We start from the raw sequence: 144,179 nt of genomic DNA, 5'->3' as shown, positions 1-144,179 counted from the left end.
AGGCAACTCAACGTTGAGCAGAGGAAAATATATGACGAAGTTACCATGCAAATTGATCATGGATTAAGTCATGATAAGAAAGAGTGCTCATGTACGTCGTTGAAGCCTGTCCGACTGTACGTGAGTGGAGAAGCGGGAACTGGAAAAAGTTTCCTCATTAAAGCAATTTCATGCTATTTGCAGGAAAGGACAGAGTCATCGCTGTCTTGTGTTGTCACTGCTCCAACTGGACTGGCAGCACATAATATTAAAGGGATTACTTTACATCGTTTACTGATGCTGCCAGTGGAGCATGACAACAAATTAGAATATCACAAGCTATCTGGAGATGCTTGTTTTGAAGTTTCAAGAATCTTGAGGAAAATGAAACTTCTTATCATTGACGAAGTAAGCATGGTTTCCAATGTCATGCTTGCCTTTGTGCATTTGAGGATGCAAGAAGTTCTCAAAACAGAGTATGATGTGTTATTTGGTGGCAAACACATCATTGTTTTCGGAGATCTTCTGCAGCTGACACCAGTGAAAGGGCAACCTGTGTTCAAAATGCTCACGCATGAAGATACCAGGAAGTGCCTAGGCAGCATTGGCAACGTCAATATATGGTTAAACTTCAATTATGCTGAACTGCATGAAAATATGCGTCAGGCAAAGGATGAAGTTTACAAGACTATTCTACAAGATGTTAGAATTGGAAAAGTGACCGAGCATGGGAAAGAAGCTTTACATGCACGATTACTGTCAAATTTATATCCAGAACAAGATGTTGTGCCTGAGAATATTTTTCAGAAAATTACTGATAAGAAATCTGGAATATGTTTGATGCCAACTCTTGCAGAATGTGCCAAATTTAACAACAAAATGTTGCATTTAGAAAAGCAAGAGATTGTGAAAGTGGAAGCTATTGATAGAGTAGAGCATATGGGATCAACAATTATTTTGTCTGAGAATCTGAAAACAAAATTGGATTCATTAGAGAAGAGTATATCTAAAACTGCAGGTTTTGAAAAGACTCTGAATGTGTGCTTGAACTGCCGTATAATTTTAAGAAGGAATTTACATGTTGAAAGAGGTCTGGTAAATGGATCAATGGGTAATGTTGTTGATTTTGTGAAATACAGAAATAGAGATGGAATTGAATTTTTAAAAATTAAATTTGATGGCATTGAGGAAGTACAGCTAATTGCTCGTTGTTCTGCTAGATTTTTGCTTGTAAAAGACTTATATGTTCGCCGTAAGCAGTTCCCTGTTTGCTTGGCATATGCGGTGACAATTCATAAATCGCAAGGTTTAAGTGTAGACACTGCATTGGTGAATATTGGCAGTTCTGTGTTCAAGGAGGGTATGGCATATGTGGCATTGTCACGAGTTAGAACTTTATCGGGATTGTACTTGATTGAGTGTGATGTCAGAAACATTTGTGCAGATCTAGATTGTGTTAAGGAATACAATAGGTTAAGAAGAGAGTATGCGCCACATTTGCCTCAGTTTCCTTTGTTTGAGAAACGTCTGGTAGGCCGGAAACGAAGAAATGAGAACAATACTGGGGAGGTTGTAGCAAAAAGACAAAAAGTGAATGAACCTAAAATTACAAGCAGAAACAAAGAGGATTCTGTTGAAGATGTTGTTGGTTTTCAGTTTGAAAACAGTTCTGGTGTCAACTGCTATGCTAATGTAGTAATTAATGTTTTGTTTTCTCTAAAAAATGTAAAAGAAGAGATTGTGGTCAATTCTGATCAAAGATTTTGCAGTTTGTTAAATTCTGTGTTAGAGAAATGTACCACTGATAGAAGAAACATAGAAAGTGTGTCTGAAATTAGAAATCTGTTAGATAGATGTTCAGGCCAAACACAATTCTCTCAAAATATTCAGCAAGATTGTCAGGAGTTTTTAATGTATATGCTTGATGTATTACATGCTGAAGGTGTAGATGTAGATCAGCTGTTTGGGCTTTCTTATCAATGGCAGCATGACTGCGAGAACTGTATGGTATCAAGTACTACTAGTGTAGACTCAGAAAGATTTATATATTTAACTTTGCCAGACAGTAAATCAGTCTCCTTTAATAAGCTAGTAAAAGCTGCTAATCACAACATGGAGTGTAGCCAATGTAAATCTGAAATGATGTCCACATTATTTATACGAACATATGGCCAGTACGTCATTTTAATGTTCCAACGATGTAGGCCTGATGGAACAAAATTGACAACTTTAATAAAAAAATTTGTAGCTTCGCAGTTGTCAATATCAGGAAGGACTTTTGTAACTACAGCAATTATATATCATGACGGCCCTTCAATATCATCAGGACATTACACAGCTTATTTAAAGTCTAGAAATGGCTGGTAATTCTGCAATGATTCTGTTTTCATTTTCAAAAAAAAATTGCCGTATGACCTTAAAAACTCTTACCTGGTGTTTTTAAAACCAAAATTTTAGGAAAATAATCTCGGGATATGATCTGTGGAATTTCAAGAAGGTCTAATGGCTCCTACACAATTTGGCCTTGAGGATAAGTGTAGTTCAGAGACATAACTTCTAATCATAGGATTGGACATCATGGAGATGTATGTGCACTTTGAATGAGTTCAGAAAAACTGTTTCTTTTCATAAGCTAATTGAAGCAGCCAATCAAAACATGGAGTAGAGGGAATGTAAGTCTGCAATGCTGTCTACTGTTTTACATTGCTTTGTGATTAAAAGTGATGTAGAGAATTAAATAATTGTAGTACTCATAGAGGTAGTGTAAGTCTGCTTCATATTAAGCAGTATCAGTGTCATAGGAAATGTAGAACATGACTGAGCAAGAAGAAGAAGATATTACTATTCCAGGATTGTGAAAATGATCTTCAACATTTTAATTCTGAAAGTTGCGGAAATGCCAAATGATGGGATTGGCTTACAAGAAATCCAAGAGTTATAAATATCTCTGACTAGATTTGGCCTTGTGGAAAATAGTGGTAGAGAGCAAGAAGTCATTTATTGCATGTAACGTGTTTTTAAAAACGATGGAGGTTTTCTTTCAGAAAGTGGCGGGCTGAAAGTAATAACAGCACAAAAGAGTGTAAGCTGTTCATAGGACATCCTTGGACGTCATGGAAAGTAAGTTAACTTTAAGGAGTTCTGAATTTTAATTTCTGATGTTGTATGGGTTTTTTAAACACAATCATTTTGATTGTGTTTTTTTTTCCCCGCTGTTACATGATGAATACCTTCAAGTCACTGTTTTTAGTGAATTTTGATACATTCTGAGAACAGCAAAAATAAACCATTTAACATGTATAATTAATTCTGTACTGTTTGCATTTATGATGTATATGTAGAACTGTGTAGGAGGCATGGAGAAGGTGAGTTTTCTGTAAGTGTTAAATTTATTGTATGCAGTGCTGCACTTCTACGTATTCTTTCATATGCTGGACTACATCTGCACAATGAGATACCTAAGCAAAGGAAACACAAGTGATGTGATTGTGAAATGAGCAAAATAAATTGCACATATTTCAATTACATCACCTGTGTTTCCTATCATTACGAATCACATTGTGCAGATCAAGTTTAGGTCTGTCCAGGGAAACATAGGAGGTTTCTACTTTGTTGAAGAGTGCAGTGGACATGACTCACTTCATTAGTAGACTTTCACAGATATTATCTCCTCTGTACACTTCAACAAGTGTAAATCTCATCTTGAACTCTGAGTAGGCCTCACCTCAAACAAATCTCTGGATAGGAGACATGTTATTGGCATACTGAAGCGACACTTTTCTGAAACAAGAGCAATGCAAAAGATGCACCATGTTTTAAGATAGGCCTCACTTCATCTGCATCAAGATACTGTTAGTTTAAAATGTATATCTTTAGGATTGTGTAGAGGACCTGGAGAAGCAGAAGCTTCTGTCAGTGTCAAAGTTGTTGAAAAACTATTTGTCCTTCAATATTTTCCCTTGTCTTTTGTAATTTTTAAATACATATTTTAATTTTTTTCAAATGTTGGTTCTCTCTTTCACAGATTGAAAGTATAGAAATAAAATGTGATTAATTTAACGGCAATTACAAGGTAAATAGTTGTACTCTTTTCGTTACATTTCTATCACATTCACCTACTATTAGATCCACTGCTTCACTTCTTTAATCCTCAGTTTCCTGCCTTTGCTACTTTCCTCATTCCTTTCTCTATTACCTATTTACTCAACTCCTTCCACTCTTTTTCTCAGTCCCTCTGTTCTCATAGTTCCTCAGTCTTGTTCACTCACTCCATCTCTATTACTCTTAGTGTCTGTGAATTACTTTCCCAACTTTTTTTTTTTTGGACCGCTTCCCGGGAAGTTGCCCGGTTCGCAAACCAGCAGCGTTATGGCAGTCCACCATTTTGTGTTTCGGTCGAATCAAGATACAAGATGGAGGGCAAATAATGTTCAGAATGGGTAGAAGGGGGCACGGTAGATGTATCTTGACCCCCTTGGTTTTCTGAGGGTGGCTGAGGAGGACCATAGTTCTTCACTCTTGTTCACTCTCTCTGTTTCTATTAATGTCACTGTTTATGACTGATCAAAAAAATGTTTTTTAAAAAAGAACAGTAACTATAAGGGAAGGAAAGAGACAGTTATGTTAAAAGAAAGACAGCTATAGGGAGTAAACTAAGGATACTGTTACCTACAATCCACTGCTGTTGATGTTACTGACCATGTCATGAATGATGTAATATGTGACATCATCAGCAGTGGATTGTAGGTAACAGTATCCTTAGTTTACTCCCTAGAGCTGTCTTTCTTTTAACATAACTGTCTGTTTGCTTACCTTATACTTACTGTTCTTTTTTTTTAAAAATATTTTTTTTGGTTAGCTTCCGGTACGCGTACCGGGTAGCGCTCCGGGAGCGAACTAAGAGAAATAGAGGTTGGCAGAGTTCCAAATATTCTACCAATTTTTTTTATAATGGGGAGTTAGTTCTGAAAAGAACTTTTTTTTTTATGTTTTTGTTGTTTTATATTTTTTTTAGTATTTTTTGAACATTTTTTTACTTTTTTTGTATTTTCTGAACGTTTTTAAATTTTTTTTGGTTTTTTTGGGGGGGGGGAAACAAAAACGATCCATTATAAAGGGCTCAACAGGAGCAAAAAAAAAAAAAAAATTATTTTTTGGTGCGTTTCGTACAAACATTAATATGATTTTGAATTGCTCGCAAAATCAAAGTGATGCTACTTTCTCTGTAGCAGATGAAAGTGCCACATTCCACGCACACTTGCTTTACGTGCCCAAACAACATTTGGATGTTTGCGATCATCTCCCTCGCCTCTGGTCCCGACACCTCTGGAACCACCGATCTTCTTGCCATTGGGAGGGGATTTTGTTGTTCGTCACGTAGCTGGGCAGCACTATAATTATTTGGGTGCCACCTACTCATATGCCGATGCATAGTATGATTGCCATAACTGTATTTTTTATCAGTGCCCCTTGACAATCTATCACCGCATATACGGCAAAACACGTAGCGTGCATTCACTTTCTTTTGCCCCTCAGGAATTCTGTAGAATTGCCAGATGTAATTCTCCTTTCGATTGTACCTCCTGGGCTCCTCTGGCAAAAACTCATGCTCTTCCTCCTCTTCCTCCTCTTCCTGTTCTTCCTCTTCTTGCAAAATTACTTCTGCAGGTGGTCCTCTCTTTCTTGGATTTGGTGGAGGTGGTGGGCTAGCACCAGCTGAAGCTACTAATGAAGCCATCTCAAAGTCTCAATAAAGGGTCTTTCTCTCACCAAGATGAAAGTCAGAGTGATGAAAGAAGGAGGGGTTTTCATCATTTGGGAAAAACAAAAGTTCTAAACCAATGAAAAGTGTTCATTTTAGATCACATGACCTAGTATTACATCATTAGGAAACCAAAAGTGAAATGAACCAATGAAAAGTGTTATTACCGAGTCACATGACCTGCTATGTTTACGTTACGCGGTCGGCGCCGCGCCGCGGATCGCTTCCGGTTCGCGTACCGCTGCGCTTCCGGGTACGCGAACGTAGCACGTAATATGACGTATTACGCGAGAACGCGAAACGTCATGCTGACGCGAAGCGTCACGATGTTGTTTTGTAACGCGAGAGGTGCGCAAAAGGAACGTTTACCGGTTCGCGTACCGGGTCGCGCCTCCGGATTGAGCTAACGGGAAGCTAACCGGTACGCGTACTGGGAGCGAAACAAAAAAAAATAAAAAAAAATTGTATAAAAAACATGTAAAAAATATTTTTCTTTTTAAAGAATAATACATTGTAAAGGTTTTGATATTAGCTATTAAAAAACCAATGAAATTCACTGAAAAAACCATAGGTTATAGACCATATATAGTTAGGAATTAGCATTTACAAAACCTTAAAAATTCACTGACAAAAACCATAGGTTATACACCATATATAGTTAGGAATTAGCATTTAAAACACCTTATTTTACTCACACAAAACCAATGAAATTCCATATATAGTTAGTTGTACTAACTATATATCACGCACCCGCAATCCACTGCTGATGATGTCACATATTACATCATTCATGACATGGTCAGTGACATCACTGATGACATCACTGATGACATCTCAAATGACATCACTGATGACATCACTGATGACAACATCCAGTGACTGTATTTTTCTGTAAAGTTAAAATATGTCTTACATATTTATGAATGAGTCGATGTATAAGTGTCTGGACGAAGGATTTAGTAGGTGCATGACTGAATGTATGAGTGAGTGATTAAATGTGTCTCACTGAGTGCATGGGTTAGTGACTAAACTGTCTTAATTTGTGCATCATTATGTCTGTTGTTCTGTAAACTGCTGCATGTGTTGATCAGTAGCTATATGAGTAACTATATAGGTTATTGATTGGTTGCCCAAGCATTTGTATGGGAGACTGAGTGTGTGTGTGGGTGGCTGGGAAGTGTATGACTCTGTGCATAGATGTATGGATTCAAAAGTGCATGTTGGAAACAGCTGTATGGGCGGTTGACTGTGTGCATGACTGTATTGGTGAGTGAATAGATATCTCAGTGCTACATGTCAAATTAAGTACATATGTAAAATACAGTACATGTGAGAGTTGACATATATAAATAACTGTGCATAAGAGCCAGTGAATGTGTGAGTGGCTGTATGGATCATTGTGAACTTGTATCCAGGATTGTATAAGTGAGTAAATATGTTTTAGTATATGTTTGAATAAGTAAGGTGTGTTTAACTGTATAGTTAAGGAAACGGAGGTGTGATTGATTGTTTGCATGACTGTCTAGGTGTGTGTGTAACTTCATGGATGAGTGACAATCTGTGAGTCTGTGTTTACACTGAGTGTATCTAAGGTTATATTAGAGTCTGAAGAGGTTCATCGTATTATCACATGAATGATTTTATCAGTGATGTCATCAGTAATGTCATTTGAGATGTCATCAGTGATGTCATTTGAGATGTCATCAGTGATGTCATCAGTGATGTCATTTGAGATGTCATCAGTGATGTCATCAGTGATGTCACTGACCATGTCATGAATGATGTAATATGTGACATCATCAGCAGTGGATTGCGGGTGCGTGATATATAGTTAGTACAACTAACTATATATGGAATTTCATTGGTTTTGTGTGAGTAAAATAAGGTTTTTTAAATGCTAATTCCTAACTATATATGGTGTATAACCTATGGTTTTTGTCAGTGAATTTTTAAGGTTTTGTAAATGCTAATTCCTAACTATATATGGTCTATAACCTATGGTTTTTTCAGTGAATATATATATATATATATACATATTCACTGAAAAAAACAGTTACAAGGTTTCAGGGACGTTAAAGTTAGGCTGAGATTATACATGCAGAAAGCCATACAAATTCTGCCGGTATGTTACCTGAGATAACTATAACCTATGCCCAAGCAATGTACTACCTATAACATCACATAATACATCACTCTTGACATGGTCAGTGACATCACTGATGCCATCTCAAATGACCTTACTAATGCTATTATTGATGTCATCATCCAATGAGTGCAAGTATTTCATAAACGTTTACGTTTACATTAACTTAAGGGATCTCTTTTATCCTAATTATAAGGAAAAACAGTTTGAGATCTGCAGGATGTTGCAATCTGACTTAAATCAAACACACTAACACCACCACGAGTAAGACTGTACATTCCTCTCTGTAATGCTTCCTTTACAACTGCAGATTGGATGTGAAACACAGCCCCACTCAGCCCCAACTTTGCAGATATGGCAGACACATTTCTACAACAGCCTTTAACAGGACAAAAGAGTCTGTTTGTACAGAGTGTCATTTAGAGGGATAAGCATACCATCCACCATCTCCTATTATAAAAAGACTAGGCCGCACATAGATTGCTATTTGGTTTCTTTTTGTATCAGCCATTTTGTGGTTATTTCCTGTTTTTCAACGTTTATGCATGAATATATCTAATTTTTGTAAACCAACAGATTATTTTGCTGAAGATTACGGCACAATTAAATATCAGCGTTTGTTTCACATTTCTTCATGTTCATAGCTGGTAGGATACAATGCTAAGTAAAGTACCCCATTGTATACTATTACATGGATGATATCCCTAATGTTTTGTAGGATGATATTCTAGATGGTATTGACTCCACATTTGGTACAATTAATTAGCATTATAATAGGCTGAGAAACCTCCCTCATTTCACATCTGGTTGCTGACACAAGCATAAGAATGCTACTTCCCCAAATTTGTACCAACTTCAAAGGAACAATGCATTGTTTCTTTAGCAAAGAATGGATGTCAGCTCTTACTATAACGGCAACTCAGGATCATCAAGATTCCTAACAATCTCAGAGTAATCCCCCAAAATCTCTCAGCTTAGAGGTTGGAGGAAGCAACTCAGCATATATCTCGGCGCGTTCAGTGCACATAAACATGTCCTTCAACCTACACCTAAAACTCAGGGAACCTTTGCCCCCCCAGGTCAATGCAACCCATTTCCAAACTACGTGGGATGCCAGCATCAGCAGATTCCCACAGTGTTTGGGATCATCCGTCACACCACCCAGTAAGGGCAGCAAATGAGTAATAGGGGTTACACTATCCACCGTGATGCCCAGGGTCTGCGTCACTTGAGCCCAAAAGGCATGATTTTAGGACACAACCATATATATCTCGAAACCGGAGTGGTGTGTTTTGGATATATATATATATATATAGGGATGAACACGATGCACTGAGAGCATCGATGAAAAAGAGATTGGAGATTTATGAGGGCAAAATCAAACAGCGTAAGCAACAGAAATTCGAAAGGGACGAGCGAGACTACGAGCAAGGTAGAATTTTAACATTTGCTCGTAAATACGACGCTCCCAGCAGAGACCTGAGAAAAAACCGTTTAAGGCAACAACAACTGCCAGCAGCTCCAGTAACCTCGGAATCGGAGGTCTCAGGGGCTGAACTTTCGGATAGTGAAACAAGAGGAGCGGCAGGATTAAGTGCACCAGCGGCTCCCCATTTTCACGAGGAATTTGATTTAGTCAGGCAAGCGTGGCTGAGAGGAGGGAAGGGGAGACCACCCGAACTAGCCACAGGCGCACAAGGAGAGGTGGGGGGCACGCGTCCAAAAAGAGGCGTAAGCAACTTCAACAAGCAAAAGAAGAAAACCACCCAACAACAATGATGCCAACGATATCGGAGAATGACACTGAAAATTTGACCATCATCAACCTGATTCCTAAAGTCCTGACACCCTCGGAAATATCGGTTCTACAGCTGAGACTGACATTTTGCTCTACCAGTAATTTTGAGTTTGTGCAGATACGAATTGATGTCTTCAAACTGGTTCGGAAAATCAAACTACATAAATTCTTCAAGTTAAAAAACCTTAACACATCTGAGATCCCAATAACATCAAATCGGAACATCATTAATGAGAATGAGTTGGAGCTCATGGCGGTCATGGAAGAACTTAATGTGGAAGGCTCAACAGCCAGCCAAGAGGAACGTGACAATCTTGAACCTTGTCTCAGTACCACTCAAAAACGTCAACCAAGTCCATTCAAACCAGTCTCGAAATTTGTCCCGCCGACCACCATGGACATGATCGATGTGTTTCACGAAAGGGTCATGCTTGATCTCAGGAAATTGAGGGAGAAACCAACGGGGAATATCAGACCAACATGGAACTTGACATTTAATCAAAGGAATGCACTAAAAGGTCTGGAAGCTGACAAGAATATAGTAATTAAACCCTCTGACAAGGGTGGGAATGTGGTGCTGCAAACCCGTAAGAACTATTGTAACGAGGCTCTTTTACAACTCAGCAATCGTGACAACTATTTACCTATCACCACAAGAGAATACTTGGAAAGTATAATACAATACGAAGCACTGACGCATAAATGGCATCTGAAAGGCATGCTGTCAGCGGAGGAATTTCAATTCTTGCAAGTTCCTGAACCAAGGATACCCACCTTTTATCACCTGCCTAAGGTGCACAAGGACCACACCAAACCCCCAGGGCGTCCAATAATCTCGTCAATTGAGGGGTTGTTGGAGAACATGTCTAAGTTCATAGACTTTTATCTCTTTCCATTTGTGGAGGAACTTACTAGCTATACAAGAGATACCAAAGACTTCCTACGGTACATCGAGGGGAGTCCATGGGAGCCTGATTTTCTAATGGTGACCCTAGATATAGCCAGCCTATATACAAGTATTTCTCATGAACAGGGTCTAGGCGCCATTACTCAGATTTTGCAACAAAGACCATCTAAATATAGAGAACACAGTGAGATGCTAATTTACTTTCTTCGCTTCTGCCTGTTTAATAACATCTTTATTTTCCAGGAACAGATCTATCGCCAGAGACGGGGGACGGCCATGGGAGCCTGCTTCTCCCCCAGCTATGCGAACTTGTTTGTTGGCTGGTGGGAGAAGCGGGCGGCCTGGTCGGACTCCTGCGACCATTGGGTCGATAAGACCATAATTTGGAGTCGTTACATCGATGACCTCTTTTTGGTCTGGAGGGGCAATAGAGAGTCATTAGAGGAATACATCAGGCATCTGAATAGTAATGATTTGAATTTGAGGTTCTCTGGGGAAAATAGCAACACTGAAGTCACCTATCTTGATGTAAGAATTTTTGTCACTGAGAACAAGCTACAAACAGCACTTTTTAGGAAGCCTACTGCGGGAAACTCAGTGCTCCATGCGCGTAGTAGTCACCCTACAAGTCTCAAGAATAGCCTCCCATATGGGGAACTTCTGCGTATCAAATGCAATATCTATAGACCAGGAGACTTTAATCAAGCAGGTGCAGCAAGCCTCAACAGATTCAGGCAACGCGGCTATAAAGAGAGAGTTTTAAGTGAAGCACGGAAGAAGGCGCAGGGCAGAAGCAGAACAGATTTAATCAAAGAAACATCTAAAGATAAAACTGCAGGCAACACCAATCTCCGACTCATTACGAATTTTTCTAATGCTGCAAAGAGCTTGAAGAAAATAATGTTTTTCAATTGGAATATATTAAGATCTGACCATATCATTGGTCGTGACATTCCTGCGCAACCATCTTTTACCTTCCGCAAGACCAGATCACTTAAAGACCTATTGGTACAGAGCCACTTAACACCGGGCAGTAGAGGCATACAGGGTTTAGGAGGATTCTATCCCTGTAACAAGTGCAAGGCATGCGCAGATAGCAGGAGAATCACTAGCTATCATGTGCCCGGCAGGAGTGATCCGGTGACGATCAAAAAATTCATGAATTGCTTGACACCTTTTGTAGTGTATTGTCTGAGTTGCCCATGTGGCCTCAGATACATAGGGAGTACAAAACACCCAGCCAAGATCCGTATCTTGGAACATCAAAGAGCAATACAAAACAATGATAGTAGTTATCCGGTAGCTCGTCATTTCCACACACACCATAACAGCAATCGCAAACTTCTTAGTTATTTTTGTCTAGACCATGTAGCTGTAGACTCCAGAGGAGGAGATCGAGATAAACGCCTCAGGAGATTGGAGTCTCGCTACATTATTGATTTAGCAACTAAAACTCCTTTGGGTCTGAATATGGGAGAAGAATTGAAGGTACACCTGTAAACACTAAATGAACTGTATTTATTAACTGATTTTTTCTTCTTTTTTACCTCACACTGGGACCTAAGGCCTCTAGAGATGAATTGAGAATTTTTTTGACTGATTATGTAATTTGTGAGCATCTGTTAGAAATGTATTTGTATATATCATTACTTTTATTGGGGTTGGGTAGCACTAGCTTGATAATCTTAGATTGAATTGCGTATAATAGTCTTTTGTATTGGATTATTTGTTTGATTTGCCCATCTGAGGGCTTCATCAGCTTTATGGTTCAGATCGGGAGTAATGTGACCATGAGCATTTGCCTGGTGTATTCATGTATTATAGTCTCTAATGAACTGTTTGGTCTCCCTAAACGCAAACCGGGTTTATCCATGCAATGTACACATCTATTCAAGAGTTAAATCATTTGCGTAATTATGTTTACTCAACTCCAACATCCTCAACATGCTTGTTTACTTTTTGCCGATATCGAAAGTGCCTGATGTTAAAATAGTGTCTCAGTGAGACAGTTCCCGTGAGATTATGTGAGGTAACAATGTGTATTTTTTGAAGCGTCATGGCGGTCGCTTGTAACTTACAAAGGTGTACCGCCGAAACGCGTCTGAACTTTTGATCCTGTGTGTATAATAAATCCGTCCTGGATTTGACCCCCGTGAGTGCAGTCTTTCTTTTTCGTGCCACAAATATATATATATATATAAATATATATATATATATATATATATATATATATATATATATATATATATATATATATATATATATATATATATATATATATATATATATATATATATATATATCCACAAGTTTGCCTGCAAAGGAGGGAGAGGCCTCACAACAGGTGGTTCCATAGCCAACATTCTTTATTGGAGCGCTCAGCGAGGAATCACAACTCCACATCACAAAATAACAGTCCCGCCTGACGCGTTTCGTAGTAGACCACTTTTTCAAAGGCACCTGGACTTGGCGAGTTGATGCGTCAATTTACAGCACTATTTCAACCTTCTTAACCACACCCCGTGGGCGCGGCCTCTACTGGAGCATGATGGTACATGTAGTGCCTTGTATTTCTTCAGTGAGTTTGTCATTGCATCAACCCAATTCTTGCCTGATAAAACCAACAGTGGGTGGTGGTGTAAAGCGCAAGTCCCCGCTGATAACAATGATGCTCTCAACAACAGGTTCCTGTTGCCAATTGCAGAGGCGTCGGTTGGCGTCGCTGCTGGAACGCTGTCACCGCGTCTGGGTCCCTCCCGCGGCTCAGGCCAGCCGCTCATAAGTCCACAAGTTTGCCTGCAAAGGAGGGAGAGGCCTCACAACAGGTGGTTTCATAGCCAACATTCTTTATTGGAGCGCTCAGCGAGGAATCACAACTCCACATCACAAAATAACAGTCCCGCCTGACGCGTTTCGTAGTAGACCACTTTTTCAAAGGCACCTGGACTTGGCGAGTTGATGCGGCAATTTACAGCACTATTTCAACCTTCTTAACCACACCCCGTGGGCGCGGCCACTACTGGAGCATGATGGTACATGTAGTGCCTTGTATTTCTTCAGTGCGTTCCAGCAGCGACGCCAACCGACGCCGCTGCAATTGGCAACAGGAACCTGTTGTTGAGAGCATCATTGTTATCAGCGGGGACTTGCGCTTTACAGCACCACCCACTGTTGGTTTTATCAGGCAAGAATTGGGTTGATGCAATGACAAACTCACTGAAGAAATACAAGGCACTACATGTACCATCATGCTCCAGTAGTGGCCGTGCCCACGGGGTGTGGTTAAGAAGGTTGAAATAGTGCTGTAAATTGCCACATCAACTCGCCAAGTCCAGGTGCCTTTGAAAAAGTGGTCTACTACGAAACGCGTCAGGCGGAACTGTTATTTTGTGATGTGGAGTTGTGATTCCTCGCTGAGCGCTCCAATAAAGAATGTTGGCTATGGAACCACCTGTTGTGAGGCCTCTCCCTCCTTTGCAGGCAAACTTGTGGATATATATATATATATATATATATATATATATATATGTATATATATATATATATATAAATATATTACCTTCTGGCGGTCGCCAGTAGGTAGTTATACTTAATATAAGATAAGATAAAGAGGGGCATATTTACAAGACTCTTGCACAATGTTTGACATGGGTGCAAGCAGAAAATGCATGCAGAATAATAAAATTGGCACCCAGACAAGAATATGAAATGCCGTGAGAGATGTTTAAAGGTTTCTTTTAATGGCATAAATTGAGATAGAATATACAAAAAAAGAGAGTCATATTTACAAGCTGCGTGCGCAATCTTTGACATAGCTGTGCGTTTATAAGGTAGACTTCTTTATAAATTGTTTTTCATGCTTGGATTCAATGCTGGTTTAGAAATTGTGTAATGGTTTCATTGGACTTGTAAATATGCTCCTTTTTTTGAAGCGCCTTGTGCAACCTTTAGTATGGGTGGAAGCAGTGAATGTATGGAGAGGGATAGGAATAGCAGATAGAAAACCATATGAAATGGTGTGGGAGATGCATAAAGTATTTCAGTAATGGTATCAATTGAGATGGAATATAAGATAAAGAGGGGCATATTTACAAGACTCTGGCGCAATATATGACAAGGCTGCAAGCAGAAAAGGCATGCAGAATAATAACATTGGCACCCAGACAAGAATATGAAATGCCGTGAGAGATGTTTGAAGGTTTCTTTTAATGGCATAAATTGAGATAGAATATACAAAAAAAGAGAGGCATATTTACAAGCTGCGTGCGCAATCTTTGACATAGCTGTGTGTTTATAAGGTAGACTTCTTTATAAATTGTTTTTTATGCTTGGATTCAATGTTGGTTTAGAAATTGTGTAATGGTTTCATTGGACTTGTAAATATGCTCCTTTTTTTGAAACGCCTTGTGCAACCTTTAGTATGGGTGGAAGCAGTGAATGTATGGAGAGGGATAGGAATAGCAGATAGAAAACCATATGAAATGGTGTGGGAGATGCATAAAGTATTTCAGTAATGTTATCAATTGAGATGGAATATAAGATAAAGAGGGGCATATTTACAAGACTCTTGTGCAATGTTTGACATGGGTGCAAGCAGAAAATGCATGCAGAATATCAAAATTGCCACCCAGACAAGAATATGAAATGCCGTGAGAGATGTTTAAAGGTTTCTTTTAATGGCATAAATTGAGATAGAATATACAAAAAAAGAGAGGCATATTTACACGCTGCGTGCGCAATCTTTGACATAGCTGTGTGTTTATAAGGTAGACTTCTTTATAAATTGTTTTTTATGTTTGGATTCAATGTTGTGTCATATAGCTACTGTATATCTTTATAATGTGTTAAGTTAGCATAGGCTCATTAAATGTTTAAACGCCATTTTTCCTTTTGGTGCTTCTGCACACGACACTTAATTGTTGATTTAGCTTTCAACCTAGTAGTTCGTTGTGGTTTACATGAGAATAATATGTTATTACTCTGATATCAGCTTTGCTTAAATAAACTATGTCTGTACAGAGAGTGCTGAAGCTTCAGGAACAACACAATACAGAATTGTTATGAGGTCTGATCTTCGCGCCTTCATAGACATAACATAAGTGCAGCTTCTGCCAACTTTGTGTTTGAGGCGGGTTTTTATATTGCTTGCTTGAGACACACATAACACACTTGATGCTGTTCGCATGCAGAGAGAGCTGGTGTATGCTGATGTGATCCCTTCATTCTAGGACACTGAGGTATGGGCCCGCCCTAATTCAACCCAAAGAGACCTTCTTAGCTATTAATATAATATGCGAGTTAGGGAGGGTGAGAAATAAGTGTTGTTAACCCTTATTAATTAACAGCATGGTAACATGCTGTCACCGTTCGCTTTCTATGGACTAGTAACTATGCTTGTAGCTTTGTTGTTGATAATATGTTTACTTGTATTATCTAAGATACTGCGCCTGAGAAGACGGCATTAGTAAATAAACATTTCAAATGCTCACGTGTTCTTCTTTACTCCATGTTCTGGTTTGAAATGATTGTATAACGAAAGAGTGCTCATGTGTTCCACGTTACCTGAGGTCTGTAAGTTCATGTTCTGGTTTGTCTAAACATTGGGAGTTTTGTTATGACCAATGAGACACTGTAGCTAGCTCGGTAAGGGGTTTGTTGGGTACTAAGGTGAGTTTTGGGTCACCCTAATTCGCTGAGGTTCCAATCTTCTGTGCACAGTTCTGTGGGAGAACAGAAACCCTGCTACAGTTGGTTTAGAAATTGTGTAATGGTTTCATTGGACTTGTAAATATGCTCCTTTTTTTGAAGCGCCTTGTGCAACCTTTAGTATGGGTGGAAGCAGTGAATGTATGGAGAGGGATAGGAATAGCAGATAGAAAACCATATGAAATGGTGTGGGAGATGCATAAAGTATTTCAGTAATGGTATCAATTGAGATGGAATATAAGATAAAGAGGGGCATATTTACAAGACTCTTGCGCAATTTATAATGAAGTCTACCTTTTAAACACACAGCTATGTCAAAGATTGCGCACGCAGCTTGTAATGCTGGTCCAGAGATATGTTTAAAGGTTTCTTTTAATGGCAAATTTATAAATTAAAAAATTAAAAAAGATAAAAAATGCAATAGATCTCGCCCTCGGTGTCACACATACTGTTGGCAGAGACAGACATGGTACATTATATCTAAAATCCTATTAATCTGCCTAAGATCACACTGTAAGTGAAGCTTGATTCACCCATCATTGTAATCTTAGACAAAGTCACACATACTGTTGGCAGAGACACACAGGGTACATTATATCTAATATTCTGATCATGTGCCTAAGATCACACTGTGACTGAAGCTTGATTCACCCATCACTGTGATCTTAGGCAGAGTCACACATACTGACGGCTGGGACAGACATGGTACATTATATCTAAAATCTTATTCATCTGCCTAGGATCACACTGTGAGTGCAGCTTGATATAATGAGCAACTAGAGTGCTAACATTCAGAATTTATGGCAAATGTGTGACACATCTGAATGCCTTCTTGATGCAACTAAAGTAAACAAGCATTGAAAATGCAATAGATCTCGCCCTCGGTGTCACACATACTGTTGGCAGAGACAGACATGGTACATTATATCTAAAATCCTATTAATCTGCCTAAGATCACACTGTAAGTGAATCTTGATTCACCCATCATTGTAATCTTAGGCAGAGTCACACATACTGTTGGCAGAGACACACATGGTACATTATATCTAATATTCTGATCATGTGCTTAAGATCACACTGTGAGTGAAGCTTGATTCACCCATCACTGTGATCTTAGGCAGAGTCACACATACTGTTGGCAGAGACAGACATGGTACATTATATCTAATATTGCGCACACGGCTTGTAAATATGCCAATAAAACCATTACATTATCTCTGGACCAGCATTAATGTCAAACATTGTGCACGCGGCTTGTAAACATGCCAATGAAAGCATTACACTATCTCTGGACCAAGATTATTGTTAAACATTGTGCACGTGGCTTGTAAATATGCCAATGAAACCATTACACTATCTCTGGACCAGCATTAATGTAAAAGATTGCGCACGCAGCTTGTAAATATGCCTCTCTTTTTTTTTATATTCTATCTCAATTTATGCCATTAAAAAAAACCTTTAAACATTTCTCACGGCATTTCATATTGTTGTCTGGGTGCCAATTTTATTATTCTGCATGCATTTTCTGCTTGCACCCATGTGAAACATTGCATCAAGAAGGCATTCAGATGTGTCACACATATTTCTAAAATCCTATTAATCTGCCTAAGATCACACTGTGAGTGAAGCTTGATATAATGAGCAACTAGAATGCTAACATTCAGAATTTATGGCAAATGTGTGACATATCTGAATGCCTTCTTGATGGAACCAAAGTAAACAAGCATTGAAAATGCAATAGATCTCGCCCTCGGTGTCATACATACTGTTGGCAGAGACAGACATGGTACATTATATCTAAAATCCTACTAATCTGCCTAAGATCACACTGTGACTGAAGCGTTATATAATGAGCAACTAGAGTGCTAACATTTAGAATTTATGGCAAATGTGTGACATATCTGAATGCCTTCTTGATGGAGCCAAAGTAAACAAGCATTGAACATGCAATAGATTTGGTGTGATGTTAGGCACATGTCCACCATATTACATGTAATCTACCATCTCTTTCTGTGCAAGCAGTATGTGTGTCTCTGCTCATATTATTTCAAAGTATGTACAGGCCAAAAACCTATATATAAACAAGACCTAAAAATTAATTAGTTAATCGTTTTTGACAGAAAGCAAAGCACATGTAATGTAAATGAGCCTTTTGTTGTATACTAGTGTTTATATTGTTTACTTATTGTAATTGATGTGTAATATGTTTGTAGTGGTCTATAATATGTTATTTTTTCTTTACTACAGATAATAATCATCTATACAAACAAACTAAAAGATGCCTTCTAAAGAAAGAAAAAAATCATAAAAGAAAATTAAGAACTAAGGAAAAAGAAAATCAACAACCAACCAAAATAAAATCTTCAGAGAAAAAGAAAAATGCTCCTGGTAAGCAAACTAAAAAAAATTCTCAGGAAGTTATTGAAATGCCAAGAAAAAAAAAGTTTTTTTAGAAAGAACAATGAAACACCTGTAATTTCAAAGAAAACAGGATGTCCTTCTAAAAATGTTAGATCTGTACAAGGAGATGATATTTTGCATACCAAACGAAGAAGCAAGCAATTTTCTGAAATACGTAGACAAATGTTTTACAACAGAATAGTATCAAATTTATTAAAAAATGTAAAAAGGTATAAAAAAAACTGCTTTTTACAAGAAAAAAAAACATAGTTAAGATTGTGGATGAAGCATTTAAAGTGAAAAATAAATTGTTTAGTTTAGAAATGAATAGAATTCGTACACTTGATAAAGTAATCAATGTGTTCAAATCAAAATGTAAGTGGAGGAGAGTTATTAATCGAACTAATTTCTGTGATGTTTTTTCTGGAGAATGGACGCATAGTTCAAGTTCTGAGCCATTTTTTAATGAAGAAAGTTACTTTCAGGATAATGATTTGGTGCATGCAGTTGACACCAGTGGTCGAGCATATGAGGTGAAGGACGGTTGTCCGGTTGAAAAAGAAGAGATTGTGCCTAGAAATACAGAAGAGGTGTTAGCTGATGAAGTTTTAGGGAGATGTCCTAAGGCTCCAGTGTATACATGGAATTGTAGTAGTATTTGTAGTGTCCGACAGGAATCAATTGATTTGTTTTGCACTTTCTTACGGACATATACTAAGAAAAGTGTGAAACAAAAAATGAAAATTTTACAAGAGTTAGATCCTTTTAGAGTGAGAGAAAAAACAGGTTTGCAAGGGCATTCACTGGCTTGTCTTTCAAGAAAAGTATGTCAGAGTGTTTTTCACCATTTTAGGATGTTAGCAGTGCATCATAATAAAGTGAGGAAATTAGTGAGAAGGTTGTACTATGTAAAAAGTCCAGCACTTAAACTAAAACAGTTAATCAATGCTCTTTTGCATGGAACTGAATTAGATGTCAAAAACATTTGTGATGAAATTGAGTTTTGTTACTTTGGTGAAAAAGAGGTTAGTGCAGAAATTGATACAGTAATAGAAGGTAATGTAGAAGAGAATGTAGAGATTTTAAGTACAGAACATTTTGAAAATGAAATTATAAAGTTTACAGTGATTTCAAGTGAAAGGCCTAATTTTTCTTGTGTTTGTTTTCGACTGACTCATTATAAGCATCAGACTAGATTAGTTGATTTATATGTAAAAAGCGAAAAGATAAATAATAATGAGTGGAAGGATTTTGCAACTTATTTGTTGGTTGAAAATTGTTTTGATTTGGGCTCTGATCAAAGTATTTGTACATATTGCTATAATAAATTAAATGAAAACAAAAATGCCTGCTAGAGCTGTTCATAATAATCTGGAGTTGGTAGACATTCCTTCTGAATTGATGGATTTAAATACCTATGAGTCTATTCTGATTCAATGTGTGCATCCTTTTCAGGCTATTGTTCGCATGGAGCCTAAGACAGGGAAATTGCCTCCTTCAGATTTACAGAGAGGATTAAAGGGAAGAGTTGTTTATTTGCCTCTAGATTTAAAAAAAAAAATATTGATACAATTGGTGTTGAAAAAGTAGAAGAGGAACCTCTGGTTATTCTAGTTAATGGTGTTCCGACAAAAAGTAAGAAAATCTGGCAAGAATTAGTGGATGTTTGGAAAGTCAAAAAGGCAAAGTTGTATCTGGTAAAAAATAATCAGTACTATAAAAATGTGTATGTGGGAGAAGAGGAAACAACTGTACAAGATGACACTGATGTCTCTGCTGGACAAATAGAAAAAGTTGATGTCTCTAGAAGTGAAGAAATTTACGAACATTATAGTGTTCATCCATTGCATTCCAAAGAAGTAATGGGGAATGCTATTGACTTGTTTCAGATGAAAAAAGCCGAAGGAAGTCCCATTAGTGTATGGGAAGAAAGTTTAGAAGCTCGTTGTTTTCCACAGTTATTTCCAACAGGTGAAGGTGGACGATATGACGACCGACCTGTTCAAATTCCTGCATCTGAATACCGGACTTCAAGATTATATGCAGAAGATCCAAGGTTTCGTCAATGCATTCCATATTTGTTCCAACTAACTGTTTGAGAGTGACTTGTCTGGACTTTCCTATGCAGTAAACCATATACTGAAAAGTGGAGCACATCTACAAAATGGTTCGGCAAGGGATTTTATGGATAAAGTGAAACTGCAAGACAGTGTTTTGGAATCTCAGCTAATTAATCTCATGGCATGTCAGCGTGGTACTAACGAGTATTGGTACCGTCGTCATGGGGAATTGAAATGTATGCTAAAAAACTTAGGAACTCCTACATGGTTCCTCACTCTTAGCTGTGCTGAGTATGCTTGGGAAGACTTACTTGAATTTCTACGAGAGGCAAATAAAAACATTGAAAATATTGAATACAAGACACCTGGAGAACTGTGCTCTTTGGATCCAGTTAATGTATGCAGATATTTCAATCATAGGTTTGAAGCTATGATGTCTTTTATTACAAACAAAAAAAATCCTCCGCTTGGATTGGTGTTGGATTTCTTTTGGAGAAAGGAGTATCAAGCAAAAGGTGCTCCTCACATACATATGCTGCTATGGATTAAAGATGCACCAAAATTTGGAACAGATTCAGATGAGAAAGTGATGAATTTCATTGACCAGTATTCTACATGTGCTGTTCCAAAAAGTACAGAAGAAAACAATTTAAGACATCAAGTTTTACGCTTTCAAACCCATCGTTGTCGAAAATACTGTCGTCGAAAATACAAATCCAAGGACAAGTTCTACACAAAATGTCGTTTTGTATTTCCACTTCCAGTAACATCGAAAGGAAGAGTGAACAATTTTATGTCTTCTCTGCGACATACTGTGACAAGAAAATCACCGAAAAATACATACAACCTAAGAAGAAATGAGGAATCCAAATTTATAAATGACTACAACCCAGTCACTTTGTCCATGTGGAATGCTAACATGGATATTCAATATGTGGCTGACAACTCTATTGCTGTGGCTTGATATGTGACGTCTTACATCACAAAGTCAGAAAAAACGGAACTGAAGGAAATGTGGGAGGAAATTTCACATGAAGAGAGTCTAAGCAAGAAATTATACAGTTACAGTCTAAAGATGTTGTCGCATCGAGAAATTGGAGAGTATGAATGTTCTGATCGGTTGTCAACAGCAAGTCTATATGCCAAATCTAGAACCATCATTTGGGTGAGTCTAGGTCTTGCTGCAACACGAAACCGAGTTTTGAAATCTGTACAAGAAATAGAGTATTTGGCGGAGAAAGAACCAGACAGTACAGATATTTTAAAGACAAACATGTTGGATACATACTATCCAAATAGAAGTACTCACCTTGAGAACGCTTGTCTCTATGAAGTTCTGCAAACCTACATTTTTAAAAAGAATGTCACAGAAGACATCAATAAAGGTGTATATGCTGTAATTGGATGTGAAGGCTGTCTAGTAAAACAAAGAAAAGGCCATTTGATTAATCATCGAAAATTGAGTTGTGATTCTCCAGACAAAAGGGAATTTTATTACTTAGCTCTTTTGCAACTCTTTAAGCCTTGGCGTAGAGAAGAGGAACTACTTGGAGATTTTCAATGCAACCAAGGATACGATAGAATGTCCTGTCTTTTCAAATTATCTGCAAATGTTGAACGAGGAAATACAGCAAGAACCTACAATTGCAGCAGAGATAGCTAGAGACAGTTCTCAAGATAGTCAGAGTTCTGCTTCATTGAGTCAGGATCCACTAGGAGGACCAATTATACAAAATGAAGCTGCCACTGCCATGGATGAAGTTGAAAGAGCCATGGAACAAGCTCAGGAGGATGGAGTTGACTTAGGAGATTTGGAAAAAGAACTAAACGTTGAGCAGAGTCAAATATATGATCAAGTCACACAACAAATTGAGCATGGTTTATCTCATGAGAAAAAAGAGTGCTCATGTACATCATTTGTACCTATTCGACTGTATGTGAGTGGAGAAGCAGGAACTGAGAAAAGTTTCCTGATTAAAGCGATTGCAACATATTTGCAGAAAACAACGGAGTCATCGCTCTCTTGTGTTGTTACTGCTCCAACTGGGTTGGCAGCACACAACATTAAAGGGATTACTTTACATCGCTTATTGATGCTGCCAGTGCAGCATGATAACAAATTACAATACCACAAGCTATCTGGAGAAGCTTGTTGTGAAGTTTCAAGAGTCCTAAAGAAAATGAAACTTCTTATCATTGATGAAGTAAGCATGGTATCAAATGTAATGCTTGCTTTTGTGCATTTAAGAATGCAAGAAACTCTTAAAACAGACTATGATGTGTTATTTGGAGGCAAACACATCATTGTTTTTGGAGATCTACTGCAACTAACTCCAGTGAAAGGACAGCCAGTGTTTAAAATGCTTACACATGAAGATACCAGGAAGAGCTTAGGAAGCATTGGAAATGTTAACATATGGCTAAATTTCAAAATGCAGAACTACTTCAAAATATGCGACAGGCAAAGGATGAAGATTATAAAAATATTCTACAAGATGTAAGAATTGGGAAACTAACTGAGCATGGCAAAGAAGCTTTACATGGACGATTAATTTCAAATTTGTTTCCAAAGGAAAATATTCTCCCAGAGAATATTTTTAAGAAAATTCCTGAAAACAAATCTGTCATATGCTTGATGCCAACTCTGCAAGAATGTTCAATCTTCAACACCAAAATGTTAAAGTTGGAAAATCAAGAAATTGTGAAACTGGAAGCTATTGATAAAATAGAACATGAAGGAGCAACTATTATTTTGTCAGAAAAGTTGAAATCAAAATAAGATTCTTTAGAGAAGACAATATCTAAAACTGCTGGTATGGAAAAGACTCTGTATGCATCTTTAAATTGTCGTATAATTTTACGACGTAATTTACATGTGGAAAGAGGTTTAGTAAATGGAGCAATGGGTCATGTTGTGGATTTTGTGAATTACCGAAATAGAGATGGAATTGAAATTATAAAAATTAAATTTGATGGTATTGAAGAAGTACAACAAATCAGTCGTTGTTCTGCTCGTTTTTGCTAGTGAAAGATTTATATGTGCGCTGCAAACAGATTCGTGTTTCTTTGGCATATGCAGTAACTATTCATAAATCTCAAGTTTTAAGTGTTGATAGAGCTTTGGTGAATATTGGAAATTCTGTGTTCAAGGAGGGTATGGCATATGTTGCTTTATTACGAGTCAGAACTTTATCTGGATTGTACTTGATTGATTTAGATGAGGCAAAGATTAATGTAGATCTAAATTGTGTAAAAGAATATAATAGGTTAAGAAGAGAGTACGCTCCAAATTTAACCTCAATATCCTCTGTTTGAAAAGCGTGTGGTAGGCCCAAAAAGAAGAAATGAGAAAAATTGTTGTGAAGTTGTAGCAAAAAGAAAAAAAGTAGATGAAACAGTAATTGTAAGCAGAAAGGAAATGGATTCAGTTAAAGATGTTGTTGGATTTCAATTTGAAAATAGTTCTGGTGTCAACTGCTATGCTAATGTAGCGGTTAATGTTGGTTTTTTTCTCCAAACTGTAAAAGAACAGATTGCTGAAAATCATGATCAAACACTTTGTTGTTTATTAAATTCTGTATTAGAGAAATGTAGCACTGATAGAACAAAAATACAAAGTGTTTCTGAAATTCGAAAGGTTTTAGACATATGTTCTGGTCTAAATCAATTTTCACAGAATATTCAGCAAGATTGTCAGGAATTTCTAATGTATATGCTTGTTGTTTTGCAAGATGAAGGTGTAGATGTAGAAAATCTTTTTGGCCTTTCTCATAAATGGCAACATGACTGTGACAATTGCTCCTTTTCAAGTAGTACTACAGTAGACACTGAAAGATTTATATATTTGACTTTACCAGACTGCAAATCAGTGTCTTTTAATAATGTAGTTAGAGCAGCAAATCAAAACATGGTCTGTAGTCAATGTAAATCTGCAATGCTATCAACTTTATTTTTAAGAAGATATGGACAGTATGTTATTTTAATGTTCCAACGATGTAGACCTGATGGAACTAAATTGTCAACATTAATTAAAAATGTTGTGGCTTCTCAATTATCAATTTCAGGAAGAACCTTCACAACTGCAGCAATTATTTACCATGATGGTCCTTCAACAACATCAGGACATTAGACATGTTATTTAAAATGTCAAAAAGGTTGGAAGCTCTGTAATGATACTCAATTGACTTTCAAACAACATTTGCCTTCTGACTTACTAAATTCTTACCTAGTGTTCTTACAACCGAAATTTTAGGGAAGGTAATTGGCCTATGAAGATTGCAGCAGTTAATATAACTTAGTTTGCTCTTCAAAATTACTTTCTGAATGAGAGTGATGAAGATAATAAAAAACATGTAGTTCTCATAGAGATAGTATATGTTTATCATATAGTGTGTGCTGTGAGTATTATAGAAATTATTTATAAAAAGTAAGCTAGAGGTGGAAGTAAAACTCCTGTTTCATAATGTAAAAGATGTTGAAGCTTTTCTTTCAGAAAGTCGGGTAAGTAAGACATTAAGAATACTCTGGACTAATTTCCATAGAAAAGGACTTTCCATATACTATTTGGCCTCGTGGAAAAGTGGATGGATCAAAAGTGAGTTTAGATATGGTTTTTAAAAATTAACATTATTTAAGAAATTATTCAATGGGTTTTTTAAACACAATCATTTTGATTGTGTTTTTTGTGCCCGCTGTTATATGATGAGTACTATTGAAGTCACTGTTTTAAGTGAAATTCAATATATTCTGAGAACAGCAAAAATAAACCATTTAACATGATATTGAAATTATTATTAAATATATATTACTTTCCCATTCTCTTATGCACACTCACCTATTTCCACCCTCTATCACTCCTCTTAACTCACCCTCACTGGCCTTTTTTCACTCTCCCTCACCTCCCTTCCCATATTCCACTTTCCTCACTTATTCTTATTAACCACTCCTTCACTGCCCTTTCCCTCTCTCCCATTCACTTCTTTCCAGCTGTCAGTCACTCTACTTCACTCCCCTTCTCGTTGTTTTCTTTCTTTGTTTCCTCAATAATTCCCCTTCTCTCACTCACCTTATTACACTTCACTCACTCCTTCTCTCACTTCCTCTGTCCTCTCACATCCTCACTCCCTTTCCCTCACTCCCTGTCTCTTAGCTTCAGTCTTTCGATCCTGTTACTCTCTAACTCCTCTTCCATCACCCACACTCCCTTACTTATCTTACTTTGTCTCTTGTATTCTAAAATATATATTATAAATAATCTATTTTTTTTTGTCTTTCACAGTTATACATTTTAATGGAAATATGATATTAAATGTACGTTACTTACAGGGTAAGTTTCATGTACAATATTTATTTTCACTATACTGTTTTCCATAACCTCACTACTCTTCTTTGATACTCCCACACCTCTGTTCCCTTATTGCGCTTGCCTCACTTATTCTGAATCCCCACGTTTACTCTCTTTTTTCACATTTTTCTCTTACACTCACCTTCTTTCAGGCCTTCTCCTTTATTTTCTTTCCTCTCTCTTCTCTTACTTCATTGTTTTTTTTGCCTTCCTTTACTCTCCTTACTCCACTTCACTTATTCCTTCTCTTTCTTTCTCTGTCCTCTTACTTCTACACTCCCCTTCTCTCAATCTCTTTCTGTTAGCCTCATTCTCTCCATCCCCTTAGTCTCTCACTTCTCTTCTGTCATGCTCACTGCCTATAACTCAGCTATACTCCCACATTCACCTTCTGTCAGACCTTCTCCTTTAGTTTGCTTCCTCTCTATTTCCTTCCTTTGCTCCTTCACTCTTTTCTCTTCCCTTACTTTCTTATTCCACTGTACTAACTCCTTCTCTTACTCCTTCTGTCCTCTTATTTGTACACTCCCCTTCCCTCATTCTCTCTCTGTTAGCCTCATTCTCTCTGTCCTCTTAGTCTCTCACTCCTTTTCTATCATGCTCACTCCCTATAACTCAGCCATACTCCTACACTCACCTTCTTTCAGACCTTCTGCTTTCATTTCCTTCCTCCCTTTTCCCATCCTTCACTCCTTCACTCTTTTCCCTTTCCTTACTCCTCTTTCTGCAGTTCAGTAACTGCTTCTGTCAATCCCTCTGTCCTCTAACTTACTCACTCCCCTTTTCTCACTCTCTCTGTGTTACCCCCATTCTCTCCGTCCTCTTAGTCTCTCACTCCTCTTCTATCATGCTCACTCCCTATTACTGAGCCATACTCTCACACTCATCTTCTTCAGACCTTCTCCTTTACTTTCCTTCCTCTCTCTTCCCATCCTTCGCTCTTTCACTGTTTTCCCTTCCCTTACTCTCCTTAATCCACTTCACTAATTCCTTGTCTTACTCCCTCTATCCTCTTACTTCTACACTCCCCTTACCTCATTATCTCTCTGTTAGCCTCATTCTCTCCGTCTCTTTAGTCTCTCACTCCTCTTCTGTCACGCTCACTCCCTATAACTTAGTTATACTCACACACTCACCTTCTTTCAATCCCCCTACTTCACTACCCTTCCCCTCTCGTCCCTTATTTTGCTACCTCACTCATTTTCCTTTCCTCTCTCACTAAAATTAGGGCTGGGGACGGCAGCGGTGGTTCTCTAATGCTCGAACAATGATCATAATAGTCCTTTGTTCCCCATAACAAAGTAGGGCATCACAATGTTTGCATTTAATGGAGGCCTAATTAAAAACAGGCTGAATATTTGGGATCAGCTGCTCTGGTCGCCCCCTCACCGATGCAGTTGCTCCTCCAGTTGAAGTAGAGGCACCATCTCTTGGAGCCTCTCGTGCCAGAGCCCTGACACTCTCCCGGGCATAGTTCTGGGGGTGCCTCCTCTGGACGTGACGAATCATAGTAGAATTACCAAAACTGTAATTCCTTCTTGGGTCTCCTCTGGAAAGTACAGTATGGCAGATCTTGCATTCAACCTTTGGAGCATTACATTTCACTGTCTTCTGAAAGTACACAAAATGGCGGCGATAGTGTACATTAGAGAGAGATAGTGAGAGAAAGAAGGCATGAGATGAAGAAGAGATGAGAAATGCACATTGGAGAAAATATAGTGGGAGAAGGGAAGTAACTGTGAGTAAACTTACTATGTAACACAGAAATGTTGCACTCTATACTATAAGTCTCACTTTATACCACAATCATTTCGCTACTATCTCATAAATTACAAATAGAATAATAAAAAATGTCTCAAACAGTTTATAATTTCTAAATATAAATTTATTCTTCAGAATTTTCATAATTTAGAAGAACTTCTAACATTAACTGATCAGGAATCTCCTCATCAGAAGTCTCCATACATGAGTCCTGGAACTCAATATAGTCCAAACATTCGATTAATTCCGCATCCAAAGTCTCATCATTAAAATCCCTCATTCCATCTCCTCTCAAAAAAAGGTCTTCTTCTTGGATAGTGTTATCAACAGGATCATTCAAGACCTCAATAAACCTCGCCTCAACAAAAGTCGCAGAAATTTCAAAATTAATATCAACGGTGTCCTCATTCAGATCCATATTCTTTTCAAATTTCTTGCTGTAAATTGCAAAAAAAAAATCACTTTAATTTAGTGTTTTTAGTAATAGATAATATAAAGCTAGCTTCATCAAGTATTAAATTCCCCTTACAAATTAACAACTCACCTTTTAGAAAGCAGTAGAAGAGTTAGTACTGTGTAAATTTCACACCAGAAATAGAACACCAAAAATTCCTCACAAATGTACCTCAAAGAGTACTATCACAAAATGGATGTGTTTCCCTCTCATTTTTCATGTATATTCATGTAGAAAACCAATCAAACTTCAACACACACTAATTCAAAACCAAAGAAACATTTTAATTGGTTCTAAATTTCAAAAGCTAATTGGCTCTTGGGTGTCTGTAAACATTCTAAATGGTCTGCATAGTCCGCCATCTTGTGACTCTGAAGAACAGGGACACAAGAGGTGAAAAATAAAAGTGAAAAACGTTGATAGGTGGCAGGGTAGAGACACCCTGCCCCCCTTATGTTTTATCAGGGGGGCCTAGGAGGACTCTGAAGGGCAAAAAAAGTTTCAGTTTATTTTTGAAAATTTCGCGGAGTAAGCTCAGGGTGCGCGCACATGGGCGCTTACCGGTACGCGTACCCTGAGCGCACCACGGGGAAAAACAGTGTAAAAAATTAGAGTGAAAAAAATAATTTAGAGTGCTTAGAGTGCTGTTCCCTTACTCCGGTTCCCTCACTACCCTTCATTCCATATCCTTCATTCCCCTTCCCCTTACTTTCATCCCCCAGTCACCTTCTCTTAGTACTGTCATGATCCTCCTGCCTATGTCTAGAGATTCTGTACTGTTTTAAAGCACTTTGCCTTTATATATCATGCAGGTCACTAAATCCATAAACATTATTTACTCTGTTAACAGTCATGTACATTCTTAGTACATAGCTGTTTTATCCCATCAAAAAAAAAACACCCCTATCCCGTGCACCAGCACCTCTTGAGAGTATGTGTGTAGTGACTTGTGTTTCAACATGCTTTTAATGTAAAATGTGCCGTTTTGACACTTCTGGGTAAGGTTTTGAGTTTTAGCTGTGATATTTCATTTTTTATTTAGGCAATTTTTATGGACTAAATAGTTGCATTTCAAGTTCTGCAGTTCAGCTGTGCATCTGCTAATATTGCCGATTCTGCTGTCTGAAAGCCGTCTGAAAACCAAGGGCGGCTAAGCGTGCGTGCGCACGTTTCTCCTGGGTGCGGTCGGTATTTAAACCGCACCCAGGCTTCTGGAACTCGCTTTGCCTCTGACTTTCAAGAGAGCAACAACTCGACTTCCAGACCTCGGATTTCAGCCCTCCAGTTTACAGCTCTTCACCGGAGAGGAAATCATCGCTAGGAGCACAAGACCTTCAACCTGCAAATGAAAAAAGAAGACATTTAAAGCTAAGTGAATTATTTGAAAGAAGATAGCAAGGCGCCCCACGCAAGAAAGAGACATTGACTAAAGTGTTTGTCGAACTTTGAGGGGAAATATAACTTGGGCTATGTTTATATTGTTCGGTGTCTTTTGGGAACCTTTGAATAATTGAAAAGGTCGAATCTGTTTGGGAAAGATTTTTGACACAATCTAATTCACAAGGAGTTATTGTGATTTAGGTTTGCACTAGTTGTTTTTGTTCTTAGTCTATTCTTTTCTTAGGTTTAAGATAAAAAGGAAATCAGAACCCACCTATAAACATTATGAAGATAATATCCAAGTAAGTTTAGGTAGCAGGGTGAAGGGGTCAAGGGAAAAGAGAACATTTTGAAAAAGAACTATTTTAATAAGAGTTTATTTATTTTCAGACTTTCAATCGCCGTAACTCCAGCTCATCTAACAAGACAACTTAAAGACTCCATTCCCGACAAGACAAGAAATACTGGACGGTGGATAGTACCAAACTGATCGCAGGTAGGAGTCAGTTAGATTTTTGCTCACTTAGGAGGGAAGAGGGTAGAGTAGTTTAAGTAGGAATTCAGAAGGCTAGAGTTATTTAGTAAACACCATACCCTTGTTGATTCGCAGGTCGACAGCAAGACGTTCAACTCTCCAGTCAACGTCCAGTACCGGCCCTCCTCCCGAAGTTCTAGTTATTACTTAGCTGTAAAGTCTAGTCAGCAAGTTTTAGTTAGATTTTTGGGAAGTTGGTCCCTTGCGTCTCTGCGAAATTCCCTACGTTGTCAACAAGAATTCTTGTCCACTTAAGGTAAGAGACAACGTATTGAGGTCTTGACAGAAGGCAAAGCCCAAGAAGAATATTTCGCCCAGACGCAATGGACCAAGTTACCTTGCAGGAAATAGCAGCGGTTTTAAAAGACATTAGGGATGAAAATGTTTCTTTAAGAAATGACATGACTGCGCTACAAGCTGCAATTCAGCAGAATCCAGTCACTTTGCAGGCTTCATCTTCTGAATCTGGAGTGCAAACTCAGATTCAAGTAGTTACCCCTATGCCTACTCCTTTAGCTCAACCAGAACGTTTTTATGGAGATTGTAATAAGTTCTCCAAATTTTTGCAACAATGTCATTTACATTTTTTAGCCAAGAAGTCTGCCTTTCCTGATGATTCATCCAAAGTAGCCTTTATGTTATCATACTTTGGAGGTGATGCTGCTCTTTGGTCAATTCCTTTGGTAGAAAGGGATGACCCAATTTTGAACAATTTCAGGAATTTTGAACGTGCCTTAAAAAAGATTTTTGCTAAACATGTCTTTGTGCAGTCCGCAGACAATGAGTTATTGAATTTAAAACATGGGTCTTCTGATTTACTCCATTACATATCCCATTTCAATCGATTGGTACTCGAGGCTAATTGGCCGTATGATAAAAGAATTTCTATTTTCTATAGAGGCCTCCGGGAAGATTTGAAGGACATGGTAACGCAAATTTTAGAACCCCCTGACGATATCAATGAGTTCATTGACCTTGTGGTAAAACTGAACCATCGTCTTAGTGAAAGAAAGGGCGAAAAGGGAAAGAGTGAACATAAAATTTTGTTTGTTAAGGATAGAAATACTACAGTAAAAGAAGTTAGCTCTAAACCAGATCCTGTAGAACCTATGCAAATAGGAACAGTTCGGGGTCCACTCTCAAAAGATGAAAAAGAAAAGAGGCAAAAATTAAACCAATGTCTATATTGTGGTAAAACGGGACACTTTGTAAGAGACTGTCCAACCAGACCAAATAAATTAAAGCCAAAATCTTCGGATTTAGCTTTAACACAGGAGTCATCGGAAAACTAGAAAACTCGATGAAAGAAGAGGTCGGTTCATCGAGTGTAATTTCCAGTTTGGCCTCTACTGTTCCACCTTTGGGATGTAAGCATTTTGGTATTCTTGTTGAGTTAAAAAGTTTATCTCCTACCTCTCAGACTAAAAAGGTAGAAGCAGTTATAGACTCAGGAGCAACGGGAAACTTTATTGACACTCAGTTTTTCTCCCAGTTAGGATTTGAATCTATCCTAAAAGATCATCCTGAGATAGTTAGAGCAGTAGATGGTAAAGAATTAACTTCTGGACCGATAAATCGACAATCCGAAATTCTTGACATGGACTGTTCACCCATTCACCGTGAAAAGATCCAATTTGACATTATAGACGCCCCTCAATTCAAGTTGATTCTAGGAATTCCTTGGTTGATCAAACATAATCCAGGCATAGATTGGGTATCTCAGACGATTACTTTTCAGTCACCACATTGTGTTAATAAATGCTTTCTCCTAGAAAGATCCGGAGAAATTATCCAGGGATTTAACTTTCCTTCTGATTCATCCTGTGTGTTGGCAATAGAAGGGGTTCCACCTGTTTACTCTGATCTTCAAGACGTATTTGATAAGAAAAAGGCGAATACTCTTCGTCCACACAGGGATTTTGATTGTAGAATTGATCTTGTCCCAGGGGCTACTCTACCTTGTAGCAGGATATATGCATTAACGGAACCAGAGAATGCTCATCTTAGAGAATATTTAGATGAGTATTTAGCAAATGGCTTTATTCGTCATTCCAAGTCTCCTGTCTCTTCAGCTCTTTTTTTTATTCCGAAAAAGGGAGGTGAATTGCGCTCGTGTATTGACTATGGAGCTTTGAATAATGTAACAGTAAAGAACAGATATCCTTTGCCTCTGATTCCCACCCTGTTAGATCAGATCAAAAAGGCGACCATTTATACAAAATTGGACTTGCGCGGAGCTTATCATTTGGTACGTGTTCGAAAAGGCGACGAATGGAAAACAGCATTCCGCACAAAATTTGGACTGTTCGAATACCAAGTCATGCCCTTTGGACTTTGCAATGCCCCAGCTGCTTTCCAATTTTTTATAAATGAAGTTCTGCATGAATTCATTGATGTATGCTGTGTTGTTTATATAGATGACATACTAATTTTTTCTAATTCAGAAGAGGAGCATGTACAGCAGGTCCGTGCTATTCTTCAAAAATTGCTTTCGAATTCTTTGTATGTCAAATTGGAAAAGAGTCTATTTCACACTACAAGAGTAGAGTTTTTGGGATATGTCATCAGTCCTAAGGGAATAGAAATGGATCCAAAAAAGTAGAAGCGGTGAAATCCTGGCCCAGTCCTTCTTCTGTAAAGCAGGTTCAAAGTTTTTTGGGATTCGCACATTTCTACCGTCGGTTCATTCAAGACTTTTCTAAAACTATTACACCCATCACTAAGTTGTTAAGAAAAGGTGTTAACATTTCTGTGGATTGATCAAGCCGAAGAAGCATTCCAACATCTCAAGAAAAAGTTTACTTCAGCCCCTATTCTTTCCCATCCTGATCCCAGTCAGCCTTTTATCGTTGAAGCAGACGCTTCCCAGTATGCAGTTGGAGGCATATTGTCTCAAAGACATATTGATACAGGACAGATGCACCCAATTGCATATTTTTCTAGAAAATTATCTGAAGCTGAATTGAATTATGCGATCGCAGATAAAGAACTTCTAGCAATAAAAGCAGCTTTTGAAGAATGGCGCCATTACTTGCTAGGAGCTAGACACCCAGTAACGATATATACTGACCATAGAAATCTTCAAGCATAGAGATCTGTTAAGGCTCTATCTGCAAGACAGTTGAGATGGTCAATGTTTTTTAACGATTACAATTTTGTTATCACCTATCGACCAGGAAAAGAGAATCTGAAAGCCGATGCCTTGTCTAGAATGGGAGAAAGTGTTGTTGATTCTCCTTCTGAAGTAAATCCAGTGATACCTATGTCACGCTTTCAAGCCAGTGTTACAGTGTGCGATATTATTTCAGAAATTAAAAAAGAATTGGCAAAGAAAGAATTCAAGGTATGGAAAGAAACACATCCTTATCTACAGGAAAAGGATGATTTGATCTTTATGCAAAATCTCATTTTTGTACCCTCAGATGCAATAAAGAAAAAGATCCTTCATTTCCATCATGATACTGCTCTATCTGCTCACCCAAGTAAGATAAAGACCTATGATTTAATCAAGAGAACCTTCTGGTGGCCTTCCATGTTTAAAGATGTGCAACTTTTTGTTGAGACTTGTGGTGTTTGTGTTCAGAATAAATCTTCTCATCAAAGTCCTAGCGGTTTGTTAAATCCTCTTCCCATAGCACCTCAACCATGGCACACTATCTCTTTAGATTTTATTGTCGAATTACCAATCACTAAGAAAGGTTTTACCACAGATCTGACTATTGTAGACCAGTTTTCACGCATGGCTCATTTTGTCCCTCTAAAAAAATTACTGTCTTCCATGGAACTGGCTCATTTGTTGATGGAAAATGTTATTCGTTTACATGGGATTCCATCAGTGGTTATTTCAGATAGGGGGTCTCAATTCATTTCACGTGTTTGGCAAAACTTAAAATCTCTTTTAAATATGGATATTCGTTTATCCTCTAGCTATCATCCTCAAACTGATGGTCTTACTGAACGTACCAAACAAACTATTGAGCAATTCATTCGCTGTATGTTAACCAATGTAAGTGAGGATTGGTCAACACTCCTAAGTCAACTGGAATTTGCTTATAACAATGTTGATCATACCTCCTTAGGCATGTCACCTTTTTTTTGTAACCTAGGTTATCACCCCAAGTCTTTTCCAAAAGAAATCAAAGAACTCAATCATGTACCAGCTATTTCTGAATATGTATCCAAATTGTCTTCAATTCAGGAACAAGCCGCCTTCAATTTAGCTAGAGCTAAAGAAGATCGTAAAAGGTTTGCTGATAGACATAGATCAGAACCACCACTTTATACATCTGGAGATCAGGTTTGGCTAAGCACTAAAAATATAAAATTGAAGGGGAATCGTAAATTTAATCCTAGGTTTATTGGTCCCTTTCCCATTGAAAAGGTTCTTAATCCTGTTTGTGTGAGGTTGACTTTACCTGCCAAGTATCAAATCCATCCAGTATTCCATGTGTCTTTAATCAAACCTTTTCACTCTCAAACTCGATTCATCCAACCTCCTTCCTCTATTGACATTGAGGGAAATTCAGAATTCGAAGTAAAATCAATTTTGGATTCTAAAAGGTCTCGGGGAAGGTTGTTTTACCTTATAGACTGGAAAGGATACGGACCTGAGGAAAGATCTTGGGAACCTTTAGAACATTTAAAGAATGCTCCCAAATTACTAAAAAGGTTCCATGCTCAACATCCTGAGAAACCTAAACCTATTTCACCGGTTTTAGGGGGGATCTTGAGGAGGGAGTACTGTCATGATCCTCCTGCCTATGTCTAGAGATTCTGTACTGTTTTAAAGCACTTTGCCTTTATATATCATGCAGGTCACTAAATCCATAAACATTATTTACTCTGTTAACAGTCATGTACATTCTTAGTACATAGCTGTTTTATCCCATCAAAAAAAAAACACCCCTATCCCCTGCACCAGCACCTCTTGAGAGTATGTGTGTAGTGACTTGTGTTTCAACATGCTTTTAATGTAAAATGTGCCGTTTTGACACTTCTGGGTAAGGTTTTGAGTTTTAGCTGTGATATTTCATTTTTTATTTAGGCAATTTTTATGGACTAAATAGTTGCATTTCAAGTTCTGCAGTTCAGCTGTGCATCTGCTAATATTGCCGATTCTGCCGTCTGAAAGCCGTCTGAAAACCAAGGGCGGCTAAGCGTGCGTGCGCACGTTTCTCCTGGGTGCGGTCGGTATTTAAACCGCACCCAGGCTTCTGGAACTCGCTTTGCCTCTGACTTTCAAGAGAGCAACAACTCGAGTTCCAGACCTCGGATTTCAGCCCTCCAGTTTACAGCTCTTCACCGGAGAGGAAATCATCGCTAGGAGCACAAGACCTTCAACCTGCAAACGAAAAAAGAAGACATTTAAAGCTAAGTGAATTATTTGAAAGAAGATAGCAAGGCGCCCCACGCAAGAAAGAGACATTGACTAAAGTGTTTGTCGAACTTTGAGGGGAAATATAACTTGGGCTATGTTTATATTGTTCGGTGTCTTTTGGGAATCTTTGAATAATTGAAAAGGTCGAATCTGTTTGGGAAAGATTTTTGACACAATCTAATTCACAAGGAGTTATTGTGATTTAGGTTTGCACTAGTTGTTTTTGTTCTTAGTCTATTCTTTTCTTAGGTTTAAGATAAAAAGGAAATCAGAACCCACCTATAAACATTATGAAGATAATATCCAAGTAAGTTTAGGTAGCAGGGTCAAGGGGTCAAGGGAAAAGAGAACATTTTGAAAAAGAACTATTTTAATAAGAGTTTATTTATTTTCAGACTTTCAATCGCCGTAACTCCAGCTCATCTAACAAGACAACTTAAAGACTCCATTCCCGACAAGACAAGAAATACTGGACGGTGGATAGTACCAAACTGATCGCAGGTAGGAGTCATTTAGATTTTTGCTCACTTAGTAGGGAAGAGGGTAGAGTAGTTTAAGTAGGAATTCAGAAGGCTAGAGTTATTTAGTAAACACCATACCCTTGTTGATTCGCAGGTCGACAGCAAGACGTTCAACTCTCCAGTCAACGTCCAGTACCGGCCCTCCTCCCGAAGTTCTAGTTATTACTTAGCTGTAAAGTCTAGTCAGCAAGTTTTAGTTAGATTTTTGGGAAGTTGGTCCCTTGCGTCTCTGCGAAATTCCCTACGTTGTCAACAAGAATTCTTGTCCACTTAAGGTAAGAGACAACGTATTGAGGTCTTGACAAGTACCTCTGCTTCAGTCCTGTTCCTCTCTGTTCCCTTTCTTCGCTCCCTCACTCATTGCCCTTCCCTCACTCACCTTACTCCGCTTCACTCACTCCTTCTGTCACTCCCTCTGTCTTGCACATCCTCATTCTCCTTCCCTCACTCCCTCTGTCTTAGCCTCACTCCCTCTGTCCCCTCACTCTCTCAGTCCCCTTTTCTCATGCTCACTCCCTTTAACTCTCCCACACTCCCTTACTTACGTTTCTTTGCTCCCTCACTCAGTCCCCTTCTCTCACTCTTTCCTTTATTCCCTCTGTCTCCTCACTCTCTCAGTCCCCTAGTCTCACTCTCACTTGCCTTTATCCACCCTCTGTCACCCCTCTTTACTCATCCTCACTGCCGTTCTCTCACCCTCCCTCACTCCTTTTCCCTTACTCCGGTTCCCTCACTACCCCTCATTCCCTATCCTTCATTCCCCTTCCCCTTACTTTCATCCCCCAGTCACCTTCTCTTAGTACCTCTGCTTCAGTCCTGTTCCCCTCTGTTCCCTTTCTTCGCTCCCTCACTCATTGCCCTTCCCTCACTCACCTTACTCCACTTCACTCACTCCTTCTCTCACTCTGTCTGTCCTTTCACATCCTCACTCCCCTTCCCTCACTCTCTGTCTCTTAGCCTCACTCCCTCTGTCCCCTCACTCTCTCAGTCCCCTTTCCTCATGCTCACTCCCTTTAACTCTCCCACACTCCCTTACTTACCTCTCTCAGTCCCCTTCTCTCACTCTTTCCTTCACTCCCTCTGTTTCCTCACTCTCTCACTCCCCTAGCCTCACTCCACCCTCTAGCACCCCGTTTTACTCATCCTCACTGCCGTTCTCTCACCGTCCCTCACTTCTGTTCCCTTACTCCGGTTCCCTCACTACCCCTCATTCTCCATCCTTCATTCCCCTTCCCCTTACTTTTATCCCCCAGTCACCTTCTCTTATTACCTCTGCTTCAGTCCTGTTACCCTCTGTTCCCTTCCTTCGCTCCCTCACTCATTGCCCTTCCCTCACTCACCTTACTCCACTTCACTCACTCCTTCTCTCACTCCCTCTGTCCTCTCACATCCTCACTCCCCTTTCCTCACTCCCTCCCTCTTAGCCTCACTCCCTCTGTCCCCTCACTGTCACTTCCCTTCAATTACCCTCACTCATCTTCAAACACTGACTGTCATCAACTCACTCTCAATCAGTCCACCTTCCTTCTCCCTCACTCCCCTTGCCTTACTCTCAGTCCCATTACTTTATCGTCCGTCACCCTCTTTCTCCAAATATCAATCCCCTTTTTTCACCTTGACTCCTTTCTTTCCGTCACTCCCTGTCACTCTGGAGGAGTGGAGGAGTGTGGCTCACTGATTAGAGCGGCAGACCCTGATGCAGAGGTCTGGCCCGGGACCAGGGTTCAATTCCCGACGCGGCAGGGTCCTGAGCCCAAAATGTCCACGGACTCGATAATTCTCGCCTCGGTGCCTGATCTAATCATGGGGTCCCACGCTGCAACTCTGGGCAATAGTTGCTTAATCTCCACTACGGCGGCCCACCCGCTGCGGGATGCCTGGCTTTCACCCTGGGGATACCCAGTAGGGGTTATCTCACAGGGAAAAAGCCAGGACGGGTTCCCAAGGCAAGCGCCTTGATGCCTTCGGGTGATACATGCGCTATATAAGTCGCAATACATTTACTCTCCTTCGTTCTCTCCACTTCAACTCACTCTTGTTTACAACTCACCTTCTCTCACTCGTCTTCTGTCACTTGATCCCTCTATCACTTTCTCCCCTTCATTCACTCATTTTATTCATTCATTTATTCAGTACACATTCTCTGAAAAAAAGAATTGTAAAATATGTAAAGAATACAGCTCTTTTTTGAGAATTGTAGGTAGTTCTGAAAAGAACTTTTTAAAAAATATTTTGTTATACTTTTTTATAACAATTTCATATTTTTTTGTATTTTTTTCAGGGGAAAAACAAAACCAGGGATTCCAAAACTGCTCAACAGGAGCAAAAAAAAGGTGAAAAATTAGGGACGGGGAGGGCAGCGGTGTTCCTCTCTCTTCCTAACAATGAGTTCAATGCTCTGCTCCCCATAACAGAGCAGTTCTTCACAGTCCACGTACAGAAATTGTATGCCTGCAAAGACCGGCTGCACGTTAGGGATCATTCTTCCACGTGGTGTTCCCGAAGCTGTTGCTCCACCAGTGGAGGTGCTGCCGCCATCTCTTGGTGCATTCCGTGCCAGGTCCCTGACACTCAGTGATGTCATTTGAGATGTCATGAGTGATGTCACTGACCATGTCATGAATGATGTAATATGTGACGTCATCAGCAGTGCATTGCTGGCGCGCGAGTTATAGTGAGTACAGCTAACTATAACGTGGAGATTTCAATGGTTTTGTATGAGTAAATTGTCCAGCTAACTATAACTGATGTGAAACCTATGGTTTTTTCAGTGAAATAGCAAGGTTTTTTAAATGCTAATTCCTAACTATAACGTGTGTGAAACCTATGGTTTTTTTCTGTGAATATATATATATATATATATATATACATTACCTTCTGGTGGTCGCCAGTAGGTAGTTATAGTTTGGACCTAATTTCCATAGGAAATCCGCAACATTTTATTTGGAATAACTTTGGCGCCGGTCGACGAATCTTCACGAAATTCTCCAAGAAAATGACCTGCCCCACTCCTTCCCTGAAAGTTTTGGGGCGATTCGTGAAGCAGGGACCGAGAAAAAAGGGGGGTCCCAAAACGTGTTTTCCCCATGCAATTTTCCATAGGGTTCTTTAAGTGAGGCTACAGCCTGAACTGCTGAACGGAATTACACCAAATTTGGCAAAAAGGTAGAGTTCGGTTCGCAGATTATGCTTTTTGTTAAATGGTGTAAATCCGTTCAGTAGATCACAGATATATCTATAGACGAAGTACCGTACACGTACGGTAAGCGTACCGTAAAACGTACGATTGCAAGCACGAGCTGCATGCTGATTGGCTGTCAACTGTCTGTCAACACTCCAAACCAGGAAGTGTTGGCAGCCATCTTCCGTCTATCCGTCAAACGGAGGAACTTCTCCCTTTTAGGAAACGGGTCAAAACTTGGCTGTTTCCGAAGGCTTAACCTGCCGGACACCTCTCTCTGCTACCTTCGTGTTGCCACTTCGTGAAGCTACAGTGCCAGGATGCCTGTAAGGTGATAGCTGCGCTATATAAATGTCTTAAATAAATAATAAATATAAATAAATCTTGTGCCTCGGAAGAACTGAGGCATAAGAAAGCAGTGAAAGAACCACAAAAAACAACACGTGAAGGGGGCAGGGTAGAAACATCCTGACCCCCTAGGCCTGCTCAGGGGGTCCCACATGGATCCTTAGGACCAAAAAATGTTTTAAAAATTGCGGGATATGCGTATGGTATGGGCCAAATCCCGGGGGCAATTATTTTTGATAATGGGGGGCCCAGAGGGGCCCGCAGCCCCCGGGGCTTTAACTATAGGTTATGCGGGGGGGCTCATGGCCCCCCCGCAGCCCCAGGGAATGCCAACCCCCGGGGCCTCTTTTTATTAAGAAAACCTGTGTTGGGGCTCAAGCCCCCTACACGCCCCGGGGACCGCCACCTCCCCGGGGCTCTAATATAGAAAATAGGACCCCCAGCCCCGGGGACCACCACTCCGGGGCTTTTGAATGTTGGGAGGGGGGCCACGCAGCTCCCCTCCTGGAGCCTTTGATGACCCTGGGGACCGCCACCTCCCAGGGCCGGCTCCTGCAGTGTCCCGGGGTGCCTACCCCCGGGACACTGCTGTTTGCTATGGTAGGGCGGGAGCCTCGTGGTTCCCACCCTACTATAGGAAACTGCTTTCCTATTTGAAAGAGAGAGCAGGTTAAGCTGCTCTCTCTTTCAAGTAGAAAAGCAAATTGCTTTTTGTCAGGGGGAGCAGCATGTAAGCTGCTCTCTCTGACGAAGGAGCTGCTGCTCTCTCTGACGAAGGAGCTGCTGCTCTGACGAGGAGCCGGCTAGGACCGTGGGGGCATAGGGGCTCCCCCCACGGTCCCCAACTTTATATTTCAGCCCGGGGGGATGGGGTCCCCGGGGATTATAAAAATAAGTGATGGAGACTATATTTTTTTTACGGTAGATTTACAGTACGCGTACCATGCACGAACGGACGACGTACGGTGTAAAGTCTGTAAGCCGTTCCGTAAGCGTACCTAAGCTAGAAAAAATCAATAAAAAAATATATTTTACAGAGTTTATGTGTTTATATGTTGGTTGGTACCTTTTCTCTTTATTGATACTTATAAGTAAGTACTTATGCATTGTCTAAACTTGTTGAGGAGCAGTGTTTTATAGAATGCTGAACTTTTGACCTCTGTGTACAGTTGACTTTTGCATTATCTGTTGGGGGTAGGGTGCAAAATTATGTCAGTTGGAAAGGGTTGAAATGGTGAACCAATAGAAATGTGTGTTTGGTTTTGAATTAATGTGTGAAGGAATTTGATTGTTATTGCCATGTATATATGTGTAAATTGAGAGTGAAAATATGCCATTCATTGGTTTTTCTGCAAACACTCAAGTAGAGAGATTCTGTATAAGAATATCTGCTGTGTGAGAGGCATTCTTCTTAATCCACAAATCAGTTTGAGAGGTGAGTTGATAACTTGGAAGGGAATGTATGTGGTGCATTTTATTTTTAGTAAGAGTAATATGTTTATCCTTCTAAAGTTTGTAGAATCATATTCTGAGATTGTCTGCATTTGGATAACTATTGTGATTACATTATTTGGTAAGTTAATGTGTTTAGTGAGTCACCTTTATGCAATAAAGTGCAGTACTAAAAAATGTAGAATGTGTGCAGTCACTTTTATAGTTGTAGAGTAGTTAATAGTGTTGCTTGCTTAGAATTAGACTTGTGTTCTAAATCTACAATTTTGCAGTCAGTATACATACACTGCTGTATACACTCTTGGGCAGATTTACAAGCCCCTTGCGCCTCTTTGTTGTTCTATTTTGTCATTTTTTGGATGTAATGTTGGCAAAAAAGAATGCAGCAGATTTGAAATGTATTTGCAAAATGAGTCAGGGTTGTCCACTGAAATGTAGTAGTTATATACATGGAATGTGTGCAGTCACTAAAACGTTTTAGTGTAGTAAATGTGTTTTGATAAAATGTATGGTCACATATTTTTTGCCTAGAATCACACTGAGAGTCTGTGTACATTAAGGAATTATACTTGCCTCTTTTTCCATAATCTCCCCCTCTCTCCTCACAGTCTACCTCTCTTTCCTTATACTGTCTGCTCTCTCCTGAAATTCCCCCTTTCCTCATTCTCACTTTTCTTTGCTCATAGTGCTCCGTGTCCTCATACTCTTCCTGTCCCCATATTTTCCCCTTTGTCCTGTTACTCCTCCCTTTCTCCTCATATTCCCCCTTCTCTTCATATTCCCCATTGTCCTCATAATCCCCCCTCTGTGCTCATACTCCGTCCTCTCTCCTTATATTCCTCCTCTCTCTTCATTCTTTCCTCTCTCCCCTTTTACTCCTCCCTGTCTTCATACTGTCCCCTCTGTCCTCTTACTTTTCCCTGTCTCCTCATAATACCTTTTGTCCTTTTATTTCCCTTTGTCCTCATACTTCTCCTCTCTGTGTTCATACTCCCCTGTTTCTCCTCATATTCCTACTCTTTTCTCATTGTCTCCCCTGTCTCCTAATACTCCGCCTTCTTTTTATACTCCCTCCTCTCTCCTTTTACTCCTCCCTCTCTCTTTATACCTCCCTGTTAACAAATTTCTCAGTCAGTATGCATACATTACTGAATACACTGTTGTGCAGATTTACAAGCCCCTTGTGCCTCTTTGTTGTTCTATTGTGTCACTTTTTGGAAATAATGTTGGTAAAAATAATGCAGCAAATTGGAAATGTATTTGCAAAATCAGTCAGGGTTGTTCACTGAAATGTAGTAGTTAGTCAAGTCAAGTCATAAGCTTTTATTCGATTTGAAAATACAAATCACACAAGCATAGACATAAAAACAATTCATTACATACACGAATAATCTAAAAGGACAGAAACTCAAACAATCTCAGAAATAATTAGTACAGACAGGAATAGTGATAATTATCACGCCAAGTGCTATTCCTGGCAGCTGTACATTTTAGTATTAATTCATTAGAGGTAAAACAAAGTACAATACAAAAGAAGAAGAAGTTGGACCATACATTTACAAGCAAAGGGCATAATACATAATTGAATACAATATACTAGTAGTAGTTATATACATGGAATGTGTGTAGTCACTTAACCATTTTACAGCAGTAAATATGTTTTGGTAAAATGTATGGTCTCATATTTTTTTGTCTGATATCACACTGTGCGTCTGTGTACATTAAGGAATCCTCTCTTGTTATACTCCAACCTTTCCTCTTAGGCACCCCTTTCTCATTATAGTTCCCCTCTCTTTTCACACTCCCTCTCTCTCCCTATACTCTTTCTTCTCTCCTCATACTCCCCGCTCTTTCCTGTTACTCCACCCTCTCTCCTCATCTGTCCCCCTTTCCTCATAGTCCGTTCTCTCATCATACTCCCCCCTATTTTCTGATACTCCTCCCTCTTTCCTCATATACACCCCTGTGTCCATATACACATCTGTGTGTTTTTATACTCCTCTCTATTTCTTCGTTCTCACTCCTCTGTCTTCATATTCTTTCCTCATACTGCTCATCTGTCCTCATATGCTGAAGCACTCTCCTTACAGAAGTGTAATGTTTTAGCCAGTACTCAAGTATTGATGCAGTGAAGTAGGCCTTAGTAGATGAACTGCTTATTTTCTTTTTTATAATGTTATATATATTTTTTTATAACAGATTCTATTGATCAACACTAAATGAAATTCATCATGCCTTCAAAAAGTGAAAAGAGGAAACAAGATAATAAAGCGTATTATTTAAAAAGAAGTCATCCACAAGATTTACCTGAACACCAATGTGTGAACAAAAAGAAAAAAAGTCCTGGTGAGAGAACGAAGATTTTTTTGAAGAACTTATCAAACAGTAGGAATAGTGTGCACAATGATAAAAATACAAATTGTGTATCTGCAACTAAAAAGAAAAGCAAGAGAAAAGAGAACAACCATGGGAATTCATCTTGTAAAAAAACAGTGTATAGTAAAAGGAGGAAGAATCAATTTCAGGAAATTAGAAAAAGAATGTTTTATAATAGAGTTTTGTCGAATTTGATCAAAGAAGTGAAGAAATGTAAAAAAAACAGCATTTTATAAGAAGAAGAAATGTATAGAAAATATAGTTGAGAAAGCTTTTGAATTGGAAAAAAAATTGTTTATTTTAGTAATCAATAGAATTCGATCACTAGATAAGCCAATCCATTTAATGAAGGGCAAAAGTAAGTGGAGAAGAGTAATTAACAGAAGTAATTTTTCTGAGTTTTTTTGGGTGAATGGAAACATAGTTTAAGTTCTGAGCCTTTTTTTAATGAAAAGAGTTATTTTCAGAGTAATGATTTGTTGCATGGAGTTGACACTAGTGGTCGTGCTTATGAGGTTAGAAATGATTGTCCTATTGAGAAAAAGAAAATTGTTCCTAGAAATGCAGAAGAGGTGTTAGCTGATGAAGTTTTAGGGAGACGTCCTAAAGCTCCAGTGTACACTTGGAATTGCAGTAGTATTTGTAGTGTACGGCAGGAATCTATTGATTTGTTACGCAATTTCTTACGTAACTATACTAAGAAAAGTGTTAAACAAAAGATTAAGATGTTGCAAGGACTAGACCCTTACAGAGTGAGAGAAAATACTGGTTTGCAAGGTCATTCTCTGGCTTGTCTTTCTAAAAAAGTATGGCGAAGTGTTTTTCACCATTTTAGGATGTTAGCAGTACATTATACTCAAATGAGGAAATTAGCCAGAAGATTGTATTATGCAAAAATTCCAGCACTAATGTTAAAAAAGTTGAACAGTGCTCTTTTGCGTGGATCTGTAACAGATGTAATAAACGTGTGGATGAAATTCAGGTTAGTTACTTTGGTCCTGGGGAAGACAGTTCAGAAATTGATACATTAATAGAAGGAAATGTAGAAGAGAATGTACAACATTGTAGTACAGAATATTATGAGCAAGAAAATACCAAGTTTAAGGTGATTTCAGGTGAAAGGCCAAATTATTCTTGTATTTGTTTTCGACGAACTCATTATAAAAATCAGACCAGGACTGTTGATCTGTATTTAGAAAGTGAAAAGGAAAATAATAATGAGTGGATGGAATATGCAACTTATTTGTTGGTAGAGAATTGTTTTGATTTGAGTTCTGATCAGCGTATTTGCAAATATTGTTATAACAAATTAGACGAGAACAAACTGCGTGCTAGAGCTGTGCATAATAATCTTGAGTTGGTAAATATTCCTTCTGAACTGATGGATTTAAATACCTATGAGTCTATTCTTATTCAATGTGTGCATCCATTTCAGGCTATTGTTCGTATGGAGCCTAAGACAGGAAAATTGCCTCCTTCAGATTTACAGAGAGAATTGAAGGGAAGAGTTGTATATTTGCCTCTAGATTTAAAGAAAAATATTGAAATAATTGGTGTAGAAAATGTAGAAGATGAACCTTTAGTTATTCTTGTTAATGGTGTTCCTACTAAGAGTAAGAACATCTGGCAAGAAATAGTGGATGTTAGGAAAGTGAAAAAGGCAACGTTGTATCTGGTAAAAAATAATCAATACTATAAAAATGTGTATGTGGGAGAAGATGAAATAACTGTAAAAGAAGATAGTGACTCGCCATCTGGACAAATTGAAAAAGTGGATGTGTCCAGAACTGAAGAAATCTACGAACATTACAGTGTTCATCCACTTCATTCCAAAGAAGTGATGGGGAATACTATAGAGTTATTTCAAATGAAAGAAGCAAAGGGAAGTCCCATTAGTGTTTGGGGAAAAAAGCTTGGAAGAACGTTGTTTCCCTCAGTTGTTTCCAACAGGAAAAGGAGGACGATATGATGACTGACGTGTGCAGATTCCTGCATCTGAATTTCGGACTTCAAGATTAAATGCAGAAGATCCAAGATTGTCACAATGTATTCCGTATTTGTTTCATCTTTTGTTTGAGAGTGACTTGTCTGGACTTTCTTATGCAGTGAACCATATATTGAAAACAGGTGTACATTTGCAAAATATTTTGGCAAAGGAATTTATGGATAAAGTACAGCAGAATGATAATGTTTTGGAATCTCAGCCAATTAATCTCATGGCATGTCAGCGTGATAATAATGAAATGAAATGTTTACGCACTTGTATAGCGCACAACTACCCGTAGGCATCTCGGCGCTTGCACGAATACCGCCGAGTAACCCTTCCTGGCCTTTCCCTGTGAGGAGCCCACTCCTGGGCACCCCCAAGGTGAAGTCAGGCATCCTCATGGGGCCGTTGTAGAGATTAAGCAAGCTATTGCCCAGGGGTGCAGAGTGGGACTCATGATTAGAATAGGCACCGAGGCGAGAATTATCAGGTCCGAGGAAATTGAGCCCGAGACCCGCCGAGGCGGGAATTGAACCCTGGTCCCGGCCAGACTACTGCATCAGGGTCTGCCGCTCTAACCATTGAGCCACACTTCTCTACTCTAATGAGTTTTGATACCGTCGTCATGGAGAACTTAAATGTATGCTAAGGAACTTAGGAACTCCGACATGGTTCCTTACTCTAAGCTGTGCTGAATATGCTTGGGATGATTTACTTCAATATCTTCGAGAGGCAAATGCAAATATACTAAATATTGAATACAAGACACCTGGAGAATGGTGCTCTTTGGAGACAGTTAATGTATGCAGGTATTTCAATCATAGATTTAAAGCTATGATGTCTTTTATCACCAATAAAAAAAATCCTCCTCTTGGAGAGGTCTGTATGCTAATATGGATCAAAGATGTTCCCAAATTTGGAACAGACTGGGATGATTCTGTGTTGTCTTTTATCGAAGACAACAAGTGTTACGATTCCAAGGCCATAGTTGTGGGAAATACTGTCGTCGAAAACACAAATCTAATGACAAATTCTACACCAAATGTCATTTTGGGTTTCCACGTCCTGTAATACCAAAAGGAAGAGTGAACAGTTTTATGTCATCTTTGCGACATACTATTACAAGAAAGTCTCCAAAAAATACCGACAACTTAAGAAGAAATGAAGACTCAAAATACATAAATGACTACAACCCAGTCATTTTGTCCATGTGGAATGCTTACATGGATATTCAATACGTTGCGGACAATTCCATTGCTGTTGCTCGATATGTAACATCTTACATAACAAAATCAGAAAAGACAGAATTGAAGGAAATGTGGGAAGAGATTTCCCACGAGAAGAGTCTAAGTAAGAAATTATATACTTACAGTTTGAAGATGTTATCTCATCGAGAAATTGCAGCATATGAATGCTTGGATCGCTTATCATCTGCAAGTCTGTACTCCAAATCTAGAAGAATCATTTGGGTGAGAACTCTAGCACAGTATTCGAAACATATGTGTTATCTATCACCGTACACACAGGGACTGCGTACTCTAGCACAGTATTCAACACATATGTGTTATCTATCGCCGTACACACTGGGACTGCGTACTCTAGCACAGTATTTGACACATATGTGTTACCCATCACCGTACACACTGGGAATGCGTACTCTAGTACAGTACTTGACTCATATGTGTTATCTATCACCTTACACACTGGGAATGAGTACTCTAGCACAGTATTTGACACATATGTGTTATCTATCACCGTACACACTAGGACTGTGTACTCTAGCACAGTATTCAACACATATGTGCTATCTATCGCCGTACACACTGGGACTGCGTACTCTAGCACAGTACTCAACACATATGTGTTATCTATCACTGTACACACTGGGACTGCGTACTCTAGCATGGTATTTGACACATATGTGTTATATATTTCCGCACACACTTGAACTGCGTACTCTAGCACAGTATTCAACACATATATATTATCTATCTCTGTACATACTAGTAATGAATACTCCAGCACTGTATTATATTCAACACATATGTGTCATCTACCTCAGTACACATAGGGACAGCGTACTCTAGCACAGTATTCGACACATATGTGTCATCTATCACCGTACACACTGGGACTGCATACTCTAGCACAGTATTCAACACATATATGTTATCTATCACCATACACACTGGGACTGCGTACTCTTGTCCAGTATTCTACACATATGTGTTATCTATCACCGTACACACTTGGACTGCGTACTCTAGCACAGTATTCAACACATATGTGTTATCTATCACCGAACACACGGGGACGGCGTACTCTAGCACAGTATTCAATATATATGTGTTATCTATCACCATACACACTGGGACTGCGTACTCTAGCACAGTGTTCGACAATATGTGTTACCTATCACTGTACACACTGGGACTGCATACTCTAGCACAGTATTCAACATGTGTGCATTATCTATCACTGTACACACTGGGACTGTGTTCTCAAGCACAGTGTCTGACATATTTGTGTTATCAGTATTCAACACATATGTGTTATCTATCACCATACACACTGGGACTGCGTACTCTAGCACAGTGTTTGACACATATGTGTTACCTATCACTGTACACACTGGTACTGCATACTCCAGCACAGTATTCAACACATATGCATTATTTATCACTGTACACGCCGAGACTGCATACTCTAGCACAGTATTCAGCACACATGCATTATGTATTGCCGTACACACTGGAACAGTGTACTCTAGCACAGTATTCAACACACATGTGTTAAGATCAAGCTTTGTCACTATAAAAATACTGCGACAAATTTTCCCTCATTTGGGATTTTCACACAAGGTCCAAGCCACCATCTCCCTTGTTCTGTCCAAACTCGATTACGCCAATAGTCTCTACCATGGATCCCCTTTAACCACCATGAAAAGACTAGAATGGATTCAGAACTCGGCTGCCAGACTACACCTGCATATCAAACCACGATAGCACATCTCCCCTGCCTTGAAAGCTCTGCATTGGTTACTGGTTGCCAGAAGATCCACGTTCAAGCTGCTTTGTATCACCCACAAAGCAATACATGGAATGGGCCCACTCTTCATCGGGAATAAAATCACCAAACACATTCAACAAAGGAGCCTCCGCTCTAAAGGAGCATCTTGCCTCAAAATCCTACCTTACAAGAAAAAAAACATGCGTGGCTCATCCTTCTCTGTTCAAGCAGGCAAACTATGGAACTCTTTAACCCCCAACATAAGGTCCACCAACAACCACCTTATCTTCAGAAAACTACTCAAGATTTGGCTCTCCCCCACATAAGCACCATACGCAAACAGAAATTTACAGCACATCCCTCTGTATATAAACATTTGTTTTCACTATAGATATATACCTATCTTTGTGTATTACTTTGTATAAACATGTAAAATAATTATGTTGTTGAGAGAAAAACTAATAATAATAATAAATACATAAATAAAAAATCATCCTTGGTCTATTTGTACATACTTCCATTGTACATCTATGTACCTTCCATGTACCTGGATCTGTGTGTCTATTACTTTTCTCTTGAAAAAGCATATCCCATGCACTACCCTTTTTTTCAGCCTGTGCCTCCTATCAATATATTTAATCTACATATACTTACCTCCTTTATGTATCTATATATTTTCAATGTACTTATGGATCTATATATTTATCACTGTGTTCTATTTTAGCATTTCCAATGCATTACCCTATTTCTCAGCCTATACTTTGCTCAATATATCTTCTAGCCCAACCTTTCTGACTCATCTCAAACTTCTTTCTACTACTCTTTCAATGCAATACCCTATCTCTAATCCTATACATCTACCAATATACCCCCTACATCCACTCTCTCATTTATCCCAAACCCCATACCACTACAATGATCGTCAAAATAACCCTTTCTAGACTCACTCCTAATCTACTCCTCCTTGCATCATCTGACACCTCTTTTTACTATACCAATCCCCTAAAACAAACCTTTCTAAACTCTTCCCTCTGACTCCTCCCCTCCAAAACTCCTTTTTACTCATCCAAAAGCCTTCTCCTACTGCTAAGACCTAAAAAACAAAACCCTTCACTCTTTTCTCTCTCCACTATCCTTTTCAATCAAGATTAACAGACTAACATGTTCACTTCCCAAATTCCATATTCAACTATACTAATTCACCACTAATCCTTTATTGAGTTCCATAGTTGTGTGCTACTCGCCAATAAAGAGTCTCAACACCCCACAAGGTTTACAAGTGCTATATAAATGCAAACCTTTTTCCTTTTCTACCCCTCCCCAACACTTCTCAATCCAAATAATTGACTAACATATCCACCACTAAAATTACTCTTATGTTTTCACCATACTAATTCAACACTAATCCTGATGGGTTCAAGAGTAGCGTGCTACTTGCGCTTCAAAACCCCATCAGGGGTAGCTAGCGCTATATAAATACAAATATCTTTTCCTCTTCTATCCTGCCACCTACCCTTCTCTACCCACATGACTGAATAACATATCAACTACTCAAATTACTTCATATTTTACTATACTAATTTTCAACACTAACCCTTTATGGGTTCCAGAGTGGCGTGCTACTCGCCAGAAAAGCGCTTCAACACCCATGAGGGGTAACAAGTGCTATATGAATGCAAACCTTTCTTCCCCTTTTTTCCTTCCGCTATCCTTCTCACTCCAAATAACTGACTAAATATCCACCACTGTAATTACTTCATATTTCACCGTATTAATTCACCACTAATCCTTTATGGGCTTCCTGAATAGCATGCATCAACAAGCGCTATATAATTACAAACCTTTTTCTCCTCTATACTTCTGCTATCATTCCAAATCCAAATAACTGACTAACCTATCCACCACTTAAAATGTACTTGCATGTTTCACTATACTAATTCAACACTAATCCTCTATGGGTCCCGGAGTAGCGTGCTACTCGCCAAAAAGTGCTTCGACGCCTCGTCAGGGGTTAGTAAGCGCCTTATAAATGCAATTACAATACAATTACAATACAATATTTCTGCCTTAATTTTGACAATTTATCATGTATAACAGCTGCTCATCTGGCAGTCACTACACAGGTAAATTAACTACTTCTTCTGGTATTTTTCTAAAGGTTCTAATTCTAAAAATCTTCCTATTTCTTCCAATTTCACTGTCAGTTTGGTAATGTTCAAAGGTCTTTCCCTTTCAGAATCCAAATTACCTTGCAACTCAGCACTTTCTGTCGTTCTAATTCCTTCTGCTTCTTCCAACCAAGATGGAATGCCTCCCTCCTCAATAGAGTTTAATTCTTCAAGGTTCATAGGTGCTGTAAAAAATAGTGTTCCTCCATCTATAAGTGCTTGCACTGTCTGTGGTGGTCTCCACACAACAATCAGTGAATTTTGCGGAACTGGGATAAACCCTGTTGCAGGCCAATCTCCTACAGCTCTTGAACTTCTGGCATCAACTTTGATATTTGTGGGGCATTTGAAACTGGCCTAAGTAAAGTCTGTACATTTACTGGTGGTACTGGTGTTTTAATATGCATGTACCAATTTTCTGGAACTCCAATCAAGCTTACTGATATTCTTCCGTCAGATATGACTTAAACAATTCTTTGCTGATAAACCAGAGTCCATCCAACCCTCAGGACCTCGGTTCCATCCAGCTTCTACCTTCAACCCCTCTTCGTCCGCCATGCCACCGGAAATATTGGCCTTCGAACGTTTGGTCATGCAGGATGTCGCAGACCTCAAATCCCAGTTTGAATATGTGCCTTACAACTTACCTCATGTAAACCTTACTTACACTGAAGAATAATCCTGAACTTATAATAAAACCAGCAGACAAGGATGGTGGAATAGTGGTCATGGCAATGGACAAATATGATCAGGAGATCAAATGACAACTAGCCAATCTCAATCACTACTGCCCTCTCACCAGGGATCCCCTACCAGACATCAGGACCAAAATACAACAAACCACTGGACAAGCCAGAGCCTTGAATATTATATCCCAAAAGGAGTATCATTTCCTCAACATTCAACACCCAGGAACACCTGTACTATACGTACTCCCAAAGATCCACAAAGACAACACCAACCCGCCAGGTCGCCGGATTGTTTCCGGGTGTGGGTCCATTCTGGAACCGCTCGGCAAATATATTGATGCCATCATTAAAGAGTTTGTCCCCATTACTGATACATTCATCTGGGACACCATGGATCTGATCAACACCATCGAACACAGAACTTGCAATACCAAGACGGAACTGATGGTGGGATTGGACATAGAATCATTATGTACAAACATTCCGCACAGCGAAGGCCTTGAAGTCATGAAGGTGCTCCTCGAAACTAGACCCCGACCCACCCTTATCCCGACCAAATTCATAATGGACCTCCTACAAAACGCCCTTGAGGATAATTACTTTCTCTACCGTGACACCTTCTATCTACAAGTTAAGGGGGTTTCCATGGGCGCTTGCTTTGCCCCAAACTTTGCAATTCTTTTTGTCCACAACATGGAGAAAATGCATATCCTCACTGCCCACAATCCCTTCTTTGGCAATATCAATCTTTGGCGTTGCTATATCGACAACATTTGTCTCCCCTGGAATGGGACAACAGAAACTTTAAACCCCTTCATTGACTGACTCAATCAATCACAAAACCACCTCAAATTTACCAGTGACTGTAAAAACAATGACTTACCCTTCTTGGATGTTGTCATACATGCTGAGGATGACAAATTAGGCACATGCCTATATCGCAAGCCAACAGAGAGAAACACTTTCTTACAATGTACCAGCTATCACCCACGAGGACTCCGGGACGGCCTCCCCTATGGCTAGTTCTTACGCATTAGAAGGAGTTGTAAATGGCGTAAAGACTACCTTCGTGAGTCTGACATCCTCATCAACAAACTCAGCAACAGAGGCTCCCCCAAAGGCCTCATCACAAGAGCACGAAAAAGGGCCTGGTATTGTCATCGGGAACATATCCTAACACCACAACCAAAAAGACCCATGATGAGAATACCTTTTGTCTCCAAATTCAGCCCATGCAGCAAACAAATCTCCAAGATCATAAAGAACAACTGGATATTGCTACGCCCTTTCAAACCCTTCACAGAACCACCCCTCTTCTCCTACCAGCGCAGAGATAATCTAGCTTCGCATCTCGTACATGCGATCACATGGCCAGATAAACCAGCAGACAAACATACCATCACCGCCTCCTGGGGACTCGCACCAATCATTGGACACTATAAATGCCAGAACTGCAGTGTGTGCGACCTCACTCTGAACACCAAGGATTTCAAACTTGATGACAAAACGAACAAACTCAAGAACCATACCAACTGCAGGTCACAGAACGTTGTCTATACCATCCGCTGCCCATGCGACTTGATCTATGTGGGGCAGAATACGCAGATGGTCAAGCAGAGAATCATTCAACATAAAAGCTGTATCAATTGAAAAGTCCTCACCGCACCTTTGGTGACACACTACTTGGAAAAGAGCCACCGAGATACTGACATTGTCTGGCAGGTGATAGACAAGCCAACCCTGCCAACTAGGGGCGGCGATATCAAAACCCTACTCAACAGGTACGAATGTAAATGGATTACTTTATGTGACTCAGTGAATCGTGGTCTTAACACAATTGATGAATGGAACAGTACCATTGCTATCTAACATTCAGTTGCTCCATAGACACTGAAATTTGACTGCCATTTTAAACCGCCTTTCATACACCTCAGGTGATTCCTTTCCTTTTCTCCCTTAATATAGCTCTTCGTTCTAAGTTAATTTTTCAGGCTTTACCTTTACTCTCTGATTCAGATACAGTCATGTCTACACTAACCTGTGTTCAATTGCCCTGATGTACCTTATTGAACTACATGACTGACACTATGTGTAATATTGTATATAAATGTCTTTTTACCCTCATTATCCCTCTTGCTGTATCATGATGACAAAAATCGACACATTCTCTGCAAGACCTTGTCTCTCCTTTTTATCCACTCATGAACATGTTCGTTTTGGTTGTTCCCCTACTGTTACATAGAACGTAATTTTCTAATCGTCCTTGTTATGTAACTGATCGTTTTTCATTCATGTACTAATGACATTACGTTACGTTACGTTACGTTACGTTAAAATTATTTGTAACGCGCACTATCACCATAGGTTTCTTGGTGGTTTCATTGACATGCTTTATTGTTCCCGGGTCTCTCTTTCAACTCTCCTCCCTTCCCTCCCCTCCTCCTTTCACCGCCCACATGCGTCACTCGCCTCTCGGCTGCCCCGCCCCCTAGTCGCCCACATGACGACGTCACGCCCCCCTCCCAGACACGGCCACGCTTCCTTAACGACCGGCTCCTCCGGCAACGGCACTCTGCACGCAGACGTGGTAAGTCACAGCCGTTCTGCGCTGCTTCATTCAGCCCAAGGTAAGGCCAACCTCTCCCCAATCACGCACCCCCTCGCTGCCTTATGTTGCCAGTTACGATCCTTCTCTAATCGCTTGGTTGCCGGTTTTCACTTTCCAGGTTCACTTATTCAAGGCATCGCCCTCTGAACCCATATGTGGAAATACCCCGGCAACGGCACTCTGCACACAGACGTGGCGAGTCAAAGCTGCTCTGCGCTGCTTCATTCAGCCCAAGGTAAGCTCCACCTCTCCCCTATCATGCACCCCCGCAGCCTTATGTTGCCAGTTACGATCCTTCTCTAAGCGCTTGGTTGCTGTTTTCCACTTTTCAGGTTCACTCATTCAAGACATCGCCCTCTGAAACCTTATGTGGAAATACCACCGTTAGAAGTTTTCTGGCACCCATTGCGAGAATCGCTTCCCTAGCCAGGTAATCGGATGTTGCCACCTCGCATCTGCGAACCCTTTTAACCCAGTCCTGTCTCTCACTGCCCTTTTCTTTTCCCCCCTGTCTCGCAGTTGGAACAAGATGCTAACCGCCCTACCCGACTCCTAGCCGTCTTGATCCCCGCAGCATCCACCAGGTAAACCGCGTTTTCCTTCTTTCACCCTCTACATGCTAGCTGCTAGCAGCGTGTTTAGTCACAGTCACCAGGCCCACATTCATATGACCGAGACACGTTGCCATATGCCTCCAATCGCTTTTTGTCACAGGCTATACATTCTTGGCCTGTTCCCTCCTCCCTCTTCCATACATGCCCCGCTTCCTTCCTCCTTTACCTATAACTTCATCCCTCAATTGCCAACATCCACATCCCTTCTTTGACTCTCCAGGTGCCATTGCTACAGCGCGGCTCCAAAAATAATTTCTAATCAAAACTCACCATTACCCTGAAACCTTAAAACACACAAATCATGCATCAGTGGGGCCCATAACACTGCGCATTTACCCTGTTCACCTACACTGGGCTTCAAGGCTCTGGTGAATCGCAATAGAGAAACGCTGTAACATTTAGGTGGAGCGTCTAAACCTATTTAACTATTCATTATTTACACCTGCATATTTAAAACATTTTACCATGATTTTATTCAGACTTAAATTATTCAGACACACCACCATAGTGGCAATGGATCTACTAGAATGAAAATTAGGCGTAGGAAGAATTCAAAGACCAGCTCTTACTTCTTCATTTATAGTAAGGAATAAAGGGTCTTTGTTTAGGACAGTCTTTGGCCTCGTCATTTCCTTGAGTGGCAACATCAAGCAAAATTCTCATGATCTCAACGTTCAGTCGCCCTGGTTTGGCACCCATCCTAGGTTCCGGGCCACATCAGCCTTGAACCTCCTCGAGCACAGGCAGTTCACTCTGACTTGCAGGTGTTGACGCGCCTGCGCAGTTCAGCTCTTGTTCACAGTTTACCCCAGAAGCCATCTTTGCACATGCCTCAGAGGCCACTTTTGGAACTATTGTGAAAACAAACACAGATTTATGTTAATTATTGAATTTAAACCCATTCTGTTTACCTCCCACCTAACTAATGTTTCCCAGTTACTTGTTACCTAGCAAATAAGCCACATAAATGCATTTTATACTTACATTTCGACCTCTACACCACATAAATGAATACAATAAGCACATTTAAATTCCGTTTTGATAATTTTCCCAGCTGTGCATCAATTCACAACACAATAACAATACATATTAGCTGGGTTTATTAGCATCATGCAAGCAAGTTAGTCCTCCCCGTGTGTAATAATAAAAATAATGTGTGCACTTTACTCTATGGTTGGTTAATTTCGCAAAACATGCAATCAGTAAATATTAATGTTATGGGACATTAACTTTACGAGGGGTACACAAAAGTTTGCGTTTGCCACCTCGCTCCATCACCATCATCTACCTGACTGACCCTCGGCCCTTCCTTACCCACACACCACACTCCTTCACTGTATTTACATCCCCCTTTTCCAACACAGCCCTCTTACCCCACCCCCAGGCACACACCCAGCCTCACCTTCGGATACATCTCCTTTCTCTCCCCAACCGCCCATCGACGCCTTGCGCCAGCGCCCGTCTTCCACCCTCCTTCCCCATCCTTACCCTCTTTCTTGCCTCCCTCTACAGCACTGTTTTCATTTACAACCCGGTCCTGAAGATGATCCTGAGCAAAGAGGATTCAAACGTCACCGACCGTTCACCGCAATTAATCCATCGATTTGTCAAGACTTTTGCATTGTAATTATTTGGAACCACATTGTTCACTAGACTCACTTTATATATCAAGCACTTTGACACCATGCGCCGTTCCTGCTGATCACAATTGTCACTTGCGTCGCCACCTCTTGTGTCACTTACAGATGCCGAGCACCAAGTCCAATCCGGGTTGTTTTGTTATTTGTTTACATACAGTGCTGATACAACTGTATACCCTAATTTTCTTTGTTCTTTAATTATACGATGCCATGTGCACGTTTCAAAACAAATTGAGTCTCCTTGTTTCTGTACACGTAATGCTTTACGCATACATGTTTAATTGTCTTCTACAATAACACCAGTTGGGATATTGTTTGCTTATTCTTATATACCTACCCTACTCTCAACGTGCTTTATGGGTCATACTCCTTTAGTATTTTACATTAATATGCACCATGGCGTACTAGTCACTGTAGAAACTGCAATTTTGTGTCAAGCCACAACTGGTGGAACAATTTGAAGTATCTGCAAAGCCCCTCTACAGCAAATTATATTTTTTGTTAATACATTTTTATAACATATTATAGCTCTATCATTGGTGAGTTCCTTTTGACCAATCTCCAGGCCACAACACTCTCAGAACATATAGATTTATATAAAAAATGGTGTTACTACAAATCAAACTAGTACAGAATATGTACAGATCACTGTAATAAATATCCCCTAAGTCTACACAGTCCATGTATTGCGCAGAATATTTCTGGGTGGAGTGCCACTATCATTGGAGTAACTCCTCCCTGGTCAGAATAGCCTTCCATAGAGACAACAAATGCCTGTATGCAGTAGCGGCTCCTGGTGGGAGTGCTACCGGGCGGTGAAGTGGGGTGGGGAATGGGCAGAATGGGGGTAGTAAACACCGGAATACGGATGAATGCAGGTAAGTTGACAATTAAATCAATAAAATGAATTCCATTGTACACGCTGCTTCGCCAAATGTGATGCAGCGTGCGCAACAAAATGTCCGGATCTAAAAATGTTTAAGACATCAGCAGTGAGCCTTTGTACTGCTGAGACAAGGGAGATGGCCCTATGAGAAATGAGCACTATTAGATCATCTGAACAGTACATTGTCACAGAAAATACAAATTTCCCAGCATAGCTTTTACAGCATAACTTTTTTAATAATCTTTGCCAAAAACGTGGTGACCTTATATAATGGCGTGTGAATAAAGCACAGGTGTCTGTTACCACAACAGATCTTAACTTTTGCATTTTCGTTTTAAGATTACATTTAGAAACTACTGTGTAAGGCTCTCTGTGATCACTTCCACGTGCAATGTATAATTAGATTGATTGTGCCTTTGCACAACAAGTGGTTACTGTTATATTACAATTACAGACTATATTAATATCTTTTAAATAATATGCTGTTGCATATGTTTTGAATTCTGAACTAGTAGCTCACGTCCTATTAAATATACAGTAGTAATGGATTACTAAAGAATCCATTCAATATGCATAAAGTAACCATAAATAACTCCATTAACATAGGGCTAATAATGCTAGTAAAATAGTTGCATTCGTTCTCCTTAGTGCTTAAGCACCTTCAAGCACTAAAATGAGAATGGATATTTGTACTTTAAAGTTTTTTTCTGAAGGATTTTTCCACTTCATAATTAAGACCGCCATTAGTGTTATATTTCTGTATTTCTCAGGTCAGATTGCATTTCTCACATAATACTGGTGACAAGGACACTTCTGAAGTCCAGCTACAAAGGAAGATGTGCCATTAGACAATCCGCTGTTTTAAATGTCATTTTTCTGCAGGTCCTTGGATATTTCCTGCAATCATCTTGTGGCAGATACATTTAGAGCTATCTATATAATTCCCTTCTGGCTTCTGTAACTGATTGATATGAAGAATGAAAACTAATTTCTCTAATGCTCAGCTTCCTCCGAAATGAGAGACTTAATTTTGCAATATATCCATTACTGGGATTGTTCAGCAAGCATGCAATATGTTTGCATTACTAAAATTTCAGGCATCTAATCTAAACTGAATCTTTATCGAATTGCTCTTCGATTGTTGGGAGAAATAAAGTGATATGTTCCAACTGCTACTATAAAGCAGTGTACAAGAAAACAAAGACGTCCGCGTGATTTATATTGCACAATTCAGGCGAGGATATCCTCGTTAACAGTGAATTAACTTTTCTCATCCAGTTTCACTTGAATGTCAGTAGAAAATAATGAGGTTGATTACAGAGGTTGTAGGTGTATCTTTTAGATCACTGATAGAAATAAAAATGCAATCTGTCCTTTCAGAGAATTTCCAGAAATGTGTACAATTTCTGGAAACCCTCCATGATTAAACGGAGGTCGGGCATTGAGGGTCTGCAAAATTAAACATTTACAGCCACTTGGAATACCAATCCTGAAAATGTATCTGACCCTGGTAATTTGTAATCACAAAAAAATGTTGATACAGACAGATAGATTTCTAAACTAGACCCTCTGATTACATTTTGTATTATTGGCTACAACGCCGTGATGCCAAGTTATTGGTGTAGATGCGGCGCGAGTAGCACACAACAGCAAGAAACGGCTTGAACCATCACACCTCGCTCTTTATGCAATAGAGTGCCCCTCTGTACATGAAGCCATAATAACACAGGATTAATTTACCGGAAGTAAGTATCCGAGGCCATAGTAATATTCTAAATAGAAATTCCCTGTGATCAGAATACCTTCACTTCTATGTAACTTCATATCAGTACTTTAAGTGAAGGAGCAGGCAGTCTCATCGGCCTGTGGCCACAGGGGCAAAGGCTAGGCATAATGCTTCTGTTTCTCGAGTGGGTGGATTGTGTTTTCATGTGGTAAGAGCATATGTGTGATTCTGGGTCTCCGACATCTTCTCTTTACATTTGTGTGAGGTCTTTTCCAGCTTGTTTAGAACTTACCAAGTGGCCCCTCCTTGAGGGAATTCTTGCCACTGTCCCCTTACTCTTTCTCTAACTCTTGCTACCTCTTTCCTACTCTCTTTCCGTCTCCCTCATCATTTGTCTCTATCTCCTACCAGCCCACCTAGTCAATTCATTGCGAGTAATTGGCAATTACTATTTAACTATTGTTTAATGTTTACTATTTGGTAAATATAGAGAAGACAAATATAGTGAGTGGCGGCTCTTCCGCAATGGCGGAGGAGTGTTGCCCTACTGGCTCAGAGCGAGCACCCTCAAAATAAAACAATATTTTATTATTGTTTTATTTTTCAGCTGCTGGCTGAGCAAGCGTGTGCAGGGAGTGGCTAGGCCAGTGCACAAAGAGGGGAGAGGATGAGTGGCAGATGTGCACTTATTTTTCTGCATTCTAGTTGTTTTCCACAGCCTTAGTTGAAGAAACAGCACAGAATCCCTATGCCTGAGTGAGCATTAATCCAGCCCACTCAGGCCAATCCCCACGCTGCTCTCATGCTTGAGAGCAGCAAGGGGATGGGATGGGGAGTCTGTGATGCTGTCCCAGGGACTGCCAGGATCCAGAACAGAGGAGTGCAAGGTGGTTGGCAGCACCAAGTAAGTCTTTTTTTTATTTATTTAACATCCCCCTACCACTTGCTCCCCGCGCTCCCCCAGTCCACTCCAACCACCTCACCACTTCTTAGCTATATCAGCCACCACTGCATATGGTCTGATTAACATTCATGCATTAAACGGAAATTAGGCTAATTCTTCAATTCTCAATTTATAATCCATGGAGAGCAGAGAGGAGTATGTGTATCTCACTCTGCAGCATCTCCCTGTGTGTTTCTAAAGTTAGTATGTCACACTTGTTTGCTAGTGCAGGAACGATGGTGCAGTCATGTTGTTGCCCTCGCTGCAGTCTATGTTTTGTTCTTTTTTGCACATCTGGTGAAATGTCCTGATTGCTGGTGCAACCGCGCTCCACATTAAAAAAGAGCGCTGCGTAACACTGTAGCGTGTGATGCAGCACAGTGATACAGTGTGCACTTGATAGGTGCTGACTCCAGGAATACCAACCCTCATCCTAGGCTGAAAATGGGAGTTCTTCAGCCCCCCTAACCCTCTGATCATTGTAGTCCCTCACCCACAAACCAGTACCCTGACTGCCACTACCCGCTAAGTACTGGGCATCAACTTGAATGCCTTAGGCAGGAGAAGCAGAAGTTCTCCATCACCTGTGTTCAGGAGAGACCTAACACAATTTTTCTCGACTGCCTCTCTGTCCTTTCTCATCCGTTTCCTGCTGTCTGAACTGCATAGTGCAACATGAGGCCTCCACTTCCTGATACTCCTAGATGATGTAGCTATCTGAAGTCTTCCCACCAAAACTTCAAAGGCAAGGTCCTCCTGTGAAAGTCTATGAGAAATGTGTAGAATTTGCTTTCATGTAATTACGCAACATTTTGGCAAAATCCGTCATTTTGCCCTAAAGGTTCATTCAATTAAATGCATAGCAAACAATAGTCACCTGAGTTCTGCAGTTCCTGGGCATTTGGGGATAGTGCTTTTCGTAGTAGAATAATAGAACGAATGGTTCAAAATTATGCATAGTGGCATAATGGCATCGTTTTGGCAGCTTCACATAACAAACATAATGTGAAATTACTGCAATTACTCTAATTACGCCAGAGTAATTTAATTTCTCCAAGGCCTGTGTTAGCTTCCGAGGTGTGGCCCTCCACCTTTGTTCCCTTAGCCTGAGTAGTCCTAGCCCAGGTGCAATGAGACAAGCTATTTTATAATATATATACCGTATATATATATATATATATTCACTGAAAAAACCATAGGTTATAGACCATATATAGTTAGGAATTAGCATTTACAAAACCTTATTTTACTCACACAAAACCATTGAAATTCGCATATATAGTTATTTGTACTAACTATATATCGCGCACCCGCAATCCACTGCTGATCATGTCACATATTACATCATTCATGACATGGTCAGTGACGTCACTGATGACATCACTGGTGATATCTCAAATGACATCACTGATGACATCACTGATGACAACATCCAGTGACTGTGTATTTCTGTAAAGTTAAAATATGTCTTACATATTGAAGAATGAGTGGATGTATAAGTGTCTGGATGAAGGATTTAGTAGGTACATGAGTGAGTGATTAAATGTGTCTCACTGAGTGCATGGGTTAGTGACTAAAGTGTCTTAATTTGTGCATCATTATGTCTGTTGTTCTGTAAACTGCTGCATGTGTTGATCAGTAGCTATATGAGTAACTATATGGGTTATTGATTGGTTGCCCAAGTATTTGTATGGTAGACTGAGTGTGTGTGTGGGTGGCTGGGAGGTGTATGACTCTGTGCATAGATGTGTGAGCAGTTGATTCACTAGATGTATGGGTTCAAAAGTGCATGTGGAAACAGCTGTATGGGCGGTTGACTGTGTGCATGAGTGTATTGGTGAGTGAATGGATATCTCAGTGCTACATGTCAAAGTAAGTACATATGTAAAACACAGTACATGTGAGAGTTGACATATATAAATAACTGTGCATAAGAGCTAGTGAATGTGTGAGTGGCTGTATGGATCATTGTGAACTTGTATCAGTGATTGTATAAGAGAGTAAATATTTGTTAGTATATGTTTGAATAAGTAAGGTGTGTATAACTGTATAGTTGAGAAAATGGAGGTGTGATTGATTCTTTGCATGACTGAGTAGGTGTGTGAGTAACTCCATGGATGAGTGACAGTCTGTGAGTGTCTGTTTACACTGAGTTTATCTAAGGTTATATTAGAGTCTGAAGAGGTTCATCGTATTATCACATGAATAATGTCATCAGTGATGTGCTCAGTAATGTCATCAGTGATGTCATCAGTGATGTCATTTGAGATGTCATCAGTGATGTCATCAGTGATGTCATTTGAGATGTCATCAGTGATGTCATCAGTGATGTCACTGACCATGTCATGAATGATGTAATATGTGACATGATCAGCAGTGGATTGCGGGTGCGCGATATATAGTTAGTACAATTAACTATATATGCGAATTTCAATGGTTTTGTGTGAGTAAAATAAGGTTTTGTAAATGCTAATTCCTAACTATATATGGTCTATAACCTATGTTTTTTTCAGTGCATTTTCAAGGTTTTGTAAATGCTAATTCCTAACTATATATGGTCTATAACCTATGGTTTTTTCAGTGAATTTCAATGGTTTTTTAATAGCAAATATCAAAAGCTTTAAAATGTATTCTTCTTTAATTCGAAAAATATATTTTATATATTTTTATTACAAATTTTTTATGTATTTTTTTTAATTATTTTTTTTTGTTACGCTCCCGGTCCGCGAACCGGGTCGCTTCCCGTTAGCTCAAATTGGTGCCGCGACCCGGTCCGCGAACCGGTAAACGTTCCGTTTGCGCAACTGCCGCGTTAGAAAACATCGTGACGCGTCGCGTAATCGCGACGTATGGCGTTCTCGCGTAATGCGTCTTATGACGCGCCGCGTTAGCGCACCCGGAAGTGCTCCGGAGCGTGAACCGAGGCGCGAAGCGCAGCGCCCCGGAAGCGATCCGGGGCGCGGCGCGCAGCGCGTAACGTAAGCGTAACAGGTCATATAACTTGTTATCAAAAGTTTTCATTGGTTCATTTCACTTTTGGTTTCCTAATGATGTAAGGCTAGGTCATGTGACCTAAAAATAACACTTTTCATTGGTTTAGAATTATTTTTTTTCCCAAATGATGAAAACCCCTCCTTGTTTCCTCACTCTGACTTTCAACTTTGTTTGAGGAAGACCTTTTTTCATTACTTAGAAATGGCAAGTCTTGTAGCTGCAGCTGGTGCACCCCCACCACCACCACCACCTCCTAGGAAGAGAGGACCACCTCCTCAGATTATCATTCAACAAGAGGAGGAAGAAGAGGAAGAAGAGGAACAGACGCAAGGGGAGAGGCATTTTTTGCCTGAGGAACCAAGAATTTCTCATATAAAGGAAGATTTTATATGGCAATTTTATTCATTTCCCCAGGGCCAAAAGAAAGTGAATGCCCGCTATGTAACTTGCCTTATCTGCAAGAAAGATCTGTCCAGAGGGACAGATACAAAATATAGCTATGGCAATTACACCATGCATCACCATATGCAGAGGTGGCACCCTAATAATTATAGTAATGCACAATTACGTGACCTGCAGGATAACCCCCCTCCTGTGGCCAGAACATCAAATGTAGAGGCAGTGACGGGACCAGAGGCGAGGGAGACGGTCCCAAATATACAGATGAAGTTTGGGAGTATCAAACAAGTCTGCGTTTATTGTGGCCAATTGATATGCTACAGGGAAAGTAGCATCACTCTCATCAACAGAGCTATCGACAATCATGATTGTCCAAAACGCCCCAGAAAATAAATTATCTTTTTTTTTGTTGCTCCTGTTGAGCCCTTTATAATGAATCATTTTCATTTCTTCCCCCCCCAAAAAAACCAAAAAAATATAAAATCGTTCAAAAAATATAAAAAAAGTAAAAAAATGTTCAGAAAAATAATAAAAAAATATAAAACAACAAAAATAATAAAAAAAAAGTTCTTTTCAGAACTACCTCCCCTTTATCAAAAATTGCTAGAATGTTTAGCACTCTGGCAACCTCTATTTCTTTTGATTCGCTTCCCGGTTCGCGCGCCGGTACGCGAACCGGAAGCGAACCAAAAAAACTATTTAAAAAAAAAGAAGAGTAAGTATAAGGGAAGGAAACAGAGAGTAATGTTAAAAGAAAGACAGCTAGAGGGAGTAACACAGAGATACTGTTTAATAGATCTATTTACCAAAGAAAAGATGGAAGAGGGTATAATTCTGAAAAACAAAATAGATAAGGAAGTGAAAGAAAAAAAGGAGAGTAGAAGAATAATAAACAAGAGTTTCTTAGAGAATGTGAGTGAATGTTCAAAATAAGAAGAAAAATAGTAAAGGATGTGGAATGAGAGGTAGGGATAGAACCGGACTAAAAGAACAATCATGAGGGAAAGTGTTAAGAAAACAGTGAGCAAAAGTAAATAGGAATAAAACAAGATGTATGATAGTGACTAAGGTTAAAACATGTGGAATAACAGAGAGAAAAAACAGAAAGCAGAAAAGAAGAAGTGACAGAAAAGGAATGATTGAAACAGCAAAGAAATGTAAATAACATAGGGGCATATTATCAACACAAGCGATAAAATTATCGCTGCTTTTATCGGCAGAAATCTGACGCTAAAGCCGCTTTTGCAGCAGAAAACTGCCGCTAAAGCCGCTTTTGCTGCAGTTTTCTGCCGATAAAAGTAGCGATAATTTTATCGCTTGTGTTGATAATATGCCCCTATGTTATGCTTGAACTACAGGGAGAAAGCATAATGAACAAGTAGTGAAAGAGTGATCAGTCAGAGACAGTGAGAGTAATAGAGACGGAGTGAGTGAACAGGAGTGAGGAACTATGAGAACAGAGGGACTGAGAAAAAGAGTGGAAGGAGTAGAGTAAGTAAGTAATAGAGAAAGGAATGAGGGAATTAGCAAAGGCAGGAAACTGAGGGATAAAGAAATGAAGCAGTGGAACTAATAGAAGTTAAATGTGATAGAAATGTAACGAAAAGAGTACAAAACATTTACCTTATAATTGTCGTTAACTTAGTCACTTGTTATTTTTATACTTTCAATCTGTGAAAGAAACAACAAAAATTTGAAAAATATTAAAACATGTATTTAAAAATTAGAAAACACAAGGGAAAAGATTGACAATCATCCAATTTTACAAAGAAATAAAGTTAGAGATAAACATGCAAAAAAAAAGAGAAAGAAACGGTGATAGACAGTCAGAGACAAAAAGAAATTGAAATAGAGTAAATTACTAAGAGAAAAAAAAGAAGATACTTTCAGTGACAGAAAAGAAGGATAGAAGAGAAAACTAAATTGAAGTTGTGAAAGCTACTAAAAGAAACTGAGTAAGGTAAACTATATAAGGAAAGGGTGAATAAGGAAAAGAGAGTGAGGGAGAGAGGAGACAGAGGAAGTGAAGGAAAGAGTGTCAGATACAGACTGAGTGAGGCATCTACACAATGTGATTCATAATGTTAGGAAACACAGGTAATGTAATTGAAAAACGTTCAATTTTTTTTGTTTATTCCACAATCACATCACTTGTGTTTCCTTTGCTTAGGTATCTCATTGTGCAGATGTAGTCTAGCATATGAAAGACTACGCAGAAGGTGACCACTGTATGCAACAACTTTGACACTTACAGAAGCCTCTGCTTTTCCATGCCCCCTACACAGTCCTAAATATATACATTTTAAACTAACAGTATCTTATTGCAGATGAAGTGAGGCCTATCTTGCAACATGGTGCATCTTTTGCACTGCTGCTGTGTCACAAAAGTGACAAAAGTGACACAACGGCAGCGCAAAAGAGGTGCACGGCCATCATAAAACTGCCCCTAACATTTTAAATGATTGTTTCAGGATGCCGATAAGGTGTGGCCTATCCAGAGATTTGTTTGAGGTGAGGTCTACTCAGAGTTACAGATTAAATTTAGGCTTGTTGAAGAGTACAGAGGAGATGATACATGTGCAAGCCTACCAACGAAGTGAGTCATGTCCACTGCACTCTTGAACAAAGGCCAGACCTCCTCTGTCTCCCTGGACAGGGCTAAACCTCATCTGCACAATGTGATTCGTAATGTTAGGAAACACAGGTGATATAATTGAAAAACGTACAAATATTTTTGCTCATTTAACAATCACATCACCTGTATTTCCTCAGCTTAGGTATCTCATTGTACAGATGTAGTCTAGCATATCCAGGAGTACGCAGAAGGTGAGAACTGTATGCAACAGAGCAATGTACATTACTCACCTCCCTTGACACTTACAGAAGCCTCAGTTTCTCCATGCCTCCTACACAGTTCTAAATGTGTATCATAAATACAAAAAGTACAGAATTAATTATACATGTTAAATGGTTTATTTTTGCTGTTCTCAGAATATATCAAATTTCACTAAAAACAGTGACTTGAAGGTATTCATCATATAACAGCGGGGAAAAAAAAACACAATCAAAATGATTGTGTTTAAAAAACCCATATAACATAACCAATCAGAAATCAGAACTCCTCAAAAGTAACTTACTTTCCATGACGTCGAAGGATGTCCTATGAACAGCTTATACTCTGTTGTGCTGTTATTATTTTCAGCCCGCCACTTTCTGAAAGAAAAGCTCAATCGTTTTGACAAATATGTTACATACAATAAATGACTTCTCGCTCTCTACCGCACTTCTCCTCAAGGCCAAATCGTGTAAGAGCCATTTATAACTCTTGGAATTCTTCTAAGCAAATCCCGTCATTTTCTTTTTCCGCAACTTTCAGAAAGAAAACGTTCAAGATCACTTTCACAATCCTGTACTAGTAATATCTCACCCTTCTTGCTCACTCATGTTCCACATTTCCTATGACACTGATACTGCTTACTATGAAGCAGACTTACACTACCTCTATGACTACTACAATTATTTAATTCTCTACATCACTTTTAATCACAAAGCAATTTAAAACAGTACATAAAATTATATCAACTCCTAAAATCATTATAGGCCAGTTACCTACCCTAAATTCTTTCTTCTGAAAACAGAAAGTAAGAATATTTTTAAATAAAAAGGCAACATTGTTTCATAGTGCAATGTGAATTATTTCCGGAACATCAGCTTTTTTTACATTTTGAATAAGATGTGTAATAAGTGGATGTTGTCAAAGGACCATCATAATTACAAAAAGGGGGTGGTGATGGACAGAGTATCTGAGTTAATCAGAACACTCCTACCCAGTCAACAGATCAGGGCTTGATCCATCACCGTTTTTTAGCTCACTGCACCATCCCAGTTCAGAACCTGGCTATATGCAAATTAGTCTGTCCCTGGCCCAGTGCATCATGGGAACAGGGCAGACCAAACTACCAAGCCAATTCTTCACTTGCTCATTGCACCATCAGGATTCAAGCAAGCCGGGCCGACGACGGCTGAAATGCCAGAAACCGGTCCCCGGAAGCTTGTTTCCTTCCCAGTGTAAGAATTGGCTTGGTATTTTGGTTTGCCCTGTTCCCATCATGCACTGGGACAGGAACAGACTAATTTGCATATAGCCAGGTTCTGAACTGGGATGGTGCAGTGAGCTAAAAAACGGTGTTGGATCTAGCCCTGATCTCTTGACTGGGTGAGAGTATTCTGCTTAATTCAGAAACTCTGTCCATCACCACCCCTTGTTGTTAAATATTTTGTCCACCCTAAGCGTGGAAGGGTATACTCAGATGTGAGTCCCTTGCTCATTGCACCATCAGGATTCAAGTAAGCCGGGCTGACGACGGCTGAAATGCCAGAAACCGGTCCCGGGAAGCTTGTTTCCTTCCCAGTGTAAGAATTGTCTTGGTAGTTTGGTTTGCCCTGTTCCCATCATGCACTGGGACAGGAACAGACTAATTTGCATATAGCCAGGTTCTGAACTGGGATGGTGCAGTGAGCTAAAAAACGGTGTTGGATCTAGCCCTGATCTCTTGACTGGGTGAGAGTATTCTGCTTAATTCAGAAACTCTGTCCATCACCACCCCTTGTTGTTAAATATTTTGTCCACCCTAAGCATGGAAGGGTATACTCAGATGTGAGTCCCTTGCTCATTGCACCATCAGGATTCAAGCAAGCCGGGCCGACGACGGCTGAAATGCCAGAAACCAGTCCCCGGAAGCTTGGTTCCTTCCCAGTGTAAGAATTGGCTTGGTAGTTTGGTTTGCCCTGTTCCCATCATGCACTGGGACAGGAACAGACTAATTTGCATATAGCCAGGTTCTGAACTGGGATGGTGCAGTGAGCTAAAAACAGTGTTGGATCTAGCCCTGATCTCTTGACTGGGTGAGAGTATTCTGCTTAATTCAGAAACTCTGTCCATCACCACCCCTTGTTGTTAAATATTTTGTCCACCCTAAGCGTGGAAGGGTATACTCAGATGTGAGTCCCTTGCTCATTGCACCATCAGGATTCAAGCAAGCCGGGCCGACGACTGCTGAAATGCCAGAAACCGGTCCCCGGAAGCTTGTTTCCTTCCCAGTGTAAGAATTGGCTTGGTAGTTTGGTTTGCCCTGTTCCCATCATGCACTGGGACAGGAACAGACTAATTTGAATATAGCCAGGTTCTGAACTGGGATGGTGCAGTGAGCTAAAAAACGGTGTTGGATCTAGCCCTGATCTCTTGACTGGGTGAGAGTATTCTACTTAATTCAGAAACTCTGTCCATCACCACCCCTTGTTGTCAAATATTTTGTCCACCCTAAGCGTGGAAGGGTATACTCAGATGTGAGTCCCTTGCTCATTGCACCATCAGGATTCAAGCAAGCCGGGCCGACGACGGCTGAAATGCCAGAAACCGGTCCCTGGAAGCTTGTTTCCTTCCCAGTGTAAGAATTGGCTTGGTAGTTTGGTTTGCCCTGTTCCCATCATGCACTGGGACAGGAACAGACTAATTTGCATATAGCCAGGTTCTGAACTGGGATGGTGCAGTGAGCTAAAAAACGGTGTTGGATCTAGCCCTGATCTCTTGACTGGGTGAGAGTATTCTGCTTAATTCAGAAACTCTGTCCATCACCACCCCTTGTTGTTAAATATTTTGTCCACCCTAAGCGTGGAAGGGTATACTCAGATGTGAGTCCCTTGCTCATTGCAACATCAGGATTCAAGCAAGCCGGGCTGACGACGGCTGAAATGCCAGAAACCGGTCCCCGGAAGCTTGTTTCCTTCCCAGTGTAAGAATTGGCTTGGTAGTTTGGTTTGCCCTGTTCCCATCATGCACTGGGACAGGAACAGACTAATTTGCATACAGCCAGGTTCTGAACTGGGATGGTGCAGTGAGCTAAAAAACGGTGTTGGATCTCGCCCTGATCTCTTGACTGGGTGAGAGTATTCTGCTTAATTCAGAAACTCTGTCCATCACCACACCTTGTTGTTAAATATTTTGTCCACCCTAAGCGTGGAAGGGTATACTCAGATGTGAGTCCCTTGCTCATTGCACCATCAGGATTCAAGCAAGCCGGGCCGACAACGGCTGAAATGCCAGAAACTGGTCCCCGGAAGCTTGTTTCCTTCCCAGTGTAAGAATTGGCTTGGTAGTTTGGTTTGCCCTGTTCCCATCATGCACTGGGACAGGAACAGACTAATTTGCATATAGCCAGGTTCTGAACTGGGATGGTGCAGTGAGCTAAAAAACGGTGTTGGATCTAGCCCTGATCTCTTGACTGGGTGAGAGTATTCTGCTTAATTCATAAACTCTGTCCATCACCACCCCTTGTTGTTAAATATTTTGTCCACCCTAAGCGTGGAAGGGTATACTCAGATGTGAGTCCCTTGCTCATTGCACCATCAGGATTCAAGCAAGCCGGGCCGACGACGGCTGAGATGCCAGAAACCAGTCCCTGGAAGCTTGGTTCCTTCCCAGTGTAAGAATTGGCTTGGTAGTTTGGTTTGCCCTGTTCCCATCATGCACTGGGACAGGAACAGACTAATTTGCATATAGCCAGGTTCTGAACTGGGATGGTGCAGTGAGCTAAAAAACGGTGTTGGATCTAGCCCTGATCTATTGACTGGGTGAGAGTATTCTGCTTAATTCAGAAACTCTGTCCATCACCACCCCTTGTTGTTAAATATTTTGTCCACCCTAAGCGTGGAAGGTTATACTCAGATGTGAGTCCCTTGCTCATTGCACCATCAGTATTCAAGCAAGCCGGGCCGACGACGGCTGAAATGCCAGAAACCGGTCCCCGGAAGCTTGTTTCCTTCCCAGTGTAAGAATTGGCTTGGTAGTTTGGTTTGCCCTGTTCCCATCATGCACTGGGACAGGAACAGACTAATTTGCATATAGCCAGGTTCTGAACTGGGATGGTGCAGTGAGCTAAAAAACAGTGTTGGATCTAGCCCTGATCTCTTGACTGGGTGAGAGTATTCTGCTTAATTCAGAAACTCTGTCCATCACCACCCCTTGTTGTTAAATATTTTGTCCACCCTAAGCGTGGAAGGGTATACTCAGATGTGAGTCCCTTGCTCATTGCACCATCAGGATTCAAGCAAGCCGGGCCGACGACGGCTGAAATGCCAGAAACCGGTCCCCGGAAGCTTGTTTCCTTCCCAGTGTAAGAATTGGCTTGGTAGTTTGGTTTGCCCTGTTCCCATCATGCACTGGGACAGGAACAGACTAATTTGCATATAGCCAGGTTCTGAACTGGGATGGTGCAGTGAGCAAAAAAACGGTGTTGGATCTAGCCCTGATCTCTTGACTGGGTGAGAGTATTCTGCTTAATTCAGAAACTCTGTCCATCACCACCGCTTGTTGTTAAATATTTTGTCCACCCTAAGCGTGGAAGGGTATACTCAGATGTGAGTCCCTTGCTCATTGCACCATCAGGATTCAAGCAAGCCGGGCCGACGACGGCTGAAATGCCAGAAACCGGTCCCCGGAAGCTTGTTTCCTTCCCAGTGTAAGAATTGGCTTGGTAGTATGGTTTGCCCTGTTCCCATCATGCACTGGGACAGGAACAGACTAATTTGCATATAGCCAGGTTCTGAACTGGGATGGTGCAGTGAGCTAAAAAACGGTGTTGGATCTAGCCCTGATCTCTTGACTGGGTGAGAGTATTCTGCTTAATTCAGAAACTCTGTCCATCACCACCCCTTGTTGTTAAATATTTTGTCCACCCTAAGCGTGGAAGGGTATACTCAGATGTGAGTCCCTTGCTCATTGCACCATCAGGATTCAAGCAAGCCGGGCCGACGACGGCTGAAATGCCAGAAACCGGTCCCTGGAAGCTTGTTTCCTTCCCAGTGTAAGAATTGGCTTGGTAGTTTGGTTTGCCCTGTTCCCATCATGCACTGGGACAGGAATAGACTAATTTGCATATAGCCAGGTTCTGAACTGGGATGGTGCAGTGAGCTAAAAAACGGTGTTGGATCTAGCCCTGATCTCTTGACTGGGTGAGAGTATTCTGCTTAATTCAGAAACTCTGTCCATCACCACCCCTTGTTGTTAAATATTTTGCCACCCTAAGCGTGGAAGGGTATACTCAGATGTGAGTCCCTTGCTCATTGCACCATCAGGATTCAAGCAATCCGGGCCGACGACGGCTGAAATGCCAGAAACCGGTCCCCGGAAGCTTGTTTCCTTCCCAGTGTAAGAATTGGCTTGGTAGTTTGGTTTGCCCTGTTCCCATCATGCGCTGGGACAGGAACAGACTAATTTGCATATAGCCAGGTTCTGAACTGGGATGGTGCAGTGAGCTAAAAAACGGTGTTGGATCTCGCCCTGATCTCTTGACTGGGTGAGAGTATTCTGCTTAATTCAGAAACTCTGTCCATCACCACCCCTTGTTGTTAAATATTTTGTCCACCCTAAGCGTGGAAGGGTATACTCAGATGTCAGTCCCTTGCTCATTGCACCATCAGGATTCAAGCAAGCCAGGCCGACGACGGCTGAAATGCCAGAAACCGGTCCCCGGAAGCTTGTTTCCTTCCCAGTGTAAGAATTGGCTTGGTAGTTTGGTTTGCCCTGTTCCCATCATGCACTGGGACAGGAACAGACTAATTTGCATATAGCCAGGTTCTGAACTGGGATGGTGCAGTGAGCTAAAAAACGGTGTTGGATCTAGCCCTGATCTCTTGACTGGGTGAGAGTATTCTGCTTAATTCAGAAACTCTGTCCATCACCACCCCTTGTTGTTAAAGGACCATCATGTCATATAATAGCTGCAGTTAGAAATGTTCTTCCTAAAATCAACGACTGTGTAGCCATAACATTTGTAATTAAAGTTGAAAACTTATTTTCATCAGGTTTATATAGTTGGAATTGTTAAATGATATTATAACCAAAAGTTTGTTCAAAATATGTCGACAGCATTGCAGACTTACATTACCTCTACTCCATGTTTTGATTGGCTGCTTGAATTAGCTTATTAAAAGAAACAGTTTTTCTGAACTCATTCAAAGTGCAGTTATTTTTCCATGACGTCAAGTGTTATGGTAAGAACACCGTTTGCTTTGGGAAATACTCTGTTGTCCTTTAACTAATCCGTGCCCACCACTTTCTGTAAGAAAACCTTCTTTTTTTTCAGGAAGTACTTAAAACTGAAAAATAACTTTTGACTCTGTACTACACTTATCCTCAAGGCCAAATAGTGTAGGAGCCATTAGAATCTCTTGAAATTCCTCAGAGTAAATCCCGAGATTCTTTCCCTAAAATTTTGGTTGTAAAAACACCAGGTAAGAATTTTTAAGGTCAAAAGGCAATTTTTTTTTTAAAGTTAAAACAGAATCATTGCAGAATGACCAGCCGTTTCTAGACTTCAAATAAGCTGTGTAATGTCCTGATGTTGTTGAAGGACCGTCATGATATATAATTGCTGCAGTTACAAAAGTCCTTCCTGATATTGACAACTGCGAAGCCACAACATTTTTAATTAAAGTTGTCAATTTTGTTCCATCAGGCCTACATCGTTGGAACATTAAAATGACATACTGGCCATATGTTCGTATAAATAATGTGGACAACATTTCAGACTTACATTGGCTACACTCCATGTTGTGATCGGCTGCTTTTACTAGCTTATTAATGGACACTGATTTACTGTCTGGCAAAGTTAAATATATAAATTTTTCTGAGTCTACACTAGTAGTACTTGATACCCTACAGTTCTCGCAGTCATGCTGCCATTGATAAGAAAGGTCAAACAGGTGATCTACATCTACACCTTCATCTTGCAATACATCAAGCATATACATTAAAAACTCCTGACAATCTTGCTGAATATTTTGAGAGAATTGCGTTTGACCTGAACATTTGTCTAACAGATTTCGAATTTCAGACACACTTTCTATTTTTGTTCTATCAGTGCTACATTTCTCTAACACAGAATTCAACAAACTGCAAAATCTTTGATCCGAATTGACCACAATCTCTTCTTTTAAAGTTTCTAGAGAAAAGACAACATTAACTACAACATTAGCATAGCAGTTGACACCAGAACTATTTTCAAATTGAAAACCAACAACATCTTCAACAGAATCCATTTTTTTTCTGCTTATAATTTTGGGTTCATCGACTTTTCGTCTTTTTGCTACAACCTCCCTACTATTGGTCACATTTCTTCGTTTCCGGCCTACCACACATTTCTCAAACAAAGGATATTGAGGCAAATGTGGCGCATACTCTCTTCTTAACCTATTGTATTCCTTAACACAATCTAGATCCGCACAAATGTTTGTGACATAACACTCAATCAAGTACAATCCCGATAAAGTTCTGACTCGTGACAATGCCACATATGCCATACCTTCCTTGAACACAGAACTGCCACTATTCACCAATGCACTGTCTACACTTAAACCTTGCGATTTATGGATTGTCACCGCATATGCCAAGCAAACAGGAAACTGCTTACGGCGAACATATAAGTCTTTTACAAGCAAAAACCTAGCAGAGCAACGACCAATTAGCTGTACTTCCTCAATGCCATCAAATTTAATTTTTAAAAATTCAATTCCATCTCTATTTCTGTATTTCTCAAAATCAACAACATTACCCATTGATCCATTTACCAGACCTCTTTCAACATGTAAATTCCTTCTTAAAATTATACGGCAATTTAAGCACACATTCAGAGTCTTTTCAAAACCAGCAGTTTTAGATGTAGTCTTCTCTAATGAATCCAATTTTGATTTCAAATTCTCAGACAAAATAATTGTTGCTCCCATATGCTCTATTCTGTCAATAGCTTCCAGTTTCACAATCTCTTGGTTTTCTAAATTCAACATTTTGTTGTTAAAGATGGCACATTCTGCAAGAGTTGGCATCAAACATATTCCAGATTTCTTCTCAGTAATTTTCCAAAAAATATTCTCAGGCACAACGTCTTCTTCTGGATACAAATTTTATAGTAATCGTGCATGTAAAGCTTCTTTCCCATGCTCGGTCACTTTTCCGATTCTAACATCTTGTAGAATATTCTTATAATCTTCATCCTTCGCTTGACGCATATTTTCACGCAGTTCAGCATAATTGAAGTTTAACCATATATTGACGTTGCCAATGCTCCCTAGGCACTTCCTGGTATCTTCATGCGTGAGCATTTTGAACACAGGTTGTCCTTTCACTGGTGTCAGCTGCAGAAGATCACCGAAAACAATGATGTGTTTGCCACCAAATAACACATCATACTCTGTTTTGAGAACTTCTTGCATTCTCAAATGCACAAAGGCAAGCATGACATTGGAAACCATGCTTACTTCGTCAATGATAAGAAGTTTCATTTTCCTCAAGACTCTTGAAACTTCACAACAAGCATCTCCAGATAACTTGTGGTATTGTAATTTGTTATCATGCTCCACTGGCAGCATCAGTAGACGATGCAAAGTAATACCTTTAATGTTATGTGCTGCCAGTCCAGTTGGAGCGGTGACAACACAAGACAGCGATGACTCAGTCCTTTTCTGCAAATAATATGAAATTGCTTTAATGAGGAAACTTTTTCCAGTTCCCGCTCCTCCACTCACGTACAGTCGGACAGGCTTCAACGACGTACATGAGCACTCTTTCTTCTCATGACTTAATCCATGATCTATTTGGTTGGTAACTTCGTCATATATTTTCCTCTGCTCAACGTTGAGTTGTCTTTCCAAGTCTTCTAAGTTAACCGCATCCTCCTGAGCATGTGCCATGGCTCTTTCCACTTCAATCATGGCAGTGGCAGCTTCATTTTCGATAACTGGCCCTCCTAGTGGATCCTGACTCAATGAAACAGAACTCTGACTGTCCTGAGAACTGTCTCTAGCAATCTCGGCTGCAATCGTTGCTTCCTGCTCGATTTCCGCATTCAACATTTCTAGATATTTGGGAAAAACAGGACATTCTATTCTTGGCGGCATTGAAAGAGTCTTCGTAACAGAGGAAATCTCCAAGCAGTTCCTCTTCTGCACGCCAAGGCTTGAAAAGTTGCAAAAGTGCTAAATAGAAAAACTCTTTTTTTTCAGGAGATTCGCCACTCAATTTTCGATGGTTTACCAAGTGGCATTTTCTTTGCTTAAACAGACATCCCTCACTTCCAATTACAGCACACACTCCTTTATCAATATCTTCTTTGATGTTCCTCTTGAATATGTAATTTTGTAGAACCTCATACAGACAAACATTCTCGAGGTGACTGCTTCTATTTGGATAATATGTATCCAACATGTTGGTCTTCAAAATATCTGTACTGTTTGGCTCCTTTTCCGCCAAATACTCAATTTCCCGTACAGGTTTCAGAACTCGATTACGCGTTGCAGCAAGACCAAGACTCGCCCAAATGATACTCCTGGATTTGGCATAGAGACTTGCTTAAGACAACCGGTCAGAACATTCGTAAGCTCCGATTTCTTGACGCGACAACATCTTCAGACTGAAACTGTACAACTTCTTACTGAGGCTCTTTTCACTGGAAATGTCCTCCCACATATCCTTCAATTCTGTCTTTTCTTTTTTGGTGACGTAAGATGTCACATACCGAGCCACAGCCATACAGTTATCAGCCACAAACTGTATATCCATGTTAGCATTCCACATGGACAAAATCACTGGGTTGTAGTCGTTGATGTACTTGGACTCTTCGTTCCTTTTCAAATTGTAGGTATTTTTGGGTGATTTCTTCATCACATTATGTCGCAGCGAAGACATCAAACTGTTCACTCTTCCTTTAGAAATCACCGGTCGTGGAAAGGCGAAACGACATTTTGTGTAGAACTTGTCCTTGTTTCTGAATTTATGACATTACTTTCCACAACGATGGCTTTGGAAGCGTAAAACTTGTTCTCTTAGGCTTTTGTCTTCCTTTGCCTTTGGAACAGCACATGTAGAATACTGTTCTATGAAACTCATCACTAAGTCATCCGGATCTGTTCCAAATTTGGGTGCATCTTTGATCCACAGCAGCATATGTATATGAGGAGCACCTCTTGCTTGGTACTCCTTTCTCCAGAAGAAATCCAACACCTCTCCAAGAGGTGGATTTTTCTTGTTCATGATGAAAGACATCATAGCTTCAAATCTATGATTGAAGTACCTGCATACATTCACTGGATCCAAAGAGCACAGTTCTCCGGGTGTCTTGAATTCGATATTTTCAATGTTTCCATTTGCCTCTCGTAGAAATTCAAGTAAGTCTTCCCAGCCATACTCGGCACAGCTGAGAGTGAGGAACCATGTGGGAGTTCCTAAGTTCCTCAGCATACATTTTAAATCACCATGACGACGGTACCAGTACTCATTAGTACCACGCTAACACGCCATGAGATTAATCAGGTGAGAATCCAAAATACTGTCTTGCACATTGACTTTATCCATAAAGGCCCTTGCCGAGATATTTTGCATGTGTACACCACTTTTCAAGATGTGGTTCACTGCATATGACAGTCCAGACAGATCGCTTCCAAACAGTAGATGAAACAAATAGGGAATGCATTGACGAAACCTAGGATCTTCTGCATACAATCGTAAAGTCCGGTATTCAGAAGCAGGAATTTGATCAGGTCGCTCATCATATCTTCCTCCTTGACCTGTTGGAAATAGCTGTGGGAAACACCGAGCTTCCAAACTTTCCTCCCAAACACTAATGGGACTTCCTTTGGCTTGTTTCATTTGAAACAACTCAATAGCATTCCCCATGACTTCCTTGGAATGCAAAGGATGAACACTATAATGTTCATATATTTCTTCATTTTTAGAGGCTTCTACTTTCTCAATTTGACCAGCACACAAATCGCTATCCTCTTCTTCACTTACTTCCTCTTATGCAACATATACATTCTTGTAGTACTTATTGTTTTTCTTCAAAGACAATGTTGCCTTTTTGACTTTCCTAACATCCACTAAATCTTGCCAGATTTTCTTACTCTTTGTCGGAACCCCATTAACTAAGATAACCAGAGGTTCCTCTTCCACTTTCTATACTCCAATTGTATTAATGTTTTTCTTCAAATCTAGAGGCAAATAAACAACTCTTCCCTTTAATCCTCTCTGTAAATCTGATGGAGGCAATTTCCCTGTCTTTGGCTCCATTCGTACAATAGCCTGAAAGGGATGGATACTTTGAATCAAAATAGATTCATAAGTATTTAAATCCTTCAATTCAGAAGGAATCTCAACCAATTCCAGATTATTATGAACCGCTCTAGCAGGCATCCGGTTTTGATTTAATTTGTTACAACAATAAGTACACACACGTTGATCCGATCCCAAATCAAAACAATTTTCTACCATCAAGTATGTTGCAAAATCCTTCCATTCACTATTATTTTCCCTTTCACTTTTCGCATATAAATCCACTAACAAAGGGGCTCATTAGGATGGCGGACGGAAGAGCCACCGCGGCCCTGGAGTAGGCGGAAAAACCCTTTTCCGTGTCCGCCTGCCGCGGATACTCCGTCCGCCATATCAGGATAGGAAAACGTGTCAAATTTCCGTCCGCGACGGGAAAGCACGCACCGCCGTCAAACTACACACGACCACGCGGCGAACGGAACACATCCGGAGGCTCCGTCGTACGTACTGACGTCTAAGACCGTCCCCCAAATCAAGATGGCGGAAAATACACATAAAACCGCTGCGGAAAAACAACCTGTCTGAACACGGCGGAATCCCCACAGCGAACATAGGTGACATAGCAGAGATACCCACCGCAAGCTGACCACCACCATGGACCCAGCGCTACACGCTTTCCCGATGCTCTTCGCGATCCACCACGTCCTAGTCAAGGCCCACTATCGACGACGACGCAGGTAAGGCACAAACCATTGGCTGTCTGGAGGGGAATACCAGCAAGGGTCGTGACGTAGGGAGGGGGAGTGTCATGTTACCGAAACCACTGATGAGAAGCAAATACGAATACACATTTGTAGTACGCAAGCAGGAATGACAACGACAGACCACGAGACTTGATAGACTACCTTTATTGTACATAATAGGGGTATAATCACAGTGTATGCGTGAGCATGGGAAAAGTGGGCACCAGAGCAGCTACATCATTGGCAGTAAACGAGAGGGCAGAATGCAGTATCAGAGCATCAACAGGGCATTGTGCCCAACAGAGCAGGTACATCATAGGCAGTAAACGAGAGGGCAGAATGCAGTATCAGAGCATCAACAGGGCATTGTGGAGTACAGAGCAGGTACATCATTGGCAGTAAACGAGAGGGCAGAATGCAGTATCAGAGCATCAACAGGGCATTGTGGAGTACAGAGCAGGTACATCATTGGCAGTAAACGAGAGGGCAGAATGCAGTATCAGAACAGCAACAGGGCATTGTGCCCAACAGAGCAGGTACATCATAGGCAGTAAACGAGAGGGCAGAATGCAGTATCAGAGCATCAACAGGGCATTGTGGACAACAGAGCAGGTACATCAGAGGCAGCACATCAGAGGGCAGAATGCAGTATCAGAGCATCAACAGGGCATTGTGGAGTACAAAGCAGGTACATCATTGGCAGTAAACGAGAGGGCAGAATGCAGTATCAGAACAGCAACAGGGCATTGTGCCCAACAGAGCAGGTACATCATAGGCAGTAAACGAGAGGGCAGAATGCAGTATCAGAGCATCAACAGGGCATTGTGGAGTACAGAGCAGGTACATCATTGGCAGTAAACGAGAGGGCAGAATGCAGTATCAGAGCATCAACAGGGCATTGTGGAGTACAGAGCAGCTACATCATTGGCAGTAAACGAGAGGGCAGAATGCAGTATCAGAGCATCAACAGGGCATTGTGGAGTACAGAGCAGCTACATCATTGGCAGTAAACGAGAGGGGCTAAGTGCATCAACAGTCCATAGCACTGAACAGGTCCATCCGAGGCAACACATGAGAGGGGCTAAGTGCATCAACAGTCCATTGCACTGAACAGGTCCATCCGAGGCAGCACATGAGAGGGGCTAAGTGCATCAACAGTACATTGCACTGAACAGGTTGATCAGAGGCAGCACATGAGAGGGGCTAAGTGCATCAACAGTCCATTGCACTGAACAGGTTGATCAGAGGCAGCACATGAGAGGGGCTAAGTGCATCAACAGTCCATTGCACTGAACAGGTCCATCCGAGGCAGCACATGAGAGGGGCTAAGTGCATCAACAGTCCATTGCACTGAACAGGTTGATCAGAGGCAGCACATGAGAGGGGCTAAGTGCATCAACAGTACATTGCACTGAACAGGTTGATCAGAGGCAGCACATGAGAGGGGCTAAGTGCATCAACAGTCCATTGCACTGAACAGGTTGATCAGAGGCAGCACATGAGAGGGGCTAAGTGCATCAACAGTCCATTGCACTGAACAGGTCCATCCGAGGCAGCACATGAGAGGGGCTAAGTGCATCAACAGTCCATTGCACTGAACAGGTTGATCAGAGGCAGCACATGAGAGGGGCTAAGTGCATCAACAGTCCATTGCACTGAACAGGTCCATCCGAGGCAGCACATGAGAGGGCAGAATGCAGTATCAGAGCATCAACAGGGCATTTTGGACAACAGAGCAGGTACATCAGAGTCAGCACATCAGAGGGCAGAATGCAGTATCAGAGCATCAACAGGGCATTGTGGAGTACAGAGCAGGTACATCAGAGGCAGCACAAGTACGTGTCCCTACCAACCCGTCAAAGGGACCACAAGAGTGCCACGCAGTTCTCAATGGACACACCATGTGAAATAACATTTGAGTGAAGTCTACAGCACCTCACATCACAGAATCAGGGGGACTGCGTGAACTACCTGCCTCGGACACACTGGCAGCACCAGCAACAGGAGTGTGAGACACAGCCACAGCCCGAGTGACACACACATGGGCCACGGACCCAGAAACACTGGCAGCACCAGCAACAGGAGTGTGAGACACAGCCACAGCCTGACTGACACACACATGGGCCACGGACCCAGACACACTGGCAGCACCAGCAGCAGGAGTGTGAGACACAGCCACAGCCCGAGTGACACACACATGGGCCACGGACCCAGACACACTGGCAGCACCAGCAACAGGAGTGTGAGACACAGCCACAGCCCGAGTGACAGACACATGGGCCACACACCCAGACACACTGCCAGCACCAGCAACAGGAATGTGAGACACAGCCACAGATGTAGTCACTGACACGTGACCCACTGACCCAGACAGACTGCCAGCACCAGAAACAGGAGTGGGCAACACAGCCACAGATCTTCTAACTGACACGTGAGCCATAGACCCAGATAGACTGCCAGGACCTGCAACAGGAGAGGGCACAACAGAGACTGTGCCACTACATGATGCATGACAGCCAACAACAGACACAGTGCCACCATCTGATACATGAGAGTCAACTGCACCTGCGCCACTGGGACAACTGAAATGATGAGCCACAGGGCTGTATGGGCCAGGAGGCAGGGTGGGCCTGGGAGCTGGGGATAGCTGACCTTGAGCCACATCGGGGTTGGCAGGTGTCAATGGTGTGTGTCTGCGTTTCTTAGGGATGTGTGAGTGCACCCTGGAGAGGACAGGACTGCCAAGTGGTGGGGACTCTAAAGAATCACCACCCACCGTAGGTGGAGCATCTGCAGCCGGGGATCGGGTTTCTGGGGACGTGCTGGAGCCTGCTTGTCGTTTGCTGTGTGCCTGCCGCCTGGACTCTGAATCATGTATAATGGGGGATGCAACAACAGGGGACACCCACCTCTGCTTCTGACTGGCCTGGATGGGAGTGGAGGTATGGGGGGACTCCGCCGCGGAGACATCTGTTTGGCGTTCAGTAGAAAACATCAGCCTCAGTGCAGCCAGGGGTGAAGTATGCCTGTCCTTGATTGCGCCATTGTCCATGCTAGAAGCCTTGTCCGTAGGATGTGCCTTATCCTTAGGTGGAGTGTTGTCTCTGGATGTAGCCTGTGCCCTGGTCGCCGCCCTGTTCCTGCCAGCAGACTTGTCGTCTGTGGTGCACCTGTCTCCAGTAGACACCTGCTCTCTGTGTGTGTCCCTGCCCTTGGGAAATGGACCTTGCTCTGTTGTGGTCCTGCCCTTGGGAGTCTCCCTGCTCTTAGGAGGTGTCTTTGTCTTTTCACTGTCCTTGGGAGGGTCCCTTTCCTCTGTTGTGGTCCTGCCCTTGGGAGTCTCCCTGCTCTTAGGAGGTGTCTTTGTCTTTTCACTGTCCTTGGGAGGGTCCCTTTTCTCTGTTGTGGGCCTGCCCTTGGGAGTCTCCCTGCTCTTAGGAGGTGCCTTTGTCTTTTCACTGTCCTTGGGAGGGTCCCTTTCCTCTGCAGTGGGCCTGCCCTTGGGAGTCTCCCTGCTCTTAGGAGGTGCCTTTGTCTTTTCACTGTCCTTGGGAGGGTCCCTTTCCTCTGCTGTGGGCCTGCCCTTGGGAGTCTCCCTGCTCTTAGGAGGTGCCTTTGTCTTTTCACTGTCCTTGGGAGGGTCCCTTTCCTCTGCTGTGGGCCTGCCTTTGGGAGTCTCCCTGCTCTTAGGAGGTGCCTTTGTCTTTTCACTGTCCTTGGGAGGGTCCCTTTCCTCTGTTGTGGGCCTGCCCTTGGGAGTCTCCCTGCTCTTAGGAGGTGCCTTTGTCTTTTCACTGTCCTTGGGAGGGTCCCTTTCCTCTGTTGTGGGCCTGCCCTTGGGAGTCTCCCTGCTCTTAGGAGGTGCCTTTGTCTTCTGACTGGCCTTGTCCAAGGTACAGTCCATTGACATGTGAGTATCCCTTGCCTTGGGAGTACCTTTTGTGTTGAATGCCTGTGTAGCTCCTGAAGGCATGTCCCCCAACAACACTTGTGGATCCTGTGTGTGTACTCCAGTGTATCTGACGTTGTCTACGTGAACAGATTTAGCTGATCTAGGGGATGGGGTCTGTGCCCTGCGTGCCCTGACGTGCTGTCTGACGCTGCTTCTAGTGCAATAACCTGTATTTGAGTGGTGCTCAGAATAATCACTACCCCCTGAGACATCCAGTGGTGTAGATGGGGAAACAGAAGTAGCACCCTGTTCATGCGACTGTACTATTGCAGACGACACACTGCTTGCCAATGACTGCACTGTCCTGTGTAGACCTGCAAGATCGCCATGCATCCCTTCCATGAATGCCACCATCTGCCCCAACTTCCTATCATGGTCCTGGAAAGCATTTGTCATATTGGTCTGCCCCACACACAGCTGTCGCAGCAGATCAACGGCCTCAGCACACAGTGCATTTTGGCTCACCGTGGCAGGCGCAGCGGTGCCTGCACCGAACGCCACTCTGCTCCCCCTACTCCTCCGGCCACGAACAGTACATGGTGCAGTTGGCGGAAGTGTGGGCCCTGTGTGCTGTCTTCCGACAGAAGGTGATGATTGCCCACTCCCAGTCTGTGACAACAGTGCAGGCTCACCAAGAGTGTCCGACGAGGAGGACGATGGTGTCTCCACATGCGAGTCCTCAGGGACGGTCCTGTCCCCCTCTCCGGCGCTGGCCTCCTCTGTGTCAGTCTGTGTGTGCGAAGTCTGAGCCGGACTCATTTCCTCGACTAATCTCCACCGTCTGTGGCTGAGTGTCCTCTGTCATAGCTGAAATGCACATAAAAGATGTGTGAGTCATGGGCACACTGACGTACAGAAGGACCAGGATTGCCAAATCCCATAGCTGACTAAGATTTAGTAGCCCCCATCCTGCACACGGCCCACCTCTACCAGTCATCCTCACATTTCCTGCCATGGGGCCATGGACCACTAGGGGATGTGCTTCAACACTCAACTACTAAGCAAGTGGCGTGTCAACATGGCGGACCTGGATGTCAAATGACAACCACCCAATGGGACCAAAATGGCATCACAGAGATACATACGCAACACAGAACTCTATACTGTGTCTGTGCACCAATACATGCATAGCACTCACAGGTTTCCTACACAGACAGTATGCTCACCGCTAGTTTGCTGTTGATCGGCACTCAGACGTTCGGCCAGTTCAGGATGCGTCACTGCAATGATACGGTGCATGAGAGGGGTCATGGAGCGTCGGGCCAGACGGGGCGTCCTTGGAATCATGCCCAGTGTTACTTCCGCTACATTCTTGCTCAGCCTGGAAATGTCGTCCCAGCGTTTGTGGCAGTGTGTATGTCGTCTGTTGCACACCCCCAATGCCCGTACTTCCCGTGCTATGCTCCTCCACAGGTCCTTGCGAAGGTGCAGCTTGACCTACCATGATGGGAGACAAAAGGGTTTAAGTCAGTGGACAGTTGGCCTGTCACACACATAGGGGCAAGACGTAACTGTCAGCAGCCATGCACAATCAGGAACATATGTCTAGCCCACACTACACAGCTAAGATAGGAATAGTCCTGATTATTTGGCCCCCTCATGCACACCAACATGTCCCACACTGCACTTACCACCCGTCCTGGTGCGCCGTAGAGGCGTCCATAGTTGCGGAGTACACCGTCCACGAGGACATCAAGCTCCGCGGCGGTGAAGGGTCGAGACCGGATCTCTTTGCCTCTCGACATGGCAAGATCACGGAGTATGGCACTAGAGCAGCAGTCGGTGGTCAGCTCAGCAGCAGCAGCAGGTCGAGGTGATGGTCACAGGCAGCAGTCGGTGGTCAGCTCAGCAGCAGCAGCAGGTCGAGGTGATGGTCACAGGAAGCAGTCGGTGGTCAGCTCAGCAGCAGCAGCAGGTCGAGGTGAACAGGCAGCACTGGTCCCCAGGGTAGGAAGTGTCATTTTGGCCAACACACATATATAGGGCCCTCAGCACGTGTCAGTGGCATACGTCGCCAGCAATTGGTCAGCCCTGGAAGCGTGTTCGTGAAATGGGCCAATGACTGGCCCTGTTGTTGCGGTGCACTGCTTCCGCTACTTGCGATTGGCCATATGCGGCCAGCGGCCCTCTTCCCATTGGCTGCATGTGCACGGACCGTCACGGGCACACATCGGCAACCGCACGTGCAAGCTTCAGGCACGGATGCTTCAGTTGCAACAATGTTCTATCACTGGCGCCACCATGGCGGTGCACGTACTCAGCGGGGGAGGTGCAGGCCTATACACCCTTTAGATGTACTCAATGGACATGCCAGTTCATGTCCCCTCTTACAGTCACATTGCATCATCCACCGTACACCGGCCGGATCGGCCGGGCCAAGGACGGCCGTGCCGGCCATGTCCACAACCGCCGTGCCCGGCCATGTACACAACCACCGTGCCCGGCCATGTACACAACCGCCGTGCCCGGCCATGTACACACCCGCCGTGCCAGGCCATGTACACACCCGCCGTGCCAGGCCATGTACACAACCGCCGTGCCCGGCCCGGCCTAGGATGGCCGTGGCCGTCCATGTCCACAACCGCCGTGCCCGGCCATGTCCACAACCGCCGTGCCAGGCCGGGCCTGGCACGGTGGTTGTGTACATGGCCGGGCACGGTGGTTGTGTACATGGCCGGGCACGGTGGTTGTGTACATGGCCGGGCACGGCGGTTGTGGACATGGCCGGGCATGGCGGTTGTGGACATGGCCGGCCACGGCCGTCCTAGGCCGGGCCGGGCAAGGCGGTTGTGTACATGGCCGGGCACGGCGGTTGTGTACATGGCCGGGCACGGTGGTTGTGTACATGGCCGGGCACGGTGGTTGTGTACATGGCCGGGCACGGCGGTTGTGTACATGGCCGGGCACGGTGGTTGTGTACATGGCTGGGCACGGCGGTTGTGTACATGGCCGGGCACGGTGGGTGTGTACATGGCCGGGCACGGTGGTTGTGTACATGGCCGGGCACGGCGGTTGTGTACATGGCCGGGCACGGTGGTTGTGTACATGGCCGGGCACGGTGGTTATGTACATGGCCGGGCACGGTGGTTGTGGACATGGCCGGCACGGCCGTCCTTGGCCCGGCCGCTCCGGCCGGTGTACGGTGGATGATGCAATGTGACTGTAAGAGGGGACATGAACTGGCATGTCCATTGAGTACATCTACAGGGTGTATAGGCCTGCACCTCCCCCGCTGAGTACGTGCACCGCCATGGTGGCGCCAGTGATAGAACATTGTTGCAACAGAAGCATCCGTGCCTGAAGCTTGCACGTGCGGTTGCCGATGTGTGCCCGTGACGGTCCGTGCACATGCAGCCAATGGGAAGAGGGACGCTGGCCGCGTATGGCCTTTGGGAAGTAGCGGAAGTTGTGCACCGCCATGGCGGCGCCAATTATGTTATCTTGTCAGACGCTGCACCGTGATGTGTTGTGTGCAGTTGCGTCATGAGGGTTGTGAGCGTGATAGGGAAAGGTCATATGTCATACAATATAGCATGTGTGTCCATACTATGCCCATCGGTCGGCACACAATGGGCAACAGATGTGCATTTGGACGTGTTGACGTCGGGTGTGACCCTACAGACGTTATTACATCTTCACAACTACACAGTACATCACGGCTGTATGGCCAAATTATGCATCTGTTGTCAGTGTGTGGTTCTGGCGAGGTGACTACGGTGGTGGTACACATGCATTCCGTGTATGTGTTTTGGACGTTGTGTCACCATGCATGTAATTACCGTATGCACAACATTATTGGTGTTGGCATTGGTGCTTGATGACCTGGCGTGTGTATGATTATCGTTTGTGTGCATGCAGTTGCATGTGTGTCTGTGATGTGGCTACTAAACATTAGGGTGAAGACTGACGTTTTGTCAGTAAGGTTCACATGTGATGGAGTTGTACATGTATGCGTCGTTTGTAAGTTGACCTAAGTTACATCTCTCTCCCACACAGGATGGCTCCAAATGTGCATCGGCCATACACTGTGCTGGAGGATATGGTTGACGAGGAGGTGATTAGGAAATTCCGGCTGGATCGACGTCGGTTGCTGGAGCTTGTTGCTCAATTGTCTCCTCATCTGCAGCCACGTAGGACGTATCCTGGTTCCATTACACCCACTGCAAAGGTCATGGCGGTACTACATTTCTTTGCTACTGGCACCTTTCAGTACACAGTTGGACATGCCGGGGGGATGTCACAGGCCATGTTCAGCACGGTTCTTCGGGATGTCTTAACAGCTATGATGCTGTACAAGAATGACTACATACATTTCCCACGACCGGAAGAGTTGGCAGCAGTCAAAGCTGACTTCTATGCACTGGGCCACATACCTCACGTTGTGGGTTCAATTGATGGCACACACATCGCTATCATTCCACCACGGGCACGTGAGCAAGTTTTTAGGAATCGCAAACACTTCCATTCGCTGAACGTGCAGGTGGTGTGCCTGGCAAACAACATCATCTCCCATGTGTGTGCAAGATTTCCTGGCTCCGCACATGACGCCCACATCATGCGGAGCAGCATTGTCCCACGACTCATGGCAAATCTGCGACCCGGTCAAGCGTGGCTTGTTGGTGAGTGTGCAGTGGGGACTCTTGTGATCTCTGTGTGGCATGGGGTACCCACCATATCTTGTTGTGATGTTTGTGTCTCTCATCCCCCTACATAGGCGACTCGGCGTACCCAAACCGGCCCTGGCTCCTCAGTCCCCTACGTAATCCTACAACAGCGGGTGAAATGCGGTACAATGATGCACATGGAAGGACATGGAGAGTCATCGAACGTACCTTTGGACTGCTAAAGTCTAGGTTTAGGTGCCTCGATAAGACCGGAGGGGCCCTGCCTTACTCACCAGGAAAAGTATGCAGGATCGTGATTGCCTGCTGCATGCTCCACAACCTGGCAGTACGCAATGACATTGAACTGCTCTTGGACCCTGAAGACGAAGAAGTTTCTCGGCCTCCCATCCCACCCATGTCGACTGATGAGGATAGTGGTGAGGAGGAAGGTGTGGACCAGAGGCGCCAGCTCATAGATCGCTACTTCCCTTGAATGTGAGTAACTACCTCTAGTGGCGGTTGACAATGCCTCATGTATGTTTGCTGGTGTTGTGTGGATGTGGGGTTCATCAGCTGGGTGTTGTTTGTGATGGTTGCATATGTGTGTCTTCATTTCTTTGGACATACAAGTCTCCATGATGTGTGTGCTCTCATCCCATGCTTTTGTGATGATTGTAGTTTGTGTAATGTTGCTGTGCATTGTGTTGTGATGTGTGTCAATCTGTTTCCTGACGTGTGTTTGCTGTCTCTGATTTTCCCTAGGTCACTCCCGCAGCGCCATGATCATGTACGACTATGATCCCTGAACCTGTTTACGTCTGTTTCTGAAGGCAATCATGTGAATAAACATGGAGGCAAAACATCATTGTGTGTGTAAGTGAAATTTATTTACAGGTTGTGCTTTTGTGCTGGTGAATATTTACAAGTAAGTGGGGTGGAGGGAGTTGGAGTTGAAGGTAATGGCAGATGAAATGTCCGTGCTGACACCACATTGGGGGGTGTCAGGGTAGTCCAGCAGACCAGTGGGAATGATTGTCTATGTGGGACAGGATACTTAGCAGGGTGAATGTCTGGCACAGGCAGTGACATTGTCATTGGCGTCCCCTCTTGGAGCGTGTGGATGGCGCTCCAACACTGCTCTCAGCCACTTCCTGCCTCGGCCGGCCCCTCCGTCTCTGAGGTGGAACAGAGGCAGCTGGGGGGGCAGGTTGTTGATGGGCCACATCCGTCGCCAGGGGCACAGGTGGTGGTGGTGGCGGCGGAGGTGACGGTGGCGGTGGAGGCGGAGGTGACGGTGGCGGTGGAGGTGGAGGTGACGGTGGCGGTGGCGCTCCGACAATTGGTGGAGGGGGGGGTTGTTCCGGCTAACCCATTCCCTCCACATCGTTGCCTGCTGGCCCATGATGTGCACCATCTGGCCAAGGAACCCAGAGATTTCGCGCAAGATGTTGGTGTTGTCCACTGAGTCCTGGTGTGCACGATCAGCGTTTGCCTGGGACCGGTCGTATGACGCCTGGCACCTGGCAAGGGCTTGTAGGGACTCTGCCACTGGATGGGGTAGCTGTCCTTCCTCTGTACGGCGGTGTGTGGGTCGCCTGATTGGCTGATGTCCCGTTGCCTCTCTTTGTGGCCCACTCACCCTGCTTGTGTGTGAGGCCGATGGACCAGCGTCGTGCGCTGGGTTAGGCTGGGTGGCACAGGTAGGAGTCGTGGTACTGGTGGTACTGGTGGTACTGGTGTTACTGGTGGTGGTGGGGACTGTGCAGATCACAGAGACAGGTGTCCCTGGAGTCACACATGCGACGTTGGTCGGTCCCGGGAGTCCCTGTGAGCCAGATGGCCCTGGCTGTGTGCTTGGTCCCGCTCCATCCTCCGCACCGGAGCTGCCTGTGTCCTCGTCACCAGAGAGTCCTGTATGTGTGGGAGGCGAGGCTGGCGGCCGGGTACTGGTTTCCCCAGTCAGTTCACGATCACCTGAGGGACAAGATAGAGCTGGTCAGTAATGTGGACATTACATGGTCATCTAGATTAGTAGACATTTCTGTTTCCTGACGCACACACCCCACCCTCCACCACCACCACCCTCCCCGTGAACATGGGGGCCTGTTGGGAGTTGTAGTTTGGGCCTCTCACACACCCCACCCTCCACCACCACCACCACCCTCCCCGTGAACATGGGGGCCTGTTGGGAGTTGTAGTTTGGGCCTCCCACACACCCACCCTCCACCACCACCACCACCACCCTCCCCGTGAACATGGGGGCCTGTTGGGAGTTGTAGTTTGGGCCTCTCACACACCCCACCCTCCACCACCACCACCACCCTCCCCGTGAACATGGGGGCCTGTTGGGAGTTGTAGTTTGGGCCTCTCACACACCCCACCCTCCACCACCACCACCCTCCCCGTGAACATGGGGGCCTGTTGGGATTTGTAGTTTGGGCCTCTCACACACCCCACCCTCCGCCACCACCACCCTCCCCGTGAGCATGGGGGCCTGTTGGGAGTTGTAGTTTGGGCCTCTCACACCCTCCACCACCACCACCCTCCCCGTGAACATGGGGGCCTGTTGGGAGTTGTAGTTTGGGCCTCTCACACCCCCCACCCTCCACCACCACCACCCTCCCCGTGAACATGGGGGCCTGTTGGGAGTTGTAGTTTGGGCCTCTCACACCCCCCACCCTCCACCACCACCACCCTCCCCGTGAACATGGGGGCCTGTTGGGAGTTGTAGTTTGGGCCTCTCACACCCCCCACCCTCCACCACCACCACCCTCCCCGTGAACATGGGGGCCTGTTGGGAGTTGTAGTTTGGGCCTCTCACACACCCCACCCTCCACCACCACCACCCTCCCCGTGAACATGGGGGCCTGTTGGGAGCCATGTACATGTTTGTGAGTTGGTGTCCAACGTGCATGGGTTGGGGCGTAGGAGATGTTTCTTCTCAGTTGTGTGAGCCTGACCATGTCGTGCTGATCGTGGTGCTTGGTTTGTACTTACCAGCCTCTTCTCCTTCGTCAAGTCCGTCTAGGCTCTCTGGGTGTAGTATCACCAGCACCTTCTGCTCCCAATCGGTGTAGGGTATGGGCTCCGGGGGTGTTCCACCGCCAGTAAGAATGGCTCTTGCATTGTTTTTCGATCGGATGCCCTTCACCCTGGTCTTCAGGTCATGCCACCGCCTCTGAATTTCATGCTTCGTCCTCGGCACAGTCCCCGACGCATTCACCCGAGTGACGATCCTGTCCCACATGTGGTTCTTTTGCGCCACGGACGTCTGCTGGACTTGGGCCCGAAGATGTGGGGCTCAACACGGATTATTTTATCTACCATTACCCTCAACTCGGTCTCCGTGAATTTAGTGTTTTTTTTGGGTGCCATGGTGTGTGGTGCTCAGTGTGTGAGTTGAGTGAGTTGGGAGGTGCAGGTGTGTGGTGTGTGATGTGTAGGAATTGTGTGGTGGGTGTTTGTGTGGTGGGTGTGGTAGGGTGGTGGTTGTGTGTCTTCTATGTGAGTTAGCAGTATCTCGATTTGGGCCTCTTGCTAAGGATTGTGGTAGTGTGTGGGTGTCATTTTATAGTCGTGTCTCAATGGTTGTTGGCAGTCAGGTGGTAGGTGGGCGTGTTGACTAGTGTGCATTATTGGATACTTGGGACGTGTCATGGTGGCTTGTGCTTGGTGTTGGTGTATGGGGGGGGCGTTGTCAATGTTCGTATGTTTGCTTTGGACTTGCGGTACACTTTCTAACATTTGTTTGCCGCTAGGGATGTTGTGCGTGTTGGCCTTCCGCAGTGATGCAGTGTTTATCGTTGCATTCTTTCCGCTGCGGACGCGGATGGCTGTGCGTTCCGTGGTACGGGCGGATTTATCCTAATTGCGGCCACGGAGTATTCACAGGTATGGCGGTACATGTGTTATTTTCCGCTGTCATTTCCGTCCGCGGCAGTGATTGTTCATTGGACTCCGTCCGCCGCGGACGGAGTTGGATGTGTTCCGTCCACCGCGGACGGTGTTGGTTATGATCCGTCTGCCGCGGTCGGAGTTTCGTGACATGATTATCCTAATCCCAACCGCGGAATCTCCGCGGCGCAGCCGGGAGTAAAATTTCCCCGACCATGGCGGACAGTACCCATTTCCGTCCGCCATCCTAATCGACCCCTTAGTCTGATTCTTATAATAAGTGCGTCGACAACACACACAAGTGAAATTAGGCCTCTCACTTGATTTCACCTGAAACGTGGCAATTTCTTTCTGAAAATTCTCTGTACTGGAAACCTGTACACTATCTTCCACATTACCTTCTTCTTCTGGGTCAATTTCAACATTCTCCTCTTTACTTGCAAAGTAACAAAACTCAATTTCTTCACAAATATTCTTCACATCTACTTCAGAACCATGCAAAAGAGCAGTGCATAATTGTTTAAGCATAATTGCTGGACTCTTAGCATAATACAACATTCTAACTAATTTCCTCACTTTATTATGATGCAGTGCTAGCATCCTGAAATGATGAAAAACACTCTGGCATACTCTCCTGGAAAGACAAGCCAGTGAATGACCATGCAAACCTGTCACTTCTCTCACTCTGCAAGGATCTAATTCTTGCAACAACTTCATTTTCTGTTTTAAAGTTTTCTTATTAAATGTCCGTACAAAATCACAAAGCAAATTGATGGAATCCTGTCGCACACTGCAAATACTACTACACTTCCAGGTATACACTGGTCCCTTAGGACGTCTTCCTAAAACCTCATTACCTAACACCTCTTCTGCCTCTGTTGTCACAAGTTTTTCTTTTTCAACTGGACAACCATCTTTCACCTCATAAGCTCGACCACTGGTGTCAACTGCATACACCAAATCATTATCCTGGAAATAACTCTCCTCATTAAAAAATGCCTCACAACTTGAACTATGCATTCATTCTCCTGAAAAAACTTCACAAAAATTACTACAATTAACTGTTCTCTTCCATCTACTATTTGTTTTGAAATCATAAATTGCCTTGTTTAGTTTCCTAATTCTATTGATTATCAAAATAAATAACTTTCGCTTAATTTCAAATGCCTGATCAATAATTTTCTCAACTTTTTTTTTCTCTTATAAAAAACCACTTTCTGTTGACCTTTCTTAATATTTTTTAACAAATTGCCAATTATCCTGTTGCGGAACATTCGTCTACGAATGTCCCTAAACTGATTTTTCCTTCTACTACCATGCACAGAGTTATCTCCTGCTCTAGCAGTAACATTTTTGATTGGCCTTTCCTTTCCGTTTAAATTGGCTCTCTTTTTCTGGACTAAAACATGTTCTGTAGTAATACTTTTTTTTCTACAAATGTTTCTTAGGAATGATTTCGTTGTCTTACCCGGAGCTTTCTTGGTGACTTGACGAGTTTTTATTGTAGAGGACTGCTGCAAGCATTTAGTAATCTGCTGTCTTTGACGTTTTGTAGCCTTTCGGCTTCTTTCTTTAGATGGCATAATGTAGTTTTGAAATGATCTGCAGTTGAATCTGTGGTAAAATATAATAAGAAATGTTATTAACCACTATTACCAAACAGTAAATCAATAACAGTCGTCAAAAAATTAACACACTACTTGTCAATTTTACATACAATCATTTTTAGTGCATTGGCAAATTTAGTACTCACAAATAGTAGCAAAGAAATAGAATGCTTCTACATTTGACCTTTGCTCTTTTATATGTGAATCTGAACTAATTTTTATCAGCATATTTCCCTATTTTATTAAAGACACTTCACACAAGCTGTTTTTGAAGATGTGTTTAATTTTAAATGAAACGGTTAACATGGTTACTTTTCATTTCCAGTAACTTTTAAAAATAAATGTTTATAGTTCCATAGGCTCGAGCAGGTCAGCTTCCCACCCTATGTCATACAATTCTGACAAATCGGCATCCTCATCATGTTCTTCATCATCCTCAGGATTTAAATCATCCAAGGGATCTACTTCCACTGATGTTTCAATCACAATTTCAATGATAATATCGAGATCAACAGATTGCTCATTATCACTCATGCTTGATGTTGTCGTTATCGTTAAAGAAAGAGAACAACAGTGAGATGTTGCAGAGTAAGAGACAAATCTCAGAGAGTATAATTGTAAAATTGTTTAACAAGAGTAACATTTTGCAGATATTATTTAACCATGTCCAGCGATGCTGAGGAGGTGAGGCCTATGTCCAATTTTTCAGTGAACAGGACTCATCTCTTCTTAACCTTGGATAAGCGTCACCAACACTGTGTCCCCTGCTAATACTTAAATTTAAAGGAGAAGATTTATGTTAACTGGCGCATCCCCAGGGATGCACCAGTTAACGTGCGCCACTGCTCTGCCACCCATGATGTGCCGCATTTACAATGCAGAGCACCATTGAGCAAAAACAGCACAGATGCGTCACGCATCTGTTCCACAAAAACGGCGCATTGCAGGAATCACGTCGTAAGCGCGACATATCTACTGCAATGCACAGGGGCAAGCCACACATTGCATGGTGCATCACTCCTTATGCCTGTTTCAAACAGGCGTAAGGATTTGATTCAGCAATGCCATAAATGTGACTCAGTGAAATCTTCTTAATTTTACTGTGTTAGTTTTACAGGGCTTTCATGCAAATGACTGCCCACCCTACAACAAAACGCTCACATGAAATCTGACGCAGGTTTCATGTGGCACAGGACTTTACAGCATGACACATCTGCCTAGATGCATCAAGTTGTAAATATGTCGCAACATAGCAAATCTTTTGCACCGCCGCTGCGTCACAAAAGTGACGCACAGCGGCGCAAAAGAGGCACACGGCTATCATAAATCTGTCCCTAATATTTTAAATGATTGATTCAGGATGACGATAAGGTGTGGCCTATCCAGAGGTTTGTTTGAGGTGAGGCCTACTCAGGGTTGCAGATGAAATTTAGGCTTGTTGAAGAGTACAGAGGAGATAATACATGTGCAGGCCTACCAATGAAGTGAATCATGTCCGCTGCACTCTTGAACAAAGGTCAGACCTCTTCTGTGTCCGTGGACAGGCCTAAACCTCATCTGCACAATGTGATTCGTAAAGTTAGGAAACACAGGTGATGTAATTGAAAAATGTGGAATTTCTTTTCCTCATTTCACAATCACATCACCTGTGTTTCCTTTGCTTAGGTATCTCATTGTGCAGATGGAGTCTAGCATATCAAAGAGTACGCAGAAGTTGAGCACTGTATACAACAATTTTGACATTTACAGAAGATTCAGCTTCTCCATGCCCCCTACACAGTCCTAAATGTTTACAGTTTAAACTGACGGTATCTTGTTGGAGATGAAGTGAGGCCTATCTTGCAACATGGTGCATCTTTTGCATCACTGCTGCATCACAAAAGTGACGCAACAGCGGCGCAAAAGAGGCAAACGGCCATCATAAATCTGCCCCTAACATTTTAAATGATTGATTCAGGATGACGATAAGGTGTGGACTATCCAGAGGTTTGTTTGAGGTGAGGCCTACTCAGGGTTGCAGATGGAATTTAGGCTTGTTGAAGAGTACAGAGGAGATAATACATGTGCAGGCCTACCAATGAAGTGAATCATGTCCACTGCACTCTTGAACAAAGGTCAGACCTCTTCTGTGTCCGTGGACAGGCCTAAACCTCATCTGCACAATGTAATTCGTAAAGTTAGGAAACACAGGTGATGTAATTGAAAAATGTGGAATTTCTTTTCCTCATTTCACAATCACATCACCTGTGTTTCCTTTGCTTAGGTATCTCATTGTGCAGATGGAGTCTAGCATATCAAAGAGTACGCAGAAGTTGAGCACTGTATACAACAATTTTGACATTTACAGAAGATTCAGCTTCTCCATGCCCCCTACACAGTCCTAAATGTTTACAGTTTAAACTGACGGTATCTTGTTGGAGATGAAGTGAGGCCTATCTTGCAACATGGTGCATCTTTTGCATCACTGCTGCATCACAAAAGTGACGCAACAGCGGCGCAAAAGAGGCACACGGCCATCATAAATCTGCCCCTAACATTTTAAATGATTGATTCAGGATGACGATAAGGTGTGGACTATCCAGAGGTTTGTTTGAGGTGAGGCCTACTCAGGGTTGCAGATGGAATTTAGGCTTGTTGAAGAGTACAGAGGAGATAATACATGTGCAGGCCTACCAATGAAGTGAATCATGTCCACTTCACTCTTGAACAAAGGCCAGACCTCTTCTGTGTCCCTGGACAGGCCTAAACCTCAACTGCACAATGTGATTCATAATGTTAGGAAACACAGGTGATGTAATTGAAAAATGTGGAATTTATTTTCCTCATTTCAGAATCACATAACCTGTGTTTCCTTTGCTTAGGTATCTCATTGTGCAGATGGAAACTAACATATCAAAGACTACGCAGAAGTTGAGCACTGTATACAACAATTTTGACATTTACAGAAGATTCAGCTTCTCCATGCCCCCTACACAGTCCTAAATGTTTACAGTTTAAACTGACGGTATCTTGTTGGAGATGAAGTGAGGCCTGTCTTGCAACATGGTGCATCTTTTGCATCACTGCTGCATCACAAAAGTGACGCAACAGCGGCACAAAAGAGGCACACGGCCATCATAAATCTGCCCCTAACATTTTAAATGATTGATTCAGGATGACGATAAGGTGTGGCCTATCCAGAGGTTTGTTTGAGGTGAGGCCTACTCAGGGTTGCAAATTAAATTTAGGCTTGTTGAAGAGTACAGAGGAGATAATACATGTGCAGGCCCACCAATGAAGTGAGTCATGTCCACTACACTCTTGAACAAAGGCCAGACCTCCTCTATCTCCCTGGACAGGCCTAAACCTCATCTGCACAATGTGATTCGTATTGTTAGGAAACACAGGTGATGTAATTGAAAAACGTGCAAATATTTATGCTCAATTCACAATCACATCACCTGTGTTTCCTCAGCTTAGTTATCTCATTGAGCAGATTTAGTCTAGCATATCCAAGAGTACGCAGAGGATGAGGACTGTATGCAACAGAGCAATGTACATTACTCACCTCCTTTGACACTTACAGAAGCCTCAGTTTAATATTTCTCAGTTCAATATTTATTTAAAGAAGCAGACACCAATATGACCTTCTCATAAATGTGAAAAGCGTTTAAAAAAAAAAAAAAACGATTTTCTGGTCATAATTTGAAAACACAACACAGGTCCTATGTAGAAGCACATCCTATCAGTACTTAAATTAGCCAAGCACACATGGGGGCGTATTTACAAGGACCTTACACCACGGGGAAATAACTTAAATTAAAATGGGGAAAATAACATCAAAGGGACTCCAAGGCCTTTTAAATATGCCCCAAGCAGCCTATGAAACTCTAGCAGTACATATCAAGAAACTTAAATGACTTCAAGAAACGTTTTTAAACACATCAAGTAAAGCAGTTATTCAACTACATTAAAGGGGAAGTGACTTAAAATGCCCTAACACACATTAAAGCGTATTTTGAAGGCCCTTGCACCATTTTTCCATCACTTTTAACATGGCTATGTAACTCAAAGAAACAAAATCTAAATTTGCCAAACACACATGGGGGCGTATTTACAAGGACCTTGCACCACGGGGAAATGATTAAATTAAAATGGGGAAAATAACATCAAAGGGACTCAAAGGCCTTGTAAATATGCCCCAAGCAGCCTATGAAACTTTAGCAGTACATATCAAGAAACTTAAATGACTTCAATAAACGTTTTTAAACACATCAACTAAAGCAGTTATTCAACTACATTCAAGGGGAAGTGACTTAAAATGCCCTAACACACATGAAAGCGTATTTTGAAGGCCCTTGCACCAATTTTTCCATCACTTTTAACATGGCTATGTAACTCAAAGAAACAAAATCTAAATTTGCCAAGCTCACATGGGGGTGTATTTACAAGGACCTTGCACCACGGGGAAATGTCTTAAATTAAAATGGGAAAAATAATATCAAAGGGACTCAAAGGCCTTGTAAATATGCCCCAAGCAGCCTATGAAACTCTAGCAGTACATATCAAGAAACTTAAATGACTTCAATAAACGTTTTTAAACACATCAAGTAAAGCAGTTATTCAACTACATTCATGTGGAAGTGACTTAAAATGCCCTAACACACATGAAAGTGTATTTTGAAGGCCCTTAAACAATTTTTGCATCACTTTTAACATGGCTATGTAACTCAAAGAAACAAAATCTAAATTTGCCAAGCACACATGGGGGCATATTTACAAGGACCTTGCACCACGGGGAAATGTCTTAAATTAAAATGGGAAAAATAATATCAAAGGGACTCAAAGGCCTTGTAAATATGCCCCAAGCAACCTATGAAACAAAGCAACATTTTAAATACACAACTTTCTTCATAATTTTCTCCCTAAAGCATACTATTCTCTATCTAAATTAAATGAATCTTTTTTCACCTTAGCAAATACTTTTTGAGTTTCAAAACAGTCTCAGACACACACCAATTTGTCTTCAGCAGAGCAAAAGGTATGCACTCCAGAGGCTGCAAACAACAATGGCACAGAAATGCTGTAATTCATCACACATATCTCTCATGTCACCCAATCAAAACTCTTCCCTCACTTTTTTCAAATCAACACCCTTCCCCCTTCTGCCCTTTCTGCCTTTTTTCCATAGCAACCACCTCCTGAAAGACCTCTCATGTTTGCAAGTTCACACAACAATGTTTCAATTGAACTCTGAACTCTCAGTACACCTGCGTATCCAGTGCAATCTTTCATAAAATGATTTTTTCTTGACCATTCAAAATAAATTTTTCAAAGAACTCATCCATGCACCCTAACTTTCTGTTTTCAGCAATCAAAATCCACCAATCACTGCTACTGATTAATTACCACAGAAACTCCACAGTTTTTTTCATTACATACTCCTACTGTTCCAACTGCCATTTCATTCCCACACTTCATCCGACTGCAGCAGAACCTCCTCTCACCATGTTTTCTGTCTGGATTGTTGGACATAGTTATATCCACTGGGCTCAAAGGTATGCTGATAACAGAAATTTACACAACCTCAATTTACAAAATGTGGAAATCAACTGGATTGGCCACAGAGGATTAAGATGTCACCAATTGATACCATTGGTGAAAACCTTTTTGCATTTGCCAAAACCTGACCTGTTAATTGTGCACTGTGGAGGAAATGACTTGGGCACTTTGACTGGGGTAGGTCTGGAAATGCTTTTAAAAGACACCTTTGACCAATTGATGGCACTTTTTCCTCAAACTGCCTTGGTATATTCAAATATATGCCAAAGACAGAAATGGAGGTGGTCCAACCAATTTTGTCCACAAATTGAGAAATCGAGGAAGCATGTAAATAAGTCTGTTTCAGCTTACATGAGAGACCATGGAATGGGCTCCATCTACAACAATAACTTGCGTTACTACATGCAAGATATCTACAGAAGAGATGAAGTTCACTTCTCAGATGAGGGGAACAGAATTTTCATCCTGAATTTAAGACTGTGCATTGGTACCTACTTGTAGGTACCTAAATCAGCCACAGGACCCAAAAGCTCTTTTCAGAGCTACCCTACATCTGATCACTCACAATTATTATTTTACTCTAACTTTTTTCACTAATTTTCCCCAAAGTACGTTCACCGGAGCGCTACCCGGTACGCGCACCGGACGCTAACCGTGCAAAAATTTGGAAAAAAAAGGGGTTTTTTCCGCACATATGGGCCTCCTCAGCCACCCTCAGAAAACCTAGGGGGTCAGGATACGCCTACCGTGCCCCCTTCTACCCATTCTCAACATTATTTGCCCTCCATCTTGTATCTCAAATCTACCGAAACACAAAATGGAGGACTCCCGTAACGCTGCCGGTTCGCGTACCGGGGCGCGCACCGGGAAGCGCTCGCTCAAAAAAGGTGGGAAAGTAATATACAGAAAAAACAACTGGAGACACTTTCACCAAATATAGATTAGCTCATACTACATAGCAATCCCTACCATTTTCACAAATTTGGTTGGAATTCCATTTAGCCATTTAGCCTGTAGACCTCTCTAAATACCCTGAGGTAAATTACTTCACAAAACACATCTGAATTGTTGGAATTGACAACCAATTAAAATGTTACTTTCATTTTCTACTTTTTTTACCTGACATTTGATTGGTTATGTACCTGAATATATATAAAGAAAGAGAGAGAAACACAGCCATTTTGACTACTACTTCCTGAAGTACATTGCAAGAGCATTTTCACTGACAACTTAAACTTGTTTTTAAAAGGTAAGATGTTATTTTGTAAATTTGAAAGGAGAACTATGTCATGCACTTTAAATTAATTTGGGAAAACATTTTTAGATAGTTATATACTGTCCCTCTGTAAGAGTTAGACATTGAGAAAGGCTTGTTTATTATAATTATGGATTGATTTAGGTTTCTGTGGTATAATTATGAATTTACTGAGGCTTCTTCACAGGCACTTTTTAATAGTACTACTTCACGCCTGAAACCATACAGTGCCCATAGATTACTTCTCTGTTATAAACTCACAAGTACCTGTCTGAACTTAAACCCAACAGTGCCCTATCTCTACTGATATATTTATTTTTTATGCAAATTACAGCAAGAAAATGGAAGGAGAGCAGAATATTTCCTTCAAAATTGTTCTGGAGAACAACACAGAAAAAGATATTGAGGACAATGATGACTCAGATTTCATGGATGAATCACGGGACCATGAATTAGTTCAATGTGTAGATACAGTAGACTCGCTGATTGAAAATGAGGACATTTCCGACAATGTGTTGTTAAATGTTCTGTTAAATTTGGAAAAAGAATCACAAAAATAAATTTATATTTAATTAAAAAAAACAAAAAAAAAACAACAAAATGAAACATTCAATAAACATACAATATTTAAAAAGTCTATCATTCTTTTTTCCTTATAGTACGCTCCCCGGACCGCTTCCCGGTGCGCGTACCGGGCGCTCCCCACGCAAAAAAAATGATTTTTTTTTTCCCCCCCGCTGGGCCCTTTTAAAGCCTCCACATCAAATCTAGGGGGTCAGGAAGGATCTGCTATGCCCCCTTATGGTCATTTACCCCTTTGGTTTGGCCTCCTCTTGTCTCTCGATCCTACCGAGAGACAAGATGGCGGCCGCTCCGGACTGTTTAGAATGTTGACAGACACCGGAGAGCCAATCAGCTTCGCTTCGCGAAGTTCCGTTACGCGTCAGGTACGCGAACCGGGGCGCTGCCCGGAGCGCGCTTACAGATATATATTTTTTTTTGAACGTTAATTTCTCAAAATCCACTGGAGCACATATATTGAGACCTAGCAAAGGCACATCGGGCTACCAGTCCCTACAATTTTGCCAAGTTTCGTGGAAATCCATTCAGCCGTTCGAGCTAAAAGTAAGGCCAACCACCCTATGGAAAATTGCATGGGAAAAATGCGTTTTGGAACCCCCCTTTTTTCTCGGCCCCCCCTTGACAAAACCCCCCCAAATTTTTCTGAAAATTTCAGCCAATTCTGTCCTCAAACGCCAAAGTTATTCGACATAGAATTTTCAAAAATCCCATAGAGAAAAAATCCTAACTATATATACCTACTGGCGACCGCCAGTAGGTAATATATATATATATATATATATATTACCTACTGGCGGTCGCCAGTAGGTAGTTATAGTTAGGATCGTTTTCCATAGGAAATCCGCAACATTCTATTGGGAATACCATTGGCACCGAATGAGGGATCTGCCTGTAATTTTCCTTAACTTTGCCTTGCTGCGCTCCGCTCCTTCCCTGAAAGTTTCCGGGGGATCCGTCAGGCGGGGGCCGAGATACAAGGGGGGTCCCAAAACTTGTTTTCCCCATGTTAATTTCCATAGGGCAGTTGGACTCACTTTTAGCCTGAACGGCTGAATGGATTTCCACCAAACTTCGCAAAATTTTAGGGACTGGTACCCCGATGTGCCTTTGCTATGTCTCAAGATATATGCTCCAGTGGTTTTTTCGAAAATTAACTTTGAAAAAATATATATTGGGCTACATTGGGCTATATATATATGTTAGAGCCCAAATGTAGCCCAATGTAGCCCAATGTAGCCCAAAGATGGCCACCAGAGACAAAAAAAACAAGTGTAGCCCAAATATCAGCCAGATGTAGCCCAACTATTGCCCAATGACAGAATGTCCCAGAGTGTTCTAAAGAACAACTAGAGCACTAACAGTCTTACTTAAGACAAAAGTATGGCACAACTGAAGTCATCTTGATTGGAATAAAGTGTTAACACTTAAAACATTTAATTTACAAAGGAACAAAATGAGGGGGTTCATTTTGCCATACAAATTATGATTAGTGCTGAAGAAAGAAAAATTAGGGCACATTTTGAGTGACTTCTCAAATCCTCTTATATTTCATAAAAAAAATTCTGATATGCAGTCTCCCAAGATGGCCACCAGAGACAAAAGAGCCCAAATGTAGCCCAAATATCAGCCAGATGTAGCCCAACTATAGCTCAATGACAGAATGTCCCAGAGTGTTCTAAAGAACAACTAGAACGCTAACAGTCTTACTTATGGAAAAAGTATGGCACAACTGAAGTCATCTTGATTGGAATAAAGTGGTAACACTTAATACATTTAATTTGAAAAGGTACAAAATGAGGGGTTTCATTTTGCCATAGAAATTGTATATATATATATATATATATATATATATATATATATATATATATATATATATATATATATATATATATATATATATATATATATATATATATATTCACTGAAAAAACCATAGGTTTCACACCAGTTATAGTTAGGAATTAGCATTTAAAAAACCTATTAAATTCACTGAAAAAAACATAGGTTTCACACCAGTTATTATTTATTTATTATTTATTATTTTGAGAATTTGTAAAGCGCGACTGACACCTTGCAGGCTTCCTGGCGCTGGAAATTACTCTGTTAACGGTAAACCGGGAGAACAGTCAGACGGACAATTTATTAGGGGAAGAGCCAGGTCTTAATACGTCTCCTGAAGGGAAGAAGCTGTGATATCTGACGTACGTCGGTGGGTAGGCTGTTCCACAGCTTGGCCGCTGCAACGCTGAATGATCTGCCCCCTGTTCTGGTTCTGTTAAATCTGGGCACCTTTACCAGACAGGCAGAGGATGAACGTAGGTCTCTGGCAGGAGTGTACCACCGAAACAGGGCTTGCAGGGGTTTAGGTCCAAGTCCGTGCAGAGCCTTAAAGACAATGCAGAGGGACTTGAAGGCCACTCTTTGTTTTAAGGGTAGCCAATGTAGCTCAGCCAGAGCTGCTGTGGCTGAGGCCCTCCTCGTCCAGCCAAGAGCCAGCTTGGCGGCGGCAGATTGAATTCGCTGTAGTCGGTCCAACATCGTGACTGGAGACTCCAGGAGCAGGGCGTTGCAATAGTCAAGGCGACTGAGTATCGTGCACCTGACTATCGACGCCCTGGCTTGTGCCGGGAGAAGAGGCATGATTTTCCGCAGTGATCGAAGCAGGGCTGTGCAGATCCCCACAGTTTTCGTCACCTGGGTTTCCATACTTAATTTGTTGTTCAGCATGGCACCCAGGTTGCGCACCGAAGGAACTGGCAGAGGTTTGTCTCTAAACTCCGGGGGCCAGAATTCGTTCGGAAACTGACGGGGTATCTTAGTGCCTGAGCAGAACAGGACCTCCGTTTTCGCGGAGTTGAACTGGAGGGAATTACTGTGTAGCCATCCAGCCGTCTCTCTTAGGCAGTCGTGGAAGGTAGAGAAAGGAATGGCATCTTCACCTTCCCACGAGAGGATGAGCTGTGTATCATCCGCGTAATTTATTGTTTTGACCCCAAAGGATTGGATCAGTTTGATTAGCGGGATGAGGTACACATTAAAAAGGATGGGGCTGATGGAGGAGCCCTGAGGGACTCCCTGGGGTACTGTTGCAAAGGCGGATTGAAAAGGGGGAAGAGAGACAGCCTGTCTTCTGTCCCGAAGATAGGAATGAAACCAGAGCAATGCAGTGCCTTCCACTCCCACTTCCCCAAGTCTCTGCAGCAGCCTACCATGGTTGACCGTGTCGAATGCGGCAGACAGGTCCAGCAGTATCAATGCCACTGGCTGTCCCCTGTCTGCACGCATGCGAAGATCCTCCATGGCAGTTAAGACTGCTGTTTCGGTGCCGTGGGCAGGACGGAAACCGAACTGGTGATCGTGGAGAAGGTTGTTTTGTTCTAGGTGGGCGGACAGGCATGAACTGACCCAACGTATAGTTAGGTGGAAATTTTACTCGCATAAAACCATTGAAATTCCCACGTTATAGTTAGTTGGACTCACTATGATGACGCAATGCACTGCTGATGACGACACATATTACATCACTCATGACATGGTCAGTGACATCACTCATGACATCACTTAGATTCCTCTCGTCTCTTTGCTTCGACAGAAGTCACGGCACCACAACAGCAATTTCAAGTAGTTATTTATTTTATAACACCATGTGCAAAGTGCAAAAAGGACAGCCTACGCGTTTCGACTACAATTAGTTTTCAACTGGACCATATATATATATATTCACTGAAAAAAACATAGGTTTCAGACATGTTTTATAGTTAGGAATTAGCATTTAAAAAACCTTAGAAATTCAATGAAAAAAACATAGGTTTCAGGGCTGTTAAAGTTAGCTGGACATTTCCCTCAGACAAAACCATTGAAATTCGTCTGTTATAGTTAGTTCTGCTAACTATAACTCGCGCGCCCTCAATCTACTGTTGATGATGTCACATATTACATCATTCATGACATGGTCAGTGACATCACTGATGACATCACTGATGACATCTCAAATGATATCACTGATGACATCATCCAGTGAATGTGGTTTGGTTCATTATTTAAATATGTATTATGTATATAGCAATCTGCATTGAAGAATGAGTGGATATATAAATATAAATATCTGGATGGAGGATTTATTTGCAGTGTGATTGACTGTTTACTTGACTAATTTATAGTGTCTCACTAAATATATTGGATAGTGACTAAACTGTGTGAATATCTGTATCACTTTTCCAGTTGTTGTTTAAACTGCTGCACCAGTTGGTTACTAGCTATGTGAAAGTCTATATTAGTTATTGATTAGTTAACTGAGTATTTGTATGGGAGAATGAATGTGTGTGTGGTTCGGTGGGGGATGTGTGACTGCCCACAGATGTGTGAATAGTTGATTCACTAGGTATATGAGGTTAAGACTACATGTTATAACAATTGAATGGGTGAGTGAATATCTTTAAGGGTGTGGTCATGAGCACATATATCTCTCAATGGTACATGTCCAACAAAGCAGAAAAATAAAAGGCAGTGTATGTGACAGCTGTTGTATATAAATACGTATACATAAGACTCAGTGAGTGTATGAATGACTGTGTGGATAACTGTATACTTGTACTAGTGATTTTATAACACACTAAGTATGAGTTTCTATCTATATGAATAAATGAAATAGTGTTTGTATAAATGTGTAGCTGAGTAAATGTAAGTATGATCCATTGTTTGCATAAGTGAGTAGGATGACTGCATAAGTGAATAGGATGTGTGCTGGTGTGTAATGTTGATACAGGTGTATAAGTATATTTGATAGTGTTCTATTGATCATTGACAGGATGTATGAGTGAATCTATAGGTAAGTGATTAGATGTGTGTGTAGATCTAGGAATCACTGAGTGGCTTTTTAGAAACTTGTAATGGTGTGTTAATGGATTCAAATATGGTACGCTGTATTTTACAGTGAGTGTTGAAAGGTTATCCTAGTGCATGATGAGGTGTATCTGATTGTCACGGGAATGATGTCATCAGTGATGTCATTTGAGATATCATCAGTGATGTCATTAGTGATGTCACTGACCATGTCATGAATGATGTAATATGTGACATCATCAGCAGTGGATTGCGGGCGCATGATTTATAGTTAGCAGAACTAATTATAACGGAGGAAGTTCAATGGTTTTGTATGAGTGAAATGTCCAGCTAACTATAACAGCTCTCACACCTATGGTTTTTTCAGTGAATTTCGAAGGTTTTTTAAATGATAATTTTTAAATGTAATAATAGGTATATGTATTTTATTATACTGATTTTCTACAGTTTTTTAACTGTTTATTTTTACATATTTTATTTTTTAAATTACATTACATATTTTTAATATAAATGGATATAAAAATGTTTTTTTTAAATATTTAAACTGAAATATGTTTTGTTGTTGTTGAATGTATAAGTACAGAACTATAAGTGTGTTGGTTAGTTAGGGGACTGCATGCATAGTGGATAGGGTTGGAAGCAGTCCATGTGCTAAGGCCTGGCTCAGTGCATGAGTACTTGGGTACTGACTGAATGATTAGAGTACTGCAAGGAGAAAACCTGGGTGAATTTTTAAGTGTTTGGCTTTTGGCGCAGTGAATGGATTAGTACATGGTACTGAATGGGTCACTAGAGGAGTGCAAGGGGAGTGACAGGGTGTTTGTTGGAAGTGTATGAAAACTGACTGGGGAATTGAAGGTGAGAGAGACAAGTGTGCATATGGTTAGAGGACTGCATGCATAGTGGATAGGCATTTGAAGCAGTCCATGTGATAAGGCTTGGCTCACTACATAAGTACTTGGGTACTGACTGAATGATTAGAGTACTGCAAGGAGAGTGCCTGGTTGAATTTTGTAAGTGGTTGGGTTTTGGCACAGTGATTGGATTAGTACATGGTGCTGAATGGGTCACTAGAGGAGTGCAAGGAAAGTGATAGGGTGTTTGCTGGATAGTAAGAATACTGACCTGGGGAATTGAAGGTGTGAAAGACAAGTGTATAGGTGGTTAGAGTACTGCATGCGTAGTGGATAGGTGTTTGAAGCATTCCATGTGCTAAGGCCTGGCTCAGTGCATGAGTACTTGGGCATTGACTGGATGATTAGAGTAATGCAAGGAGAGTGCCTGGGTGAATTTATAAGTGATTGGGTTTTGGCACAGTTAATAGATTAGTACATGGTGCTGAATGGGTCACTGGAGGAGTGCAAGGGAGTGACAGGGTGTTTGCTGGAGTGTATGGATACTGACTGGAGAATTGGAGGTGTGAAATACAAGTGTTTAGGTGGTTATAGGACTGCATGCATAGTGGATAGGTGTTTGAAGCAGTCCATGTTCTAAAGCCTGGCTCACTGCATGAGTACTTGGGTACTGACTAAATGATTGCAGTACTGTAAGGAGAGTGCCTGGGTGAATTTATAAGTGTTTGAGTTTTGGTGCTGAAAATGGATTAGTACATGGTGCTGAATGGATCAGTAGATGAGTGCAAGGGGAGTGACAATGTATTTGCTGGAAGTGTATATATACTGACTGGGGAATTGAAGGTGTGAAAGACAAGTGTGTAGGTGGTTAGGGTACTGTATGCTTAGTGGATAGGTGTTTGAAGCAGTCCATGTGCTAAGGCCTGGCTCAGGGCATGAATACTTGGGTACTGACTGAATGATTAGAGTACTGCAAGGAGAGTGCCTGGGTGAATTTATAAGTGGTTGGCTTTTGGCGCAGTAAATGGATTAGTTTATGGAGCTGAATGGGTCACTAGAGGATTGCAAGGGGAGTGACAGGGTGTTTGTTGGAAGTGTATGAATACTGACTGGGGAATTGAAGGTGAGAAAGACAAGTGTGCATGTGGTTAGAGGACTGCATGCATAGTGCATAGGTGTTTGAAGCAGTCCATGTGCTAAAGCCCGCATTGAATGCGCCACATTGTTCCCCTCACAGCCGATTGGGCTCTGTTGCGGGGAACATCCAGGGAGGCTGACATCTTGGGGGAAGTTCTGGGGCTACGGTCTAGCTTCTTGGCCCCTCCCGACCTCACCTGCATTTAAGTCGCGCTAGAATCACGCGCGCCAACTAGACAGATTGCTCCTTTCCTGAGGCGGAAGTCGGGAAAGCCAGTTAGCCAAACTTTTTAATATTTTTAATATTGTGTTCGTAATTTGTGAAATACTGTTTGCACTTCTAACAGTCTACCTACCTTGGCACCGCATTGTTCCCCTGGCAGCCGATTAGGCGCTGTTGCGGGGAACACCCAGGGAGGCTGACATCTTGGGGGAAGTTCCAGGGCTACGGTCTAGCTTCTTGGCCCCTCCCAACCTGATTTGCATATAATGGCCATCTTCATAGGGCCGCGCAGCGGGCGCACCAAAGGCAAGCCCGTCTGCGCCTAGGGACCACGATCCCTGGTCTAAATCTCCGGACACAGTTTGCTTACTCCTCTTCCCAGCTGCATGCATTAAGACCTCGGGGAAATCAGGGAGCTTCACATGGACTCTCATAGATCTAGTTGTTGCTCCAACTGCAATTTTTACCTTGATACACCCCAATTATGCCGTCGTTTCTCCCCTCGTACTAAAACGGCTCAAAATTTCTTATTTCTCAGCACAAATTGCCGCTCACTAGTTAAGCATAAAAGGGACTTCTATGATCTCTTGAATGATGAGTTACCAGATGCCATGTTTCTTACCGAGACGTGGCCGCACGACAGCCCAGGCCCAGACATTGCTGAAGCCCTGCCATCCGATTATGCCATTGTCAGGGTCGACAGACTTAACAAAATCGGAGGGGGCATAGCCATAATTTTAAAAAATTCACTGCAATGTATGCTCGAACCAATTACCCTGAGTAATTGTGAGGTTGCCCGTTTTAAACTTGCCTTACTCCCTAATTTTACTCTCACTGGCCTACTAGTCTACCGGCCTCCTGGCCCTTTATATTCATGGGTGGCTCAATTTTCCGACGTCATAGACTCTATGCTGGTTAATTCTAGTAATTTCTCTATTTTTGGAGACCTTAATCTCCATTTCGAGGATCCAAAAAACAACATAGGCACAAATCTCATTGCCAATCTTGCGGCCATGAATATTACGCTGTAGAATTCTGGGCCCACTCATAAAGGGGGTCTCTTACTTGATCCAATATTCTCCAACCTTTCCCATATACATTGTTTTCCTTCACTCCCTCATCCTTGGTCAGATCACTTTTTATCCAAAGTTAGCTTAACTGCCCCTGTTGCCATGATTCCCTCTAACAGCACACTAACAACTTGTAAAAGAGACTGGAAAAATTTAGACGTGAATCGCCTTAAGCAGCTTCTAGACTCCCAGTGCCCTAATTATTTTGGTGATACGGAAGATATGGAAGATGTGGCAACCAAGATAAACAATTGGCTCGAAAAGGCAGTTGATACGTGCCTTCCCCTGTCTTTTAAAAAAGTGAAAGCCCACAATTCTCCAGCTCTTTGGTTTAATGAATTGTTAAAAGCAGACAAATCCAAATGCAAACGGTTGTAACGCATCTGGAGGAAAGACTATTCCCTAGAAGCAGGTTTTGCTTATAAAAAAGAACTAAGATTATATCACAAGGCCTGCACCGCAACTAGGGCAAGTTATGTTGCCAGGACAGTCGCAGAAGCAATAAACAAATCCAAGACACTATTTGGCCTAGTGAAAGAACTAGCGGGCTCCCAAACTATTGCCAAACCACCCCCCTTGAATCAAAACCAATGTGAAGCACTGGCGCAGTTCCTCACAAAGAAGATTGATAATATCTACTTGGATATTTCAAAACAGCATAGCAAGAGTTTTCAGCAGCTTCAGGTGTACGGCCCAAATAACACTAATCATCTCATTGCTTCTCATTCATCCTATTCTCATGAGGCCCTAAATCCATGGCCTGACATCAGCGTAAATGACCTAACGGGTATCCTTGCCAAACTTAAATCTGGCTCACCAGCTGATCCACTTCCTATCTCTATACTCAAATTACTAGATACCGCTCAGCTTTCTGTGATTTGTAGTACTCTCAATTTGTCTCTAAAAAATTCCAGTGTCCCGGCAATTTGGAAACATGCCATGGTGACACCAATTCTGAAGAAGCCGAGGGCTGACCCGAAAATTCTTTCAAACTTTCGTCCCATCTCTCTCTTGCCCGCTTTTTCTAAGATCCTGGAAAAACATGTTTATTTCCATCTCGCCCAGTTTATTGAGGCCAATGACTTACTTAATCCTTCCCAATCAGGATTCCGCCTTGGGTTTTCCACAGAAACGACATTATTGGGCGTCACGGAAAACCTACGGCATCTTTTGAACAGAGGAGACACTGCTGCGCTGATTTTACTTGATCTCAGCGCAGCATTTGACACGATCTCCCACACCATACGCATAAAATCCCTTACCTCATAGCATAGGTGGTCAAGCCCTAGGTTGGCATGCATCCTTCCTAACTCACCGCACCTTTCGAATCTTTTCTAATACCTCCACTTCCAATATTCATGTGTCTCCATATGGAGTACCTCAGGGATCGGTACTCAGTCCTCCATTGTTTAACTTATATGTAACACTACTGGCCCATATTGCGGAACAAGTAGGTCTAACTCTGTTTACATATGCTGACGACTCTCAGATCACCTTCTCCCTCTCGAATGCGGACAATGCCCCTTCTTCCTTGCTGCAATCAGGCCTCAGGAAAATCGCCAATTGGATGAATGACAATTTGCTCAAACTAAACGGAGGGAAAACCAAAGTTCTAATTTTGGGTCCAAAGCAGGATCTTTGGAGTTCCAAGCATTGGCCATCAGAGATGGGTGCCCTCCCACTTCCATCTGACCAGGTACGAAATTTGGGGGTTATCATGGATCGGGGTCTGACCATGCAGGCTCAGGTTAGGAAACTAACGGCCATATGCTTTACCACCCGCGTTGGCTAAAGAAAATCATATGGATGCTGCCCTGTGACACGCAAACGTCCGTGATTAATGCCCTTATAACATCTCGGTTAGACTATGGCAACGTCCTCTATTTAGGGGAAACTCAAGCAGTCATGAGACGCCTACAGGTAGTGCAAAATGCCGTTGCGAGATTATGTAAAAGTCACAGAACGGAACATATTTCCGGGCACCTCCGTGACTTACATTGGCTCAGGGTAGAGAGCAGAGTCAAATTCAAAACCCTGAGCTACATGCACAAAATAAAACAGGGTATTGCCCCTAGATATCTGCAATCCCTTGTGCACACTTAAACTCCCTCGCGATGTCTCCGTTCCTCTTCTCAAGCTCTCTTCAGCTTGCCAAAAGCCAGACTCACCAGAATGGGCGGTAGGTCCTTTTCGCTCTTGGGCCCTAAACTGTAGAATTCCCTCCCACTGAGTATCCGCACCGAAACAAGCCAGGTTCGCTTTCGCAGAGCCATTAAGACCTGGCTTTTCAATCAATAACTTTTGCTTTACCACGGTATTAACCCTTTGGAAATCCTGCTTTCTGTCTTCTTAGCGCCGGGAAACCCGCATGGGTAGCTGTCGCGCTCTATAAGCTCAATAAATAAATCAATAAATAAATAAAGCCTGGGTCACTGCATAAGTACTTGGGTACTGACTGAATGTTTAGAGTACTGCAAGGAGAGTGCCTGGGTGAATTTATTAGTGTTTGGGTTTTGTCGCAGTGAATGGATTAGTACATGGTGCTGAATGGGTCACTATAGGAGTGCTAGAGGAGTGACAGTGTGTTTCCTGGAAGTGTATGGATACTGACTGGGGAATTGAAGGTGTGAAAGACAAGTGTGTAGATGGTTAGAGGACTGCATGCATAGTGGATAGGGGTTTGAAGCAGTCCGTGTGCTAAGGCCTGGGTCACTGGATGAGTACTTGGGTACTGACTGAATGATTAGAGTACTGCAAGGAGAGTGCCTGGGTAAATTTATAAGTGTTTGGGTTTTAGCGCAGTGAATGGATTAGTACATGGTGCTGAATAGGTCACTAGAGGAGTGCAAGGAAAGTGAAAGGGTGTTTGCTGGAAGTGTAAGAATACTGACTGGGGAATTGATGGTGTGAAATACAAGTGTATAGGTGGTTAGAGGACCACATGCAGAGTGGATAGGTGTTTGAAGCAGTCCATGTGCTTGAAGAACCGGGTTCGAGTCTTTGAGTTCCACCTGTTTTGGCATACAGAGACACGGAATACTTCTAGGTGGCGTCAGAGATCAAATTTATTAGCTGCAGCTAGTAACAGTAAACCAAGCAATACAACACGGTGTACGACTCAGGAGACTGCTCAACTTTCGTAGAGCAAGGCATCTCTTTTTATGCAACTTTCGATCACTTACAAATGCACACCCCCTGCGGCAAATTCTGACCAATAGAATACATTTCAGATACATTATTACATTCCAAAAAGCTCCCTTTACATTGTACCAACCCATAAGTTAATTATTAGGACTGTCCCAAATTCGATTACCACAAGCCGGACAAACCCATAATTGAAAGCACTACCCATGTAATGAAAAGTCATAAAGGAAAGAGCAATCCAGATATTGAGTAGGATAAGGTATGTGCAAGAACACTAAAAGTTAACGATATCCTGAACATTGATTGGGAATTCAGACAACGATCAGCTAGAGAAAACTGGCTTCGAAAAGGGTCGGTTTCAGGTGACAGGGTTAGCATCTTTGCAGTTCACTCGTAAATGGAAAAGGGCCTGTTAATGCATACATGAACAATGAGGCCCATGCAACTTCGTTCATTTGTTTACCACCTAGGCCTACGAGAGGGCAACACAAAAATGGCATCTTCGGACAACGCAAACAAAATGGAGTCCGGTCCCGAAAACCACGGAACCTCAGACCTCCTTTTGCCATTACGTAGGCAATAACCCAAACTCACGTCAATCTGAATCCAGGTCTATATCTATTCTCATCAGGTCATTAAGGTGTTGCTGTAACATCATCTTATTATCCTTCACTTCTCTCGGGACAGGTCTTCTCACACAGATCATAGCACAAAGGCCACAAATGGCGGGACCACACTGGATGCATAAGCAACACGAGAAAAGAATCGCTAAAGCCATACCAAGAAACATCAGAATCTTCCATCCCCATATGGACAGCATTTCCCAAAACCATTCTATCAATGACCAGTTCCCTTCGTCTACATATATAGACTCAGCGGACTTATGTAACCTCAAGATGGCTTGGTACACTGTCAGAGCGTTATCTGGAATAAAAATGCAGCAACTAGACCCGATCAATTTACATACTCCACCTCTATCTGCAAGTATAATATCTAAAGCAAAGCGGTTCTGTAATGTCATAAGGCTAGCCGCTTGAAGCTCAGCTGTAATATTGCTAAGAGCACCTGCAGTCTCATTTACAGTGGCTTCGACCACTCTCGTAAGCTGACGAATAGTCCTACCATTAGCCATAGGTCCCCAAAAGGGTAGGAAACCCTTAAAGAAGACTCCAATTTCTTGTGCGACAGTATCTTTCGCATCGATAACACCTCTACCATATCTTGTCTTATGGTAATTGAAAGCAGCTGTGTATGTAGGGGGAAGCAAAAATGCCACATAACATGTGCCTGAAAAATCAGAAGGAAACCATGTATATGCTCTGTCGTAACAAACAAAATACGTGCCTTTGGCTGGCACGAACAGTGGAGATTTCTGACGTATAGACATAGGTGTGAACACACACACTCTTAACAAGCTGAGCTCTCGGATTCTGACCACCTTGCAGACAAAAATGACCTTGTGGGGTACAATCCAAATAGGAGACCTTTTCTGTCTCTCTTTCTCTGTCAAACTAATGCTATATCTCGTCTTGTTCCAACCAACATATGCTCGTACCTCATCTTTAGGGATAGCATTATATGCATCAATATCTCTGACCATATCTACTATTCCCTGTATCAAGGCATTATTATTCGCATTATCCTTGACAGAACGTACAGGAGATGCTTCATTCGCATAGATAAACATTGACTGGAGTGCCCATACTGACCCATTAGGTGAAAAAGGCAAAACCAAATATGGCATTCCCTTATCAGTCGTATGAGGCATAAGACCACACACCCAACAATTCGTGGTATTTACAACTAGCTGATGCTGATGCAACATCTGTATAAACGAATTGTTCACAAATTCTAACCTTCCTGTCTGTTCATGTTCAGGCAACGTATGAAACTTTTGTGGGGAAACAGTAGAAAAAGAAAGAGTAGGTTGGAAGGTAGATGCAAGCGTCTGTTGTGAAGCATAGATAATCCAACCCACACAAACCAACGTAATATTCAAAAGCATAAGAGAACACATTATTAAAAAACATTTTCTACAAACCAATATACACATTTCCGCTCTCAAATCGACTCTTTTAACACCCTTGTTAGACTCAAAAGACTCCATCCTCTAACGTGCTGCTCACGGCTATTACCTTCTTCACTTAAGTGTGCGTCAAGGTCGTACTAACGACCCTGAACCACAGACCTTGTGTCAGTACGCGGCTTACCCCATAAGGCTGTACCGCGACCATGCAGCTGAGTCCGGATGGTGACTCGAAAAAGGAAAAAGTAAAAAAAAAGTAACTTGATCTGACAAGGTGCAATTCACTACATAAAAAATTCAATTTTTATTTGTCCATTTCAAATGTCCTTTTTCGATCTCAGATTGTAACGCTCTTTGCCAGGCACAGTCTGATCCTTGAAGAGGAGTTCCGGATTCGTTGTGTCGATTCTCAAAGGCGAAGGCACAGTAGCTTGCAGAACATCATCATCCTCGCGTTCTGACTGAGTCCATGTCAAATGTGCATCACTAAAAGGTACGAATCTAGGAACCCTTTCACATTCGGAGTCAGCTATTCCATCCCTCACCCACTTATCATACGGTAAGGGCAACTGAACTTTTTTCGTATGGGTGGCATGCACCCAATTCTTTTTACCAGCTACTCTAACAGCAGTTCTAGTTACCAGGAAAACTAAATAAGGACCAGTCCATGTCGGCTCCAAATTCTTGGATCGCTGAAAATTCTTGATAAGCACGTAGTTTCCAGGTTGAATCGTATGGCCTGGATCTGCAGTAGCTGTCGGCAAACTGTCATAGACCTGTTGGTGGAGAACACATAATTTAGCAGTCAAGTCATGTAAGTAATCCACCAACATAGGGTACTCGATGTCACTGTACTTCTTAGGACGAGGCACACCCCAAACATTCGCTGGACGACCAAAAACTATTTCGTATGGGCTAAGTCCCACACGAGAATGCACTGTCGTCCTTGTTGACAAAAGAGCCAACGGCAAGGCATCCGGCCATGTAAGACCAGTGCTCGCTTGAATCTTAGCTAGTTTCAAATTTAGAGTGCCATTATAGCACTCGACAAGACCAGCTGACTGGGGGTGATTCGCAGCATGGAATTTCTGATCTATTTCCAATCCAACACACACTTTCTTCATGACTCGACCCACAAATTCACTCCCATTGTCCGACCATACAATTCTCGGCAAACCATACCTAGTGAAATACTCCTTAGGCAAAACCTTGGCTGTAGACAAGGCAGTATTATCCTTTAGGGGGTAGGCCTCTATCCATCTGGAAAAGGCACAAACAACCACAAGGACATACTTCTGATTGTTGCATCTCTCCATGTGTATATAATCTAACTCTATCACTTCAAACGGATACGTTGGAGGAGCAAAATGACCAGCTGGAGTTGGAGTTCCTTTGCCAGGATTATACTTCAGCGGTACAAAAGGGGGTGGTGATGGACGGAGCATCTGAATCAATCAAACACTCACACCCAGTCAAAATATCTGGGTTTAATCCATCACCGTTCTTTAGCCCGCTCTGCCACCCCAGTTCAGACATGGCTATATGCAAATCAGTCTGACCCTGTGCCTCATGGGAACAGTCCAGCCCGAACAGCCAAGCCATGTCTTCCCTGGACCGGAAACAAGCTTCCGAGGACCGGTTTCTGGCATTTCAGCCGTCTTCAGCCCGGCTTGCTTGAATCCAGTGGCAAAGTGAGCAAGGGACTCACGTCTGAGCATACCCTGCCACACTTATGGCGGCCAAAAGCGGTACAAAAGGGGGTGGTGATGGACGGAGCATCTGAATCAATCAAACACTCACACCCAGTCAAAAGATCTGGGTTTAATCCATCACCGTTCTTTAGCCCACTCTGCCACCCCAGTTCAGACATGGCTATATGCAAATCAGTCTGACCCTGTGCCTCATGGGAACAGTCCAACCTGAACAGCCAAGCCATGTCTTCCCTGGACCGGAAACAAGCTTCCGAGGACCGGTTTCTGGCATTTCAGCCGTCTTCAGCCCGGCTTGCTTGAATCCAGTGGCAAAGTGAGCAAGGGACTCACGTCTGAGCATACCCTGCCACACTTATGGCGGCCAAAAGCGGTACAAAAGGGGGTGGTGATGGACGGAGCATCTGAATCAATCAAACAGTCACATCCAGGGCTAAAGAACGGTGATGGATCAAACCCAGATCTTTTGACTGGGTGTGAGTGTTTGATTGGCTCAGATGCTCCGTCCATCACCACCCCCTTTTGTACCGCTTTGGCCGCCATAAGTGTGGCAGGGTATGCTCAGACGTGAGTCCCTTGCTCACTTTGCCACTGGATTCAAGCAATCCGGGCTGAGGATGGCTGTAATGCCAGAAACCGGTCCTCGGAAGCTTGTTTCCGGTCCAGGGAAGGCATGGCTTGGCAGTTCGGGCTGGACTGTTCCCATGAGGCACAGGGTAGACTGATTTGCATATAGCCATGTCTGAACTGGGGTGGCAGAGTGGGCTAAAGAACGGTGATGAATCAAACCCAGATCTTTTGACTTGGTGTGAGTGTTTGATTGGCTCAGATGCTCCGTTCATCACCACCCCCTTTTGTACAGGATTATACTTCAGACAAATCATACAATGCTTCACAACATTCTCATCACATTTCGGAATTCCAGCATTCTGCCATACTGGAGCCAACAACTTACATATCCCTTTCGAACTGGTGTGAGCCATTCCATGAGCCATAGTAACCACTGGGAGCACATACGCATCAGGCAACAACCATCGCTGGTGTTCTGACAACTCAACCCAACAACCCGTCGGATCCAACATACATGTAGTTTCTCTCCACACATTCACTTCTTTTTCCGTAGCTTCAGCCTGAATCATTTTCACACTTTCTATTGTGTCTTCACACATTCCACTTTCCACAACCCATCTTGCAGGGCCTGCAACATACATACGGCTCATCATGTCTCTCGCCGTTTCCTTCGCAACTTCATCCGCAAACGCATTCCCTCGACCTACATCATCCACAACTTTTTTATGCGCACTACACTTCACAATCACAATCGGCTTTGGCAGAGTAAGCGATTCCACAAGCTCATTCACTAACTGCCCATGCTGAATTTTCGTGCCATGGGAAGTAAGGAATCCTCTTTCTCTCCACAAACGTCCAAAACTATGGGCAACACCAAACGCATACTGACCATCAGTATAAACATTCACTCCTTTCCCTCTGACAACACACACGCTCGTGTCAATGCTATTAGCTCTGCTGCTTGCACAGAATTCTGTACTATGCGCGCTGTTTCAACAACTGTATGTAAAGTTGTAACGGCATACGCTGCAGTCGTCTCACCATTCGGAAGCTTGAAACACGAACCATCTACCCATAAAGTACCATCAACATTCTCAAGAGGAGTATCCTTTAAATCAACTCTAGCCTTCGTTTCTTCCTCTGTTCGAAGAAAGCAATCATGCTGTTCTTGAGCATCTGACTCTACAGAAATCGGCAACAACGTAGCTGGATTCAATACATTACATCTTTTGATGTGTACATGGCTAGCTAAAAGAGTCAGCTCATAACCTGACAGACGTGCACTAGTAAGGTGCTGTGTCTTAGTTCTGTTCAATAAGGTATCCACTGCATGTGGGACCATCACAATCAATGTATTATCCAATACCAAACCAGCAGACTGTCGGATAGAAACAGCCGCTGCCGCTGTAGCTCTCAAACAGCTCGGCAACGCTTTAGCTACCGGATCTAACGTCGCTGAAAAATACGCACATGGGTGTTGCTTGTCTCCGAATTGCTGCGTCAAAACTGACAATGCACAACCTTCTTTCTCGTGTACATACAACGTAAAAGGCTTACTGTAGTCCGGAGTACTCAATACCGCAGCCGAACACAATGCATCACGTAATTCAGAAAAACTTTTCTGACACTCATCAGACCAAGGGAGAGGATGCGGAGTATCTTTAAGAATCAGCGCCAACAGAGGTTTTGCTAACAGGGAAAAATTAGGGATCCATTGTCTACAATACAAGGTGATACCTAGGAAAGCGCGCACTTCTCTCTGTGTGGATGGCACACTCATTTGCGCAATCGCTTGAATTAGTTCTGGGGTCAACCTTCTTCCCTCCTTCGACAAGAGATGACCTAAGTAGGTTACTTCTTGTCGGCAATACTGTAACTTCGAAGGTGACACTTAATGATGAAGGTCAGACAAATGTCGCAACAAAGAAAGAGTAGCCTCTTTACAAATCTTTTCGTCATCAGCAGCAACCAACAGATCATCAACGTACTGGATAGGAGTAGCACCAGTAGGCAACACAAAACTATCAAGCTGAGTTTTCAACGCCTGACTATAGATGGAGGGACTTTCACAATAACCTTGGGGAGCTCTCTTAAACCGGAAGCTTCATCCTCCTAAAGAGAAGCCAAAAATATCCCTACTCTCCTCAGCAATCGGAATGCTAAAGAAAGCATTCTTTAGGTCAATAACAGAAAACCAGGCTGCCGAAGCAGGAATCAGAGTCAACAAAGCAGTGATATCCGGGACAACAGGAAACTGTGGCACCACTATCTTCCACTTCCTGGAGATGTTATGTTATGTTACGTGGATTTGTACTGCGCACAGCTGCCCCAGCTAAGGGGCGTCCTGGCGCATGGCAAGGTAACACGCAACAGCCACAAGAAACACAACAGCTAAAAGAAGGGACCAAGTTAAAATAGGAAAGTTTTAATGGCCTTACGAAAAGAAAAGAGATCCTCCAACAACCGAATCCCCACCGGAAGGGAGTTCCACAGTTCGGCTGCTTTAACCCGGAAAGAACGACCACCAACACGGCACAGCTTGTATCTGGGAGTAATAGTGAGAGCTTGGCCCAGAGATCTCAAATGCCGAGTGGGGACGTACCAGGACAGGAGGTCCAAAAGAATTTGAGGAGCCGTACCATTTAAAATCTTGAAGGCTAAACACAGTACCTTGAATTGGATTCTAGCCCTGACTGGCAACCAGTGTAGTGCTTTCAAAGTACTGGAAACAGGGCAGGATCGAGGAAGACCAACAATTGCTCTAGCGGCAGCGTTCTGCACCCGCTGGAGGCGGGTGATTACGGCCAGGTTAGCGCCCACCAGAAGAGAGCTGGCATAGTCCAGGCGCGATATGACAGTCGCCTGTATTACCAGCTGCCGGGTGCGGGGGTCGAAGAACTTCAGGACTGGACGCAGGGCCCAGAGAATTCCAAAACAGCAGGCAGCCGTTTTCTTCGTGTGCCCCACAAAACTGAGAGTGGGATCCATCCACACTCCCAAGTTTTTCAGTTCCGTCACCGGAAGAGGGGCCGACCCAAGCTCCGAAGGCCACCACCTGTCCCCCCAGAGATCCGCCCTGCTACCGACGATCATGATCTCGGTTTTCTTCGCGTTGAGCTGGAGACAGTTGGCCTTCATCCAGCTTGGCACCGCCCTGAGTCCACTCTGAAACCTGGGGGCATCCTGGTCCACATCCCCGCTGATCGTAACCGCTAGCTGGGTGTCATCGGCATATGACACCATGGTCATACCCCATTGCCTGACAACCTCAGCCAGCGGTCTCACGTATAGATTAAACAACGTGGGACTCAGCGAGGATCCCTGCGGCACTCCATGTTTCAGAGGATGGAACTTGGACTGGAACGGTGGCACCGCAACGCTGAAGAAGCGACCATTGAGGAAGGACCGGAACCACTGGAGGGCGGATCCCCCCACTCCTATCTCCTCCAGGCGATGCAACAGGATAGGATGAGAGACAGTATCAAAGGCGGCGCTTAGATCTAATAGTACAAGCGCCGCCGTCTGTCCTGCATCCATCACTGTGCGAAGATGTTCAGCCATGGTGAGAAGGGCGGTCTCCGTGCTGTGTCCAGCACGGAACCCGTTCTGGGTGGGGTCTAAGATGTTAATTCGAGTAAGGTGGTCGGAAAGAACCTTGTTCACATAGGCCTCCACGACTTTGGTCGGCCAGGGGAGCAGGGAAATAGGCCGATAGCTTTCCGGCTTTTCCGGGTCCAAGGAGGGTTTCTTTAAAATAGGAGAAACCACAGCCCGCTTCCAACTTGCTGGAACCGTACCCGAGGCCAGCGAGATGTTAATCAGGGAAAGTACCGAAGTACGACCCATAAACAACTGGTCTCTGAAAAGGGCTGGCTTGAGCGGATCGGCGGGCGACCCGGATTTCACCTGCTGAGCCAAGATGTCAAATCCCTTAGTTGTCAACGGGGGCAGCACATACAGCAGGGAATCTCCAGAGATGTTACATAGAGTACGTGCCGGAGGCCTAGTGTCAGGGAATGTTAAGTAGATGTTCTGAACTTTTTCTAAAAAGAACAGGGCAAGGGCCTCACAATGCGCCGTGGAACTCGATGTAGTTACCGAGGCCCGCTTTGCCACAAGGTCCTTTACCACTTTGAAGATGGTTTTTGATGGATTAGGGCTATTGCCGAACTCAGCAGCATAGAAAGCTGCCCGGGCCCGGCAAATAGCACGATGGTAAGTTTTAACGGCAGCGAGGTAGATGACCTTCTTCCCGCTGTCGTACACCTTCCGCCATTCCCTCTCTGCTCGCCTGCAACTACCCTTGAGTGCATGTAATGCACTATCTTACCAAGGGCTTGACTCCCGGGAACTAATTTTCCTGGTCGAGATAGGAATCAGGGAGTCCAGAGCCTTAGTGACCCACGAGCAGAATCGATCATAGCCTACCTCTACATCCTCCAGAGGTCCCAACGGCGCTGCAGCGAGGGCTCTATGAAGGTCCTCATGTCTCAGTTTACTCCAATGCCGTGTGGAGACCATCCTTGCGGATGCAGAAGGAGAAATTCCCGGCACGGGGACATCAATGGCCACTAAAGAGTGGTCCGTCCAGCCGAGCGGAGTTACGGCCGTAACTGTGGCCTCTGTCAAGTTCGTAAAGAACGGATCTAACGTATGGCCGCCAACATGAGTAGGATGCCGCACTATTTGATGGAGTTGAAGAGCCTCCAAATCGGCTAGAATACAGCACACCGTAGGGATATTCTGATTCTCAAAATGCAAGTTCAGGTCCCCCAAGATAGAAAAATTGGCACACGCCACCGCCAGCGAGCTAACAGCATCAGGGAAGGCAGCCCTAAAAGCCACCTCGCTTCCCGGCGGGCGATAAACTACCATCCCTGAAAGGGAAAACTGAGGATTAACCGAAATTTTAAAGGTAGCACTCTCGCAGCCTGCGATGTTAAAGGCAGCCCAACAGCAAGAGAGACTAGATCTCCCTGCGAGAGCGATGCCCCCTCCCCTAGTCGATCGATTCAGAGTGAAGACAGAAAAATCAGAGGGAAATGCCAGATTGATAATGGTCGTATCATCGTCCTTCAGCCAGGTTTCTGTGATAGCCACAATGTCAGGGGCCTCTTCTCGCATCAAGTCCCTAACGGCTTGGTGGTGTTGGACTAGAGACCTCGCATTAAAGCTCAGGATACGCAGAGCATAAGCCTGACGGTTGCTGCGCGAAGCAGTCGGTAGAGCCTCCGAGCATATCTTAACCGGAGAGTCCACTGCCCACTGGCCACAGGCGCACTGATAAGGACCACAAAGCGGGTGTTGAGGTGCATATGAGCATCTCGGGATAGAACACCCTAAGAGCCGCAGTGTGGCAGCAGAATATACAATCATGGCGCAGTCCCGTGTAGCTAAACCTGAGACTAAAAATACCTAGGAACCGCCGCGCCCGGCGCGTCCTTGGCGCGGACGGGTGCAGACGGGCAGGACTCAGGCACGACTCCGGCTAAGCGACGGCGTCCCACTGCGCGATCCCGCTGCGCGGGAGAGGACGACTTTAAGTAGGCGAGGCGATCAGCACACCGAGCGTAAAGACGCTCCAAGATGGCGCTCATTAAAAATCTGAATAGCCCAAGGCAAGATGGCGCCCACCGAACCAACCCCGGGACCCGGACCCGCCAAACGGCAGTGCGTTAATTCAATTAAGTGCAGGTAAGAGGGCAGGAAGATACTCCCAGGCAAAGCACCTAAAAACAGGGGAGAATGAAATTAAAATTACACAAATACAAAACGGGCAGTATTAAAATAAACAGCGCAGCAGCAGCGCGACCTGCAGCAAAGCCAGTACCTTGACCAGGCTACTGGTGACGAGTCCGCCTTAAGTAGGCGAGGCGATCAGCACACCGAGCGTAAAGACGCTCCAAGATGGCGCTCGTTAAAAATCTGAATAGCCCAAGGCAAGATGGCGCCCACCGAACCAACCCCGGGACCCGGACCCGCCAAACGGCGGTGCGTTAATTCAATTAAGTGCAGGTAAGAGGACAGGAAGATACTCCCAGGCAAAGCGCCTAAAAACAGGGGAGAATGAAATTAAAATTACACAAATACAAAACGGGCAGTATTAAAATGAACAGCGCAGCAGCAGCGCGACCTGCAGCAAAGCCAGTACCTTGACCAGGCTACTGGTGACGAGTCCGCCTTAAGTAGGCGAGGCGATCAGCACACCGAGCGTAAAGACGCTCCAAGATGGCGCTCGTTAAAAATCTGAATAGCCCAAGGCAAGATGGCGCCCACCGAACCAACCCCGGGACCCGGACCCGCCAAACGGCGGTGCGTTAATTCAATTAAGTGCAGGTAAGAGGGCAGGAAGATACTCCCAGGCAAAGCGCCTAAAAACAGGGGAGAATGAAATTAAAATTACACAAATACAAAACGGGCAGTATTAAAATAAACAGCGCAGCAGCAGCGCGACCTGCAGCAAAGCCAGTACCTTGACCAGGCTACTGGTGACGAGTCCGCCTTAAGTAGGCGAGGCGATCAGCACACCGAGCGTAAAGACGCTCCAGGATGGCGCTCGTTAAAAATCTGAATAGCCCAAGGCAAGATGGCGCCCACCGAACCAACTCCGGGAGCTGGACCCGCCAAACGGCGGTGCGTTAATTCAATTAAGTGCAGGTAAGAGGGCAGGAAGATACTCCCAGGCAAAGCGCCTAAAAACAGGGGAGAATGAAATTAAAATTACACAAATACAAAACGGGCAGTATTAAAATAAACAGCGCAGCAGCAGCGCGACCTGCAGCAAAGCCAGTACCTTGACCAGGCTACTGGTGACGAGTCCGCCTTAAGTAGGCAAGGCGATCAGCACACCGAGCGTAAAGACGCTCCAAGATGGCACTCATTAAAAATCTGAATAGCCCAAGGCAAGATGGCGCCCACCGAACCAACCCCGGAACCCGGACCCGCCAAACGGCGGTGCGTTAATTCAATTAAGTGCAGGTAAGAGGGCAGATCGATTACAAACCGATACACAGGTGGCTGAGAAGCATCAGTACGCTTAAGGACAGGCAAAACAGGACTGTTACACACATTACCTCTCGTTTCTTCAACTACACCCTTCTCAACCAAATCATAGACGATCGCTAGAAGAGCTCTCTCGCCATCACTATATATTTTATACTGCGGGATACGAGGTAGCCTAGCATTCAATTTGAGGATGACAACATAAGGTGGAATCTGCAAGAGACCAACATCATTGGGACCTGTAGCCCAAAGTGTATCAGGAAGAGAACGCAATTCCAGTGGAAGACAATCTTTAGACAAATACATCGAAGAAATCACTTTCTTACCTAGGGTAATATGTACTCCCGAAGGAGAGCAATGTAATGTCGCATACAATCTTTTCAGCAAGTCCAAACCCAACAGATTCTCATTACAACCAGTCGTTAGAATAAGGGGGATTTCCAAGTTACAAGGGCCAATAGAAAGAGGCAAAGGACTAGAAATCGGGTTACAAACTGGGGCGCCTGAAAATCCTACTGAAACATTGTTCAAGCCAGACAAAGGTGCGCCAGGAAGTTTAGAGTGCATACTAGAACTCTTCGTCGCACCAGTATCCAAAAGAAAAGGTTGTCCCACACCTGATGTAGTCACTTCAACATAAGGTCCACTCTGATCTACTGGAACTGACACTACTCCCTCTCTTTGCCCATGGCTGTTCTAACTATCATTATAACCAGCACTCTCACTCTCGACATAATAATCGTCAACATAGTACTGTGCAGACTGAACACTCAGAACATTCTGTCTGTCAAAATAATTTGCAGAATTCTGAAGGGAAGAGGAACGTTCATTCTGGGGTAACACACCACGTCCCCTACCCCTAGGAGCTTGCTGGAAACCACCACGACCTCTCTGACCAGGTAGGCCATTCGCACGTTGTAACAGAGCCGGACAATTATTCTTGAAATGACCTTCCTCTCTACAATAAGCACACTGATTAGGTCCAGGAAAGAATCGCTGAGCATAAGGCTCAGGCTTCTGTAACAATCTCCGAAACTGTGGAGGTTGCTGAAACTGAGGCTGATTCTGACGAGGCGGATAAGCTTGCTGCAAAAGAACTTTCGTCTTTAAATCTCTAGTCTTCTTCTCTACTTTATCCTTCTCATCTTTATCCCTATTCTCATAATATTGGGCAGTAGCCTATATCTGGGCCGACGAAGAAACAGCCCATGAACTCTCAGAGTCCTTTAACTTATTGGAAAGCTTGGGAAGCAAAATAAAGAAAAATTTGTCCACAAACAACCTTTGACCACCTTCCGTACTCATGTCCTGAGCACTTTGATCGATAAACGTTTCTTCAAACCTCGTGAAGAAATCAGACACACTCTTGTCTTTCTTTTGTTTGCATGCTGCCAACTTGTCCCAATTCACTCGCAAAGCAGGCATCATAGTTTTCATTAGATTAATAATTTTACCAGGTAATTCTGCAACTAAAGGCTCAGGTTTGGCACCTCCAACTTGTCGACCATCTGCAGCAACAATATTAGCCCATATATCACCTAATTCTGCCGCATGATTCTAATGATGAATCTTCGCCCACAGAGGTTGAGGAACTATATTACCCATCAACATATCTATGTCAGCTAAATTCATAATACATGCTTCAACTGTCTGGGACAACTCTTTGTAATAACCAGCAGGATTCTTAGGGGGTCAGGTAAGGTCTGCTTAAGAACCAAGACCTCTGCTCTCTTCCAAGGAACATGTACCCACACTCGCTGAAAATGGGCCGGAGCGGCCACAATACCATGAGCGGCATCAGCCTGAGCTGTGTCTCTCCATACAGGAGGAACCTCTCTCATAGGATATTGCTTTACTTTCCTCCTAACAGAGAGATCAGGTTCGTACAATTTCTGAGACTGGAGTCTAGTTCTGAAGGCAAGTACCGTCTCTACGGCATCAGTAACATCAGATCCCACTATCGTCCCTTTAGCAAACTCGGACTGAACATCAAGCACTTCCTGCGGAATCGGACCCAACTCATTATCTTTCCATTCCTGCCACAGAAAAGCACACATTACATCAAAAACATACCTTTGCTTAGGCGGTTCCCACTGAAAAAAAACATCCATAACTGCTGGCAAATTATACCTGGAAGCATTTAAAATCCATCTACGAGCCAATAAATCCAACACCGCCCGCTCTTCGGAACTAGGAAGCTGACTACGACTCTGCTTACGTTCCGAAACAGGGGTCATACTCAGTGGCCCAAACAATGGAGAGAACAGATTAACAACAGTCTCTGTCATTCGTTTTCGAGCAGAAGGAGAAGAAGTAGGCGTAAAAACATGAAAGTTAAAATCTTGAGACAAAGTAGGAACAAGAGCAGTAGGAGTCTGAGATGCAGAAGCAGAAGGCAAAGGAGTTTGAGGCAAAGCTGGAAGCAAAGCTTGCGACCCTAGAGTGGGTTGTGCAGTAGGAGGCAAAACCATCTGTGGAGCACCAGGTGGCTGAACAACAGCAGGAGGTTGTACAACAAAGGGTGGAACAGCTGGGGGTAATGGAGGCGCAGTAGCACCCTGCACATAAGGGGGTGGCAATATCAGTAAATGAGAGATCAAAGGATCTTTTTCAGGGTCTTCCATCCCTTTCGGAGGAGAAGACGGCAAGGCCGGATAACATTTATCTATGGCCATGCAACTCTGTCTATCTGAAACTTCACTCACTCGATCTTCCTCATCTGCTTTAAACTGCCTAGCAGCTTGTAGTACTGACATATTCTTATCTTTCCTATCTCTTTTTGCTTGCCTAATTTCTCGCTGTTTGGCTTCCTTTCGTAAGAGGCGGAAAGAGTCAAACATTGCCGGCCGGGCTTTCTTCTTAAATAGCGCAACTTCCAGATTATCTAAAATATTTAATTCAAAGCTACCATGTTGGGGCCATCGTAGGACACCATCCTTCCTAGTGTAGCGGACCCATACTTCATTATAAGTAATAGGACCCACTCCGTGTTTTGAATAGAGCTCATAAGTCGGAGTTCCAACCGGAGATATCGGACACGAATCCTCCAATCGGGAATCCCTGTTGCAACCACAACTAAACCATTTCCTAATTTTGCTAAGACCAGGCATCTTATAGCTCACTAATCTAGCTTCAAACTTCAAGGGGTTATCAACTATCGATACACTCGTAAATATACGAGCCCCTCGGCTTCGATTATTGCAACATCCGAATCAAAACCAAGAACCAAAACAAAGTCGTGGGAGCGACCCACTTATACTTAACCAAAGTATCTGTCACGCCACCAGAAGACCGTATATCGTCTCGCTTTGCAAAGGATCAATCAAGGGTCCAAAACAGGGCGACAGTCAGGGCAACAGTCCTTCGTAGCCGTCAGAAAGCAGGAGGCCTCGCAGTAAAGACTTTCGGTCCACGTCGACATACAGGGGTCGATGAAGTGGCGGCCCTCCTCCAGAATTTCCTCACGTTGCTCCTCACGATCCTCAGGCTTGGACCGGTACCGCTGAAGTTGCCCGACAATGGGCGCCAACTGAAGAACCGGGTTTTCTTAGAACCCAGCGGTGCCAGGGACACACCCGAAGTGATCACATTTATTAGCTGCAGCTAGTAACAGTAAACCAAGCAATACAACACGGTGTACGACTCAGGAGACTGCTCAACTTTCGTAGAGCAAGACATCTCTTTTTATGCATCTTTCGATCACTTACAAATGCACACCCATTGCGGCAAATTCTGACCAATAGAATACATTTCACATACATTATTACATTCCAAAAAGCTCGCTTTACATTGTACCAACCCATAAGTTAATTATTAGGACTGTCCCAAATTCGATTACCACAAGCCGGACAAACCCATAATTGAAAGCACTACCCATGTAATGAAAAGTCATAAAGGAAAGAGCAATCCAGATATTGAGTAGGATAAGGTATGTGCAAGAACACTAAACGTTAACGATATCCTGAACATTGATTGGGAATTCAGACAACGATCAGCTAGAGAAAACTGGCTTTGAAAAGGGTCGGTTTCAGGTGACAGGGTCAGCATCTTTGCAGTTCACTCGCAAATCGAAAAGGGCCTGTTAATGCATACATGAACAATGAGGCCGATGCAACTTCGTTCATTCATTTACCACCTAGGCCTACGTGAGGGCAACACAAAAATGGCGTCTTCGGACAACGCAAACAAAATGGAGTCCGGTCCCGAAAACCACGGAACCTCATGCTAAGGCCTGGGTCACTGGATGAGTACTTGGGTACTGACTGAATGATTAGAGTACTACAAGGAGAGTGCCTTGGTGAATTTATTGGTGTTTGGGTTTTGGCGCAGTGAATGGATTAGTACATGGTGCTGAATGGGTCACTAGAGGAGTGCAAGGGGAGTGACAGGGTGTTTGTTGGAAGTGTATGAATACTAACTGGGGAATTGAAGGTGTAAAAGACAAGTGTGTAGGTGGTTAGTGGACTGCATGCATAATAGATAGGGGTTTGAAGCAGTCCGTGTGCTAAGGCCTGGGTCACTGGATGAGTACTTGGGTACTGACTGAATGATTAGAGTACTGCAAGGAGAGTGCCTGGGTAAATTTATAAGTGTTTGGGTTTTGGCGCAGTGAATGGATTAGTACATGGTGCTGAATAGGTCACTAGAGGAGTACAAGGAAAGTGACAGGGTGTTTGCTGGAAGTGTAAGAATACTGACTGGGGAATTGAAGGTGTGAAAGACAAGTGTATAGGTGGTTAGAGGACCGCATGCATAGTGGATAGGTGTTTGAAGCAGTCCATGTGCTAAGGCCTGGGTCACTGGATGAGTACTTGGGTACTGACTGAATGATTAGAGTACTACAAGGAGAGTGCCTGGGTGAATTTATTGGTGTTTGGGTTTTGGCGCAGTGAATGGATTAGTACATGGTGCTGAATGGGTCACTAGAGGAGTGCTAGAGGAGTGACAGTGTGTTTCCTGGAGGTGTATGGATACTGACTGGGGAATTGAAGGTGTAAAAGACAAGTGTGTAGGTTGTTAGAGGACTGCATGCATAGTGGATAGGCGTTTGAAGCCGTCCATGTGCTAAGGCCTGGCTCACTACATAAGTACTTGGGTACTGACTGAATGATTAGAGTACTTTACGCTTTTAAAACATTGTGGGACATCTACCCTAAGGGCCGTACTTGCTTGCCCCTGCTTTGTGCCCTGCTGCTGTGCTCCACGAGTCCTCCCGCTGCCGTATTTGCCTTCCTTGCCTTCCTTGCAGTCGCCGAGCGGAGGACTCATCATCCCATCACCCTCTGCGGCGGCGCAGCCAGGAAAACGTCATATATGCGCCTGGAGGTGCTATAAACCCAGCGAGACCCCGGCAGAGTGTGTTACGCTTTTAAAACATTGTGGGACATCTACCCTGAGGCCGTACTTGCTTACCCCTGCTTTGTGCCCTGCTGCTGTGCTCCACGAGTCCTCCCGCTGCCGCATTTGCCTTCCTTGCAGTCGCCGAGCGGAGGACTCGTCATCCCATCACCCTCTGCGGCGGCGCAGCCAGGAAAACATCATCTATGCGCCTGGAGGCGCTATAAACCCAGCGAGACCCCCGCCTCGCGTGAGCGAGCGCGGAGCAAGCCGGGCAAAGGGCGGGCCGTCTGTGGCCGTCAGAGGCTGTAAGAGGTTGGGCTGGGACGACCTATTAACATCCACACCTTGGACTGTACAAGTAACATTCCAGTAAGCTGTTGTGCTAAACTATATGTGTTAACGCAGTCTGTGTACTGAATTGCTTGCTTAATCTTTTCAAGGCTTAGCGAGGTTCATTCACGTTTCCCTTTTGCATTTAGTACGTACCATGACCTCGAAGGGAAAAACTGTATCGGCAGGAAGGGTAAACAGAGGAACATTGGATAACTATGTAATTAGGACCTCCTCTGATCTAGATAGGGATTTCTCTCTTGCTGAGCGTCGGGCTGGTCGACGCCACTCCGTCGACCTCATCAAGAACAAGCGCTCATCCCTGGGCTCAATGCAATTAGCCACCTTGCCACTAAATGGGAATCAGACCAAAAGAACGGCCTCTGAAGCTTCTCGAAATGATAGCATTCCATTGCTTTTGCGGGATAGAACTTCTTTAACAGATACAATCAGTGAACTAAGTGTAATTGTCTCAGCTTCCCTCTGTAACTCGCCATCAGTCGTAGAAATTCTAGCGGCCACGTCGTCACCCCTAATAGAGACTGCTCAAAAAAGTGATAAAAATCCTAAGCACTCTCGTGATCAAGGTCCGCCTCCAAAAAAACTGAGAAAGGGGGGGAGTGGAACATCGATGAGAAAAAAAAGTAAGAACAGTCAAAACTTTACTGATAAACTCTCTAAAGGCCCTGCACCAAATGCACTTAATACACCGGTCCTGCTTACCCCTCAGCATTATCCAACAAAGGAAAATTCTAACCCCGATATAGTGGGAAGCATTGAACAAATACTTAGGTCCTTCTTTTTACCTTTAGTAGAGAGACTGAAGAGGATAACTCTTCAGTTGGGTACCCTGGAACAGGTAGTTAGGGAAAACCAAGGAATAATAAAGGCCCAACCCAAGCCCGTACCAGCACCCTTAACTACTGTTCCATCTTTAACTCCCACCACCCAAATGGAAGGGGCACCCGTACCCTCAATTATTGCTCCACCTCAAACAGCCTCTACCCAAATGGAAGGAGGAAAAAGTAATAACCTTACTAAGCCTAAACCATTAAAATCAAGTGCTCCAAACTTACTTCGGCAAAAACCTTTACACAGGGTGAACGAGGCTCAGGAGGGAGGGAAATCTACTACCTCAGGTAATGCTCAAAATCAAGAGGCCAGGGGAAGTTCTGTTAGGGTAATGCAGCATAAGAGCCACCAGGTAGAACTGCCTCCAGAAGCGATTCCGTACGTGGTGGTTCTTACAGGCGTGCCAACACTAGAGGAAGATAAGAGAGAAAACTTTTCTCAGCCTAAAAACAAAGTTGTTTTTTGGCTCAAACAGTATCGTTCCCTTCCCCCGTACATAAATGGTGAACTTTTATATGTTAGGTGCCTTTCGTGGTTGGGTTGCAGAAGAAAAGATATAACGGGGATATCATTATTATTAATTTTAGAGACCGTAAAGCTGTTAAATATATTTTAGGTGAGTTCCAGGATAACGGGAGTGACGGCATCACATCACGTGAACTAACTTATTTTTATCCTAGATCCATAACGGCAACCATCCCCAATCCTAGGCCATTAACCAGATACCAAAATGAACGTCTTGTGCCCGCCTATAATCGCCACAGGGCCTGCAGTAAAACCTACGACCCGTACTTTTGGTCTCAACCCTTCCAGACAAATAATAGATTTAGCCCCCTGTCCGGCTTAGACGAGAACGACTGACTGGTCAAAACAGACCATCATCCAGGGTGCGTGTCTGATACATTTTCTGATTCCATCAAAACAAATGTAAACTCAAAAACTCAGTCTCCTTCTACCGGTATGGTTTTGAGCAATTCCAACCATTAGTGGCGGGCAATCCTCTGTGCTTTACAAGAGTGGAATTATGGTCAGAACCCAAGCTGTTGTTTCTGATAATATGGTTATGGGAGGTTTGGAAAAAGGCGAATTAAATCTCAAACTGATTTCCTGGAATGTTGCAGGTCTGCGCTCAAAGATAGACCTTCCTTCATGGCATGCTGGTATCAGTCAATATAATATTCTATGTCTGCAAGAAACCTGGCTGACTGCCCCTATCCACCTGCAAGGCTATAAAACATTTAATTCTTCTGCCCAACCCTCAGTTTGTGGCAGAGCAAAAGGTGGCCTGGTGATATATATTTCTAATGATCTTCCAATTGTAGGAATAAAAGAACTTAATAACGCTTCAAACTTTCAGATCCTTAAATTAACATTCAGTAAAATACACACGTACTATATAGTCAACTTTTACAATAACTTACCCTCTCAAGACGTACTCCCAGTCCTGGAAACTATTTCCCTTTTTCTAATGGAGGAACGGCATAAACATCCCACTACTAGCGTAAATATAGTTTGGGGAGGGGATTTCAACTTAACTCTTTGTAAGGAAAGTGACACCAATAAATGCGGAATTGTAGATGAGGCGGGGTTAATTTTAACACATTTTCCACACACCATGACAGGGAATTGTCTAACTGAGATAATATTTAACCTGGACCTGGGTTTTGCAAACGAACTTGTATCTCCATCAGTTGCTTACTTACCTACGTTTAATGGCAGGGGTCTATCTAGCCTAATTGATTTCATCCTAGTCTCACAAACTATTAAAGACCAATTGTCTAGCTTTAGCACTGGAAATGATCCCACTAGTGATCATTTCCCTAACACTATGATCATCATCATTCCTGCTACCCCTAAACGGCGCAGTATACCGACGCTGTTAACGCAAGAAACACTAAGGGTGAATAAATTGAATGGCTACACAATTAAGTGGGACAAAGCAGATCCTTCAGAAATTACAGCAAAAGTACTGAGACGCACACTTCCGCAAGTAGAGGTGTGCCTTAGTCCACATTCTGCACCTGACCAAATATGGGCTAGCTTCTCTGCTATTACTAACGTAATCAAGAATGAACATTTCCGTAAAATTAAAGGCACCAAACAAACAAAGAGGGGCTGGTTTAACCCCGCAACCAGGAGAGCTCATTCCCTCTTAAAGAAAGCCCTGTCCAGTTCCGTTAGGGATTAAGACGAAGTAGCAAGATTAAGAAAGAATTATAACCAGGAACTTAAACTCTGTAAGCAGGCTATTAAGAAGGGATTATGGGCTAAACTCCACCAGAGCTGCGCCCTCAAGGATTCTACCACCTTTTGGCAAATTGTAAGAGATCCCTTTTTAATTGACCAACAATCCATTCCCAGAATTGAGGTGACAGTGGGCGAAGCAGCTTGGGGTTAGCCACTTCTCTAAGATTTTTGGCACTACAGTGGGTCTTAAACCACAGCCTACCACAGACTCTTTGTGGAGGAGTTACCCGCGAAACATCTTAAGCCCACCCCCAAGCCTTAATTTTGATCACGAGGAAGTAGTTACTGCCCTGTTAGCATCCAAATGTGGAAAAGCCCCAGGCCCCGATGGGGTTCCTGTGGACCTTTTTAAATATAATTTAGAACTTTGGTCCCCAATTCTTACTAGGGTTTTTGAAGCAGTCACCAAAATAGGCCCAATCAAGTCATGGACAACCTCCATTTTGCTCCCCATCTTTAAAAAAGGTGACCATAACAACCCTGCCTGCTATAGGCCCGTCTCCTTACTAGATGCTGTAGGTAAGGTGGCGGGCCGTCTAGTCCTCCAAAGACTCCAAAACTGGGCTGCAAGCAATCAAATAATATCTGACTTGCAGTACGGTTTTCGTGAGGGTCTGGGGACCGTGGAGCAGGCACTAAACCTTTCATTGCTAACAGGAAAATATGTTGGGGCAAAAAAAGGGAGGTTGCACCTGGCTTACGTCGACCTGTCGGCAGCGTTCGACTGTGTCTCCCATAGCAAGCTATGGAAAATTCTTCTGACTACGGGTGTTGACCCGCCTCTAGTAAACTTTTTGCAAGACCTCTACTCAGGCGCCTCAGCTAAAGTAAGGTACGGTCTGGGGGGGGGGACTTACAACATCATTTACTGTGGTCAAGGGAGTCTGGCAGGGTTGTGTACTGGCTCCCTTTCTATTTAACCTCTAAACAAATGGTTTGGAGGCTTTTATGTTAGAAAGGAGCCAGGACCTGCCCATGATAGATCGCCATCCAATTCCCGCGCTGCTCTACGCGGACGACGCGGTCATCATGGCCAGGACGCCTCGCCAACTGCAATCTCTCCTTAATAGATACTGCAATTTTATGGCGAGTATAGACCTAAATGTCAACATAAAGAAAACCTATGTTATGCACTTGGGGAAACGCCTAAAGCAACCAGGAGGTATTTATATTAGTAACACCAAGTTGGAATGTGCAAACTCCTACCCCTATCTAGGAATCCTGAGAGACGATAAGTCTAGCTGGCGTCCAGCCATCCAAGCCAGAAAATTGGCGTTCCTTACAGCCACTACAGCTCTGGTAACGTTTGCACAAAAACTGGGTCAGCGCCCCTCGCGGGAGATGCTCCAGATTTATAGTGCAAAATGCTGTTCAGTGGCTTATGGGGTGGGGGTTTGGGGTTTTGTCACTACTGACGTCATCCAAAAAATAGAAAACGGGTTCATACGATACCTCCTGGCTGTCCCTAAAAGCTCCCCGATATACGGTTGTCATTTGGAGTTGGGTCTGGAGCACATATCTGACATCATCGCTGTTCAACCAATACTGCTATGGCACCGTATTTGGCAAACTAATGAATGCAAATTGACCCGCTCATTAATCACTGACTGTCTAGTCTCAGAAAATTGGAAAAACATTCCCTGGTTGGCATATGTCCAAAATTTTTTGATGAATGCAAATCTAGAGTCTTTCTTTATGACCCCTGAGACCATAGTCGAAATACCCCGGAAACACTTGAAAACTCTGTGCTTATCACACTTGCATGAGCTCCGATTAACTAAGGAGATCTCTAAGCCCTCAAATCTTCATCTCCTGACACTACAAGTCTCACTTGGGATCCAGCCTTACTTATTGCTTACCATCAATGATTACGAAAAATATTTATTGACACGGTTCCGGTTTAACATCTACCATCGCATACTAACTTTTCCGAAGAAAAATGACTGGTCCTCCAACCTCACTCCTTGCCCTTGTGATGGGCAGTCTGAGCAATCACTTTTGCACCTAGTCTTTTTCTGCAGCCTCTATAAATACCCACGTAGGCAGTGGATTATCCCCTTGGTAAAAAACATGGGCCTAGACCGCTGCCGCCCAGCCCTTCTTGCCTTACAATGTTTAGACACCGAGTACAGTGTTAACCCCATAGTCTATTTTTTAAAAGCATGTATCAAATATCGTAAAAACTATGATTGAAATCCTAAAAAGACTAATCACTGTTTGGTTGTCTATTTAAAGCTGATGCCCCATGAGTGTGCCCTTACAATATCAGCATATTTTGGTGGTAGTAAATTGATTCTGACTGTCCTATATCTATTCTTGCTGCTATCGGTCAGAAATCTTCTTGCACTAGGTTTTTAAAAATATTGTATCACCCATCTCCTTTTTATTGTGTATGTATTAGTGTATGAAAATTTTCTCTCTTGATGTATACTATCCATCTTTAAATATTTTAAACTCTTCTTTTAAAAATAAATGTACAATTTATTGATATTTGTGTACTTTTATGGATATAATTTCTGTATCCGAATAAAGCTTTATATTGATTGATATTGATTGATTAGAGTACTGCAAGGAGAGTGCCTGGGTGAATTTTGTAAGTGGTTGGGGTTTGGCACAGTGAATGGATTAGTACATGGTGCTGAATGGGTCACTAGAGGAGTGCAAGGAAAGTGACAGGATGTTTGCTGGAAGTGTAAGAATACTGACTGGGGAATTGAAGGTGTGAAGGACAAGTGTATAGGTGGTTAGAGGACTGCATGCATAGTGGATAGGTGTTTGAAACAGTCCATGTGCTAAGACCTGGATCAGTGCATGAGTACTTTGGTAGTGACTGACTGATTAGATTACTGCAAGGAGAGTGCCTGGGTGAATTTATTAGTGTTTAGGTTTTGGTGCAGTTTTTACAATTTTTTCAGATGGGTACTGGTGATAACTGACTCTTACTAACCCGTCATAGAGCCAGTGCTATGCTAAAATACACTTAGAATACAGTTAAAACACCTACATACACAAGGGAACACTATGTGTTGGGGTGCCCCTGTGATTAGAATGACCTCCTCTGTAAGCCCCTAGTACATAATAGGGCAGGGGGATTAATAATACCTCTTAAAACGCACCACAGGGTGTGTTTGCACACTGGTGAAGGGAGGGGGAGGGCTGAGCTGACGTGTGCAAACACTCCCTGTGGCCGTTTTAATTTGGGAGATAAAGTCCCCTTGAATCCTGAGTGTCCCTTGGGTCCAACTAGCCCACCAGGTATCTCAAGTTAGAGCCACAGAGCTGCTTTGCAGAGAGGTGTAAAAAGTGGCCCAGCCTGGACCACCTCCCTGTAACGCAGCGCAGTGGCGCTTACTGGAAGCACCTGGTGGACTTGTTGGCCCCCAGGGGCTCTTAGGATTGTAGGCAAAGTATTTCCCCATCTTAAAACGTGCCACAGGGCATGTTTGCACATGTAACCTCAGGCCCCATCCCCTCCCTTCACCACTGTGTAAACAAGCTCTGTGGCCGTTTTAATTTGGGAGATTAAGTCCCCATGAATCATGAGTGTCCCTAGGGTCCAAGTAGCCCACTAGTACCTCCAGTAAGAGTCGCAGAGCTGCGTTCCAGAGAGGTGTAAAAAAGGGCACGGCCTGGACCACCTCGGTGCAATGCAGCGCAGTGGCGCTTACTGGAAGTACCTGGTGGACTAGTTGGCCACCAGGGTCCCTCAGGATTGAAGGGGAATTATTTCCCCATCTTAAAACCCACCACAGGGCGTGTTTGCACACATCACCTTAGGCCCCAGCCCCTCCCTTCACCACTGTGCAAACATGCACTGTGTCTGTTTTAATTTGGGAGATTAAGTCCCCTTGAATCCTGAGTTTCCTTAGTGTCCAAGTAACCCACTAGGTACCTCCAGTAAGCGCTACAGAGCTGCGTTGCAGAGAGGTGTAAAAAGGGGCACGGCCTGGGCCACCTCTCTGAAACAGCACAGTGGCACTTACTGGAAGCACCTGGTGGTCTAGTTGCCCCCCAGGGTCTCTCAGGAATGAAGGGGAATTATTTCCCCATCTTAAAACCCGCCACAGGGCATGTTTGCACACATCACCTCAGGGTCCCGCGTCGCAGAAGGGGGTGAACGGAGGCTGTGCTTCGCTGGGCGGTGAGTGTGTGACAGGGCTGCGAGCAGCAACCCGGACTCAATCTCCCAGGAGTCCCGGGTTGCACAGGCCGTTCCAGCTGGCCCGCTCTCCCTGACCGCCCCGCCCAGCTCCACCCGCCTCATATTCCGCCCTGATTGCACCTTCCATCGGGACTCTCTCAAGGACGCCTGCACTCCAGCCGCTGACCTCGGACTTTGGACCTTTGTGCCCACAGCTAGCGGAACCCGCTCCGCGGGTCCCGCGTCGCAGAAGGGGGTGAACGGAGGCTGTGCTTCGCTGGGCGGTGAGTGTGTGACAGGGCTGCGAGCAGCAACCCGGACTCAATCTCCCAGGAGTCCCGGGTTGCACAGGCCGTTCCAGCTGGCCCGCTCTCCCTGACCGCCCCGCCCAGCTCCACCTGCCTCATAATACATCTATAAGAACGAGATCTACACGCTGCACGGGAGCGCCCGGGTTAAGCCCGGGACAAGGGCGGGACCGTCTGTGGCCGTCCGGGGCCGAAGGAGGCCGGGCTGGGCCCACTCTCTTTCGCCCTCACCCCCCGATCCCAGCCGAACTGTGCTACAGAACCCTGCTATGTCTATAACGGCCCAAGGAGGAACCCAATCAATGGCAGGGGGTAGCATCAATGGGCCCCTGGATAATTTTTTCAAACCAGCGAAGGGGGGAGAGGGAAAAGAAAGCTCCCTAGAGAAGCGCAGGGGCGAGCGCCGTCGCTCCATTGAGTCTATGAAAAATCGACCTATTAGTGAAATAATCCCCTACCCTATCTCCCAAGAGGAAAGTCCCCGCCAGGGCACTCTGGTTGTACCAAACCAAGAGGATGTTCCTTTACTCCTACGGGATTCTGTTCCTAGTTCCGACACACTTTTTGATCAGTCCATGGGAGTTGCCCCTCCATCAACCGATAGTGACACGGTGGTTGATTTGATTATTCTGGCATCCCCGGTGGGTAGAGCTAAGAAAACCAAGCCTAAGCAGTCCGTGGTGGCAGAGATACACGGCCCTCCACCTAACAAGCGTAGAAGAAAGACAAGGGGTGGGCAGGGGAAAATCAAAACTCCTCACACTGATTTTGGGAAAAATCATAAATCGGTGCACCCCCCTGATAGGCCCAAAGTGAAGGTACAAGTAGCTGCTCTCCCTAAGAGTAACAATACACCTACTGCCGTTGTTAACAGTGACTTAGGGAATACCCCATCTAATATATCATCTCCTGCTGTAACCCTCGGAAGCATAGAATTTTTACTAAAATCACTTTTGACGCCTATCAGCGAGAGCTTAAAAAAATTGGAGACCAGGCTTACTACCCTAGAAATTACCCTAGTGAGTCTGAATGCTGCGACTAATAAACAGAATAAAGCTGCCGGGCAAAATCCCTCTGCAAGGTTCCCTCCCCGTTCACTACCATCCAACCCCAGTGTGGGCCATAGGCATGGGCTCCCCCGTAGTCGCTCCCTTGCAACCACTTATGTCTGTTCAATTACCACCCCCATTGAGCAGCCCTAATACTGCCCCTCCTGAATTAGTAGCAGCAGTCACACATGGACCATCCCTTGGCACAACCCATAGATCCCAACCCAATGTCAATTTTTCCCCCCCTCAGGAAGGGAGGTTTGCACCTAGAACCCGGAGACCGGATCTGCCCCCGGAAGCCAATAGCTTTATGGTAGTATTGGCGGGTGCCCCTTCCCTGGAAAGTGGTGAAAAAGAAAATTTTATAACACTCAAGAGGAAAGTCATCAAGTGGCTTAACTGGAATAGGCCCTTACCTCCTCACTTTAATAACGAGATCACCATGGTTAGAAGGGCACCTTGGCTGGGGAGGACAAGGAAAACAATCATGGGGGATTGCATTATGGTCTCCTTTCGTGACCCAGGCACAGTTTTACACATTTGTGCAGGGACGAATAGATCACTGGACTCCACTATTCAGTCCCTGCCAGTCTCCTTCTTCTTCCCCCCCACCCGTATGTACCATGAGCCAGAACAAGGCAACTGGACAAGGGTAGAGCGGAGACCTAGATATCGGGAACAGGCCATACGTCCAGTTAACCAACTGCCGGATACCCCCTTTTTCCATTATAATCGGTTTAACTGTCTGGGGGGGTTGGAAGGGGTTGATTGACTGTTTACAAATAAAGCTCCGGAAACTATGAATACGGAAAATGGCTTTAGTGATTCTCCCGAGCCAGTTGGAGCCACTACAGAAACTGTACCCGTTGTAACCAACTATGATCAAACTGAGCTGGCTCAATCCAATATTCTCCCTCCCGTGATGCCTGATACAGAGCATCTGAGACTTATCTGCTGGAATGTGGCTGGAATTGTCAACAAGTTGTCTACCCCAGACTGGGTTGCGTACATTGAGACAGGGGATGTTTGCATGTTTCAGGAGACCTGGGCCAGAGAGGAACATACCCATCAGGGATACCAGTCTTTTTCTATCCCGGCCAGGTGGGAGGGCAAAGGCCGTCCTTCTGGTGGATTAACAACATGGGTAGCTTCCCACCTAGGCTGTGAGGCTTCACGCTTAGTGGTACCATCTGACGATATCCTTGTGGTCTTACTATCCTGGCCGAACCAGGTAAAACTTGCTTTTATTAATATTTACTCTAGGCCAGTGGGAGTAGCCAGGGAGTCACCAACGATTGATGAGCTTGTAGCCTATCTAGCTGAAATACCCGGGGATTTACCCTATATAGTAGGGGGGGGCCTAAATTCCAATTCGAGCCGTTGCCTGGCCTCTTAGAAGGCTTCCAGATGGAAGAAGAGGCCATGTGGTCAGTACCACTGGTAGAAGCTCCTCCCCCGAAGGCTTGGACACCCTTGGCGTTGCAGATCACAGCCCTAACCCTAAAGTTTGGAATTAGAGCCTGTAATGGGCGAATTAAATCAGATGTACCTAGTAGAACAACCTTTAACAGAGCGGGAAGAAAATCCCACTTGGACTATGTTCTGGTACAGATAACCAACTGGTCTACCATTAGGGATTTTAGGGTTACCGAACGGCTGGAAAGTGATCACAACGCACTAGAACTGGATCTCACACACCCTGGCCTCCAGCATCCCACAATAGCGAGTGAGGGAAACTTACCTGAACTGCTTTTGGCAAACAACAAAAAAAGGATCAGGTGGGAAAAAATAGTTGCAAGCCAGGAGAAACTCCCGAAGCTTTATGTGGGGCTAATCCCCATCCTAGAGAGTGTAGGAGGGTTGGACATTGAGAGGGGCAATACGGAAACACTTGGTAAATTATACCAGGCCCATGAAGATCTTATAAAGGGTATGAGTCCTTTCCTGTATAGCAACGCACATAATGCAACTAGGGGGCAAGCGCCAAAAACCATGTGGTATAACGCGACCTGCAAAAAAGCAAAACAAGAACTTCTAAGAAATATCAAGGAGGGCTCAGGTGGGGAGACATTAAGAGAAAGCAGACGGGCATATAAAAAAGTACTTGCCCATGCTAAAACTGAATGGGAAGAGAGCCAATGGGAGGAGCTCAACAAATCCCTTGTAATGGGAGACCACAGGATGTTCTGGAGAATAGTGAACGGGGGGTCGGGGAATCTCCTTTCAGCTATTGAGCCCAACATTGCAGCTGGGGTCTGGCAGGCTCATTTTCAAACCCTTTATAGCCCGACGGGGGGAGATAGCATGGGTGATACTTGCAGTCCTCAGGGGGTATATGAGGGGGAATTAGTTACAGTGGGCGAGGTTAGGGCAGCAATAGCTGGTTTGGCCTCGGGCAAGGCCCCAGGTCTTGATGGCCTGCCTGGAGATCTTTTTAAGCAGGAACCAGATGTGTGGGCCCCATATCTAGCCGTTTTGTTTAACGGAGTCTTATGCGGCATGGAAGTCCCAAGTACTTGGCTGGGGGCGGAGGTGGTTCCCATATTTAAGAAGGGCTCGCCCCTGCTTCCAGCCAACTACAGACCAATTAGTCTGATTGATGTGCCCCAGAAGCTCCTTGGAAGGGTACTGCTCAATCGGCTCCAGGACTGGGCAGAAGAAATGGAAGTCCTTAGTCCCTACCAGGCTGGATTTAGGAAGGGAGTATCAACGGTGGACCAGGTCTTCCGATTGAACATCATTTATTGGAGGACAGTGGTTTTCGACGGTGGCAGCTTATACACAATATTTGTGGATTTAAGAGCCGCCTTTGATCTGGTGCCCAGAGGCAAACTTTGGAGGGTCCTGGGCGAGATGGGCGTACCTGCGGACATTCTAATAATCTTGCAGAGGTTACATCACAACAACTATGCCAGGGTGCGGTGTGGAAAGTCGGGGGAGTTGACGGACAGATTCCCCGTTGACAGGGGGGTTAGGCAGGGCTGTGTGCTTGCACCGACCCTGTTCTGCCTCTTCGTCAACGGGGTAATCGCCCATTTGAATGGCATTGAACATACTGATGCTCCAAAACTGAACGGCAGCAGGGTGCCTGCAATTATGTTTGCAGATGACACCCTGCTGCTGTCCAAAACCCCCATGGGGATCCAGCGGATCCTTGATTCTTTCGTGGCCTTTTGTATTGATAGGGGCCTAGAAATTAACGTTGGAAAAACAAAATTCATGGCCCTGAATCCAAGTAAAAAATTGCGCCCAAATCCACTGCTGGGAGAGGCACGGTTGGAAAGAGTCTCCACCTTCGATTACCTAGGTGTAACCTTGAATGAGTCCATGTCGTGGGGGGCACACCGGACCAGGGCCAATCTTAAACTGGTACAGACCACTGGGGGCATTGCACGGATGCTGAAAAATTCGACTTATCGGCCTTTGGGTCCGCTCATCCAGATCTACAAAGCGCAGGCCAGGGGCGCCACAATGTATGGGGCGGAACTGTGGGGACATACACCAACTCGCAGTCTGTCGGTAACTGAGAATAATTTTATCAGGCAGATAACTGCACTCCCGCCAAGTACCCCGCTCCTCCCCCTGAGGTTAGATCTGGGATTGAGACCAATAGCCGATGAAATAGGACTGAGACCCATAGTCTTCTGGCGAAGACTGTGGAGCAGTGAAGCACTCTATGCCTACAGGGCTGAACTAGGGGAGCTGATATCCCACCCAAAAGCGCTACAGATCCCCTGGCTAAAATATATTCAGAATCTATGCACGGTACTGGGGTTTCCTGATCTTTGGTCCGTCCCTGCTGAGGCCTCACTAAACATCTCACGCAGAAATTTGGTCGATGCTTATCATGCCTATAAACTATCCTCGGCTATGGAAAATCAGCGAGAGGGATCACTGACCTCTGTATTTATGTTGGGCAAAGATACATACAGGATGGAAAGGGTGCTGGATGCTATATCCCCCGTGCTGGCCAGGAAGCTGTTTCTGCAATGGAGATACGGCATCTTGCCCCTACGGGCTTTTACGAGCTCCTGGACAAACCCGCCCTCCCCTAAGCAGTGTCCAACATGCTCTTATGCTGAGGAAAGTGATTTGCATGTAGTTCTGTTTTGCCCTACATACTCGAAAGCGAGGAAATACTGGCTTCTCCCACTTATTAGAAACCTTGGTGGCAGAGAGTATCTCCCAATGTATAGAATTTTAAAAACTGATCTTTTCGAGTCCAATTGTGTTTGCATTGGCTAAATTTCTTACCAATGTCTGGCATATTCGCACCAGTTTACTGAAGTCACGGTCAATGAGTTAGCTCCAGTTTCCTATATGTAATCCTGATAGTTTTAATCTACAGATATGAACGGTTTTATAATGTATAGTATGTTTTATTACCATTGATGATGTTTTATGGTGTATATGTCTTATGTTGTTGTGTATCTTTGATGGCCGCATGGCCGAAATAAAGATTAAATAATAAACATCACCTCAGGCCCCATCTGTGAGAAAGTGCCATCTTTCTTGTATGGTATGCCCCCACTTTTTACTGAATTGCTGATGTGCTTTGACTGAATGTGCCCTGGGCTCCTGCCAATCAGGTCCCCAGGGCCTGTGTTCCTTCCCTAAAGCTGTATGGAAGCTGAAACTCAATTGGCATCTCTGGCCACATGTCAGCCCCTGGTAAATGGTACCCTAGGTACCCAGGGCATTGTGACCAGAGAAGACCCCTAAGGGCTGCAGCACTCATTGTGTCACCCTTAGGGGCCCTGCACCCTGACACCCACACAATGCCTTTGCCGAATGAGTGTCCTGGTGCAGAACTAAATAAAGAGTCAACATGGTACACATCCCTATGTGCCACGCCCACAAATCCACTGCCCTGGCATACATCAGTCACCCCTCTAGCTGGGTGCCCTATGCCAGTGGTGTAGGCACAGGTGCATGAGCCCTGTGCCCCTACAGTATCCAAGGCCATTCATTGGTACTGTAAGTACAGTGATGCCATTAAGAGTATATGGTGCTGGGATGTTGTCATTACAAACTCCACAGCACCATAATGGATACACTGAAGACTGACAAGGTTGATATCAAACTTCTCAGCACATTAAACCCACACTGATGCCAGTGTGGGATTTAATGTAAAATGCACTACAGAGGGGATCTTAGAGATGCTCCCTGAAACCTAACCTACATTCCACGTCATGTCTGAGAGGCTGCCTAGGCTGCCACAAAGCAGACATGTTGCTGGACCCCTGGGTGGAGAGCCGCCCCGCTCTCCTAGGCCTGCAACAATGCACATCCTGGGCGAGGTGCTAGGTGTCCTCCCCCAGGATGGGTAGGGGGAAGCTTCAAAGGCCTACCGCCTTTGTGAGCTTCTCCAGACCACTTGCTGTACTCAGCAAATAGCCCCCACCGGTTCTGACCCCCACTGTGGCGGGAAGACTAGCGGGGAACCCTATGTGAGGAAAGGAGGTGTGCCAGCCTGTGCCAACTCCACCCCTCAGGTGGGAGAGGTGAGGTGAAGCACAACTCCGGTCCCTGGCCCTCTTGAGGATGGGGAGTCCTGCCCAATCAGAGATAGGCTCCTGCCCCCCTCTCATAGGAGAGGAGCAGGATAGGGAGTGTACTCACACCAAGACAGGGACCTATTGGTACCTGCCCTTTCCCTACCTGTAACGCCCCTAAATTTAGTATTTAGGGACACCCTGAACTTTACATCCTCAGATCCTGATTTCGAAACAAGGAAGAAGACCTGACGTGCAGCTGCTAACAAGAGGACGATACCAACTGACTTGGCTTCAGCCCTACAGGCCTGTTGATCCATGAACCTGCTCCTGCTAAATCCTGACGTCTCCTGCAGACAGCAACCTCAAGAACCCCGGAGGACCTGCCTGCCTTGACCATCTTAGAGACTGGGACTCCCCTGAGCAGTGGCTCTACTCAAACAGCAACGCCCCTGGTGCCAGCCAGGAACTGCAAATCCAGCCCACTTTGTACCTGCCGAGCCCGGCCTGTGCCTGAGTGGACAAAGACCCTGAAGATGTCCAGTGCCCAAGGACCCTCCTCGATAACCTAGATGACGCCTGCAGATTCTGAACCAGGGACCCCTCCAACCGCAACCAACTTACAAATATTCCTCTAAAATTAGCCGAACTACGAATTCCGATGTACTCACCTGTTATCAGGAGAGACCTCAGTGCTGCATCTTTGAGCCCAGTACTGATCCTGAAAAGTAATTTTGACCGTACTTACCAGTAACTTGAATTTCCTTCCATAGGATATCATTGTCTGTGTTTGCTGAAAAAGTTTCTAAGTGTAGATTTTTTAAACTTACAAATATTCTCAAAAAATCGTGCCAACCATAAAAACGTAAATTATGGCCTGTTTTAGATAGAAGTCCTAGTGCTGAACCTAGGAGACCAGCACTGGATTACAAAAGTAACGTGAACATACTTTACCTGCAAATTGAATTTCCTTCCATAGGATAACATTGGTAATTCCAACTGAAAAAGTTTCTGTCAACTTTTAAAATACAATAATATTCCTTAAAAATCACTACAGTAACCAAAATGCTTTTACTTAACTGTTTACAGCTCATGTCCCGGGACTGAATCTAGGATCCAGTCCTGTGGTTAGAAAAGTAAACTACAAAGTAACTAATTGCATTTAACCAGAAATTCCCATTGAGCTCAATGTTGCATTGTGTTTGAAATTGTGTTGCCTATTGCAATAAACTGTAACTATTGCATTCAAAAAGTCTATTGCCCATTTGAAAAGTATTTACCTAAAGAAACTCATCCTGAGAAAGTATATTTTGATACCTTGTTGTTTCTAAAATAAAACAACTATATCTCTGATACAAAACAATTGGCCTAGAGTTCAGTTCTTGTGTGTGTGAGACCATTTGCTGACTGAGTGTGTACAACAAATGCTTTATACTGTCCTCTGATACTGCCTTACTGCTCGACCAAGCTACCACTTTAGAGAGTAAGGTTATATCGAACTTTAACCTCTGCCAATCCTCTGGGGACTGGGGACTCTATACACACTGTACCTTACTTTGGTCCAGTATATATAGAACCACTTCCTAACACCATCCCCTCCCTTCATCACTGTGTAAACGCGCCCTGTGTCCGTTTTAATTTGGGGGATTAAGTCCCCTTGAATCCTGAAGGTCTCTAGGGTCAAACTAGCCCACTTGGTACCTAACGTAAGCGCCACAGAGCTGCGTTTCAGAGAGGTGTAAAAAGGGGCATGGTCTCTGAATACCTGTCCGCAACGCAGCTACCTGGCGCATACTGGAGATACCTGGTGGGCTAGTTGGCCCTCTGGGACCCTCAGTATTGAAGGGGAATAAATTCTGAACCAAGGGCTACCTTTTTGCCAAATTTGGAGTAATTCTGTTCAGCAGTTCGGGCTGTAGCTGCGACTAAAGGTTCCTATGGGAAATTGTATGGGGAAAAAGCGTTTTGGAACCCCCATTTTTTCTCGGCCCCCGCTTGATGGATCACCGTGATACTTTCAGGATAGGAGCGGACCGGAGCTGAGCATAAATTTTAAAAAATTTGTGAAGATTTGTCAATCGGCGCTAAAGTTATTGGGAATAGAATGATGTGGATTTCCTATGGAAAATAGGTCCTAACTATAACTACCTACTGGCGACCGCCAGTAGGTAATATATATATATATATATCACAAGAACTCCACTCCTGCTTGAATCTTCACATTTTGAAGAACGGAGCACCGACCACAACTCTGGTGCATTCAATCAGTTTATTAACGCAAGGTAAATCCGCCATAACGTGTTTCAACTCCGAAGAGCCTTGAACACATGACACGCATGGAAGTCAGCTGACCATTAAAATACAATTTTTTGTGACTTTTTTTCAAACAGTGTTAAAGTGACAGTGCAAAGAAGT

This window comes from Lissotriton helveticus, chromosome 4_1 (assembly GCF_964261635.1).
Source record: "Lissotriton helveticus chromosome 4_1, aLisHel1.1, whole genome shotgun sequence".
Classification (NCBI taxonomy): Eukaryota; Metazoa; Chordata; class Amphibia; order Caudata; family Salamandridae; genus Lissotriton; species Lissotriton helveticus.
Note: the sequence above shows the minus strand (reverse complement) of the source record.